Below are 144,179 nucleotides of genomic sequence, written 5' to 3'. Positions count from 1 at the left end.
CACAGCTCGGCATCGAATCTCCGCGAGGTTAACGTGCTGACGAAGGAGAGGACGGACAATCACACTAACTAAAGCGTGGGATGACCTGCGCAGATTTACACGTGCTTTCGTACAGAAACCATGGGCGTCATTTCTGTGAAAGGGAGTGTGACACCTCTGCGTACTTTTCACCCATTTTTACATCAGTCATGTCCCATTTGCCGGTAATGCCATTCTGTGCAATTCTGGATAGTTTATAACTCGATTTGAAGTGGCCGCTGCGATAGGTGTGCCATTTGAGTCCCTGCTCTCCACTACGGAAACATTACTTTCCATTCGTTTTCCTCTCTCCCATCATGTGCATTAACACACTTGCAAATCATTCTAAATGATCAAAAGGCATATGCAATAAACTCTACGAAAACTTGAACACTGCTTAGGAAAAATATATCAAAATATATGGTCATCATCATGCGGATTCAATGAAGTGTCATATTATGGCTTTGATTACTCTCCTATGGCTTTACGCTCGGCGAGTCTTTTCGAAATGCACTTAGGGAACCTTGTTTATTTGGGTGCTCAGGTCGTCGAGAGACTGTGTTTGACTTTTGTGGTAGGACGCTGGTATACGCCAGTGTCACATCACGTGGTCTAGTGACGTAGGTTCAAACTTCCACCATAGCACTTCTGGCTAAAGGCCTTGCGCTGCTCGCTGGGCCAATCACAACGTTCATTTCTACTGACGTCAGTCACACTTACAAGTGGCGGAGCACATTCCGATCAACACAGTTCTAGTGAAAAAAACAATTGCCTGTTAAGTCGCTCTCAGCGGTAGCTTTTTCTCTTTATGTCAATTCCCAAGCCAATTTTGAACGACACCGACGTGAATTCCCGCACACAATCGCGGAGGCTACGACGTTATCAACACCCTCTTTACAGAGATGAGCCGTTCTATCACAAAGGTCACGCATCGCCAAAAGCTACTTTCCAAAGTTTTGGGGTTCCTCGTCTCTGAAAGACTTCACCCCGCGACCTGAACAGACGAGAGAAAAGAGAAGAAAGCAGATCCTGTGCGCAGTGGCGACCAATGCCGAAAACTACAGCAAACTATGGTATTGGCAGTTGGTAGCTTGGTTGGGCTATGACTGCACTCCCGATGTGCTGAAAAAGCCTGCGGGACCAGGCTAAAAATCAGACCGTAAATGGCTAACGTAACTGGGAACCACAACAACAGACCATACACCAGACCAAAAATGGCTATCGTAGCTGGTAAGCACAAAAAGCAGACCATAAACCAGGCCATAAATGGCTAACGTAACTAGTAGCCACAAAAAACAGACCATACACCAGACCATAACTGCCAGTTCGCTGCGAAATCAGCCTCGAGTGGACGAACACGGAGCGGTATATTATCATAGTAACCGTGTTCTTGTTTTGACCAGCTATCAGCTGCCTTTAGCGAAACGTGCCATTTTGGGACACGTTAGTTTTGACTGGAAATGAATGTTCGATGTTGGCTTACCCATTTTTCCTTCAAGCGTTATGTCTTCTCATCTTGAACGGTGAAATACGTCCTATAAAAGATGTGTTGAGAAACTCGATCCATAGACACTTCTTCCCATTGAGATGTATATAAACACCTGCGTCTCTGAAAAAATGGACCGTTAATTGTGCGGTAAAACTTATTTGTGAGTTAGCCCGCGACATCGCATCAGCAGACCTACACCTCTTAAATTCCCATGAATGGTGCATGACAACGTTTCAATCAAGCCCATGTGTATCGGTCGCCGCAGGTGTCTGACTCCTTCGGCTTAGCTTTGACACTATCGACGTTACAACAGCTGACAACCCCCGCATCTTTCATCGCCTCGCTCGCGCTGCGTCGAGCAAGGCAACAGTCTGGTGACTGGCTCGTCACATTTATCGCAGTGCGTTACTATGGCAACCTCCACAGGTGGCGCTCTTCTTGTAACCAAGCGTTCAAACCGCCAGATTCTGCCCAGGACAGACTGCTCGGCAGCGACTACCATAACCAGGATGGAGGTGCCGCTGACTTGGCCACGTCTGCTGCTGGTGCTGCTGCTCAGCTGCCACCAGGTGGCGGCTGCGCCCGCCAATCCCGCTGCGCTGCAAGGTCTGGACGAGTTCCTGGCCGCCTTTGAAGGGTTCGCCATCCCCGAAGAGCAGCAGCCCGCGGACGCCCAGCCGGTGCCGGAGGAGAGCGATATCGGCAAGGGGGTAGGTAGGGGCTGAAGGCCCACCGGACCGGCACCGGTGGAAGCTCCAACTAACCAGCAGGTCACGGAGCGGGCATGGCAGAGGGTACGGGGGGTGGGGGCGGAGCAAGTACGGGCCTGTTCAGGAGAAGTGAAGCGTGTGACTCGCCCCGTCTTGAACCCTTCGTGGATAGCGTTATGAATAAGTGTCATTGTCAGTTTGAATATGGCATGTAATGTCACAGCATTCAGACTTTTGACCATCGGATAATGCTTCTGATCGCATCGCAACATGGTAACGGCCCGGACGACCTCTTCAGACCTCTAACCAGGTGTGACACTCACACAGTTTGTTCGTAAGGTAGACAGGCCTGGCCGGCGAATCCGGACGGTGTTGTTATTTCTATGAACCGATGGGTATATGCGAGCGTGGTTGAAAGAACAATGATTCATGGTGTTCTTTTATGTGTTGGTACATGTACAGTTCACAATGTGGCAGCGCAATGCTTTCATTCTTCTGGGGAAAAACATTCTTCACGGCCTGCATTGTCCGGCCAATGCGCGCCTGATTGCATCGGCGTCATCCGAGTGACATCATCAGATGGCCTGACGAATGACGTCATCTGACGCCCTGACGAGTGACGTCTGGTGCCCGCTGCTCAGGAGGCCCACTGCCTGGGCTGTGTTCGCGAGATTACCGAGGACAGCCTTCGTCTGAGATCTGTGGCACAGACCGCAGCGGCGCTTCTGGAGGATCAACTGACAGCCAACCATACCAACGCGGTTACCCAGGTGTACCGGGCCGCAGAACAGGTGGGTTCTGACCGTGCCAACGGGATCACCCAGGTGTACCGGGCCGCGGAACAGGTGGGTACTGGACATACATACCATACATACCACCGGGGTAACCCAGGCTAACCGGATCACGGAACATGTGGGGACTGACCATACCACCGGGGTCACCCAGGTGTACCGGGCCGCAGAACAGGTGGATACTGACCAACGCGGTTACTCAGATGTACCGGGCCGCAGAACAGGTGGGTACTGCCCGTACCACCGGGATCACCCAGGTTAACCGGATCACGGAACATGTGTGGACTGACCATACCACCTGGCTCACCCAGGTGCATCGGGTAAGAACAATAATACCATTGCCATGTACTCGTAGCCCAAGCCCGCCTGGCGTGCGGCTAAGAGGAAGTTTGGCCACGATTATTTTGTTTTGGCACACTTTGGCCGCATTTGGCCAAAATTTCAATCGTGCTTTGCAGCAGTTTCACAGCGCTTCTTTGTCTTCCTCCGGCGTTACGGCCATCAATGCTGGCTGAACGTGGCATTGCGTGTCGGATTTTGGCACTGTTAGCCGTGCATTTTGAAGTGAGATTCACACTACCATGGCTCATATCAAACCGTGTGCTCCCCGTTTCATCAAGAAAGCTCGATGTTTCGCAGTGCGAGAATCGCCCTGTAGTGCCTTTTGTGCGTTCCTGGTCCCGACCAGAGGCGAAAAGCATCGGTCGTTCTTAGGGCACCTTCTGCGTTAGTGATCTGTCGACGGAGCTTGTTCCCGCTACCGGTCCGAACTGCTGTAATAAGCTGGGAAACCATTACTGATCGGATGTCGCGACGGTTGCGCGAAGGTGCGGAAAAGGCAAGCTGTAAGTGATGTGTGTATGCTTGCAACAAGTAAGATAACGCCTACAAATGCAATCTCCTGTCGTTTTACCCCCTTGTCGCTACCAACCGAGTGGACGCCCATAAGCAAACGGCCGGCACTGCAAACAGTGTATATTGACGTGATATGCTGCAACTGGATCCTTTTGTTCACAGGTAGTAAACGGCATCCTGTACTTCCTCACGCTGGAGCTGGCTCCCACCAACTGCACGCGGCCGGTGCAAGAGGAGGCCGTCTGCTCTGTTGACACGGAAACTGCTAGCGAGCTGTATGCAGTGGAGTTACTCGATCAACCGCATCTGAACAACACTGCACTGTTGTTGGCCCAGGAGGTGAGAACTCCGCCAGGGACTCTCACCGCAGCAGTACCCTGCCTACTGCAGTTGGCCTCGTAGCGGCTACAAGCCGCTGCACGGCGTACCGCTCCGCGGTGTACCGCTCTGTGGCGTACCGCTCCGCGGTGTACCGCTCCGTGGCGTACCGCTCCGTGGCTTATCGCTCCGCGGCGCGCCACTCCGTGCTGTACCGCTCCGTGGCGTATCCCTCCGCGGTGTGCCGCTCCGTGGTGTACCGCTCCGCGGTGTACCGCTCCGCGGTGTACCGTTCCGTGGCGTATCGCTCCGCGGCGCGCCGCTCCGCGGTGTACCGCTCCGTGGCGTATCGCTCTGCGGCGCGCCACTCCGTGGTGTACCGCTCCGCGGTGTACCGCTCCGTGGCGTATCGCTCCGTGGTGTACCGCTCCGCGGTGTACCGCTCTTTGGCGTACCATGACGCGATCGCGTCTGTACGCGTCTGCTGGAGCGCTGTCTGGAGCGCCCGTGTCGAGTCCAGTGTCCACTGCCAGCCGCTGACAGGTGCGGTCGCCTCCTCAGGTGAACAGGACAGAGGTGGAGGGCCTACCCGGCCTGTTCGCCGGTCCCGAGCCGCCGACGCTACCAACGGAGCCGACCGTCGTGATCGGCGTCAGCGCCGACGGCGACGTCGGTGCCGATAGTGACCTGGCGGCGCTGCTCGACCAGCTGGAAGATGTTACCATCCTGCCGGCGGCCAACGAGGCGACTGGGCCGACGGCGGCCACTGGCTCCTGAGCCCCCCCCCCCCCCCCGCCGGCGATGGCGGATGGCTGGGGACGGAGCGAGGGAGAGCCCGTCGGCCACCGGTCATAGCGAGCCACAGCCGGAGAAGACGCGGCTTATTAGCAGCAGGTGCTTTTTTATCGGCAATTCAGCATCCTGATAATAAACAACTGGAAAGTTGTCGGTGTAACTATTTCAGATTCGAGAGCAGGGTCCTCTGTCTTACATGAAGAACGAAATCTCTTCAAAAGAAATACAAATTATGGTTTTTTGCTGAGCATACCGATAGTACTGTATCTCCGGCTTGTAATGCCATTGTTGATTTGGGCTTAAGATAAGCCGGTATGATTCGGCACATATAAAAATATCAATTAGTGAACACATAAATCGCAAAATTCTATGCCTTTGTCAAAGATGCGTAGTTAGGCATGGTTGGTAGGTATGGCATGGTTTGTAGGCATGGGTGACATTAGGCATCATCGTGTTCCACTCAGTTAAAAGTGCAAAACTAGATTAGCGCTGTTCTATATTACGCACGGATGAAGGTTTTTGTCTGCGTGCCTGGGCTCTAGGACAGAAGCGCATAATGGAAAATTACGTACGCAATTATTCATGAGCCAATGAACGTAAGGCATAAGTTCGTGTTTCAGAATTACACCAAACCTCATACGCAAAAGTACGTAGTACTTTGCACGGTACAGAGTGTGCATACGGCTGCACGCCTAAAAATGTTGGTAACGGGTCAAATTCGTTCGGAAAAAGTAAATGCGCAAAAGTTGATAATCATTGATCGCAATGTAACAAATGCGCATGAATAATGCCCCGGCTAGGACAGATCGGCACCGGGCACCACATAACGCACCGCCATTTCTGAGATTTCCTTCAAATTTCGCCGCCGCTGGAAAATCCAACTTCATCGCTTTTTCCACCGCGTGAAATTTCTTGCTCTTTTAGGCGGAGAGTTTAAAAGTGATAGCCTTGGTCAGTGATAGATTAGGTGCAAACAAAGCTCTCATCAAAGCGGGTGCATCAAAGCGGGTAGAGTGGGTGATCTCTCTCTGAAATTTGGTGTACGGTATAGGAGTGATCGTATAATAGGTGTAGCCTGTGCGCATGCCCAACGTATTTCACAAGCGAGCAAACTCCTGCCGCGGCCGTTAGTTGCGTCAGCGGCGCTCAAGTGACGCCATGCAGGGAGCGGCGACAGAGGTCTCGTCAGGGCGGGAGAAAAGGAGGAACAGAAGAACGCGGTGGCGATCTGCCGCGGATTTTTTTTTGTCTCAGGTCTTTTCCATCCCGGCATCATTTTGCACCACTTGTATCAATTATGTTTATTCGCTGGTCGTTGCGAGCATTCCATTTCATGTCATGAATAAGTCGGCTCGTCATAATATGTGGCGTGACCCATGCAATTTTTGCCACCCACCGACATCTCCTTCTCCCTTCCGCTCACCTGTGCACGGACTTTGGTGAGCCGCGGTGACTATTGTCCAAGGCCCGGCACCAAGGACAGGATCTGCATTCAAACTTACATTGTATTCTTTCATACGATTTTTGCGTGCGTACTTGGCCAGCTAAGCAAACTTAGCCTACTCAGCTAGCCAGCGAACCTTTTTCTGGGTAGCATTTATAAGCGAGCATTTGCGCACGAAACACACAATATGCGAGTTTTTCCCAACTTTTGCGCTCACGAACATTTTTGGTAAGGAACTGTAAGTCCGTAAAGCAAAATATTCGCTGGGAAAATGCGATATATGAAATAACTTTTTCAACTACAAACTTCTTACAACGCAAACTTTTAAGTTCCGAGCTATGTACCATACGTACTACATCCTGACAATTTTTAGGCATACAAACTTTCTCCTACCACCGGCTGTCATGCGAAACTTCATATGCATACTTTTGTCCGCCGTCCGTGCGCCCATCTCTAGCGCCACCTTCATCTGAACGTCTCATTGGGGCAATCCAGGTGCGCTATTTATAGATGACGCTGCGAAGGCGCCAAAATCTGTCCGTCTGTGGGTCGGAAATAAGGCATTTGACTGTGAATTACTCATACGGAGCCAGTGCTGAAAATATAAGTACGTATGCAGGCTCGAAATTAAGGATGCAAGTGGCAGCAAGATGAAAAGTTAGGCATAATAATGCTCAATATGTGCTTCAAGATCATGACGGGTGTGCGGACCAAAGTGCGCATAGCAAAAGTTCGGATGTCCATCGTTCGGGGCATAAATTTGGCATGTCTTACCTTCGTCAGGCTAAATAACACAGCGTAAAGAGTTTGTAACGTCAAAATTTTGAAACACAAAAGGTTTGTACAATAGGGACGGTGAAGTTTCGACGAAGGCCTGTCTCAATCTCATGCATGGACGTTATTTCCACGGGGAGCGTTATCCTATTAGCCACGCTATTTGAGCCAAAAGCAAAAAATCGTTAGTTAAGATATGCGTGAAGAGAACACGGCTGCCCTTAACTAAAGGCTGCGCCAATAACCTCTCGGCATAGGGATATTTTCATATAGGGTTTTAGACGTGCAAGAAGAATGCGGTAATGTTTCCCGCAGGGGCGTTGGTGACACACTTCTTTTGATATACACTAAGTTGAACTGGGCGTTGTGCAGATGGGTCGGAGCGAAACAGAGGTGTTGCGATAGGCTTAGGAAGCACCATGAAAACCAAGAGAGGTTAACGAGTGGGGCGCCCAAGTTGACACAATGAGTATAAATGGGCTATCCGGTTGGAAGGTCTGACTAAGGTGACCCGTAAAACTCCGATGGTTTACTGCGCTTGGGGGGGGGGGGCGTGGAAGTAGCCCCCATGAATCTTGTTTTTCTTGTGAATCTTGTTTGAATATGAGGTTCATCATATTATTTGTGTTTCCAGTTACCTCATGTGCAATATTCTTATTTATTTTTTGGTAAGTATTGACAATACTGCACCCCGGGGACATATCTTCCTTGTCCATGGGAACCCGTGTGTTGCATTTGTCACAAGGCTTCGCATTAGTGATGGTGTCAACCCCGATGGCTCAGTTGGTTAGAACGCCTGCCTTTCGATCCACCCACCCGTGGCGGGGTGAGTTCAAGTCGCGTTAATCGTTCGCTATTTGCACTTGACAGGGATGGCCTGCGGTCGTTGGCGGCGGCCGCGCTATAGGTCAGCTAACGTCAGAAGGCAGGACAGACCGTGCCGGGCACTGCGGCACGTGGAGCTTCCCCCCCCCCCAAATTCTGCTGTTGACCTGAAACAGCACAATCTCATGGTAGCGATCAATGCGCACACGACACGCACTGCTTAGCATGAGCGCTGATTCCAGAAACCCATTCATTTAAAAGTTTCGAAATAAATATTCGAAAAAAATTACCTCGTCCTTCGTCATGTTCAATAAATCCAGTTTCTCGAAAGCATGAGTGTTGGGTGCGTTTTCTTCCGTATAACCTCGGCACATGCCATGACCAAATTTCATGTTTTGCAACCGTCCGCCTCACGCACCTGACAGACATACCTGATGATTGAGAAGAGCCTGAGTCCGGCAAGGACGGCCGCCATAGTCAGACATCTGCGCCGTCGTGCTATTCTGCTACGTCAGATTGCGTACACCCAAGGACAGATTGAGCAATGGCGAAGAGCATGCAGCACTCACCACTGATTTAGCTGCTACAGTCTAGCGTGCAACTTGTTTGGTGGTCTGTGACCTTCCTCATGAATGGACGCTCCGGCCGTTTTGCCCGTGCCTGCCTGCTTCGTGGTTGTTCCGTCCGTTATTGCCCGCGTAGCCGCGTCGACACAACCAGTGGGACAGGTTGCCATGACATGGGACGGGATGGGATGGGGTGGGAACTATCTAGGATGGTGCCATGACATGGTGCCGCTCATGGTGGACATGGTGCCATGACATGGTGCTGTGGTGCCGCTCAAGCACATTTTGTCACATGAAATACTTGTCGTAACTTAGCGGTCGGTAAAACCATGCGCTTTGCTTAAGAAGACTGTCTCAATATAGCACGTTATTGTGTTACGGTCCATTGTCTGGAAACGGCCGGCACAAAGCTGCTTTCGCAGCTGGTCGCGTGTCGATCCACGATTTCATCAAAGACGGAGGAGTGGAGGTGACATATTGCGCCAACTGGGGCTGCACGGCCCTTTATTAAGTTGTAGATTCTTACTTTGTAATTCGGAGAGCAATCTTTCCCTGCAGACCGTGAAAGTAAAGATATGGATCGCAAGTACCCGTGTTCGTTTTCGTCGGAGACGAGTGCATCCTGTCATCTGGAGGACAATGATTTAAAAAATATATGTCACAACCCAGAATGAGATATCACTAACTAACGTGCGACGAGTCTGGCGAAAGTCATGTTTTTGACTGACTGTGCAGTGATTGCTTAAACACGAAAGCAGTCAACTTTACACGGATTTTGCACCGTGAACTGCTGTCTGCGGGGAACCGTGAAGACAATTTCGTCACCTCGTATATCTTGGACGTTTTCGTTTCGTAATACGTAATATGTCGTGGCACAAGCCCGCTTTTTTGTATCGTCGGCGTAGTTATATTGTTAATGTCATCATCTATCAACTATCATCCATCATGCACTTTGTTTTGTGCATCCGACAAAGTGGCATAAATAACCCGTCACCAGCTAGCCTACGGTATCCAGCGGCTTTTGGCACCAATACACGGAGACGGTTTTGAGGCCCTTTACGGTGCACCTGGACATTGCTGCTTTTTAAAAAATGATGATCATGAGATCCCTAAACTGAGCGATTTTGGCCTATCTGCCCAGAGCGCCGGTCCAGATTTTCGTCAAGGGAAGGCATGGGCGCTGTGCTGCCAAATGAAAATTGGTGTCTCGTGAAATTGAAGCTTGCAGCCCATCTGTGATGCCACCTGGAATTTGGTGCCTCTCCAAACTAAGGTAACGGGGTCCGGGGTAAAATTTTTGATGCTTCTCCGAGACCCCAAAGCGTCATGGGCGGCGCTTACTAGGAAGGGAGCATGTCTGCATACCTCTCCCCCCCCCCTGTATCCGCCCCTGGCTGGTTCACTCTCACCTGGATTGTACACATTACCGGGTCCGCTGTTTTTACTGCTGCTTCAGCACAGCACACCCACTGCTTAATTGGAACGTGTGTGGTCTTGCTGTTCGGTCAGAGGCAGCTCATCATTTCATGTTTGACCCTGCCTGCCTGGGTCTCACACTAGGGCCTCACACTCCCGTGACTGCCCTGACTGGGGCCTCTGATCCCGTGACTGCCCTGCCTGGAGCCTCACACTCTCGTGACCTGTCCCGTCTGGGCCTCCCCTCTCATGACCGCACTGCCTGGGGCCTTACACTCTCGTGACCTGGCCCGCCTGGGACCTCCCCTCTCATGACCGCCCTGCCTAGGCCTCACACTCTCGTGACCCGCCCCGCCTGGGGCCTCTTCTCCCGTGGCTGTCCTGCCTGGGCCCCCTTTCGTGGCCGCCCTTCCTGGGGCCTCATGCTTTCGTGATTACCCCGGCTGAGGCCTCTCCTTCCGTGACCGCCCTGCCTGGGGCCTGACACTCTTGTGACCTGTCCCGCCTAGGGCCCCCCTCCCGTGACCGCCCTGCGTAGAGCCTTCCTCTCCTTGGCTGCCCTGCCTGGGTCTGCCACTCTCGTAACCACCGTGCCCTGTGGTTGCTTTGCTTTGTGGCCACAGTGTTGGGACGGTTCTGACATCCGTGTCGCTGTGGGCGGCACCCCAGGTGTCATCAACAATACCAACATTGCCGACATAAAATCATGAACTCTTATCTCTCGCAAGCTTACTTCCCCATGTAGATGTGGGGGTAGCTGGACTTGCAGAACAGTCGAAGCCCTCTCGACAAATATCGTAACGAAAAAGTGATTCGAGGACGCTTAAATCGCATCTACTGTTGTGGATTCCACCCGGCGATGAATATTGGTCTGACTGAGATTGCACATTGACACTGAGGCGCAGGATGATCGCATTCAGGACAGCACGTGATGGCGATAGCTTGAGGTAAGCCCGCAGAAGCCGCGCCTGCTCCTCGAGACAGCGAACAGTGCGTCCCAGATTGTTGGCTGGAGGCGGTCGGCCGCCAGGCGGATTGACTAGCTTTGCCTAGTTGCATGTAATTGCGTCACGAAACAGGAATGTAGTCGGCATGCTGTCCAAGAGAGGGATGTAAGCGGGGCGGATGTCACTTGTGCCAAAATGGTCCCGAAATTGTCGCTACAGTGGACCTGTTTTTGGATTCAAAGGATCTTTTCACTAAAGGAGCAGTATATTTTGATGTATGCTCCATTTCACCCCTCCCCATTGTCTACACCGCAGTCATGAAATGCAACCACTTCGCAGCTTTACCGGTCTTCAACAAACGCTACGAACCAATCTCCCGAAAGTATGAGTTTGCTAGCCGAGAATTACTTTTCTAATGGGCCAGAACGCATTCAATTCCATAAGCCCGCGTCTGGCGCCGCACCGCCGGTCCCGTCACGTGACGTCACGGCTCTGAACTCCTACACCTCGTCGGACCACCGTCCTCCTGAACCTTTGCTTTGTTTCGGTGCAAGATGCGGGCAGGTTCTGTGGGAGATGCATGCACCGGGGGGCCATGGGGCAAGACAATGGAAGGAGGGCGTGGTGAGCCGATGTCTACATGCCAAGCTTTTTCTATGATATATTATGTTGAGTTATTCAGGAGGGACGGCCTAAAGGCTCAGCCGACATGGCGATCAAAGTCACGCCCCGGAAAAGACGGATTTATGGGTGCGTTTCACGCATCAATCCGCAACAAAACTCATCAAAATGCGCCGTTCTACGTCCTGGCTCCACCGGTGAAAATGAAGAACATTTCAACAGGATCGGACAATGAGGAATGCTTCAACGGGCTCGGGCTATGGATAAGACCGACCTCGTCGGCCTCGGTAAGATCGCGGCGTGGTATCGTCGGCGCGCGTGCTCCAGCTCGTTCTGAGCACAATTCCACCTGAAAACTCCCACAACATGGGCGTCGGTAAAATGGCTATTCCGAGTGTCGAGTCGATAAGGTTAAGAGGTGGGACGTGGTAAAAAGGAAACGCATAGCAGCAATCAAACAGGGATCCATCAAAAGCACTCATACCAAATGATCTTCAGGCACACAAACACACGCACATACCAATACTTTGTTCAATTGATGCCTGGTACGTAAGCGCGTCATGTCCGATATTAGCGTTAATAATAATATCTACATCAGCAGCGGGAGCTTCGACGCGTACAGCGGCGGGCCGTGACCGAGGTCACGACGCGGGGATCTCATGCTGGCTGGTGTGCATTCAGTTGCTGTATTCTATGACATGACTTTATTCCGCAAAAGATGGCTATTGTTTACGAACTGAAAAAGCATGAATTATTAGGCGGGACGGAACCAGATAGGACCATGCGGGATTGAGCGGAACTGGAAAGCACTGAACGAAACTGGACAGGACCAGACCGAGACGGCTAGGTTGAACCATATTTTCAAAGCTCCGCTTAAAAGAGGCTCAGCTGGGTGGGATGGTCTGAGCTGGTTCAGGCTTTTTTGCCCAGCAAAGTCCGACCCAGCCAAGTCCAGCCCAGCCCCGCTCAGCCCAGCCGAGCAAAGCCCGGCCCAGCCCAGTCAAGCCCAGGTCGGCCCAGCCCAGCCCGGCCCAGCTCCACCCAGCCCAGACCAGCCTGGCCCTGCCCGGCCCAACCCAGCATCGAAGATGTTGACCCTGCTCGAAATCATCTACGACACGTTGATGGATAAATGCATGCAATCATGATACTTTCATGAATAATGGAGAGTGGTATCAATATATTTTCAAATGTGTATCTATTTTCCAGGACGTGTAATCTTGGGGCTTGAAGTGCATCGATTAATTATGTGCCTTCCGGCATATTATTATAGAAACTGCTTGCATTCTATTGCGAACTGCCACCGACCTTGACATTTTCACATTTATTATGTGAGCGTACCATATTTGAAGCAATGCCACACAGAGGAACAGACGGTGTTTAAGGTAACCTCTGGGGTGTTCAAACTGTTGTCCTCAAAGCGCAGATGCATTTTTGAATTGAGTTTGATATTATATCCTGCATTCGCAAGTATTCTTCACTGTTTTCAAAAGGTGTTCGGCTGAGTGATTTCCCTATTTATTCATAAATTCATTTGAATGAGATTTGTAGCGCAAATGTATGGTCGCCGATGCTTCCATGGCATATGCTTACCAAGCGTGAGCACGATTTAGCGAAAAATGTAGGCGTACTTTTAATGAAGAGTGTAAGCCCGGATAACGTTTTGCATCATAGGGATCTCCGACGGAAAGATACGAGCGGCGTGATGCGTACGCACCGAGCTCCCCCCCCCCCCCCCCCCCACCGTCAGAAAATCTTGTCTGAGCCCCTGTATCCCATCACGCACCATTGCTCTACCAGTATATTTCGAATTGCAGTGCTGCGAGCTATGGACCTTGCTATATATGTGCCGCTTTGTTTCATGGCTCGCGTTTTCAAGTGCGTCTGTTGCTTTGCCGCACTAAGGCGCCCAAACGGTGGAGCGTGCTATCCGAAGAGCTGCATTTAAAATAAAGACTCTTGGTACTCATGAGGAGAGTTTCTTTATTTCCAAAGCACATCACGTGCTCCGTGCGAATGAAAAGATGCTGATTCTATTACATACTTGCGAAGCAGTGCGCATCTTTCAGCGAGCTCACAATATCATCCGTGCGAAAAATGGTTTTCCTAATGACAGGCAATGTCTGCCCTTGACTTCCTCTCGCGTCGCCAGTCAAGTCCCCCAGCCAGAGGACAGATCCGCAAAAATAATGCCCCGAATTTACGAAAGTTGCGGGATGACACCAACAGGCAGCCACGCACACCGCTGACGCTGTTAACGTCGTCAGCAGCGAACCGTGGGCAGTCTTATCTCCCAGAAGCAGGAACTCACCGAGGGGCTTAATACGGCGATATAACAGTGTCACGAAAGAGCATCCTGGCCTGTGACTGATGTTGCGTGGGAGATGTGACCGGTCATGCGAAACTTGTGTTTGCATAGCTTGGGTCCTGAGCTTTTCTAACAGCAGCATGCTTCAGACGGCGCCTCAGTCCTGGTTCCGGAAGAACAGGCTGTCGAGGCCCGTTCGATCGTCTGAGAACGGTCTCCTGGGACGGATAAGTGCCGTCGCTTGTCGAGAATCCGACGCCCGTCTGGCTGCGCTTGACAGGGGGGGGGGGGGGGGGTCCACCGCCGAGAGCGAAGCTGTGGGCCACATCGTATTTGCGCAGGATGTTCAACGGGATGGTCGTCGTCCGCCCACATCGCATTTTACGCAGAACTCCGCATGCATTCATAGCCAAGTGCCGGAAGTGAACACTGGCTGTCTGGGACCAGAGGTGTGTCTGTGGGGGAGGCGGCAAGGCGCTCTACCCGGACATTAGAGCGAGTGGGCGATTGGAACTGAGATCCGAGGACTGCCGAGAGAGTGGACGTGACTTTTTGCTGCGTAGTTGGACAAGCCCTTGTGTCTAATTCCCATCTCCTCAACCAGCACTGTGTTATACCACGAGCTCTCAGAACCGATTGACCTGTTCACGACGTGCCGGCAGTCTGCGTGTGCGGCCTGTCTCCTCTAACGGTTGGCGGAACTAGCGCTACACACCGTACCCATGCAGCGATCGCTGCCGTCCCCAGTCCAGAGGGCCGGTAATGACTGCTCCGGCAGACCCAGCGAGCGCAGCAAGGCCTCACCCGTCCTGGGACTTGCCACTCGACCGGGGACCACCGGACATCGGTTTGCTTCGTGCTGGCGCGCGAGGCCGTGCTCAATTGGAGTCAACCAGAGGTCTCCTTTGATAAGCTTATTTTGTTGTAAAAATGCTGCGCCATCCATCCATCCCTCGTAAATTTTGACCGGAGTTTGACGCACCGCATGTTCCTGCGGTATGGTAAGGCCGCGTCGCCTGAGCAACTTGACCAATGGTGAAGTGACGGTCCGAGACGAATCACGTGTAGACATTGTTCGGGACACCATCGCCCAATCCTTACACAAGATGGGCTAACGAACCCAGCGTTATAACAAATGGACTACGGAGATGACAAGTGGAGATGTTTGCGCCTCATACACAATGACACGTTTTTTCGAGGATGGTTAAGCTTCATAATCCGATCCAATACTGATGTGATAAAGGCCAGAGGTACGTTCAGCTCATTTAACACGGGGCGGCGAGGGCGACAACCTGAACTCAGATCAGCCGAGAAGAGTGCACGGCCGCTGTGACGTCATTGTGGATTTGGCATGCACCGACGCATAAAGGGTGGTGCAAATGCACCAACTGCTTATAACGTGTGCTGCACGGCGAACGGCCAGCCTAGAAGGGCAACCATCACTACCCGCCGCACATTGGCGATTGGCAATCTACAGGCCCATCGCCTGTATTGGCAACTGGTGTATTGGTGTATTATCGTGTATATATCGTGTATTGGCAACTGGCAGTCTACAGGCAGTCACCACTACCCGTCGTGTATTGGCGATCGACAGCGCATGCACCGCTATGGATCCGATGTACAGAGAGAAGAGCACGCCTTAGCCTGAGACTCCAGTAAACCACATCGCAGACATAGTTTGTGATGTTGAACACCATCTGCTTGTGTGCCGCTCAACGATCCGCCGGCCGTCAAATCCTCCATAACGCGCGGCGACCGCGCGATCGCTGCAGTTAAATTGTCCTGTCGCACCCTCTCGGACCGGAGCACACCCTCTGCTAAACGTCATAGATACCAAGGCGTCGCAAGGATCCATTCAATAAAAATATATCACGTGGCCACAGCCGTTGAGACGGCCCGATCTCACCACAGAGTGTGTGTCGGTTGGTGCCAGTGCCCCGGCCCGACGCTCCGCCGGCTCGGGTGGCTGCGTCCGCTGCCCCTGGCCTGGCCACCTGATCTGACCGGGGGGAGGGTGCAGACTAGACACGCAACTTTCCAAAGATATCAACTCGCAGCCCTGCCCACTCCGCCTAGCTAGTGGTCCAGCCAGCAAAAGCCCGCCTATCTAGTGATCCAGTCCGCAAAAGCCCGCCTAGCTAGTGATACATTCCGCAAAACCCCGCTTAGCTAGTGAGCCAGCCCGCGGAAGTCCGCAATGTTACGATACTGATCCACCATTAACCTGCAAAAATGTATTTATTGCAACAAACATTTTATCATCTCGCCTTTATTTCAAGCCTTTACATTACATTGTGCATAATGACATGTCATTGTTATCTAACGCGCAACATTATGTTCCTAGCACCAGCGATGCTACTCAGAAAGCATCAATCTAAATACTCGCACAATGGAATTTATCATGCGCCAAAGTAGATCTGAAACACTGTGGTAACATTTTTGAACCGCAAATGAAAAGGAAGAGTTTGGAAATAAAATTTGCTTTTCAACGGAAGGCTCTTAGATTTTGCTCTCCTGTCTCATCTTAATAAGCAACAGGCCATCCGTTCTCAGCAGGGATCAAAGGGATTCTAGGGATCAAACTAAGTGCATCAACTGATAGTTTTGTAATGGCTGACAGGGCAAGAATGCTGGACGTTCTAAGTCATGGGAAGTGTTAGTTCATTATAAAGGACATACGCCCAATCATCATAACACTGCGTCACAATTGCAACAATGGCAAACTTCTCATGGAAAAACCGGAGCCAGCTTCCCGTATGGTGATTGCTGTCCTCAAGTGGATACATTACGCAACCACACCACACAGCAACCACATGGTAACTTTGACATGCTCTGCGTTCCTTCGCTACCACTACCCACGCTCTATCCCACAACCACCGCCGCGCGGTTGGCGTTATGCCGCGTGAAAGCTACGTACAAGCAAGGATGGCAATAACATTCCGTGAAAATTTGCCCTTCCAGTGACATCATTAACATTTGGTACTAACATAAAAAACTGTACCTGTTGCATGCTGCAGCAAAAACGTCTATGAAAACGAACAAAAGCTGTTCAAAGGATTTTCAGGAACTGTTTCTGCAATTTTCAAAGTCTGCAGAATGCACATTTCCATCTCCAAGGAATACCTCATTGACGTCAAATGTTAAGATAATTTTTCCACAAAGAGATGCATGCAGACACAATACTGGGAAAGATGAAAAAATTAGACAAAAGAAAAGCATTGATGCAAAAAAGTTGAAAAAACACTAGGAATCGCAATGGGGGGAACCGTATCGCATAAGTGCCTCGTTCACGTGGTCACAAGTTGTATTTTCTGCAGCCATAAACAAACTCTATGCCATCACTTTTCAGTTTCCACAAGTGTCACGCATTTGATACGCCAGTAACTGCCGGCTGTATTCACAAGAAGGTGGGGCTAGAGCAAGTTGGCCCACAGATTCCCATACGTTTCACAAATCATAGCAAATGGTTGTGATTTGTGAGCTCTGTTTTTTGCGTAGAGCAAGAAAGGTTGAGTACACCACGGCCTCACAACAGCCAAGCGCAGTGCGTAGCTGCGTTTCTATTAAGGATCCAACTAACTGCTACTCAGTGAAATCAGCCTAAGGCTTTGAAAATTTGGGCTGTTATTCTCTAATGTCTTAGTTGTTTGCCTTAAACTGTCCATTTTGTGCAGCTTGATAATTGGTGTCATGTCTGCCATAGGTATTCTGTCGCTGGCGCTCTTGCCGTGAAAATAAATGATAGGCTTGGTTCATGATTGTTTTGTGTTTAACAACACACTCTGGAGTAGGATAATTTTGTATCTTAAGTAATAACAGAAAATACATTGTTTTGTCTGCTAAGGTTTTTGACCTGCAAAACCCCGCTGAGTCCGACTAATAACCCGGCCAAAAGCCCGCGGGTGCTTGCCGGTCAAAAATTTACGGGCTGGCGAGCTGAAAACTTACGTCTCTAGCGCAGACCCATTATGGGTCTGCACTAGAGACGTAAGTGCTCAGCCTTAGTAGTGGCAGTAAGTGCCTTCCTCCTTGTGCTCTGCTACCTCTATTATAGGGGTGGCAGAGCACAGGGAGGAAGGTTGCGAGCCGTCTGACGGCGGGGTTATTGCACTTGCAAGGAGACGAATATATGTTGCTCAAATGCATGATGGTTGATTGTTCACAAAAGCCGCGCTACGTTCACTTTTTTAAACGATTTAATCCGAACCCTATGAATGGATGGATTTCTGGGGTCAGAGCTCACGTTAAGCAGTGCTTGTTGTGTGGGCCCTGACCCCTCTCATCCGATCACACAATTCCAGGTCAACGACAGAACTTGACGGCAAAGGCTTAACGTGCCGCAACGCTCGGCACGGTCCACCCTGCCTTCTGACGTCATCCGACCTTTATCGCGGCCGCTGCCACCGGCCGCAGACCATAGCTGTCAAGGGCAAATAGCGGGCGCCTATAGCGACCCAAGATCACCCCGCCACGCGTAGGTAAATCGGGAGGCAGCCGCGCTAACCAACTGAGCCATCGGGACAGGCTGAATGAGTAACACTGTATTTGAATATGATCAGTTCTCCCTCCCCAAGACCCTGAAACGCAGACCTCCCTGAATTTTGCGGTCAGTGCGTTTTTCTCTGGATCATGGGCGTGCCAGGTCCTGGATGAAACATCCGCTAGAACGCATATACATCTAGGAGCTTCTCGCTTGTTCGCTCGACTGGTGCGTCAAAGCTTAATCCCGGGTCCGTTTAACGCCAATGAAAAAGACTTAATAGACGCGTTACAGGGCTACATCAGACATCGGATACAGACCATAAACGGGAGGGCTATCCGATGACATATAAAGATTTCAGAGCTGTCTGGCAGCCAATTTCCTGTGGAGAAGGACAGATCCGCGGGGCTCTATATCCAATCTCCTCTGATGCCGTTGGATTCCGACCCTCGATAGCGTGTCACCAAAACTCAAAGAATCTCGTGTTCAGCGCCTCGTTAGTCACGTGCTGCGCTCACTAAAACCGGCTTAACAGTTTGAATGTGACATTACCGGCGATTCACTAACAACCCCAGCATGCTTGCGCAGTGTCAACGCTACGTCCGATCAATGCGGCACACCTTTGTTCGTTCAGGACCGCAGTGAGAATGCATGGCACTAACTGCGCTGCTCAAAGTGTGGGCTATGATAAAAGCTCATTGTATTTGGCTTGCAGGGCAACTGCATTGAGTCGCCGTGAAATCGGGCTGATAAATTTTGGGAGCAAACACGTGTGGGATTCAAATGTCGCCGGACGACGGCTGGCGCGTACAAGCGGCTCTTTTGAGACCGGGAAAAACACCGCATGCCATGGCCGTCAAAGTTGACATGAGTAACCATGTCAAACTGGTTTATGCGTCAGTGGTTATTCAATTGGATTATGCCCACTGTCCGGTGAGGACCTCATCAGGATCTCAAAGCTGTTTATATCCGCATGGTCCTCCATATACTCGTCATCCCTTTTGCTGCACAGGGCGTATTTTCCCTCCCAAAGGCCACCTGGCTACTACAGAGCGCCTCAGTTCCTTTCAAAAGTGGTTCAATCTCCTACGAGACCCTGTTAAGGAGTCTACGTCTGCGTGAAGGCGTGCCGAAGGACAGGTCCTGGATCGGCCAGTTAAATCCGCGTACAGTCAGAGAGCTCTTGCTATGGGCCCCAAGAAAAGATTCATTGTAAACATTGCTGATCAAGTCCTCTTGGAATAGCTTGAATTTACTTGCCGTGCTCAGAATGGGGCTGTTGTTAATCACGCATCAAGCAAAATCACAACACATTATGCGCGGAGAACGTGTTGAAGTGCGGGTCAAAAGAGCATTGCATTCGAATGTTCAGTTACGATTTTTTTTGCTGCTGTATTTGTGGCAAATCGAGCAAAAATCTTTAAGCTATGGTTCAGATAGGGAAAGGCGCATGAGTTTAACAAAACTTACAGTTTTTCTCCCTAGCTGCGTCCAAATCAACCAACAAATTGCTGAGCTTCCGTTTGCAAAGGGTAATAGAGACGGCTGAGATCGGCGATAGTTGGTTTGTGTCGCATTAGTCGAAACACATTTCATTTCACTGTTCAAACTAGATCATTAAGCCTGAGCCCGGGATTTCTGGCACCTTCAGTTTGCCAAAGCATGTGGCGGTCTTCTGAAGTCGAGCCGCAGCCGTAAATGATTGTAAATATGAATTTTTGCAAACGGATTTGGTTTTTTTTTTTGCTGCGCGTGGCAATGATATGAAGCAACCGGGATTTGTTTTCGTCGAATAGTCCTCCGATCCCATTTTTCCGTGACCCCGTGCATCCTTTTTCCAGCACACCCCTACTGCCTCTTGCCGAGCATTTACGCAGTTGCCTTCACCTCAATTTGAGCCCAGCCCGGGCCCAATATATTGCTCCTTCCTTTCTAGACAGCCTAGAAACCCAGTTAGAGCCTGTGTATATAAAATGCCGTAACGCATCAAAAGACGCCCACCATGCAACACGTATCGCGATAGGTTAGGAGCATGCAAAAAGCATGTTGGAAGGTATGATAATGGTTGGGGTGGGATTCAAAGCACTTACATGGTTTCCATAAGGATGTGGTTTTCATCGAGGAGGCCCGCAAGTTTGGCGCCATCCCCTAGTGCTACCTGTCACCGGTTGGAACTTTGTCATGTGCTCAGCTGCCCTAGCTATCGGAGTTTGCACCATTTTTTTTCGCGGTCGAGGTTAACAGATCTAGCCGTAGATCAAGCTTAAACGTGAGGCCACGGTAAGTTGCGAGGTTGGAGGAAGACAGCTTTCGTGGTTGAACTATCCCATTGCGTAGGGCCGGTGTGCCTGCATTCTTCGCAGGGACAATTATCCTCTCATTAGTTGCGTAACGTTGTATAAATAAACATTTTGGTTGTCTGCATGAAGGTGCAAGTTGCGGTGATAAGAGGCTTTCGGTGATAGGGTGATTTCTGATCACGCTGCTGGGCATGGACGCCATTGCCACTTCTTGTCATGTGATATTGCGTGACGCTGCTGGCGACAATTTTGTACGCAGAAATTCGGTCGGCGACAAAAATACACTTTTACCACCCCTGAAAACAACGCGCTTTACGTTAACTTCCAGCTATCAATCTAAACGTTCATGGAAGCACCTAAAGACGTGCGAACAAACGAGAGCCGTTTGGAGCTGCCCATTCGATCCAGTGAAACTGTCGACCGAGGTCTGATAACGAATTTAAGAGCGATTCGTCAACGCGCTTCTTAAATCAGCGCGCCGGACGTAAGATGCTTACGCAGCAGGTTAACTACCCAGGTCCCCAGAGACGGCCGCAGCAAGGAGAGACGAAGAGCGTAGGCCCAGTGTGCTAAACCAGCAGGGCGCCGCTGGGGCATCCAACACCACATAAACATAGACATGGACGCACATTTGGACTATCCACGATGAACTCGTTGGTATTCAAATCCAACGTCACAGCACTAAAACGAGATGTTACTGACTAAAAATGCAGACACGCACCCACAGCTAACACACACATCAATGCATTGGTTTGCGTGTGCATGCACGGCTCGGGCTATTCCGTGGTCACGGTGCACGTCGAAGTAGAAGGCGGTGCTTTAACGCACGGCCGAACCTCACCTTCGGGAGTCGTATCAGGGCACGGGGAAGGGGGTTATACTGGGTGGCAGCCCAGCTACACAAGTGCATCCTTTACATCTCAGTGTGTGACATTGGGACAAGCAAATATCCATCCTGACATGTGTGACGATCTCGGGAATGATATACCTCCCAGAACACACGGGCCAGCGCTTCTGAGTGACGAAAACCAGCAGCACCACGCGAAAAAGCGTCGACGTGTGCTATTTGACGAGGCGGTCCGCAAAAGAGAGCCAAACGAATTTCTCGAGAAGATCCGAAACAGGGTCGAACTTTTGACGCTCAATTTTTTTCATTTTTGTTGCGAGTTTGGTGGCTTTTTGAATGCTAGCGGTATCTTTTTTAGTGCTTTTCCGATTAACCGAAAAACGGCATTGGGTCTGCGAGAGGACCAAAGCGTTCACCAGCGCGGAGACGATACTAGGGAACAAGTAGTTCTTCAGATGTGATAGACCAGTGACAGTACCAAAGCAACGGCCAGCGGCTAGTGCTGAAAGCAACGCGGGAATTCTCTCTCCCTTCCTCTCCCCCCCCCCTCTCTTTCTCTATCTATCTATCTCTCTTTCTCTCTTCCATACGCTCAGATCTGTCAGTGGGCGAAACGAACTCACAATACGAACAAGTAACGTCGGAAGCTCAGGTTTAAAGCTCATTAAACCAGTTCATGCATAAGCACGAGCTGCCTACCAACTTTTGGGGCATTAAATTGGGCTTGTTTCATCGATGGACGGGAGAGTTGCCGCTATGAGCCGAGCTGTCGGCCAGCCTTATTGGTCGTGTTCGTGCAGGTCCATGATATCAACGTAACCCCTGCAAGATTCCGTAATGGTCTTCCAAATGGTGTGCTGAGGTCAGCGTGAGGTCGCATACGCGTCTGCGGCGAAATTGCCGGTGTAGCCAAGGATGCCGGGGGAGCACAAGACAGGCTCGTCTCGCTCACTCATTTTTAAAGTTTCACCTGGTGAAACCAGTCTATAGCATGGGTTTGAGAATGGTGCACCAGTATGAATTGTACTGAATGTGTGTGTTCGGGCTCCTGCGTTAGCAAACTACTTTCAGTGGCGATGGGCAAGAGACAGTTTGACATCAAATAAAATAAAGCATCTTCACCAGCTAGACCAATGTGTTAACGAACCACACGTCTAACATTATCGTTCCGGAAACTGAAATGTGTGTCGCAAAACTTTTCCTTTTCGCTCCTCCTGGTTTTGAACTCTCCATATTGGCACACACTGATCCGGTCCAACTTTGTCGGGAGCGGTCTTATCAGTCGGTCGGTCCCCTTTCCGGGAACGCCCCTGGCTCGCCGCCACGGCAGGTGTCTGGAAACGGCAGTCCCATCAATGACGGATCCAGCACGGCATCAGTTGTACACCAGCGCATGGAGTTTCAGTGGATCGACAAGCAATCCCATGAAAATCACGCCGAAGTACGAAACCTGTACGTTTTATCACCGCTTGTCGGGCACGCCCAGTCCCTTACAGTTGCGGATCCCGGGTTTCGTCAAGGGGGCACTCAACATTGTGGGCCACAATAGAGTCAAGCTCCCTCCCCCTTATTCATTACCTCCAGATCATGATGCATTTCGTCTTTTTGAGGCTAGGTTTAAAAAAACGTGGTAGAATAGACTGAAGTTGGCTGCTAACCCAAGAAAATCCTCGGATTACGGCTACCAAATCTAGGCCTGTTACCTATGCCCCCACATAGAGCTTATTCATTACCTCCAGATCATGATGCATTTCGTCTTTTTGAGGCTAGGTTTAAAAAAACGTGGTAGAATAGACTGAAGTTGGCTGCTAAACACCATTAGAATCAACCACGAACTTGATTCCTAGCTTATCTACAGCTAGCCGGCCGATTGATGTGATCAGCTGATGGCCGATGACTAATGCAGAGTGCTTGCTTTGTTTGTCGTGCAGGAGTACAAAATATGCCAGCATTATAATGTATTTGTTAAACACAGGCACAACAAGTGTCACAAATTCGATAACCAATGGAAGCATCACGTGCTATGTCAGCGTAAAGTTATGTTCGCCCATTATGCGTAGAAAATGGTCGCGCGCATATCCGACTGATGTTCTAAGGCCACGTCCACCTAGGCCAATAAGGACGGAGCCTGGGCGATCGTGGGAGCCGCAGCAGGCCAACAAGGAGGCTTCCGTGAAAAAGTAGAGGGCTCTCAGAGCAAGCGAGAAGGACCCAAGGCCAACGTGATAAGGCCCTGAACAATTCGAGGTGTGAGAGGTGATAAAGGGTAATAAAACCTACCGACTTGGTGGATAAGGTCGGCGACAAAAAAACATTCACGCAAAGCTTGGTGTCAAAAATGTTTTTGGGCAGCAAATTTTGGTGACAGTCAGGACGAAAAAATACAGCGCACTATGCAAAACCTAACGTTAAGTCTCCAAACAATGGTATTATACCTCCATGGTAATAAATTTCGTCACGCAACCCATGCAAACGTTTCTGTAAAGACTCTTTATCGGACTCTACGGCATCCTGGTATCTTTTCTAGGTTGCATTCACCCAGCGTCAAAAATATTCCATGATTTTTAGTTGGTCCGCCGACTCAGTGACAGGCCGGCGACAAATAAGTATTTCCAATGGCCCGGCCGGTCGGCCGATTCGCTGTTTTCAACAGCCGACTCTCAGTGTTCCCAACTAGACAGTATAAAGTACCAAACAATATCTAGATATGGGAATTCATCTGGCCGCCAGGGCGTATTTCAGTTGCTGTGATGCGACTGATATGAGGTTGGCGGTGGCTTTCAATGCACTGCAAATTTGCAAATGGCATTCGCGTATTGTAGTGTCATGAATATCTGCCCGGGGTTTAATTGCTGGCCTTGTTTACTTCGTTGGCTGTGCCGTGATTCAGCAGCCTGTTCTCAGCGACGAGAGGCAGCTCAGGCCAAGTCAGCGGGATGATCCGATCAAGGTAGAAATTGACCTGTGATTATCCAAATCGCCTTTTCAAGTCACCGAAAAGATTGTTGACTCACTGAAGCAGTCACAAGCGACCAGCCTTCTTCCTTTCCATAGAGCCGTGGATTTGATGTCGAAGCCTGATGGCACTCATGAAGGAGAAGGACAGGAAGTGATAATAGTTCTGACAATAGCTCTCATATTTTTTTAACAATCATTTACAGGTCAACCTTTTGTTAACATGAATCTTGGTTGCTGGAAATTTATGTGATACCCAATGATGCAGGCCATGAGAAGGCAATGCAAGTGAGGGGTAGAATGGTATAGGAAATGTAGGCAATGAGGAGGGAGTACAGGTTTCATTGCCATCTCCCGCCTTTACCAGGAGTTTTACTCCAAATAGCAAGTGGTTTTATGTTATTGTGGTCCAACTGTTCACCATTCTATACAATTGAGTACAGGCTGTGAAGGCAGACAGCTTGCCTTATATGCATCCTACATTGGCAGTAGAAACAGTAGACAGTAGAAATAAACATAGTTTGTGTGGTGATGGCCTAACGACAGGAGTGCCAATTTTTAATGCACGATTAAGGGAGATAGCAACCCATGGATCGTGGTCAATAAGTAAAGTCAAAAGAAGATGGTTTTGTGTTATTGTTAGCATGCTTTTTTGTAATTTTCCAGCTAGATATGTTGGTGGGCGGAGGCAGGAATCAGCATTGAGTGGGCCCAACCCAACGTAGGTAGTGCCCAGAAATTAATTTGAACTGGCGCTCCTGCATTATTCATGACAGACATCATGGATAATCTTAGATTTGCATGCTTCTTGCAGGCAAACGGCAGACCTCGCAAAAAAACACACAGTGTAAGGCCTCGCAAAAAATCGGTGAAGTGTCTTTAACGAGATCTCGTGACTGGTAGGACGTTTCTTGTTGTCAATTGATCCCACTAGACCAAGTCGAAGGTCAAATTCTACTGAAAGCTAAATTTCAGCTTTGCATGTTCAGATATACGAAATCATGCAGTGTAGCGACGTGGAACGTAAAGAGGCGTGTCCCTTGTTTAATTATGAGTACAGTGGCATGCAATTTTATCTGTTGGAGCCTATATTTACAATGTAAGACTTCATTCCTGTAACGGTGCCAACACCCCACCGCGCGGTCCACAGAACTGTTGCTTGTCGCTCGCCGCGCCGGCCTTAAGTCGTATTGCAATTATCATCAAAAACATGGCTACTCTGAACCCGAATTACTAGTGACACTTTTTTGGTGTTAGCACACGGGCAATGGATGCCCCAGAGGCGACCAAAGATTTAAGTGAAACTGACCAATATGCCGCATTAAAATCCGCAGAAAACCGTAGGGGTTGGGGTGTCGCATCGCCCCCCTCCCTCCCCCTCCTCTCCTGTCAGTGCGAGTAACTTGTTCAGTAGGAGCCGCCTGATGTTAAGTTATTAACGGATTCCGATAAAATTTGCTTGGGGCACGGCGAAAGGCGCTCACCAGTCAAAAAATGTCGCGCCAGGCTTGGAGCATGCCTACGGCATACTGGATGGTTTGATGGCGGTTGAGATGGGGCTCAGAGCGCAGACGTAATTTTCACAAGGGGGCATGGTCTCGTATGGGGCCCAATATCTGACGTCATTCCCAGTGCCGCTTGCTATTGGCTCGGAATCTGCCATGTATTCTGCTGCCCTGGCTATCGAGGTCCTTCGTAATCCTTTTTTGCTGTCAGGGAAAGCAAATCCAGTCGTAGATCGAGTTTAAACGTGAGGTCCCGGCCAGTCCCGAGGGGGGAAGAAAACTCCTGTTGTGATTGGGCTATCTGATTAGTCTGGAGCAGGTGCGCCTGCTTTCCTAGCCGCAGCACTTATCCTGACATTTGTTCAAGGACAATGTATTTAAGTGTCGGTTACGTGCATGGTATTAAAAATTGCAGCGGTGAAAGAGGCCTTTGGTGTCAGGCTGATTACTGGAGGCGCTATTGGGCATGGACTTAATGACCGTTTTGCCATACGGTATCGCATTACGCTACTGGCGACAATTTTTCCTCCAAAAATTTGGTCAGCGACAAAAGTACACTTCACCACCCCTGGCTTGCTCCGTTTTGATGGAACAAAAAATCCTCATAAGCGACGGGTACAGGGTCTGTAACTCATCCTCGAAGGTTATAAAAACCTCAATATAATTTTCACGGGCTGCTATGGAGTGCTCCATGGTCCCATACTTCTCAAAGTGGTCCACCCAGTTCTAAATTCTGCTTTTGGAGGGGCCTTCTCACATTCGAACTGATGCGTGAAAGTACCCTGGATTTTCTTGAACGATCATCCCTTGAAGTAATGTTTGACGCAGTATGTTCTTTGCTAGAATACCCATTGAGGTCTAGTTGTGCTCACAGGCGTTGTTTCTGCCATGTGCTACTAAGTAAGGGCGATTGGTGAATGAGCAGAGTAAATATCACAAAGTATGCGCGGGCCCGTTTTTTTGTCACTCCGTAGGACCCCGGCCAGAGCACAGGGCCCACTGAGCAAAGAGGAATTACCCAAGACCAGTGTGCGTGAACTGACGCCCCTGCGAAATCAAGAGTACCGGGGCAGTTTAACGGAACGGGTCTCGGTAGGAGCGAAATGTTCTCCGCGAACGAGATCAAAGGGAAATAGCCCTAAATCAATGCAGACGGCCCCTGGGCATAGAGTGGCTTGGTGCCTTGCCTTATATTGTCCCCAGCAACAGCACGACGCCTTCGAGCAAGTAGAAAGAACCCGAGACCGATCTGAAGCGGCCCTGGGCAGCTGAGTGTACCCCAGCATATGGGGCCCGGAAAAAGCGTATTGAGCCTTTCGGGCAAATAGGAAGAATTCGTGGAGGGCCCCTGATCAAGTGCCCAGACGTGTTAGCGGATAGTGCCTCAACAGCAGCGTAGGGCCCTATGAGACAAGGCAGAGGTCAAGGGCAACGTGGAAGGCTGCTTTGCAATCGGATCGACACGGCAAGTGGACGTGTAACAGTGTTCCAATACTCGACCACTTGGGTGGCGGAGCTGTCTATATTTTGTCATGCTATAACACCCCGGCCTTGGGCTCACTGCCTGTGGCCCCTCTGCCTACTCAAAATCGGCCAATCAGCATCGAACCGGGAGGCTGTCAGATCAGGATCTATGCGCCTCAGGCTTGAAAAATGGACAGAGTAGGTCAGATGTCTGGGTCGGGGTCAAAGGGCAACGGATTAGCGCCGACGAATTGCGCGCCGGGACCGCCGAAGAGCCGGAATTCTGGTAGCATGAATTTATATTTACATTCTGCACACCCTCTGTATGAACGTTGGAACGCTGACGTCCAGGGCTTCGGCAACAGCGTAACACCTCTGGACAGCGTAATGAGTTTTCTGCCCACGGGCTGTTTACCTTCACTTGTGGCTGTTGACTTGGTCGGTTGGAGGGTCAAAGGCGTCCAATCTTGTTGTGTTCTGAGAATCCCGGGGCAGGTTAACATTGGGCCTCAAGCTGCGAATGGAGCGTTCCGGGCGGCTGGAAAAAATCGTGGAAGGCCCCTGATTGTCAAGAGTGCATCAGCACGCTAGCAGGAAGAGCCCAAGCAACAGAGCAGAGCCCTCCATGCAAATGCAAAGAAATCAAGGGCAGCGTAGAGGCTCCTCAACGATCGGATTGACCCCCGCAGGTCGATATATAAGGCCCTCGGAAACAGTGTAGGGTCTCCGCACAGCGTAATGAACCTGAAGACCTCTCAATCACCACCTACTCAATAAGTGGAGAATAATTTTAAGTAAATAATCTTAATTTAATTAAATTTAATAATAATCTAATTGAATAACTCCAATTTGCAGGCCCTTCACATTCACTTGCAAATGTTCCTCGTCGCCTGGAAGCCAAAGGCGTCAAATTTTGCTGAGTTCTGTGTAAAAAACCGTTTTTGTTCGGCCGGCTATGGGCCCCTCCGAGCCCATGGGCCCTTCGGGACCCAAGGGGGAATGGCCCCGTGACCCCCTCTGGATCCAGTCTTGACCCCTTATGTAATCCCCTCGGGCCCGTCCCTGAGACTGACTCACTGTTTCCTTCAGAACGTCAGAGGGGGGAGGGGGGGAGGGATTTGTGGAACACCGGCCGACGGGTTTATGACATTTGTCCGAAAAAAACATTATCACTCACGTGGAGACACGGCCATGCACATGTCAAGACATGGGTTATCTGCCACTCGCGTTCAGTTGGAAAATGCTAGCTATGCTACCGACAAGAAATATATATATATATATATATATATATATATATATATATATACATATATATATATATGTATGTATATATGTGTGTGTACATATATGTAGTATGTACATATATTTATGCATGCACATAAACAGCAATGGGTCGTGTCTTGTCTTTGCATCTGATGTGTTGTAAGTTACGCTGGGTTTTATGACGAACTTGTGTCTTGCCTTTGCGTTCTTTCTTGGTACGTCTTCATAGCACCCGTCTTAACACACGCCCGGGCTGCCGGTTGGTCACCCTTCGCCTGGGTGGGGGTCAATTTGACCCTCCTCCGCTGAGATCCCAGGAATAAGAGAGCTAGATACACCAAGTTCACAGGATGAGTTGGCCTGTACCTGAACTCACTTAAGTCAAAGTTTGAGGTTCCTAGGTCAAGACCTTCAGGTCAAACAAGGTCAAACAAGGTCTATCTCCGGTCGGTCTCCAAAGTGCCCCCAGAACCTAGATACCTGTTCTAGAAAAAGGTCACACGCTCATTTCGGATCGGTGATCTTGTTTGATTTTCGAAGGTGTGGTGACCAGAATCACACAGATTGTTTTGAGCTTTGCATTTGAATAAGCGATAAAGACTACGCTAGGGTAGTATGCTCCTAAAAACAAAATGCTTGACTGGGTCATTTTGGGTCAGTGACCTATTGTGACATTACATAAGTCCATGGAAGACGCATAATGCGGTTCCTGCTATTAATGAATGCTAAATGAACACCAGAAACTATCCTTTATAGCAGGCCCTAGAGTAATAAAACAGATTGGCTTTGACCTTGGTCTAAACTTTAAGACTGACCTTAGGCTAATGGAATTTGTTCATTCACTTATTATGTTACCTAAGAAAGCATCTTAGAGATCTACAACTTTTCTAACACTCCGTTGTTGGATCAGATTGAATGATACCATAAAAGCTGACTTCGCAGAATCCATGGCCTGACTTTGACCTGCCGCTCTGCCTCCTTCAACCCCACATACCGCACACTGCAGGAGATGGGGTGGCACACTCCTCCGCCTCCTTCGATCCCACATACCGCACACTGCAGGAGATGGGGTGGCACACTCCTCCGGCCCCGGCCCGCCGCCGCTGCGGGAGTTCGCCGCCGGCCCGGTCAGGCGGACCCCATACCGCGTGTTACGCCCTCAGGGTTTTGGCAGATGGTCGAAAAGCTGAAGTGCAAAGAAGTGAAGTCCATGGTCAGGTCGGCGAAGCTCATGCACAATTCATCGGAAGGCCTTTACGGCGCTTCAGCGGCTTAGCTTAGGTAAATACCTATATGCTGGCGGACGAATGTCAGGCAGTGTCCACGGCCCTGCCACGAAGGATACGAAAGGGATGTGGGGTCGCCGTTGGCATAGATAGCTGTATTTCTTCCTCTCACATAACGGTACTGTAAATTGGGCGTGACAATGTCAATGTCAATCAACGTGTCAATGTTACGCACCAGACACATGTGTATGACTTTCTCAGTGTAGAGCTTTTGGCGTTCCTAGCAGTATTAAACACACATTTGCCAAGCGAAATTGGATATAATAAAAAAAAAACAGACGGATGTCTGAAAACAATGCATTGACACTAGCCGCTGATCATGAATTGGGCGATGCTCATCTGTCTCATCACCACCACTTCTTTTCCGGGAGATTCGGCTTGCCTTCTCATCGACGTCTTTTTTAAATGTTTGTCACGTTTGACGCAAACAGTTCCCGCCAGTGTTGTGGAAATGTAGCCACTTTGACGGAGTGAAAGAGGCCAATCGGAGCGCATAGTCGAGCGGCATCAGATGGGAGCATGTCTGCGCTGACGCCGCCAGCTGAATGGTCCCTGCCACACGGAGCCAGGCAGCGGCATATAAAGATGAAAGAGAGAGAGAGAGAGAGAGAGAGAGAGAGAGAGAGAGAGAGAGAGAGAGAGAGAGAGAGAGAGAGAGAGAGAGAGAGAGAGAGAGGGGGGGGGGGGCTGAGGGGGGTGAGAAGAAAGTAACAGAAAGAGAGATAAAGAAAGGAAATGTGTAGATGGAAAAAAGAAAAGAAGCACCCAGAAAATGTGCAAATGGTAGAAGAATGAATGCATCATTACTGCTGCCTCGACTGACGTCAAAAAAGAAAGTTTTCCAAGCAGCCTCGAGCCTTGTTTTTTATACTTTCATTGCTCATGCTTTTATGCCAGCAGGTTTTACAAAGCCGATGCACGTGTTGGCGTGCACAGCAAACGTGTGACAAATGCGATGTTGCAAAAGTACTGCAAATGTAGCCAAGGGATAACATCTGATTAAGTAAGAGACAGCCGTGACTTAAGTACTATTTCAGATTCCGTAAAAGCACTACATATGCAACAGATTGATGGCATCTGATGTTGTATGCCGGGCCAATTCTTTTACAAATTTGCTTCTATAGCACGTTGAAAAATCCGCTGACAAAAACATCAGCATGCAGGCATCCAAAAGACAGTCCAACATCCAACAGATTTACCGCTGAGAGAAAGCTTCGACTTTGCTCCCATGAATTTACCCATAGGCCATGCGAATATGCCTGTCTGTTCTGTGCCGAATTGATGTGTATCCAGAAAGCTTGCTGATGGCTCAAACACCGTGTCTCGGTGCCGTGCTGGCCACACACCTGCAGCACCGGTCTCGATTCCCCGCCGTCCCGGCCCCGCCCGTCGGCAGGTCACAGCCGGCAGCTCGCCCTCGTCAGGTCAAAGCCTGCAGCTCGCCCTCGTCAGGTCACAGCCGGCAGCTCGCCCTCGTCAGGTCACAGCTGGCGGCTCGCCCTCTTCAGGTCCAGCTGGCGGCTCGCCCTCGTCAGGTCACAGCTGGCGGCTCACCCTGGTCAGGTCACAGCCGGCGGCTCACCCTCGTCAGGTCACAGCCGGGGGCTCACCCTCGTCAGGTCACAGCCGGGGGCTCGCCCTCGTCAGGTCACAGCCGGGCTCACCCTCGTCAGGTCACAGCCGGCAGCTCGCCCTCGTCAGGTCACAGCCGGGGGCTCGTCCTCGTCAGGTCACAGCCGGCGGCTCACCCTCGTCAGGTCACAGCCGGCGGCTCGCCCTCGTCAGGTCACAGCCGGCGGCTCACCCTCGTCAGGTCACAGCCGGGGGATAACCGCGTGTCAAGTGAGCGCCGATCGTCGGCTGGCGTCGCCCTGTGGCCGGTGTAATCTGGCCGTCGCCACCCCCGGCCCCTGCGAACAGGCCCCCAGCGGCCACTACCGGCCGCCGAACGGGCCGGCTAATAGGTGCCGCCGGTGACGAATGACCGGGTGAGGCGCCGCTCCGGCCAGGATGGATGGCTGGCAGCCTCACCGGCGCTGCACCGGCGCACACTTCAGCGGCGCGATGGCGCTGCAGATCGGGTGCACTTTGCGGGTGCATGGCTCTACCGCAAACGAGCGTTCAGGCCGGCCAGGTCGCCGGTAGGCGCGCCAGGGGTGAATAACTTCTGATTTACCGGATACAATCGGTGAAAAACGGTCACTTTTGCGAACCGGTTGGTGACACAGTTGCGAAAGTGCAAACAACTTTCAGTAGACCAGACCATATCGCAGCTTACTTTCCCAGCTAAACGAAGCTCAAAGTTTAGTATTGGTCTGTGCTCGTTAACACTTGCAGTGTAAGCATGTGTAGAACGCATGTCGAAACGCTGACGCTTTGCTGTATGGGCAACTTGAGCCATAACATGCCACCAAACATAGAAGCTTTAATCAGGATAGCTTTTAGCAGGGACATGAAATATACTGCAAACTATACCACACCAGTGATGATCTCACAAATCAGCGGTGACACAGTACTTTTCCAATGCCCCTCAGATCAGTGCTATTTACAGATTTTTTTCAGCCAAGGCTCACTTCACATACTAAACAGTGTGTACCAAACAACTAGGCTTATTACTAGTCGTAAGGATCGTGGCTGGCCGCAGCATCTTACGACGGACTTGATAAGTTGCACAGCGTTTTGACGCGTCGTTCCATTTGATACAGATGGGCTCGAAGGCACGCCACGCGGTGATGCGTTAGGTCCATTGCAAGGCTGTGGGCTGCTGTTGGTTGTGATCATGCCGTGATAAGCTGACTAGCTACGTTGAGGTAGCTAATCGTTCTTCGTAGCTAAATTTTTGCTGTACTTTTTCATAGTTAGTCGGTGACACTGTATTGTTTTAATGGTAAGTAGCTATTACTTGTCTAATTCCATGAATGTTGGTGACTTGTAAAAATTTTGGCTCCTTACGGAAAAAATGAAACATGCGAGTGTGATCGGCCAGCAATTTGCGAATTCTGAGCGTACTACTCATATGCATTTTGATAAAGGAATATTCCTAAAATATCACTGCGTCCATTTCTCCTTTCTCCCGGTCATTTGACGAGGGAATAAGCCCAGCAATGTCATCTCAGTCTATGTGTATCAAGTTCCTCGCAAGTGCCCTAAACAACTTACGTAATTTGAAACCAAATGGTAGAATAGCTCTATACCACATTTTGTTTCAATTGATTAAAACATTTTAGTCTTGTACACTCTTGTACATTTTAACATCACGACTGAGATGATTGTAGAGGCCACTACTCATGCCATTCTTGATATTGGCGGTGGATAGAGAATCTTGAAAAACTGGAAGAAGAACATCATTATTAGCCATGGCGGAAAAATGAAAGCAATACACTGAAAAGTGACAAGCCCGTCTGAAGTTTTCAGAGGGTATAGGGGGGGTGGGGTGGGGGGTGGGGGTCAATCTTTCTCTCTGCAGAGAGCCACACTTGAAGATAACTTTGGAGGAGGCCTTTTTTATTCGGGCCGTTCTTTTTTGTAAGGCTGTTAGCGTCGATGCAAATTATCTCGCGTGAGAATCTCATCTCCATGATCGACCTCCCGAGCATTCTCGGTCGAGATAGAAGAATGTACCGAGACCAAAAGACCGCCCTAAGGTCCTCGTAAAATGTCATTCTCTGGGCACTTTCAAGGGTCTCACCCCTTTTCAGTCGCTTATGTTGGTTAACTTGCAATATAAGATCATGCGATACATTTCTGCATCTCCATCGACGCCCATCAGAGACAAAAACAAAAACATCAAGATCAGCGTAACAACACAAACGCGTGTAGTCATAACGTGACCCAAAAAACTGGCGCATCCGCATGGGAACAGCAGGACGACACATCCCGGCGAATGTACGCGTCCCGCAGCAAGACGACCCGTCTCCATCGACGAACGTCGGAGACCCGTTACAAGCGCAATATCAGTGTCGTCGGAACACAGCACGGCGGAACGACGCGCTCCACAGCTGCATGACGCACCAATAGCAGAATAACGCATCCCAGAGCAGAGCAACGCATTTTACGGCAAAACGATGCATTTCCATTGACACACGCTGAAGACAGAAAAAAAACTTCCAGATCAGCGTTACAAGCAACTCGAGTAGTCATAACACAGCACAGAAGAACGAGGCGTCTCAATCAGACCGATAGAGCATGTTCCCCAGCGGAACGACACATCACACAGCAGAACGATAGAGCATGCTCCACAGCAGAAGGACACATCCCACAGCAGCACGACTCATCTCCATCGACGTATGTGTGAGACCAGGTTTTCAAATCAGCCATAACACAAGTTCGCGTCAACGTTTAACGGCTTTTCAGTGCCACACGAATTCACTGAGCCTGCGTGTCGTCACCACCGACCGGCAAGCTCCTTTGCGTCATCCTCCTCTCTGTCCCGCCTTTTGGCCAGAGCCAAGCACGACCTGGGCACGGCATCGCAATCACGCACCTGCAGCACAACGTGTTGCAGGAAGACGTTGGCCGGGTAGCGCTCGCCCCGGCCCAGTGGCTGAGCAAAGAATGTGTACGACACCACCTACCGCAGAACGGTAGCCACCATCCACTGCACCTCCGCCACTGTCATCTCCTCCGCCCTCCACGGTGAAGCGGTCTGCCGGCCAGGCCATTAGCCTCGGCTGCCGATTGCTGTCCACAATTTGAGACAGGCCAGTGCACAGCACCGAGGTGTCCACACGGCAACCGCATCTGAGGAAAACTCAACAGCCAGCTGTTAGAAGCAGGATGTGAGCAATCTTCGAACTCAGCTCCAGCTTGAGACATGAGCGGTAACAAAAAACATAGCCGGGATTGAATATTTGTGGCGAGGGGGGGGGGGGGGGGGCGTGGGACGGCAGCGCCAGAACGGCAGGAAACCAGTGGGCAAGATATATGTTGTGATATATAGTACGAACGTCACCACCACCACCAGGGGCGGGAGAGAGGGGCGACATACAATAGGTGTCAGGAGGACCCCTGCCTCTCTGGCGGGTACACCAGCTCTATGCATTAACCCATATTGACAATGTAAGGCACGATTCACAGGCTAGTGAGTCAGTGATAGCCAGTTGGAAGAGCAAGTAATGAATACACAATAAATATGTTCGCTGGGATGAAAGCATATCTTCCTCATGTTAGAGATTGGCAAATCACCGTGCAACATTTTCACATCGCATATGGCTGCAGAGCTTAGCACACACGATGCTGTCGTTAAGTACTTATTGTGGTGTTCACAGGTATAATGCATCAAAGTGTTATGGCATTAGCATATTCAAATGGCAGATTATCAAGGACGGATTCAGGACTTCGTTAAGGGAAGGACAACACATCACTGCGGTGCCCCCAGGAGCTTAGACAAATGTAACACAGTCGCGTCTTTTTCCTAATAAGGGGGAGCCCGTGCTGTCATTTTTCTCATTGCTGCGATGTTATTTGATGCTATTTGCCGCCGGTGGAGTGAAGAAACTCGGCGCCGAAGCAACGACCTATGTTGGCCTATTTTGCCTATGGTGAACAGGCTATGGAAGATGATTTTTTTGTGTGGTTTTTGGTTGCATCGGATGCACCATGATTCGCTACGCGTAATGGTCGTTTCCGTCCCGTTGATTGGTGCAATTCCCCCCCTAAAAGAGTTGTGTTCGTACCCGCGCAGCGCATAGTCATCAAAATCATGGATGAGAAAATAATTTTATTGAGTTATCATTGTTAGAAGTCTCAAATGGACTTTCCACCGCTGCAAACATCAGCAGCCGGTCAAAATACCTGCAGGGGTGTATTTTTTTTTTTAACCGAAAGGACAAGACACTCCCTTTAAAGTGTGGTCCAGTGGTATCCGTCATTTCCGCAGGGAAGTATTCGTCATCTATTGATTAGCTGCAAAGTATCCCGATAAATAATATCCTCTTACCAGCCGCAGAGCCGCGGATATTGGGCAGGCACAACATACCATGGCGGGGCGTGCTCAAGGTCCGATCAGGTCTTCCTGTTGGTACAAAATCCAGCGGCGAGACTCGGTAACATCAGTCCTGCATATCCTGTGCAAGAACATGATCGCTTGAAAATAGCACACTGGTTCCAGCACCAAAATCAATGCTACTTAGCAATATGTTTCCCTTCATGTGCATCTCGCACATCCTGTCACGACAATCAAAATATGCACCATCCATTGCCATCGGTCACCCGCGATATATCTCCATGAAGAACTTGCTCCGAGACGAGATGTTGTATTGGCCGCACGCTCGGTGAATGAGACGGCGCACGCCAGACACTGATGACGCACGCGATCAAGGTACGCGTGCGGACCGCTCTCGTGGCGTGTCGGCGCATAGCGGCCGCGACCCGGCCCCCGGCTAGCTCGGTTCCCACCGCGTGGAGGGCTTGCGGCCTCCGCGGCCGGTGATACTGCGCCGGCGGACGCGCCCCCGGCGGGCTGTGACCAGCCGCGCACCCGGCTAGACGGCCACGCGACGCCATGCGCCCGCCAGCCAGCGGAGCCGTACACGACTGAATATTACAATATCCACTGGTGCGATAGTTCATTTCAATCAACCATCGGCCACCCGAAGTGTCTATAATGGCCCGTTCATCACTGTCATAACGACGCATCCGTCACTGGCATCAGGTGTTCTGGCCAGTGCCACCGCCACGTGACCGTTATGACGAATACCGTGGTGGCCGGGGGGCTGATGACGGTGATGGGCTCGCGTCACCATTGTCCGATGTGACAGACGATCCTCAACATTGACGTAAATGCCGACGTGGAGGCCGTCCGCCTCATTGTCTACGTCAGCTGTGACAGCCACGGAACGTCACCACCGTCACTGTAGGGACAGGTGCTCCATCATCACATTCTTTAACGACTGGTGCGTAGCCACCACCAAGTGTGACAACTGGTGCTTCATCATCACCAACTGCGACGACTGGTGTGTAACCACCGCTAACTATGACAACCAGTGTCTTATCACCAACTGTGACGACTGGTGCATAACCACCGCCACCTGTGACGGCCAGTGCATCATTACCACCAATTGTGATAGCCAGTGCGTCATCATCACCAATCGTGACGGCCGGTGCGTCATCATCACCAACGGTGATAGCCTATGCGTCATCATCACCAGCTGTAATAGCCTGTGCATCATAATCACCAACTTTGATGGCCAGTGCGTCATCACCACCAATTGTGACGGCCGTGCATCATCATCACCAATCGTGACGGCCGGTGCGTCATCATCACCAACTGTGATGGCCTGTGCGTCATCATCACCAACAGAGATGACCAGTTCGTCATCACCACCAACTGTGACGGCCAGTGCGTCATCATCACCAACTGTGACGGCCAGTGCGTCATCATTACCAACTGTGATGGCCGGCGTGCTGCACCGTCAGCAGCACTCGCCTCTTCTGTCCTACACAACAATCGTGCCGTTGTAATCCCAGGTAGACACCGCGCAGGAGTGCTGATGGAACGATGTAGTCAGAATCGTTAATTTTGTACATGCATCATGCAGCCAACATATCGTAAGCTGTTCAGCGCATTAGCGAGGAACATTATTCACATAGATAAGGCAGTAGGCACCTGAAAAGACAAGACAGTAGGCACATGCTTCCCTGAAATCGAGGAAAGTATGGACCCTATTCCCCTCAGAGCTTAAAGTCATCTACAGAGCAAGGACCACCCAGAAGGAAAATAAGTGAATCTGTTCTTATAAAAAGTTGGCGACCAAATCTTAAGATGCAGGGCTCATCATGGCCGCTTATGCGAACGTGATTATGTGTCGTGATTATGTGTTTTAACGTGAACGTGATTATGTGTCTTTATGTGTGATATGTGCTAACTTAAAATCGTGTACACGTGTAAGTGGCACCTGACGCGTTATATGCGATGCCTGCCCAATTGAAATCGTTTGCATGTATAATTGTGGCGCGTAGTGTGATGCCTGTTTACTTCAACTGGCTTGCATGTTTGAATGAAGTGTGATGCGTGATGACTACTTGCTTGAATTCGTTTGCAAATACACGTATGTTCGCGCATTCTGTTCGATATTTTTCTATTCTTATTATATTCTATATTTGCATTCTATTCTATTCCATTCATTTAAATATTTATGCTTCTTAGATAGGCACTGCATCGTGGTAATGACTGATAATAGCTCTTTGTTTAATCCCCTGAATGTTGGTGTCCTGTAAAGATTGTGGCTTGCTTTAAAAAACTGAAAAATCGAGTAGGATCGTCAGCAGGCAATTTTGAACTCACTTCAGCTATTGTTTCGATAAAGGCATGTTGCCGAAATATCAACCCAACTGCATCCTCATTCTCCTGGTTTTTCTCCGAGGAATAAGGCTAAAACTACTGTCTTACCTACGCAGCCAACACATCCGCGAACGATGGCTTCTTCGCGAGAATTACTCAGAACAATCACCAGTGTGTGTGTGGGGGGGGGGGGGGGGAAGTGCTGGGGCGGGGTGCGCTACGCTGCCGCCGGGCCGGCGCTGGATGTTAACGCGTCGCCGGCTGCCGCTGTCACGCCTCCCCACAAGAGCGAATTCATACCTAGGAGCCCATTGGTCAGCATACGAGCATGATGTATGCGCATGACTCGGCACGTTGTGACTCAGGTACACTATTTCAAAAGGCAAACAAACGGATGCAATTTACCCCGATTACTCTTCACCATTCACCGTCGTGAATAACCGTCTTCCGCTACATAAGCTTCGCTATTCTTTTTGCATCACTGGCTGCGCGTGCAGCTGGCTGGAGTCGTACTTGAGCAATCGTTCACAACGCGTAGTGCTGAACGGCGAGCAGTCTGCCTGGATTCCAATACGATCTGGTGTCCCGGAAGGCAACATCCTGGGACCGTTGCTGTTCGCCTGCTTTCTGGCTGATGTTCTTGTCCAAACTGAGAGTGGGTGCGTTATGTACGCTGATCATGTGAACATTTATCACAGAGTCGACAATGTGTGCAGATTGTCTCACACTTCAGGTGGATTTGGATCGCCTCTGGGAATGGTCCAAAAAGTAGGGACTGAAACTGAACCCAGCTAAATGCAATACCATCTCATCCACCCTCTGCACGTCACCCGTTCAGTACTCATACGCACTAGGCGGTCACCGCTTGGACTAGCTGCCAGCAGATTCGTGATCTTGGCGTCTTGCTGGGACACCAAGCTCACCTTTGCCAATCTCATAGATCCAGCTGTCCCAAAAGCAAACAGGATGTCGGGCCTTCTCATGCGTAGCGTGCAAATGCCGTTGTGCCCTCTTCAGGTGCGGTTCAATCGCAAGGTTTTGCTTTGTGCGTTCAACACCCAATTGAGATCATTGATAGAGAACGGTAGTGTTATTTGGAGCAGTGCTGCCGTTTCCCATCTCACCAGGTTTGAAAGACTACATCACCGCTTTCTCATGTGGATGGGTTCGAGTAGCCAGTCTCGGTGTCCTCCACTGGATTATGAGTATCTTCTCGCTTTCTTAAAAACAGCATCTATCAAGGCAAGCTCTTGCTCAGTATGACATCTTATTTCTTTACAACGCATATCATCACAGGTTTGACTGTGCTCACCTGACATCACTGTTCAGTCTGGCTACACCCGTCCGGTGCTCTCGGCATACCAGCTTTTTCCACAAGCCATTTGCAAAGGTCAACACTGTTAAAAAGGGATTTGTTTCACGACTATCCGCTGTCTGCAATCACATTTTGCAGCATTCTTCCTTGACTGAGTTGTATCATCCAACAAAATCATTCCGATCTGATTTATTTAGGTTCGCCGTCAGACGTGGCACATTTTCTTGATGACTTGATGTGTGACTGTGTGTAATGTGTAGTTGTGTGTGTGCGTGTGTGTGTGTGTGTGTGTGTGTGTGGTGTGTGTGTGTGTGTGTGTGTGTGTGTGTGTGTGTGTGTGTGTGTGTGTGTGTGTGTGTGTGTGTGTGTGTGTGTGTGTGTGTGGTATGTGTGTGTGTGTGCGTGTGTGTGTGTGTGTGTGTGTGTGGTGTGTGTGTGTGTGTGTGTGTGTGTGTGTGTGTGGTGTGTGTGTGTGTGTGGTGTGTGTGTGTGTGTGTGTGTGTGTGCGTGTGTGTTTGGTTGGGTTTTCTGTTTGTGTTTGTATCGTATATCTGTTGCTGTTGAAACTGCATTGCTTCCGTAATTGGGCTTTTGCTTGTGGAATGCTTATGTTCTAAATAAACAAATAAACAAACACCCGACCTCAACACACACTCATGTGAGCCACAGACCTGGGATGAGGCGGATGACCGGGGCATTGGCGGGGTGGTAGGTCCTGTCAGGCACCACGAACAGCTGTCTCCACCGTACATGGCTGTGCACCCTTAGCCACGGTGACGAGGACTTCACCCTTAACGAGGACACCCTTCGACCCTTTAGCTGATGATGATGTTTAAAGGGGGCAGAAACGGAAACAGATGCATTGATGATACGTCCAAATTAGCAGGGGTCCCACGCAACCGGCGAATTACATTGGCAAGGGCCCGCTGGATAACACCCTGGGAGCCCCCTTCGACCTTACTAATCCACACAGTCTTCATGTATTCGGCGCCCTGCTACACTCACTCCGAACATACGCATCTGTTGGCGCCCACGTCACCCGACTCATTCTTGGCTCGCATTAGGACAGGACCCTCCCCCCCTGTGTTATCCAACGCCTTGGCGATATCATTGGTACGTTAGCGCAAGTCCTCGTTAAGTTAAATTAAAGCAGTTTAGTACATTTCAACTCCTAGTGAACCCACGTGCATGCCCTTTTCAAAACATATCGGGTTAATTTATCAACTTGGCACCAACGCGGCTACTGGACCGGCATCAAGTGTCCGGAGATGGACGATGACCCGTTCCCTCGCCTGACCTCCAGGGTGATGGCTCTCTATTTGGAGGACGCTCCCCGTGTGGGAGCGTCCACAGTGGGCGGCCCCGTCCACAGTGGGCGGCCCCGTCCACAGTGGGCGGCCCACCATTCTTTTTGCAACGCCCACCGCTCGCAGCTTTCTGCTGCCGCACACGCGCCTCAGGCAGCGCCCCGTCCAGCACCGAGGTGTCGCTTCTGGCACTTCTGCGCCCCCGCTTCCCACCCGCTGGGGTGAGCCTTGCAAAGCACCGCCCCACGGCGCGTCCCTCAGAGGCCCGGAGAAAAACAGCGCGCCCGATGGGACGTGGGAGCCCCTCGGCAGACATCGAGCGCCTGGCGTAGCCTGCGTTCACGCCTTGCGGTCTCCACGGCCGGCGCGCTCAGCAGACTCGTCCTGACCGACCCGTTCGGCGGCCCGGCTCCCTGTCACCATTCTGATGAACGTCGATAGCGGGACCTCTATCCGTCCCGAACATCCCGCCAGCAGGAGCTCATAGAGCCTGGCGCACACCACGTCGGAAGAGAACAGACTGTGTCCTGTTCTCTCCCACGGCACTGCACACCAACGGATAGACGGGAGCGTCGCACGGCCAGTTCCCTCCTTTCTTTCCCAACTGCACGTGGGGGGGGGGGACAGGAATCCATGGCCCGCATACTCCCGGTGGCGAGGGGTCGAGGGACGCGCTTAGAGCGCTACCGTCGATGGTCCGGTAAGACTGGGAGACAGCAGCCTGTGGACCCACGCGTGCATGTTGTCGCCGGTGTCCCGGTGTCCGCGGGACCAGCTGTCGTCGCCAGGTGATGGGCGGTGGGGCCGTCTCGTCCCCGAGGCACGGCTGTAGGCGTCTGATACACTCCCGAGCACTGACCTCCTCGGAGGCCTCTCCCTCCTAGTTCCCCACTCGGGATGGGGTGGGGGAGGTACCGGTAGTGTAGTGGTTAACGCTTATGCGTTCAACCACTGCGCGTCTGGGAAACCAGAGGTACGGGGTTCGATTTCCCGCGTTACCCACCCTTCCTGCCAAGGTGAGAGGCAGGCGACGCCATATAGCCTTAGCAGCTGAGTGCGTCGTAAAGCCCCAATGACACACACCACTCGGGATTACCCTGTTGACTCCCCATCCTCCAGCGCCTCCTCGAAACTCCTGACCGACTCCTCTGGAAGATTCTTCCAACTGGGTCGGCCCGCCCCGGTTTTCCCACGGTCCAATAGTTTTGCCGCAAAGCCCCCTCCGTCCAATGTGTTATCTGGCCGACCAGCGCTGCTTCCAGGGCCCGGCCCCCAACGTGCCCCGGCCAGATCCTGGGCGTTACGTCGCCGGCGTAGGCGCAATGTCCGCCAGCTCTCTTCCTGTCTCGCCTGGGGCAGGCCCTGCGCGTCCCCCCCCTAGCCCAGTTCCCACAGCAGCGAGACGCTCCTGGTGCTAGCTGGGGTGATAGGGACACTGGCGTCGCGGGGTTCTCGAGCGGAGCAGCAGACACGTTCAAAACATGGCATGTTGCTTCGCCGGTGATCGGGCGTCTCGCGTCCATCAATCGTGCTCGGCCGGCGCAGGGCAGGCGTTCCCCTTTGACGTGATGGTCCGTGTGGGAAGAAGACGCCACCGCCACGGCCGTTCCGGCGGAAAACGGCGACTTACCCCGCCTGGCCGGGCGACACATACCGTTTCCCCCGCAGATAAGGTCAACAACGCGGGCCGGTCGGCGGAGCGTCGGGTGGGCCCCCACTCACATCTGAGCTCAATGGTTGTGCTTGGTTCGGCGGGAGGAGTTCCTGACGTTGGCCGGCTTGCTCGCTGTCCCGCCGCGCCGAAAAGCCCTCGATCCTGGACAGGTGGTGTGGGGAATGAAACATATGAAGATGTGTGCCTATACTAGCACCCCCAGCTATGACCCAGCGTGGCAGGCTCCGGCCTCCACCTCAGTTTTATCGTCAGAGGTAGGTCCGCGGAAGATCAGCGTTCCGCCCCAGCTGACAGCGCAGTCCAGCAGCCTCTTGTAGAGTCACGCGTGTGCTCCCCTCCCGCCCCGCGGTGAAAACGCTGTGCGAGCCTCCCTGAGCAGTACTCTGGCCTCAGCACCGAAAAGACCTGATCACGACATGTCTGAAGAAGCCACAGTTTGTAAAGCGCAGGCATGGTGCTGTTGTCCGTCAGTTGATGGCTGTTTTTAATTATTTCTGGCTTAGCGCCATGTATGTTGTTGAAGCAGCTGTAGGCTCTGCTGTTGTCTTCTCGACCGGAGACTGATCCCCCCCCCCCCCCTCACGGTCGTACCGGCAGGTAGTGGGTTTGAGGGAATTTCGTGAGGAGGATTTACGCACACTGATGTAGATAATACGAGGGTAACAACGCATTGTTGTACGGGTGATTCATGCAAAGTTTAAATGGAGCAAGCCGGTGAACAACCAGGAGGAGTTTCGCGAAGTCGCGCGACTGATCTACTTTTACATTGCTGGACTAGCCACCTGGAAGCTAGCGATTTGCTCGTTTAAATTACAATGTTCTGCATGCAGGCATGTGCACGATTATCAATGATTGATCCTGGTCCTTTTTTCATGAAAAGTAGACTTCGCACCTGATTGCCACGGGTTCGGCGTTCATATTCGATTACCCCTGGTGCCTGGCTCTGAGAGTAAACACCACACATTTAGTAACCCGAGGCTCCATTCTGAATTCAATAATCTGCAAAAGGCTTGTCCACCAAATGTGAACGATGTGATTTAAAAGCTGAACACAATTGCTAGGAAGTCCTGGTTTCGTTATAGCATGGATACCTATTTCCTTAACTCCCAATCATAGATCTGTAAGAGTATCAATGTGTGCAAGCAACACCAGTCCCTGACACGATTCCACGCAAGGTCCCGATTTTTTTAGCTTCCCTGATGTAACTTCAGTCAGGCTATGAGTTGTTCCTGGTTCTGGAACTCGCAAAGCGTTTTCAAGAATAAACCTGAGAACCGGACACCTTTCTGCGTGCCTTTAAAAAACACACCACCATTGAATTCCCGTAATCCTAGACAATCGATGGAATGTCGATGACGGAAGGCGATTGTGTTTCACTCCCCGCATTTGTCCGTCGCGTATCCTGGCCGCAACCTGTCTGCGTCCGCTGACCTGCTGACCTACATCTGGTCCGTGTCCACTGACCTCCGCCATGGATGCACCAGCCGAAGCGTCACGGCCCGTGCCGGCCCGGCCGACCTACTCCCAGCCTTTCGCATGACTGCCGGCGATGTAGAAGTGCGTGGGCGGCGCATACAGGGACACAACCAGCATGGGCCGCAGAACAGCCAAGCTGCTTGCAATGTCCTTCCGAAAAGTCGCATTTATGCTTGCTTGCGACATCAAGCTGATAGGATTCCTTCAAGCACGTTAATCTTTGAAGGCAGCAATTACTGTTTGGCTTAACTAGAAACGCAGTAACATGGAACTCCGCCTGATGGGCATGCATTGCAGCAAAGTCCGGGAGCGATCGGCGATTTGGCACCTCCGCGGCCCTAACGTGGCCATTGCATAAGCGATCCTGGGCACGATGGCCGATCGATCCCGGCATGTCGCGATCGATGCGTGTGAGGATCGCTAGTTAATTTCCTTTCCACGTACTTTACGAGCGTGGTGTTAATTACACACGAGGTCTCTGAACACCGCACATGCAAGAATCCGTACATGCAACGGCACGCCAGTTTGGCTGAGCAGCGTTGCTTACAGCAACTTGTTGAGCAGCGCCATCGCCTCGTCTCGGATAGCTCTCGTCTGGCAGCATTGTTTTCGCTCTGCATCGCTCCAATCTTCTGGCCGCTATAATAGCGAAAAGACCGAGACAAATCGAAGCAAGAGTCGTCCATCACAACGCCGCTTCGGTGCTCAGCGGCATAATTACGGTTAAGTGATTGCTCTGGTACCTCCTGTTCGCCCGGCCAGCCGCCACGATCGCGCTTTCCAGTCTCTCGTCAGTACCGCCGTCTGCCACTAGGTGTCACCGGTGCGGCGCTGCTGCGGCGCCGGCCGCCAGTGCCGAGGTGGGGGCTGCTGCCGTCGCCGCCGGCACGCGGGAGCCGACGGCTGGCCTGCATGGCAGCAGGGCGCACGGGGCCCGATGACGCTGAGGGCGGCGCTGCTGGCGGCGCTGGCGGCACTGCGGCTGACGTCAGTGGGCTGCGGTCCGAGCCCGCCGCGCCAGCACGACACGGGCGCCAACGTCTCCCGCACCCTCAATGACCTGATGAGCGAGACCAAGTACGACAGACGCATCCGGCCCGGCTTCGGCGGTAAGTGCGTCTTCGCTGTGTGGACTCTGGCAGGTCCGCACCTGGCGTCAACTGAAGCATGGGGCGCGCGAGCCAATGCCATTCGTCTAATCATGCTCCGTGTCGTTCAGCGCATTCATACCGTCCGCATGGCGCTTTATAACGTAGCTATCGCATCTTTGTTTTCTTTTAACAGCGGCCTCTAATGAATGCATGCGCTTGCATTGATTTCTTCGGAAAAGCGTCGTTGCCGCAGCCAGGTAATAAGCAACCGCTCATGAGTGTGAATCCTGGAATTACTACTCTTCCGCCAGGGAGACTCCAAACGCCAAACCGGCTTGACGCTTGACAAACGAACTTATCTACATAAGATTGTCTTTGTCTGTAGTATCTGCCATGTCTTCCCTTTTTGCAGAATCAGAATTACTGATTCTGTGGCTTGAGTGGCGTCGCTTTATCACGCTCGTGCTTTGCTGTGATCGAGTTACATTGGATGTGACCGTGGCGGAAACTCTTCTCGAATAATTGCCGTATTTATTTCAACTGTCAGACGTACATAGGCTTGCATGTCCGTATGACGGGTCAATCTTACACCTGTGGTATCGCAGAAAACCCACGAGCGCCTAACTACAGCGGTCCTGGTCGTCGGCGATGAGGCCAACTAAAAAGCATTTTGCTAAAGATCAACGACAAAACCAGTTTCTCACGGTGTATTTTTTCCGAAGGAGCTGCGACGAGTTTAGAGAAGCGCTAGGAATCATGAGACGTACAATATTTCGATTTAGCATGTTTTTCCATTTTTGCGTGCGAGGCGAGGTTTTGAAACAGCAAGCTGCTTTGCCATCTCAGCGTTAGTAGCATTATTGTCATAAGATAGGGAGCTTGCACCACATAATATGCTGCTCTGGTATCGCGCAGAAGTTGGCAATTTGAATTTGCCTCATATGCTACCATTAGTCAAATTTGATACAAAATCCCGAAGAATGTGCAGTGCTCGCTCGCTTGAAGGGAATGTTCTGCATTTGAAGATATTGAATCAAACAACAGATATGACGAAATAAGCTCACTCATAAGCACTGGTATACATTTAAGCGCAAAACACTGCCCCAGACATCATGGTTTCCGTGTTAAGTTAATATGCTCTTCAATACGCCAATGTTTGATTACGCCATCGTACCTTGACAGCGTTGATTGGGAACCGATTGACGGCCGTTGTATTTGGAAGTCGTGCTCGCGAACGCCAGATACAAACGACTCGACAATTATGTTTGTAGCAGCCTCGATCAAGGGTGTAATATCGATCGCAGGGTGTAAATGCCGTTACTTTGGCGTTACGAACGCCTGAGTGGCGGTGAAATAGTCTTCCCTAAATAGTATGTACATCTTCGCTGGTGTGTAGCTCAGGAACAACAAGGGTTTAGGTCACGTAGTATCTGCGCGTCTTCTTCAAGGGCATCTTCCCAAGTCAGGGCTGTGAACTACACCGAACGATCATCAAGATGGCTATTTCAGTTCCAAACCCCATATCAATCTGGAACACTCCCTTTAAGTCCCGGTAGGTCTTGCACAGTGCGCTTCACTCTTTGGCGCGTGGTAGATACTCTGATTTTAAATGTCAATGCATCAGACACGTGTACCTGCTGTTCGCTTGTGCTTCGCGATATACGGCGAATTCACCTGTCTTCATCCTACCTCTGCGGTGCATAGCATAAGTGTTATTCCAGCCGTCGCATCTTTTCGCAAGGTGCGATGTGTGTGGCGCTGGTACCTAAAAGTCCGCGCAAACCCTGACGAGGATTCTTACCACAATTTCGTTCGGTGAGCTTTGCATAAATTTGATCTGTTTCTCCAGTCCGCTCCGGCGGACGGCCGACTGGGGCGCGCCACGCGTGTGCTCGCACCTCCTCCTCCAGGGCGTGACACAAAAGCGCGGGAGCCGCTACGGCGATGCACGCCTAAGAGCGGCGGCTCTGGTACGCGGGACTGTCTGGGAGGCGGCCGGGGCTACGCCAACAACAAATCGGCCGTGCCGTTATTAACGTGTGGTTGGTTTGGGCCTCAAAATAAGTGTTGTGAAACCCGTCTTCAATAATTTATAATTTCTCATTTGAAATGAAATTTTTGCGGGATGTTCGTTATCCGAAAAACGCATTTTTGCCACGAGATTTTTGCGAATTTCATCCACTTGCGGCCTTCCTTTTTTCTGTAAGTAATGCGCCTTAATTGCTTCGTTATAAATGATACGGAATATTTTGCTACGCTTTTGCGTAATGGAGGGTTATGAAGCATTCCAATCAAGGCTGAAATATAGCTCGTTAGCCTTTGGTCCGCAGCCCCGCTGATATGCCGCGGTGAGGTCGTGTGGTCGCTGAAGATTTAGTCGTCAGCAGACATTATTTTTGTCTTTTAAGTTGCAAAAAATGCACCAACAAATTATGTGTCGCTTCAAGCTGAAAAACAAAAATTTGCGCAACCGAATAGTTTGCATAGACCTGACAAAAATGAATAGCCTGTTCATTTGGGAACAAGAGAGTATCTTGTCAAGACCGGAAAAGGTAACTTTGATCAGAGAACTGGGGTCATATGCGGTTGCATTCAGAAGATTAAGGCAAAAGAATAATATTTGCTGAAGTTACCACCCAAAAGTGCAACCATAGTAGAACGCATTCCTAGAGAATATCACATTCTACAACGTTTTTTATCTACTCTATTTAGTTAGAACTAACCAGGTCAAGGGCATGAGATTTTTTGGGCCAAACGATTTGCGCGCAGTTTGAAAATGATGGGGATAAGCTAAGGAAAAATGTCAGAAGGATACTTAGCGCAGTTCTGTAGCTATTTTAAACGATGTAGCGGAGCTCGTTGCGTGCCTCACCACCCACCCACCCCAATCCTTAACCCCTAAACCCACTTCAAGGTGGGACTGAAAAACCAGCGGTCGGTAATTTTGTGACATTTGCATTTATTGCAGGGCCTTGAAGCATTACAACAAACACGTTGCAACTATGTTTATGCCAGCTCCGTAATGGTACCGACTATCCTAGGTTTCACTTTACTGAGTAAGAATGATATTCATCCCAACATGACTTATGGACAACGGAACTGAATGCGCCTGTTTGCAATCAAACAACTCGTGCATCACGGTCTTGCTGACCTGGTATATACCTGCAGGCATTCGCTTTCAAGACAGGCGCCCGTGCCGCCTAAGATATTCGCTCGAAGTTTACATGCACCGCTGGTGGCCTTTGCCACGTCTTAGAATATGGTCGCCAGCGCAGCTTCTTCCGAGGATGTGGGGCCGGACGCCCGACTAAATCGCGCGAACTCAGCCCCGATATATCCGTCGGCGGAGGACGGGGATCAAACCCGCCGTCTCCAGCCGTGATCTGTGGTCGAAGTGGCCGGTTAGCGACGCCCGGCCGGGGTGGCACCGGCCGAAGTCGGGGGCCGCTGAGCTCGTGACTGGCAGACAGGCCCCGCGGAACTGTGGCGGGTCCCGCGGCGCTCTGGCGAGTCCTGCGGCGCTCTGGCGAGGCTCACACCGATCTGGCGGGTCCCGCGGCGCTCTGCGGGTCACGCGGCGCTCTGATGGGTCCCGCGGCGTTGTGACGGGGCTCACACCGCTCTGGCGGGTCCCGCGGCGCTCTGGCGGGTCCCGCGGTGCTCTGGCGAGTCCTGCGGCGCTGTGGCGGGGCTCACACCGTTCTGGAGGGTCCCGCGGCGCTCTGGCGGACCCCGCACCGATAGGTCATCACACGGCACGAGCCGTGCTGCTGGCCGCCTCAGCTCTACTGGCTGCCTTACCGGCCGCCACCCGTCTGCGCTGGTCGGTAGTCGGGATAAACAAAGCAGGGAAAAACGTCTCAACTATCTCTAGTAACCAAAGAAAAGAATATCGCATGATAATATATCTTAAGTACGCCCCTTGGTGTTGCTCACTACAGCTGCAGAAGTATTCCTTATTTCTGCTGCCTTAAGCCTTCACCATGTTTTGCCACAGCATCTTTTACCATATCATGGCATCTATCGCGATGGCCTTCAACTTACAAGATCTTAAGCACACGCTACTAACAGATGTGCGATGATTTGCTGTGAAGTATTTCCTCCACAGCTACGTTTATCATAACGATTGCTCTCAAATTCTGTGTTTCTTCGTGCATCTTTGCGCATCGAGTTTTTCTCGGTATCTTCTACAGTACGAGCTGCATGTGTGATCATTTTGTCATGACAACTTTATCCCGCAAGGTCTCTCGCGCACAATCCCTCGCACCGTATATTTGTCATGACATCCTTCCCCCATAGCTTTTTTTTCTCACAATCTTCGCTGACTTCTTTTTGTTACATGATCGTGTGTCGTACGATGTTGTGCCCTCTAATCGCGCGTGACTTATTCGTCATGTGGCGCCGCCGCCGCCCGCGCCATTTCCGCTGCCGGTGCCGCCGTCCCCGCTCACACCGACGCCGAGGCTCAACCCCCCCCCCCCCTCCCTTGGCCGGGTGCTGACAGGCTAGTGCACGCCGTGGCACTCTCCGTCCCCCTCTTCTCTCTGACCACATGACACTCTTGGCAGCTGCTTTTGTGATGCATCGCGTTCCGTGGTTGGTGACAAGTTGCGGCGGTTTCAGACGAAATTCCCGAACCTCACGTCAGTCGCTGAGTGTCGTGACATGACTTGTGCATTCGCAAGCTCGCAAAAGCAAAAACATTGTCACGAGCACCATCTTCGCGTTAAGATTTCGATTTTCGTTTTGATGTAAGTGATCTGGTGGTCGAGCGTCACGGTCGACGAGACTTAAAAAAAACTTCAAAAAATCACGAATGGGATTTGATGATATCAAAGTTCCGAGGTGATGCGGACGTTGCAACTCTTCAAACTGGTCAGTTGGTGTATATCCATCAACGCTTAGCGTGAAGTAATATGAAACGGTCATGGGTGTCACCTTCTACACGTTCAGACGTTTAACTACGTGCACATACGTAAGGCCAGTGGTGATGTACTTACGGGATTATCTGAAAAAGCACAAAACGATGCTAGAGCTCCCAATCATTTTTGGAAAGCGTCGCGCCTGGGTGCATACGTTTGAAACCAATATTTATCACGCATTTCTTTCAGTTAAAGGGAGTGTCCCACCTCAGGACTAGTCCAAAAATAGGCTTTAGTGAAACGTTGCGTTTAATAAAAGCACTGGGCTGTGACACCGCAGCACCGTGAAGGCATAATGAGAATGTCAGTTTTAATTATTTTTGAGCTCAAACTATTCTGGCAACACGTAACAGCATTACGCTTATTCCGTGCAGGCGAGTCCATCGTCGCTATGACAACGACCGTGCGCACCTCTCCTGGTGCGAATAAAGAAACGCTTGTGATTGGCCCAGTGGGCAAGGGTCTGTTACCGAGAACTTGGTTGAAGTTTGAAACAGTGAGTCACATGGATGATGTGATACTACCATTCCCAAAGCCATGGTGCGCCCCTAGAAGAGGCACTGCGGCGGGCGCCATAGGGGAGAAATAAATGCATTAGCGTAAAGTTTCGCTGAATTGGCGCAAAAGCAGCTTCATGCTCACATATCTTTATGCTTAAACAGTGCTTCAAACTTTCACAGGATTCATCACGCAAGCGTTTTGACACCTTAGCGTGCTGCGAACATCACAGACCACACGCGCTGCACAAAACAATGCAAATGAAATGTATTACTTTCATAGTGGTGAACAGAGAATCAATTGAGATTTTTCCCTTAGGGTCGGCTACTTCAAAGCCAAATCGTGAGTAATCAAGAAGAATTTCAAGACCACTGGTATTGCTGATTAAATCGTGCGCGTCTGATTTAGCGATAAATGAAAAGTACGAAAAGGTGAGAGAGAGAGAGAGAGAGAGAGAGAGAGAGAGAGAGAGAGAGAGAGAGAGAAGAGAGAGGAGAGAGAGAGAGAGGAGAGAGAGAGATAGAGAGGAGGAAAGAGAGAGAGAGAGAGAGAGATGAGAGAGATAGAGAGAGAGAAGAGGAGAGATTGTTATCTTCTCTCTCTCTGCTCTTCGGCTCTATCTCTCCTCTTCTCCTACTCTTCGTCTCCTCTCTCTATCTCGCTCTCTTTCTCTCTCTCCGCTCTCTCTCTTCTCTCTGCTCTCTCTATCTGTATCTCTCTCTCTCTACTCTCTCTGGCTCTCTCTCCTCTCTCTCTCTCTCTCTCTCTCTCTTTCCTTGTCTCTTATTCAGTGTAAAGGTAAGTATGAAATGCAGAAACGTTGAAGGGTTTTTATTCCGCAGTGTTAAGCTGATGTTTTTGGTGCAGCAATTGCATCAGAAGCTTGTTGATTGGCTGAGGCGCGGCCTTTGCAGGGGACGGCTTAGCGCAGTTGCTAGGGCAGTAGAACACCAGTTACAGTGTGCCGGGGTGTTGGTTCAAGCATGGCTACGGGCTCTGTTCCAGTCATCTTGGTTTCGTCTTCATCGAGCCCGCCGCATCTCCAGGAAATATTGTAGTTTCACGCGAAGAAAAAACGAGCGCGTCGTTGCGAGCCTGAAACCGCACCATGGAACTGGAAGACTTCCAGGAACCCACACACACACATAGGAACAGCCATGGCAGTAGTGGTTCGATATGTAAACAGGGCCGGGTCGATATTCGTTCGTGAAATGGGCCATCGCTGGGCATGTCGCGGTGATTTCGAGGCCGCTCGGGGCTGTGTCGTATGGCTGTCTTTATGTCATACCGGAATCGCGCTTGGGTCGTAGCGGGACATGTTTCCGAACCAGCGTGGCCGCTTCGGGTCAACGTGAGGTCGTGATCCTTTTGACAAAGTCGGGGCCGCTTTCGCGCTATACTGGGGCCTCTTCGGGCCAAAGTGGACGCAATGAAAGTGAGCGGTACGACGGCGCGCGTGGATCGCCGGCGTGCCCCGCGTCGCTCGTGGAAGTGACGGCCGATCGCGGCAGAGTTCGTATCTGCGGCCTTGTCGCTGGCTGTCTGGTAATACCCGGCAAACTTCGAGTAAACCTAGCTGCTGGCAGAGCGTGCTCTCCGACTGCACGCTGACGCCACGGAGCGGCACGGACTTTCCCCGCCAGGTCAAGAGCTCGTCTCCGCCGTTTGCCTCCTGATACTCAGATGGTGGTGACACAGCAGCGGCGTGGCGCCGTGGCTACGCCCATGGCATGCCACGCGACGGCATATCACTGGAACAGCACTGCGCTGTTATACACTCCGACAGCTGTCCCGTACCGTTATTTGATGAGCAGCGCGGTTGGCGGCCCTCCGCCCAATTTTGCGCGTCACGAGCATGACGCCATGCAATGCATCGGCGAGTCACGCTGTCAAGCTGCCTCCATACCTCCAGTTGCCGCGTGACGGCCGGAGGGGGACTCAAAATGCGTGTCCAGCAGCTCATGACCCCACCAACCAATGGCGTCGTTAGCCTACCCGAGAAATCCTGCAGCTGTGGTAATATAATGATCCTGATTGCTCGGTTATTGTCAAGGCCCTTCTGCATGACATGATTTATTTCTTATTCCCTGAACTGGCCATACATGACAATCCAGACATTTAGACCTTGACGGCGGAAGAAGCTTCCACTTCGCCGGTGCATACAAGTACGGCGCTGCCGCTCGCCGCAGGAGAAGGTGTGTTTGTCTGTGATGAGTCCTGGTGCCGCTGGTCGGTGATTCTTGATGTGACCTGGTGCCGCTGATGGATAACTCTCGATGCAACCTGATGCCCATAGTTCATGACTACCGATGTGACCTGGTACCGCTGGTTGATGACTCTCGATGTGACCTGGTGCCGCTGATGGATAACTCTCGATGCAACCTGATGCCCATAGTTCATGACTACCGATGTGACCTGGTACCGCTGGTTTATGACTCTCGATGTGACCTGGTGCCGCTGATGGATAACTCTCGATGCGACCTGATGCCCATAGTTCATGACTACCGATGTGACCTGGTACCGCTGGTTGATGACTCTCGGTGTGACCTGGTGCCGCTTGATGGAGTACTTCTCGATGCGACCTGATGCCCATAGTTCATGATTCTCGATGTGACCTGGTACCGCTGGTTTATGACTCGCGGTGTGACCTGGTGGCCGCTGATAGGATAACTTTCGGATGCGACCTGATGGCCCATAGTTCAGGATTCTCAGATGTGAACCTGGTACCAGCTGGGGTTGGTGACTCTCGATTTAGGTGTCCCCATCAACACGGGACCGGTGGATCTAGGGGTGGGAACCCTCTTCACATCTGCTCGCCTCCTGAGAAACACTGCATGTGTCTGACGCGTGGACATGAAAGAGCTTGTACATTGTGTAGGGACAATATACATGACGTCATAGACGACACGCTTGGGTGATACATCCATCAAAATTGCCTTCTGATTTATGTTTTGTGCTCTGTATGCATTCGTGAATATGCTTCTGAACTTGCAGACCGGGTGTATTTACCTTGCACAACATGCAAAACAGTCATTGCGCTTGCATAAATGTGCTTTCCTCTTTATTTCCTCCCATCTTCCGATTTTTCCATCGGTCCCACAATTATTTATTAGACTTCAGCGAAACACAGGAATGTGTAAATATATATATATATATATATATATATATATATATATATATATATATATATCACGGGACACCCTTGATCACTGGACACTAATTGGTTCCCGCAATCTGCTGATTAGAAAGAGGCATATTTTCAAGTTTCAGCGGCATGGGCGCGGTCTGCGTAAATCCAGTGAGCTAGTCGAGATGTGTTTATTTAGTGAATAACATTAAAAGCCAGCTTTGAGGGATACTGTTTGCTCCAAGGTTTCAACTGCGTAATACACTCCATCTTCATGTTTCACGAGAGCTAACAGCGATTGGTTTATTGCATCAGTTGTGAACGCGGCTTGTAATTTCGCGTCGCTGTCGCCGCTGATATTTTGTTATTTGGGTCACGTATCAAATCTGTAGGAAGCGTTGCCTTCCATTTGTCTTATATTTAGGAGCGCTGCCCGAGCTTTCAGTGAAAAAGAGGGGCTTAACAGAAATTTCAACAAGATAAATAGCTGCCTCATTTCATCGAACTATCTCATCTCGTCCAGAGGTCACGGACGCGGCGTGCTTAAAGGATGTAAAGGTAGTAAGATGCCTTGTGCAGCGTGGCACAAGCAAGGCGATAGCTTACATGGGAGTCATTAATTACCACCATGTGCTTGGGGCTGGGATAAAAGATAACGGAGGTAGTTAGCTGAAGAAATCCATACAAATCAGTATACTCAATATGTTGGGAAGTCTGTGTTTCGTGGAGTCAGCAGGCAGAGGCACTATGATGTCATGCTCGCGCGTTGATTGATATCCCTCGTTACATGGAAATTGGCTGGATTTGGATCTGTTTTGTCTGGCAGTGGACGAGCAGCTTTATGGCTTGTGTTGCAGCGTGTGCATGCGACTTCACGCGATAATCCATACCTCCCAGCAATGTTGCCCTTTCTCTCCTTCGTCAGGAGATGTTAGTCTTGTGCCGCCGTGACAACAAGACCTAGCTGGGGTATCTGTACTCACCAAGGCCCACTGCGGAAGCAGAGGGTCGGGATCTGGGCTCGTGTTTGGCGTGTTGCACGGCGTCTTCCCTGATGCAAGTTTTCGTATTTCATGTTACGCGAATAGTAAAGCCATCTTTGGTTCTTCTCGCAATGTTGTGAGAAGTTCACGGTGCATTATGCAGTTCATACGTAAATGAATTAAGCATGACGATTGACGACGACAAAATTGCACTGGCTTTGGTAAACCGGTGCTGAGTCGAAGCTCGAGTCAGTTGCTTCCACAATATTAGGTCACTGAAGGCGGTACGGTTAGGCCCGGCTGGGTCGAGTCACGGGAGGGTTAAAATGCTTACAGTGTTTGAAATCCACAAGCGCGTGTTTGACATCAGGATCAGCACCGTGTGAATCCTACCAAAGTCGTGGAAACCTCTTCGATGGAGGCATATTTTTAGTCGGATTTTCAGTATCACACACATTGATTTATGCTGTTAAGATTGGCAGCTTTTAAAGCTTTGGACCTTTTTTCTCTGGCCTTCTTGCCGTTCAAGCAGTTTTACCTGTGGTGTCAGCTATGTGCTTATCTCCCGACCTAGAGCTAAAAAGACATGTAAGAGCTTCGAACAAGGGGGGGGGGGCGAACTTACTTCGGTTGCATCCGTGTTTGCAGTCAATAATTTGGTTCACTCCTTAAAGCGTCCAAAACTGCTGGCTTTGGCTTGAATTCTGAATTAATGTGTCGTGAATAGCAAAATGCGTGCAATGATGTACATATATATATATATATATATATATATATATATATATATATATATATAATGGTCATAGCATATTGATTAAGACTTAAATGGAAGCGAAGTAACCACTAACAACTCAAGAAGAATTGGTTAAGAGATGTTGACAGATATTCGTGTGCTCAGGGAAAGAGGCGTGAGAGGGGCGGAGAGGTGTGCCGCTCTGGTGTTTGCTGCTTTCTCAGAGACAGTTTGGAGTATTGCGCTGATTTTTTAAGCTACGTCTGAACATCGTTGCTGCCTGTTGTACCAAAATCCGGGGTGCATGGCAAGCGCAGATTCAGTTCTTTGGTCTTGCAATGGAGAGGGAACCTTCAGAAATCTTGTCTGGCTTAGATGCTTTACATGGACTATTTATTTTGGCCTCCTTGAGATGGACTCCAACGCTTAGATGCAGGCAGCAGACTGAACTGATTTTGTAGATGACGTGCGGGGGCACCACCACGAATTTTGGAACGTTATGCAGCGAAAATAGAGCTAGTTCATGAAACAATTTCAGCACCATTGGACTTATCCCACCTTACCCCATATCATTTGATGATACTTACTCAGGCTTTTTGATAAAAAAACACACTATCCCTGGAAGCCGTGCGGAAGACGAAATTAGTCCGCATCTGCTGTAAACTCTGCCAACAAGGGGATACCGGGGTAAGGCATCATTCAATCCCTCATATCCCAACCTCCTATACGGAGTGCGTATGCGAATGGCTGCAGGAGGCACAGTAGGCTAAGCGGAAACATCGGGCCTCCTTAGCCTACTGTGCCTCCTGCAGCCAGTAGAGAGCTGTTAAGGCACAGCAAGGCTGCAGGAGGCACAGTAGGCTAAGCGGAAACATCGGGATGACCACAGCCGAGTAGAAGGTTGAGCCCCTTTCCCCCAGCCCATCGTCAATTCGGATCTAACGGTTCTACCCCTCCCCTCCCCCGACACGCGACTCATGTAATGAAAACTCCGGAATGCATACGGCTAGGCCGGAGGCTACGGTGACCCATGTCGAGTACAAACTAGTAAAATAATTGCTACGTTAAAGTAGTGTTCAAACAAAAAACTAAATAATTTTGCGTACCTTTCCATGATAAAACGCATCATTGCACCTGTGTTTCAGTGTTTACCTTTGCGAACGGGGCATTGCCCGTAATTCGTATCGATTTACCGTAGTTCGTGCAGTTTGCTTGCGAGTCTATGCAATTTTGCTTATAACGCCCCTCTTCTGATTCCATGTGTCTGGTAGCGGTTTAACATCGATGTCAATTGGGGTGGGCAATTTTGTGGTGCAATACATTTATAGTATGTGCGTGAGTGCACCATTGGGGCTTTACGACGCACTCAGCTGCTGCGGCTATATGGCGTCGTCTGCCTTTCACCTTGGCAGGAAAGACGGACACCGCGTGGAATCGAACCCGGACCTGTGCTCGCTCAGGCTTGCAGCTTAACCATTTCACTATATCGGTAACCCCAGGTGTGAATTTTTTTGTACGTAACTACAAATTAGCTTGATAGGTCGCCCTCAATATCACGCCTAATCGATAAGTCGTCTCATGTCGTCGTCGTCAATTTTCAAGACATCGTCAGCAAACCTGGCCGCGTGTAAGCCTCGTGATCTGTGTGATTCATTCGTGCCTCTGCGGGCCGTCCGTCGCCTTTATCCGACTCGCGCGCCGGCATTCTATCGACAGCTTCAGCGAAGCGGTTGGTGCTCAGTTAGCAAGTACTGGGTGACAATGCGGGGAGATGGTGAGTTAACGACGACATGGCCCAGGAGTCCCCAGACCCGAGTAGGCTATGAGTGGTCCCCGCCACGAATGGGGAGGGGAAGGGGAAAAGACCAGCTCTCCACAGGCTTACAAAGTTTGCTGGATCGACACCACGCTTACCACAGAGCATGACAAGATGCGCGTTAGGAACCTTGCTGCATCCCTGCGCCACGACAACACTTGACTCATGGCGAGGCCCCAGCCCTGATAGACAGCGCACCGCACTGTCCGCCGTTGGGAATGGTGAAACTGAGGCCTCTGGGAGGCACCAGGCAACGACCGGCCTCTTTCTGGGCCCTCATTCCGTTCGGACGCATTGCCATGCTGGTGGAACACCTCTGAGATATTGCACCCTCGCAAAGCGCGAGCTGCAGCAGGATAATAGATGGCCTCCTTTCCCAACCTAAACGCCCAGCGGTCACACCGAAAGGTCAAAGGTGGCTACCGTGAGCTCCGGGCCGCATTAAGGTGAAACTTACTGGCCGGCTAAGCTCCTTGCGAACTAGTGATCTCAATGCTGAATCTGGAATCAACAACTGAGTTACTATCCTGTATCAGCGTCTCCCAAGCCTGAGTACTTTTTACGGACCGACTTTCTCTAGGACTGCGCGTCTTTTGATCAAGAGATTTCGGTAGGCTGAGCCTTCTCCATCCTCGTATACTAAACGGGAAATTTTATCCGTAGCGTCATCTTCTCTCTCTCTCTCTCTCTCTCTCCTCTCTCTCTCTCTCATCCTCTCTCTCTCTCTCCTCTCCTCTCTCTCTCTCTCTCTCTCTCCATCTCTCCTCTCTCTCCTCTCTCTCTCTCTCTCTCTCCTCCTCTCTCTCTCTCTCCTCTCTCTCTCTCTCTCTCTTCTCTCCTCTTCTCTCTCTCTCCTCTCCCTCTCTCCTCTCGCTCTCTCTCTCTCCTCTCTCTCTCTCTTCTCGCTCTCCTCTACTCTCATCTCTCTCTCTCCCGTGTCTCTCACCTTCATCTCTCATCTCTCTCTCTCCTCTCTCTCCTCCTCCTCTCTCCTCGTCTCTCTCTCTCTCTCTCTCTCTCTCTCTCTCTCTCTTCTCTCTCTCTTTCGCTCTGTTGCTCATTCTATCGCCTCTTCTCTTTCTGCCTGTCTTCATGCTCTGTTGCTTGGCAGCATTTTGTAATTTACCACTTTTGCCCCGTTAAGTTTATATATTTAGTTAGCATATTACATGCATGCATATATATATGCATGTATGAATGTATAGGTTAAGATGTAGACAACTGTTTCCATTCAATCGATGAAACGGAATCTTCCAGGTAACATAGATACGACATAGGAAACATTCGCCCGTTCTTTTTTCTTTGAGGCAGCGCTGCCGGATGAGGCTTTTGCATTGTTTTTCTTCCAGCGGCCTTGATTCTGCCTGGGAACGCTGGAACGGAAAGAGCCTATTAGCAGTGGTCAACTACGACAAGAGAAGTCGTCGAAGACTGGGCTACACTGCCCAGGGGAAGAGAGGAGACTGAGGAAGAAGGGAAGAGTACGCAAAGGGAGAGGAACTGACATACAAGGGAGAAGAGGTGGAAGCCTTTCGTCTGGAAAGGGATCATCCTCGCCACAACCAGAAATCTCCAACAGAAGCAACAAACGTCATTTACTAAAGCGGATCAAATCAAATGACTTAAAAACCAGATGGAACTTTAGCAAACAACACCTGGTAGGCTGTTTCGTCATTTCCTCACCTCCAACTATTGTTGGCCACTAGCCCACCCCGGTCAAAGCGCCCTGTTCCACCCAGAATGTTTGGGTCGAACCAATTCGCAACGCACGTCTGATGATTGAGATTGCACGGCGCGCCTATTTCCAGGGTCATTTTGCGCCTATAACAGCTGATTGCCTTTTGAGGTGTAAGCATGTTTGTAAATCTTAGTTTTATAATTTAAAAAAATGAGAACCGTTGTCCCGCACCAAGCATGCGAGGATCGTCGCCAATGTGGTCCGAAAAGGTAACACCTGCGGCACATCGTCTGAAATAAAATGGCCGCTTCTCACTGGACTGTGGGCAAGAGTGAATGGCGTGGCAAAGTGGCGCATTACAGCGAGGTCATCTGGGCCCTTCTCCACCGCACAAAAGGTAGCTGTCGCGTGCGTGTGGCCAATTCGTAACCCGCTGAGAACTACTTTTTCGCGTCTCACCTTGTGTGAGCTTGACAGCAATGAACTCAGTTGTGGTTTGATCGTTTTTAACTTGTTACGTACTGTGATGTCCCAGCAGCGTTGCCATTTTCCATTCATATAGGTCTCGACGATAGCGTAAAAGTTCATTGAGCTTAAGACTTATCGAGCCCCTACCCTCTTTGGGAGCACGGGTGTTTTTAGAATGAGGAGATGAGTGCAGTGTTTCTTTTGATTTCGGCACTGGGGCTCCCCGAGTCACTACCCTGGTGCTTAGTGGGACGACGACGCCTCCCACGTGGCCATGTGTAACTGGGAAGACGAGGCCCTCCCCGTCCTGGCCGTGTTCATCGCCGCCGCCCCTTGACTCCGCCCTGTCGTCACGCGCGCCACCTGGCGCCCGAAGCGGAAACCCGCTTTGGAGACCCGGCACGCAAGGCAGGTGACAAACTGCAAGACCCATATGGAGCCCTACGGGCCCCCGTGCCCTCGATATTCTGGCCAAAGTGGAGTGCTGGGACGTGTTCGGGTTGGGAGTTTCTCGATTCCAAAATGGAGTGTTGGGACGCGCCGTGACTGACCTCCAAGACGCGCCCTCGATATTCTGGCCAAAGTGGAGTGTTGGGACGTGTTGGGTTGGAAGTTTCTCGATTCCAAAGTGAAGTGTCGGGACGCGCCGTGACTGACCTCCACGACGCGCCCCTCAGCCACCAGGATCCGACCAGCCCTGGGACGCGTCTAAAGGGTCACGGCTGCCCAGATAAACGGGGATGAGGAGTGGTGAGGGGGCCGGATGCCGGAATGAGGGTGGTGGAGAGGGAGCGGGCCGGACAAGGATCGGGAGCTCACGCATCGGCAGGTTCGCTAGGCCCTGAAAAGAACAGCTTGTGCTGTCCACCCGTCACAGGAGCTGGGACCGGAGGGGGCGCCACTACCCCACACCGGCCGAAGCCGATGCCCCTGCGGATACAACGCTCGTTAATGTTGGTGGGCAGTCCCCTGGGCGGTTGCTTCCTAAGCTTTACGCTACTCGGGCATCTTATTCGAGGTACGGCCGAGATGTGATCAGGTAATGCGCTCGGAATGTACCGCGCTCGTCTTGACGTGGAGCCTGCGAACGTCCGTATGGCCAGAGTCACGCAGCGGTCGGAGTCGCGGTCCACCGAGTCACCGAGCGAACTGGAGTCACGCGGCAATCAGAGCCACGGTCCACCGAGTCACCGAGCGAGTTGGAGTCACGCGGCGGTCAGAGTCGCGGCCTATCGAGTCACCGAGCGAGCTAAGGTCACGCGACGATCAGAGTCACGGTTCATCTAGTCACCGAGCGACTGGAGTCACGCGGCGGTCAGAACCACGGTCCACCGAGTCACCGAGCGAGCTGGAGTCATGCGGCAGTCGGAGTCATGGCCAATCGAGTCACCGAGCGAGCTGGAGTCACGCGGCTGTCGTAGCCACGGTCCACCGAGTCACCGAGCGAGCTGGAGTCATGCCGAGACCACTGAAGCGAGCGAGTGGGATTGACACTTCCTGTAGTAAGATGGAAGTGGCCCACCGAGCCGCGCGTCCGACGCTCTTGTCACGCGACGGGCATTCGATGCCGCGTGATGAGTACTGCTGGTACTCATGAGCATTAGGTAACCGACAGTTAGTTCATTTCAATTTCGTCTGCCAAGCGCTGTTGACATGCCCAGTCATCTGCTAAGTGCCATTTCAATTGGGCGTACATAGACAGACCACGGTGGCAGCTCCTTAGCCTGCCGCCCGGCTGATGTTATTCACCGGGCGTAGACTCCGGTGGGGGGGGGGGGGGGGGGGGGGGGGCAGGGCCTGTCAACCACCTAAGCCCTGTTCCTTCCGGCCCCAGTCCGGGAACTTCCGAGGTGCCTTATCATCCGGCACTCAGGCGCTACAACTTCCGACCTGTCGGGCCCTTGAACATTCGTTTAACGATGGGTGAGCTCTGACAAACAAGGCTCGGGCACGAAGCCAACTGTTGTTGATGAGCTTCATCTACCCAATGACAACAGCCTAATGATCCGGAAGAGTCGGGCGCAACACGGGAATAGATACCCTAAATATGCAGCACCCGCTGCATTGTATTGCTGTTGCATAGCATAGAAACACAAGCGTGGTTGTTCGTTCGCTTTCAAGACACCTCTAAGCTGCTTGAATTTCTAGGACAACCCAGGTGGCTTGCTTTTTAGTAAAGGAGGAGATTTTCGTTGCGCGCGCTTTGGCTGCCCAAACTTGCCTTATCTCACAGCTAAATAAGGTATCATAATTGAAGTAGTGTGCGGGAACAATAATAATAATACTTTTTAATAGAACAATAAGTGCTCAACAATAAGAAAAATGATAGGATAATAAGTGCTTTGTTATTGTTGCTGTTGTTGCTTTAGTGGCTCCAAAGCATCTTCAAGTTACCCGTTTTGTTTTTGGCTATTGCATTGAGTGCGCAGTCGCCTTGCCACAGCACAGTGTAAGTGTTCAGCTTTTCCTGGAATTTGAGTGTGACAATCCGTGATGAAAGCGCAGGTTGATGGCTTTATTCCAAAATGTGTAGAATATTCAGATGTTTCCCATCATATTGTTTTCTTTTTCTCTAAAAATTATACGCAGTTTGCGTACATTTGCAAACGCATAAAAATGGAAACATTTCTTCTGAAACACCCAGAGGGTGACCATAAAACTAGCTGCTGAATGCCTTCCGAAGCGTCTTAAGTCCACGAAATGATATGCAATATGATGTATTTGGTCTGGGCTGCGGCCCTGCCGGCGCCGACAGACTGTCATCCGCCGGGGCCGGCGGCTGCCTGGCCGTTTGTAGCAGTGAGACACGGGCGGCCACGCGACCGACAGCTCGCTTGGCATGACCCTCAGTGTCCGGGGAGTCAGGGTCGGGTCGTGGCCATGTGCCGGCCTGCGCCTGGCACACTGTGGAGTACCGTAATGTAACCGTTAAGCACAGCCGCCCAATATATTGACGTGGCCCAACAGAGGTTTGGCAGCCAGTGACAAGAACAGCTGTCACAGATGCGTGGCCCATTTGGACACTATCATTGCCATATTCTACTTCTACATTTTGGTCGGATTGAGTTACGTTCCCAATTCAGCCCTCCTCGTCATATTTTAGGATCGGAACAGGAGCCGAAAGTAGCATGAATAAGTAGTGAATTCAGCAACTTCTTTAAGAAAATGATTGGATGAACCCAAATGTGAATAACACACAGATTCGGTCAGCATCGCGGCTTTCCACGCGTGAGGAGAGAGAGTGGAGACCAGTGACAATCATATGAAAGCGGGAAGCAAAAAACTGTCATTTTACTGCAACCCATTTTAAGTGAAGGATGATACGCACCAAACCAGAACGGCAACCTTGAGCAACGACGCATCCTAGTTCCTGCAGGTCTCCTTTGTTCTGCATGACCTTGTGACGAGGTCGGGTACCGCGCCGCTGTGTGATTAATAGTGAGACAGCCGACGAGTGCCTGAAATGAATGCCCCGCTTCATATCTAGAGGTAATTGGAAGCAGCAATGTTTCCGCGTGGCACGAGCCAGTGCAGCAGCATACTGAGCCGCCGCCTCCCTTGATCAATTCTAGACGCCCCACTGAGCATCTGCCGGCCGCCCACAGACCTCGGTCTGCCCGACGACTTCAGGGCGGCTCGAGTAGCACTGCCGCGCACTCGAAGGCAGACGGACTCACGCTGCCTTGCACTGTTCTGGTGTCTGGGTCGATGGGTGAGGTGCAAGAACTGGCAGGTCTGCTCGGCGTTAAGATGTCTAATGTTGTGTAGGTCGGCAGAATGCAGAGGCGGCGCATCGAGGCGGGGGGGGGGGGGGGGGACAGAGCGGGCAGAATACGCTTTTGCTACACCAACAATTTGGACGTATTTTCCCAAGTAAATGCCTTTTAGCTTACGTGGATTGCCAAAATGTATGTCACAGGGGCTTCCATAACTAAGATTGAGAGTACCAAACTGGCTTAAGATGCCTTCCCGCGTTGGGAGGCCCATTTTCTAGATCATGAGGTCACCTTCAAAAATTAGTTTGCCCATTTTTAAATGAGAAGTGGAGCAGGCCAAATTTTGCTTTAACGAGGTCCTTTGCTGACTGAGGAGATAACTGTTGTGATCTAGGAGGCCTAGGACCAGTTTGAAATAAGATACAAAATTGCACGCCTAGAGAAGAAACCGTTGCGATTAGTTATTGGACGTGACAGACTCAAAAATGACAGGTTCAGTGTAAACATCAGATGTTCTTTCGTGATTTAATTTGTTCCTTGTTCCTTGAAACCTTATTCAACTACACACTCGTGGCCACCTGAGGAGGGGGGATAATTCCTCAATTTCTGATTCTGAGGGCCACATTTGTCGTTCCAAATTTCTTTCGAACCGTTCCCGGTGGCCACAAAAATTTGAAGCAAGAGCGAGGCGACCCGCTTCGTATATTGTGACAACGCGGACGGCTGATAAGCTTAAGCAAACGCAGAGAGGAGAATGTTTAATGAGTATGGTCCCATTCAGCCAGACCTTTTCCTGGCAAGAATAAAGCTATCAGAGGAGGTCAAAAATGAATTAACTGGTTAGGAGGAGCTGTGGCTGGTCCCAGATGCCGCAATGCACCGTTAAAATATTACATTTCTCGACTAGTTACAGGAGATAATTAAAAAACACTTTAATTTCGCGCTAGTAGTAGAGCGATATTGATTATGTATGACAGAAAACCCTAAATAAACACGTGGAAGATTTCGGCGATTTGGAGAGTTTATGCAAGTTTTGGCGCATTTGTTCAAGTGACAGATCCGGATGCCAACTTTGCGCGTTAATCGCTAGATTAACAGGATCACTGATTATCATCCAATATTATGCTGATCCGACATTGAGATCCTGAGAAAAGATAAGGGATTTCCAATTCTGGGACTGTTACCATCGGCGCGTTATGCCAGGCGGTAGCGGGGTAATCCGGCCTCCTCGCCACGCCCAGCTACGCTCCGCTCCCCCCCCCCCCCCCCCCCGCTTCCCTACTCGCCTCTATGAGTCATTGGGTGTCGACACGAGTTTCCCTGGACTCATATGAATGCATGGGTTGGTTATCGGCCTATCAGGCGGTCGGAGCTCCTCCGGTCCAGTGAGACATCGCGACGCCCCGCGCCGCTCCCACCGAAACGGGTGTTGTGACGCCCCGTCGCCGGCATCAACCGAGACGGGTGTTGTGATGCCCGTCGCCGGCATCAACCGAGACGGGTGTTGTGATGCCCCGTCGCCGGCATCAATCGAGACGGGTATTGTCGCGCCTCATCGCCGGCATCAACCGAGACGGGTGTTGTGGTGCCCCGTCGCCGGCATCAACAGAGACGGGTATTGTGATGCCCCGTCGCCGGCATCAACCGGCACGGGTGTTGTGACGCCCCGTCGCCGGCATCAACCGAGACGGGTATTGTGATGCCCCGTCGCCGGCATCAACAGAGACGGGTGTTGTGACGCCACGTCGCCGGCATCAACAGAGACGGGTGTTGTGATGCCACGTCGCCGGCATTAACAGAGACGGGTGTTGTGACGCCACGTCGCCGGCATCAACAGAGACGGGTGTTGTGATGCCACGTCGCCGGCATTAACAGAGACGGGTGTTGTGATGCCCCGTCGCCGGCATCAACTGAGACGGGTGTTGTGATGCCACGTCGCCGGCATCAGTCGAGCCGGGTATTGTCGCGCCTCATCGCCGGCATCAACCGAGACGGGTGTTGTGGTGCCCCGTCGCCGGCATCAACAGTGACGGGTGTTGTGATGCCACGTCGCCAGCATCAATCGAGACGGGTGTTGTGATGCCACGTCGCCGGCATCAACCGAGACGGGTGTTGTGATGCCATGTCGCCAGCATCAACAGAGACGGGTGTTGTGATGCCACGTCGCCGGCATCAACCGAGACGGGTGTTGTGATGCCACGTCGCCGGCATCAACCGAGACGGGTGTTGTGATGCCACGTCGCCGGCATCAGTCGAGCCGGGTATTGTCGCGCCTCATCGCCGGCATCAACAGAGACGGGTGTTGTGATGCCCCGTCGCCGGCATCAACCGAGACGGGTATTGTGATGCCACGTCGCCGGCATCAGTCGAGCCGGGTATTGTCGCGCCTCATCGCCGGCATCAACCGAGACGGGTGTTGTGATGCCCCGTCGCCGGCATCAACCGAGACGGGTATTGTGATGCCACGTCGCCGGCATCAGTCGAGCCGGGTATTGTCGCGCCTCATCCGCCGGCATCAACCGAGACGGGTGTTGTGATGACCACGTCGCCGGCATCAGTCGAGCCGGGCATTGTCGCGCCTCATCGCCGGCATCAACCGAGACGGGTGTTGTGATGCCACGTCGCCGGCATCAACCGAGACGGGTATTGTGATGCCACGTCGCCGGCATCAGTCGAGCCGGGTATTGTCGCGCCTCATCGCCGGCATCAACCGAGACGGGTGTTGTGATGCCACGTCGCCAGCATCAACAGAGACGGGTATTGTGATGCCACGTCGCCAGCATCAATCGAGACGGGTGCTGTGATGCCACGTCGCCGGCATCAACCGAGACGGGTGTTGTGATGCCATGTCGCCAGCATCAACAGAGACGGGTGCTGTGATGCCACGTCGCCGGCATCAACCGAGACGGGTGTTGTGATGCCATGTCGCCAGCATCAACAGAGACGGGTATTGTGATGCCACGTCGCCAGCATCAACAGAGACGGGTATTGTGATGCCACGTCGCCAGCATCAATCGATACGGGTGCTGTGATGCCACGTCGCCGGCATCAACAGAGACGGGTATTGTGATGCCCCGTCGCCGGTATCAGTGGCGCTCATATTCACAAATAATATATTTGTGTATATCTATGTCTTTATATATATATATATATATATATATATATATGTATGCATAGAAAGTGCCCTGAGTTCGTATTATATATACGGATATATATATATATATATATATATATATATATATATATATTATATATACATAATCACTACGGATTTAGGCCACTTTCTTTGGCGAATGAAAATTTTCATTTTTAATCACATCGCAATCGGGCTAGATGCAATAGGCTGAGGCTGAGGCTGAAATTGAGGCTGAAATTGACATGAGCCCAGGACATTAACAAAAACACACGAAACGACAGTTTTCGTGGTAGTTATTCGGCAAAAATAAATAAAACGTGCTTCCAGTCGGCTTGCCGTTTATGCATCTCCAGCTACGTCAGAGTTCCGCTTATACGTGATAGTCTGCTGGCCACTGTTCCCAGTACATACTGTTCATGACGGCGAGAGGTCTTCCGATTGAGCACGGTATGTTGCCTTGGTGTGGATCACTTTAAGATCCCCGGCATAGGCATCATGTCTTTCGCAAAAGACGGAGACCAACGCCCTCGACGACGAACGTTTCTGTGGAAATTTCTATAGATGCCTGGCAAACATGCCTTTAAACATGAGGCCCGTCTGATACCATTCCTCTGACCAGGCATGGCCTCGCCCCCTCCCGCATCCCTCTTCCAGGCCCCTGGCCCCATTCCCGGCTCTAACCTTATTCCAATACACTCGGCCCAGCAGAGGCGCTGATCAGCTCGCGCCCCCGGCTCACTCTCTGGCCCCCTGCGGTCAGCCTGCAGCCGCAACGTCGACCCCAAATTGGGTGCGGGGTCGCGCGTCCCGGGGGTCCTACGCCGGATTGAAAGCCGGCCGCCCGATCGGGCCGTCGCGCGGCACCGCAGGGGCGCCGGCGCCCGCCTGGCGACGGCGCGGCCGCCGCCCGACGACGGCGCGGTGTCTGCCCCGGTCAGAGACGCACCACAATGGGGGCCGTGGGGGGCCCGCCCGCGCGACATCGGACCGGGCGTCTTCTGCGTTCGATGCAGGAGGCGTGACGCTGGGGGGCGCAGCTTATTTGGTTCGCGGCATCTTTGTCAAGTTAGCTGATGCCTGATTGAAAACGTCGCTAAACCAGTGCCTGTTGGTATATTGGAGGCCAATTGTTGTCAGAGAATAGAAAAAAGTCATAACGCACAATGACGGGAAGCAGGAGCACAAGCTTTCCTTGCCTTCATCAAATGTGACAGCTAGTATTTAACCGCGGTCAACTGTGCTGATACCTAATGCGCATATTTTCCAGGCTTTCCTCAGATTTTGCTCTATCCAGGTGTTCTCCGATTGTTTTTATTACCGAATACACACCTGTATGGGAATAATGCGCTACGAATTTTTCACATCCATGGTGAGGACGATGCCAAATGGAGAAAGATTATACAGGATCATGTCCTTCGTTCCCCAGACACAACTCCGTGTTGGACAGGCGTGCAAGGATTTGAGACAATATCTGGCTTAAAATCTTGCTAACGAACCTCGGCAGTTTGCGTAAGAGATCATGGTATGCGAACACGATGATACGAAGTGAAATATTCCGCTGGTGATTATGTGGAATATTCGCCATATCATTTTCGTTTAACCAGCGCCTCCAGGTATATTACAGGCCGTTTTTGTACTACAAACACCCATCTCATAATGTTTGTCTTGCTCTTTGGACTGAACTTGGTTTTTGGCCTGATCTTGGTTCCGATCCGATCTGAATGTCTAATCCGGTCCCTGTGGCCTGGTCCCTGTGGTCTGGTCCTTGTGGTCTGGTCCCTGATCGTGCCTTGGTGTTTGGTTATGTGCGGGTTTCGGTCCAGTTTCGGTATCCGGTTTGTTCTACCCTTGACATCTGCTTCGTTCCTGGCGTTTGGTTTGGTCTTGGCCGCCGTTCTCGTCTCGATCTTTGGCTTAATCTAGACTCCTGTCTAGTACTCGGTCCTGTCTGTGTGATCTGTTGGTCCAAATCCGGCGCGCTCGCTCTGTGCTGTGCCGGTGAGAGCTGTCGTGCATGTGCCGTGGTGTACGTGTTTGAAGCGCTCAGGTCCGACTGTCATCCGTGCGGGAGCGGCCATTAGCCGGATTAGCTTCCTGACGCTTGACCTGGCGGAATACAGCGGTAAACAAGGAACTGTTATTTCAGCTTTTTGCACCGTCGGTTCCAACTCAATCTTGACCTGACATGCGAGACTGGTTATCCGAGGTTACAGGTCGCGCCAGGTTGGTCATAGAGCTATTTTTTCAAATTGTGTGGGTTTCCAGCGTGCTTCATGCATTGGTGGTCATGACATTCTAGCGCATAGGAACGCTTAAAAATGAGCCAAAGCTCTTTTAAAGCTTGCTCTTTCCAAGCTTTATCCTAGGGTTAAAAGGAATGTTCCCCAATTGAAGATATTGAGGTAGGCATCAGATATAATGGGAAAAGCTTACTTGTAACTATTGATAAGCTTTCAAGGCTCAAAAACGACGCTAAGTAGCAAAATTTCAAAGCTTGTAAAAATCCGTCCCATTACGTCATTGTTTGGTGGCGTCCTGGAATGGTTTTGTGACGACAGCAAGCCGGGCAGTATCTGGCAGCCAGACCTAAGGGAATACCTCAAAACACACGAAAGCTGACGCCAACCGGCTATTCTCGTCGCAGGGGCTGTGTCGGGCGGCGGTTTGGTGGGCGGTTTGTGGAATATTGTCTTGGTGTTGGCCGTAAGACAAACTTGGGCGGACTGTTTGACGTACGCAGCGAAGCGATCATCAGCTTTTATGGCAGATTATTAATATCAAAGCACGATATGCTGTGATGTTACTGTTGCTGCTATGCTGTTGATGATGGCTTTGTCAATAGTCTATTGTCGACCCATCCTTGCATGCAATGCTGTGGTCCTGACATTGGTATCAGGTGATGTCCACAGTAGTTACTTTCTTTATTGTTTGTAACTGGAAATGCGGTGTCATGCGAAAATCAATAAGTTGTAACTTTGCTATGCATTTATTGCTAAAGCATTGCTATTGCTATGGTAAAGATGGTAGGGTTGGGCTACCAATAATTTTTTTTCTTAGGATTATTTATGCAATTGAAAGTTAAACATGATATAACTATTGTGGTGAGATGAAATTATTGCTGTTGATTGTCCTTTAGCATTCTTAAGTCAGTTGTTGCAGGTCATTTATGAATTATAAACTGCTGTCTCGTAGGCTTGACATATAGTAGTCAACCAATGTGGTACATTGTGTGATAGCACAGGTCAATAGCTTCAATGTGGCACTACCTCAGAGCTGTACTATGGCATGACATAATGAACAACGATATCGTTTTTATGCTGCAGTCCGTGCTCCTAATAAATTCCATCATGAAAATATGGATCAAGCGCGCACTCTTGTACTGACCCCTGATCTGACATATGACTGACCATAGACACATGATGCAATATGCAAATCACTTGTAGTAAAGCAGACAACCAATAAGCTGCATCACTTACTCAGCCTGTTTTGGAAATCCACAAAATATAGGTGAGAAAGATACAAACACATATTCCACTTCTGCAGTCATTCAACATGTCGCATTATTAGGCTGCTTTACTAAAAATCAACAGGAAAATTTCACGTGTGGTGAAATGACACTGCAAACATGCTTACCTTGCACAAGGCTGGAGACATGACAAGTGCATGGAGTTATGGTTGGATGGGCAAAGTGCAAGGAAGTGATGAAGCTGCCTGTGCATACAAGGCTCATGATACAAATATTATTAAGTGCTATCCAAGACGCCAACAACAATACTTTTCCACCTTTCTCAGCACACAGCATCTCACGCAAGTTGCGGTGACCATGACATTGATGACTCACAAGCAATGCTCGCCTGCATACAGGATTTGTTAAGACGACAGAATGTGCATCAGTAATAATGAAGCTCTATATTTTCAGAATTCTTTAGGAAAAGACAATTTTGCGAACCCATATCACGTGAGCCTACACTGAGCATGTCCATAAACGAGCTGCACGCACCAGCCCCTACTACCAAAATGAAGTGTTGACATAATGACATATAACAGATAAATTACATGCTGCAATACCCCAATAGGTTCAAATGCTGGCAAGATCGTAATGAAGTACCAAATCGCCTTTGTACACCCCTGCAGCATAGGTAATAGTGTTTCTGTTAGTTTGCCGACACTCCTTTGTCATGTTCAAACACAAACATAAAGGCAGAGTCACGTATCGAATATCACATTTTATTGAGTCAGTAGACTTAAAGAGTACTAAAACAATGTTCTCTCTCAAAAGTACAATCCTCGCACGTACACTCCCCATCACATCAAGATGGCAAGTCACTGGCACACACTACCAGTGGTCACACATTTTTCAAGCCCCCGATTCAAACTCTTTTGTCGAATAATTGTGATCTCACAGTTGCACAGCTCGCAGTACTATCGAAGTGCAAGTCTTCTCGCAGTTTCCGCACAGATTTTCGGTTATAACGCCGCATTCCACCGTGATCTCCCTTAGTCCCAACGGGGGTTCATGGCAATGCGGCTCAAGAGTTTGTACATGTAGAACACAATTTTTAGTTCAAGATTGAAATCTGTCGTACAATATGTGTGCAATATTTACAGAAATATATTTTTAAAATTACTGTAATGTTTTCCTAATTTTGTAATGCCTTGCTAACCCATGAATCCGTGCAAGGTTCTGTGCCCCGGTATACAAGGCGCCAACCGAGCTGGCTGTAAGAAATGCATCAGTAGAAGATGAAAAAACGCCAGCAGGGGAAAAGACAGATCTGCCGCCGCGTCTTATTTTTTCATTACTTTCGGGAGATACCCCGTTTTTTGAGAGCCGTACTGTTTTGCAGACAGTGGCATTCCTTTTTTATAACATTGACCTATGGCCTAGAACTAAAGAAAAATTTTCCCGTTCACGACGAGTGCCGCACAACCCGAAAGTGCTTACGCTTGCGTTCATGACGCGTATTTAGCAGCGAAATCTTGCTAACGGCCAATCATCTTCCGCACATTGTATCATACGTGCCGCACCATCGCTTTTGCGAATATATCATCGGCCATGCTGTTTTGACCATAAGCAGAAAACGGCCTGTAGTATGACCGCGATCGCATGACGTTTCTATGACCTCACGAATGCCAAGGTGACTTTTAAATAGGCTTCCAGTAAACCTTTTCACACTTTTGTGGTTGTGTAACCCGGGAACCATAGAGTTTTGGGTGTTTAAAGGGACATGACCGTAAACTGCATGAAAAGGTCCTCAAGATGGCTATTTCAGTTCAAAACGCCAGACAAATGTGGAGCATTCCCTTTAACACATGCTCTGGTGGGATTGATTTAACCGTTCCATGCCAAGTTTTGTTCAAAAAGCTTTAGGACAGTGCAGCGTTGCAGCGCCAAGTGTTGCATAGCCGTAGACAGTTTGAAAGCCGACCTTGAAGTGCAACAAAAAAGATTTATCTTTCCAGGTCGCTGAGCTGTGGCGGATTAAGGTCAGGCCACGGTTTCAAGCAAAACCAACTCTCAGGGGATATCTTAAAGTTGATTCGGCAGCAAAATCATAGACTAAGTCATATATTTGTAGAGAGTTTCTGAGGCATTTAGAAAACTTAAATTAATATTTAAACTAATTCCACCGACCTTGGGCGACTTAGGTTAATAAAGCCTTATGAAGGTAAGGCAAAGGCAGAAAGGAGTCAGTGTTTTTAGTGCAAAACTTGTTTTGTGATGTAGCTTTTGACGCTAATATAGAATTTCGCGACCGCAAGGACGTTATATAACTTTTACTGAATCTTTAAAGGCCAGGAGATGTCAGTAACCTAAAACCGCTGGTCCACCTTTTGCGTTAGAGATTTTGCTATCTCGGGTAGTTCTTGATACTGCTTTTTATTTAGATACAAATCGACTTTTACCCACTTTGCATAGCCCTCTTAAGGTTAGGTCACAGAACACGGAACTGAAATGGCCACAGAATTAGAATTGAAGTGCCTCGGAGTTACCGTTCACTTGAAAAATATATTCTCAAACGTAAAACTATATAAAACGTATCTAAAGAGTATACATCCAAAGATGTATTCTATTTCTGACCTTCTAAAGGTCTAAAGGACCTAAGTGACAGGTGATGTTGGCTGCATGGTTACATTTAGCAGTCGAACAATCGGTTTCCGACATATGTGAGGAAAATTGCGAGGTAGTGTGATATCAGCCAACAGTCGTAGACTGCAAACATTCAGTACCTGCAGGGGTCGCTTCTGCCGGACTGTTGAGACTGTTTTAAGGAGGGTTCTCATTAGACCCTTTGCCTCCTGCATGAGGGACCATGACTTTAAATGAATTGAGATTCTCTTCCGGCTCTGCCCGATCACCAAGAGAGTTCCAGGGCCCTGAGGACGCTGAAGGACCTTTGTGTCTGTTTGGGCGCGTGATTGTCGTTGTACCTAGGTGAAGGTCATTGGCATCTCCTACCTTTAAAGTCAGAAAAAAATGCATAAGGTCTTTGTGATCGTGAAATTGAAAATAAATGTCAAAAGCTGTTTCATAAAACGAGTTTTACAGTCAGAACACAGACTGTTTTTGGTCTCAATCTTCCGTACATTAGCTTTTATTGATCTAACTTACCCAAGAACACTGAAATTAGTTGAAATGGCCTCTGGTCCCAACAACAACTCTTTTATGCACACAGTTACGACAGGCAATATTGCTATGATGGTTTCGGAGAATACTTCTAACGAGTAAGCGCTAAAAATGTTAAAAAGTTCGTATGTGTGCTGCTATGGATAAAAAACGCATGCCACCTTTTTGCCAGTCATTGGAAGAGCTATAAAAACTACGCTGACAGTTATAACGTTTCTTACATTTTTTCATCCGCTAGTCATGGTGGATTCAAGGGCACAAACGTGTAAACGTATACTGTACTTTAACGAACCCTTAAAGTAGATGGAGAGGGCAAATGCCGCTCTCTAATTTTCTGGGATGGGAGGATGCTGCAACACCGTTTATTGCACAGAAAAGGACATGAAATCTTGATATAGCTCAAAAGAAAAGCTGGCAGCCACCGAACTGCTATGAAGATGCCCCTTGGTAAGCGACTGGCGCTCGTGTGGTGCATGGTGAGCAAGGCTGAGCCATTGACGGAAGGCGGACGGAAAACTTGAAGCTGGTTCGAAACATAGCGTTAAGATCCTCAAATAGCGTGCAACGTTGTTCTGGAATCTGCACATGCTTCCCAAGAATTCCCCAAAGCAAGACAGGTGAGCCAAATCCTGCGTAGATTACCTAAACCAGGCTTTATAAAAGCTGTAAGAGAATGTTAGAAGCATAATTGGTAACGAAAGGTATTTTACATTCGACCATTCCACAATACCCAGAAATGGTTGTTATTGTACTTTAGGAAATGCGAAAGTGCTCACCAACTTAAATTTTTTTCTCAGAATCCATCTTTCCCCGAAAAATATTAATGTAGTTAGCATTGAGCCAGAATGACCCTTTAAAGCTTTTCAGACACAACGTTCATCTCCACCGCAAGGCAGCGGTAGACAAGGATACTGATCAGGAGGGGGCAGCAGGGTCTTTTGCCATTCATCACGAAATATCCCAACTATGACAATTTTGTTGGTTTTGGCCAGATTTGGCACCTGTCCATTATGTCCGAAGTACCCGCAGGCGATGGGCGATCTGCGCATTCCTCATGTGTCGCGAGATGATAACTCTCCCAACACAGCTCAGATGCCACTCATTGAACACCTGTGGGCTGAAACGGAGCAAAAGGTCTGTGGAAGAGGAATCAAGATCAAGAGGAAGAGGAAGGGAAATGTCTAGGACGCCAAGTCGACGCAAATGTATGAAAGTCATGAAAAAGGCAAGGCATGAAATGAAAAATGACGGGTGCTAACCGTACGGCCAACTATGTGTGAGCTCCATCACCCCCCCCCCCCTTCCCTCTCGCCCAGAATATAAGGCCTTTATGCTGCAGTTTAGTGATTTTGTTATTTGTTGCAATTTCTACTAAAGTGGCCAGTAACTGTAATCATGTTATCGAAATAGGTTCCAAACAAACTGAGAGCATTGAGCTTTGAGTACACTTATACCAAGCTTTTGTCGAATTTATTGGTAATCAACAGTTATGCCTAGGTTTTGCATACCATTTCAAGAAGTTCCTACGCCCCCAGGATGTCTTATTCACGCATGGTGTCGAAATAAGTTTTAGGGCCGTGGCGTCACAGGTGTGTAATGACGCCGGCACTAGCCGAAGGCAGCGTTTTTAATTGTCTTTTACAAGTGTCTGCAGATTACGGTGTCGATCATACCCGTTTTGTCCGTCATCTGAAACATGAAGTGTAACGTTCAATGTAACACAAGGTGATGAAATGCGTAACGCGACATTTAAGGTACTCATAGTCTTCGTCTACCTCTCATCATTATGCACGGGGTGTCAGTTAGGTGCAACCTTTCCTGCCAGTTCTATTGTTTGCATCTTTTATTTAAGAATACGACATACTGACCATAACGGTGGAGATCAAAGAACTCGGCGACACCTATACATTGCATTATTGCGTGCTCACGAGACAGCAGTCGAGCGGAGGCGTATCTCCACGTGTGTGCTGAAGGTGACCGCGCCCTCACGACCCGATATACCCGTTACATAACCTCGCTCACCATTAACAGAGATACACATTGCAATACGGTTATAAATATGCCTTACTAGCCGGTGAAATGACTTACAACACCCTGGTTACGTTGGCGTGGTCAGTGGACAGACGCGCCATACAGCGGGCTACGCGATGCCGAGCGACGCCCCCCCCCCCCCCGCCCCTTGCGGGGCGTCCAGGCAGGTTGGCCGGCCGAGCCGAAACGCCCCAGCTATAATGAGCCGGCCTAATGCCGTAATGAAGAACGCATGTAATCTACGAATGATGACAGACATCTTCAAGTGATAGCAACCAGTTACGGTCACTAAGAACATGAATTGCAACACGTGCAATTCGCATACGCTTGGTAGTGAGATACACGGAAAGCACGTGAAGCGAGGAACCGTTCGCCAGGACGCGCCGTCCTGTTCCTGCTTTTACGCTGATGACCATAGTCATCTCGAGGCCTCGGGCATGCTCGTCTTACGGCGACAAGATTGTTACCTTAGTTTAGCGTGTGCCTTGATCTCAGGACGTGCGAGCAATAACGGAGAAATACCGCCCATGACACCTTAGATGGAAGACGACACGCGCCGGTGTCACTGGACGCTGGACGGACTGGACGGACGGACGGACGGACCAGGCACTGGATGCCATGGACGCCCATATTAGCTCACCATTGTACGCGGCTGGTAGGATTTAGAGTCAAACATTCTGAGGTGTGCCATTTTTGGAACACAGTCTTCAGCCTACTCCTATGAGAGAATGGCAGCCCGATGGCGCTCAGTAATCCTGCACACTGTTCCAGTGCCGTCCAATGCATTCGAATGGCGGCTATCGAGTCCAAACGGGTCGAGTAGCGTCCTGTCTTGTGACGACTGTGGGTCGGGTGACGTCTTGTCTTGTCATGGCTGCAGACAAAATGTTCGTGGTAGCTGACATCAAACAGCCGCACTTGCAGGGCAGAAGTGAAAAGGCGGCTGCACTGGGTAGTATCGAACGACATTTGTCAGAAGCGTTCCTCGAGTTTCATCGTTCATTTTTCGAAAGTATTGTACCTCCAGTGCTCACAGCAGAAAGTACGCACCACTTCTTAAATACAACTCAGTATGCTTTACCGCCGATGGTGGCCTTCTGGCTGGTGCCAGCGGGCTCCACAGCTGCTTGCAGCAGGCGTTCATTTCAGCGAAGGAAATTTAAATTATCATCTAATCTCATCTTTTCCATAACATCCTGGGCACCCCTCGCGTGGATTTCCAGCAGTTTCCGAAATCACACAGTAATTACATCGTAAATTTAGGGCCCTGGTTCTCGCCGGTGGTCACGCGATGAACAGCCCCGGTCGCAGGTCACGTGATTTAGTACGGTCCAATACAGCTGTTGCCTCAGTGGTGACGTCACAGGCCGGCCACCCGAAGACATTTGACGACGATCGGCTTTGCCCCGTGCTAGACGATTGGACTGTGGAAAATTTCTGGGGACGACAGGCGAACACTGACGTTGCGGTAGAACAGAAGTCAAAACATTGGCTGTACTGTTGCAGATGTGCTTTCCCAACAGTTCAGAATAAAGGATTCATGAGTCGGACGTGCATTACCGGAACTTTATCAAGGAAGTCTTTTGATTATCTTTATGATATGTATAACTTCATGCGAGGGAACAGAGGGGGAGGGGGGAATCAGCGCGTGAGAATAGCTTCTTCCAAGAGCATGACATGATTGTATTTTTACTCGAATTAGTAGAACATCTGGATCAACCCACGCCCGGGTGGATTGTGGAATTACACATGCTCAATCATCGGCAAGGTCAAACCAGAGATTGGTGTCAAAATTGGCCTCAGACCCTACCTCACACAACCAGCTTTGGCCCAGATCTATTTTCTGAAGAAACGCAACTCGTATGAAAAATATAAGTAACAGGTCAGTGACCTTATCTGGCATCTAGAATGAGGACGAAAATATCAAGTCCGGGTAACTGGTTTCTGAAGATAAAGGTATCAGGCCACTGACCATATTTTTCGCTTAGAAGATCAAAGCGACCATATTCATGCGAGGTTACTTTGATAATTGAATTCGAAAGCAGTGTCAATAACTATCCTAGGACAAACGCTCGTCAAACCAAAGGGTTCATTGAGGTCATTTTTGATTAGTGGCATTTTCCCTTGGCCTCGTTAAACATTGCTAAAAAAACAGCGGAAATAACGTTTAGATTTGACCCTGAACCGACCTTCATATTTCGCCCAAGGGGTGTACTGCTAGTTGCAATAATAATTTTAACTGTCTACCTGTCTAAGAAACCATGTCAAATCTGTATTTCTAAAATTGGCTGCTTTCTCTAACACCCATTGCAGCATCAGCTTAAAAGGATCCCTAAAACTTGTGTGCTCTGACAGCCATACGCTGACTCTGACCTCCTATAGGTCAGCGACCTGATTATATAACTTTAGAGGTGTCAATCGACTTGCACTCGAGCACGTGCTTAAAAATGTCACACCCATGAAATATCATTTGACATCGCCTATATATATATATATATATATATATATATATATATATATATATATATATATATTAGGTATACAAAACACGTGAAATGCTGATACTTTTGCGCTTTGTCTTCAGCAGTAACTGTATGGACAAAAACGTTATCATGATGAAATGACTCCTATAGGAGCAGCTCTCTATCACTAACCCCGCTTTGGGGACAACTTTCGAATAATTATTGTGGCGTAAATCAGAAATTCCACGAAAAGCGGAACCAGATTGAACACAATATTGTAGATACTGATATTTGGTGCATATTTAATATGACAACATTTTGTGCTGGATGTCATTCAGTTAAAGCCATATCACCAATCTTCCTGCTAGTAATCTGTATGGTACCCAGACATGACTCTTTTACACTTTTTGAAATGTCAGAAGCAGGTGTGTCCTTAGCTTTAAACTCGACTTCCCAAACTTATCCAGACTGTTTCACGAACTGGAGCGCGGACCACTTCCATCAAGAGGAAGTTGTCGGGCGTCGGCTGTCTGTTCCAGCTCGGACCGCCGGGGCTCCGTCGGCAGTTGGTGACCGACAGCCGTCACTGCGCGCCTCCGCTCCGACTAGCTTCGTCGTCAGAGACACCGCTGCTTGGCGGCCAGCAGAGTCGGGAGGGAGAGCGCACTCGCCACGGCTTCCGCTCTGACCGCGGCCCTTGCTCCAGCCCCGACCCCTGCTTTGACCCCAGCCTCTGCTCTGGTCCTGACTACCGCTCTGACCCCTGCTCCCACACTGACCTCGGCTCTCGTTCCGACCCCGGCCTCCGCATTGACCCCGGCTCCCGCTCCGACCCCGGCTTCTGCTCTGACCCCAGCCTCTGCTCTGATCCTGGCTCCCGTTCCGACCCCGGCTCCCGCTATGACCCCGGCCCCCGTTCTGACCCCGCTCTGACCCCGACCCTCGCTCTGACTCCGCTCTGACCCGGGCCCTACTTTAACCTCGACTCCCGCTCTGTACCCGGCTCTGACCCCGGTCCCGCGTCGAGGTCGTACGGGCGCGGCTCTGACGCCTGTCAGCCCATCCGACGGCAGCTGTCAGGAAGGCACCACCGTCCGTCACATGAGGCGACTGTTCGGCTGCTGGGACTGTCAGATAGCGAGCCGATTTAGTCTCGGCAGCCCGACAGAGGAGACTGCAGAACGCATCATAAATGGGGGCTTAATTGTCAAGCAGAGGAGCGGAATGTGCACATTAAGTGAGAATGAGTGCTAAACATTCAGCTACGTAGGCAGGCTGTTGGATATCACGTGACTCGGGAGCGTCGCCAGTGGGGAGGGTGATATTTTGCCCAACGCTGTTCCCCCCCCTGCTCACATCTACGCCAGCGGTGACAGAAGCTTTTTTGTTGTTTGACCTCCAAATTCAATTATCTTGCCATCGTCTGAGCAACAGCGCCCCCCCCCCCCCCCCGTCCACTCCCACTGTAGGCGTTAGCTAGCTACCCAAGCGCCAAATCCAAGCAACACGAGCAAGAGGAAGGGGTTTACTGGAGATGTTTGCATCGCGAGTTCACCAAACCCAGCAGACGGAAGACTAAGTAGATATACCAGACTGAGGAGCAGACGAGTTGCCAGCCGAGTGATCCGGACCTGAGCCGCGGTTGACAGGCGACAGGAAGCCCGTTGGCCTGCACTAGAGGAACGGGCTGACAGATGCAGGACGGAGGAGTTGGGAATGCAACGTTTTCGTCAGCCGAGTATTATGTGTGCGGAAAACTCAATTTAGCAGTTGCGAGACGTCGAAGGCGGAGTCTGGCAATTTGACCGACAGTCTTGGATTGAAGTAAAGAAATTATGAATTACTTGAAACGCATTTACATCCCCTTCTTATATGTGACATGTCTGACATTAGTCCTCCAGTTTCTACGTTCTAATGCAGTGTAACATGTTTCATTGATATGCCTAAAAAGACTGATCACTCTGTTCACACGCTTGACATTTAGCAAACGTAGACGAGGATGATGTAATGTCACTCAACAATCTCACGCCACCGGCAAGCTCTGCGAATAATGCAACTGTGCACTGCTTAGAAGCTGCACTCGTTGTTCTCGTCGAAAACAGCCTCCAATTCACTATGAATCGACGGGAGTCGTCCAGCTCCTGGATTGAGGACTATCATGAAAATAGCACTGCAGTTGTGTGGGGTGCAGCTCTCTGATCTCATTACGTCCGGGTGCTGTCCCCATGGGGCGCGCCGAACGTCAGACACTGCGAGACTTGCCGTGAAATGGGGAGCTGTCTGCGCGACACACCTGAGGAAAAGTCAATGAAGGCCGGCCAAACGTCCGGGCAATGTGCACACTCCACGGTTGGGCGTCAGCCAACAGTTCTCATTAGTCTGATTGCAAGAGTGATCAAAATCTTCAGTACGTTTGAACGCGCTTAAAGATAAAATACGGTTCTAATGAAACGCATTAGGCACTAATAAACTGAGACGCTAAGCTAAGAGAGTATTATTAGAAAAGTGCACCACGCATCACCACGTGTTTCATCAATAAGGATTTTCCGTCTTCTTTGTAACTGCTACAATAATCCACATTTATGTGGATTATTGTACATAATTCAGCATACGTGTCGTCAAATCGGATCTAGCAAGGGCATGCAATTCATGCTTACATGTTTCGTAGACCCGAGCTGCAGAAACAGAGATTGGGACAGTGGCCAAGTATCCCCTTACTGTGAAAGCTCCACTCTCTGTTGGATATCAACCCTTTGGGGTTTATGCCACAATCTGGATCTTAAGCGGTTTATCCCATTCTCATTTCGGGGCATACCCGCAACCTTGATATGAATGCCGTAGACAACGTTTGATTTCAGTAATGCTGCAAAACAACAGCGATGCAAAGTCAAAATGGGTGACGACACTGACGCAGTGGTGTCAGAAAGTTGACAGTCTAATTAAAGCTCGAAATTGAATTTTAAGTAACTTCATCTTCACGACTGCGGAACGATGAATTTCGGGCATGACTTCACTGCGGGCTGGTTTGCCCGTGGACACACCTGCTTGGCTTCGATACCCAACCTTGCAGCGACACTCCATATGGGGAGGAGGTGGTGATGGAAAGGGAACTTGTTTTTTACCATCAACGATGCCTTCTAACGCCATCAATCGAAACCCATTCAGTAGGGTCGCTTGGAGTCCGAAGAGAAAGCTAGAATGTAGCGGCACCTGCGCTATCCCGACCTGGTGAGGCTTAATGATATGGCGGCGAACAACTGCGCCCACTATATAGATTTCGATTTCCCGTGCTTATTCGGCAAACTACAAGTCATACTTTCCCAAATATGTCTTCCCATCGTGTTGTTTGAATCATTCTGTCTGGGAGAAGACTCAAAATATGGATGTTCTGGCGATGGTACCTAGTTGGTTAAGAAAATACAATTTAACCGAATTCTGCGCAAATATTCACTCAAGCTTGGTCGCGGGTTGGCATCGGTGCGTCAGTTCACGTCTGTTGAGCGGCGTCATGCTAGTGTCCCTGCGTCGCCATGGTGACGCCTGTCGGGCGGCGGGCCCTGAATACAGCACTGGTTCCCTCCGGACACAGTCAGACGGACCCGAGAGAGCGTGGGAACTCCTCTCGCATGAAGAATCGTTTTTCGTAGCCGCCTGGCAACAGCACTCTCGGAAGATGGGACTTCGCCGGGATATAAAACTGCTGAAGGTGCTCGGAATATCGGTGATAGAAGCATTCCACACTGTTAACGCAAAACATATACAATCAGACTACACTGCAGGGTGTAATGACGATATTTATACTTCCCTCAAACAATTTCTGCACTATTTTGCATGGGTATAAATGCATCACGTAATGAGCGTCGCTGCGCAGTTAGAAGCTGTGGTTAGGTGCTGTGGCTGGTACCGGCCAGACAACTAACGGCGCTAATGAGAACGGCAGCCAAATCTTTGTTTCGAAATTAACGTCTGTCAAACCATTCAGTACGACCACTGCATACGTCTGACAAGTGGGGCTTTCTTTCGTACTAAGGTCCTTATAATGCGATGACCTCTTATACTGAATTTATCTTCAGGGATTAGAAAAAGCAGAATTGATCCCTGAACCAAGAACCGTGACCCGTGACCCGTGACCCGTTCCCAGCGGTAATAAATTGAGAAATTCCTCGAAGCAGTGAGAAAATCTTAGAAACACGTGAAACACCTCACTTTAGCAGAAGCGTCTAAGCAATTATTGTCCCAGTGCATTTTGCGTGTGTGCACTTTCGGCGCAGGATTCGGGAACCACGTCAGCTTTGTAATGAATGCCGTGGTTTATGAAAAATCGAAATGTGAGTTTAACGCAATGAAATTCATATCAAGAAAACTGTGTGGTATAAATAGCCATTGCATGATGTGGGATGCGCAAACGTTAGTGGATGCATTTTTTCAGTACAATTTGTTCCACTGCAGGTAGTTTGCTGCAAATGCGGCGTGGATATTCGCTGTCCTCATCACTGCCGCGCCAGTCCCGTCTCCAGAAGCCACCATTTGAGGGACCCGGCCGTGACAGAGCGCGCCAGAGGGCCCCAAACCCAATCATTGAAGCGAGCTGACACCACGAGGGATCACATCGTAGATGTATCAAGCTGCAAGGAGTGTTCAACCACAATAGTGTACTTGACTGGAAACGCATGTACGTCGGTGTTTAACACCTTACATGCAGCACAACTGGTGTGTGAACGTCAGCTCATAATGACCAGAGCCCGCGGCTGGGGTCCGTAAGCTTACAATTAACCTGAGTCATTTTCAAGATGGAGAAGCTGAATACTGCTTCCCCAGCACCTGCCCAGCATAAGGTCAATTACCACCACACATTCTGTCAGTCGCCAGGCAACATTCTCATTCCTGCTCTTCAATCCGCCTGCATTAACCGCAACGCCCCCACCCCCTTCCTGTCCATTAGCGGACGGGTGGCGTCGGACCGCGCCGTGCGCCGGCGCCGCCGCCGCCGCCGCCGCCGCCTCGCCGTCGTCGCCGCCCCGCCGTCTCATCGCCGGTATGTACGCGCACCGCCGCCGCCTCGCCGTCGTCGCCGCGCTGCCGCCTCATGGCCGGTGTGTACGTGCGGCGTGCAGATCCGGGACGCCCGCCGCCACGGGCCGCCGCCGGGCGTTATTGGCCTCGTCGGTAGAGCCCGGCTCGGTGCGGCGCGGCCGGCGATTATCGATCGGCCACGCCGACTCACGACCGGCGTGCACCGCCGCCAGAAGTCGGCAGCGGGGCCGGCGTGGGTCCCCGGGGTCCCCCGGCCGGCGGCGGGACCAGCGGGACCTCTGTCGGCAACCGGGTCGGCGTGGGTCCCCGGGGTCCCCCGGCCAGCAGCGGGACCGGCAAGACCTCGGTCAGCAGCGGGCCGGCGGGACCACGGTCGGTAGCGGGACCGGCGGGACCTCGGTCGGCAGCGGGACCGGCACGCCGTGGGTCCCGGGTCAACCTGCCGGTGCAGCGTCATGACATTCTCCGCGGGGTCCACTGCGTCGCCCGTCGCCGCAGTTGATATGAGCTGATGGGTCGGTTGTCGGCCGAGTTCACTAGTGATTGCATTGGTAGTGTGTGAGCTTTCCGGTTACCGAGGCAACCGTATAAATTATCAAGCTTCGATGAAAATGAAATCGTGCCGAGCAGGTACTTATAGTTCGCCACCACTCTCTTCGACGGGAATGTCTGGCGGGCGTCTGAAATGCCCAGAGAACTGCTTAGTTTTGCAAGTCAAGTTGAAGTTTGCACGGAATCAGGTCTGATGTTAATGTGGACAGACAGTGCTCGGCCGCCGATTGGTTCACCGTTCACTTTGCTTTACAGTCGACTCTTTGCAAACGACAAGGAGAGCGCGAAGGGCGCAGCCAGGTCGCTGGGATGCAATCCTCACACGTTCCTGTGGTATGCCTCTTACCCTCAAATTTTCCACAGAAGTGGCGTCTCCCATAACCTCTGCTGGCCATCCCCGCGCACCCCCACCTGATCTGCGGAATGCGATTTTGCCATTCTAAGACGTCCTCATCCATACTGTAGCACCTCGGTACATTGTACTTGCTCATCAGATGCATGCCTTGTTATCGTTACGTCTCGGGCGCCCGCTGGCGTCCGGCAGGGCCGTAACAACACCTGATCAGACACAGATGTCCAGAAGCCGTGAGCGCGGTGGTGGCTGAGAGCAAGACTTCGGTCACGATTAGTGATCTTAAGGCCATGAATTATTTCCAGATCTAGTGGCGTCGGCTTTTTTGGTTGGGTCGCGGTGTCTGTCGGAAACCGAGTCAGCTGACTCTTACATGTTGCGCAGGATTAGCGAGAGGCACAAGTATTTGGGTGGGATAGACACAAATCTCGCGTGACAGACGAGGACCGGGAAGAGGGGGGGGGGGGGGGGGGGGGGGAGGGGGTGGCGTTCAAGACCCCACCAGTTGCCCTGACACATCAGTGTTCCCCACTCCATATAGCAATGTGAGGCCTTTATAACGTCGCTTATCTGAGTACATCTAGAAGGTCGATAGCTGTCACAATAAGCACTCTGAAATTTGGAGGTTCTGGAAAAATTCTGAAGATCCCTGTTCCGCATCTTTGTATCAAGATCCCTTCCCGTATCACTCTCCCACAGCGACCTGCTCTTCTGCAAGATCGTGCGGTCCTGATATACAGCTCGCACGGCCTGGACACTCAACTCTTCTGCTGCAGTAAGAGTGTGATGATGCAAACACGGCGGTCCGCCATGATACGAGATGGGGGGTGGGGGGGGGGGGGGGGTGGTCGGCTAGGGCAGAAGGGTCTCTGAACTGGCGGCGCATCGCCACCTGTGTGGGAGGTAGCGGATCGCAGGGCGCGGGAAGTGGGGAATCGGTGGAATGGGGATCGGAGATTGCGGGAGGATGGGAATCTGGGAAAAGTAGAGAACCTGAGGTTGCGCAGGGCGGGAGATCGGAGGGTGCGGGAGATGGGAGATCGGAAGGTGGGGGAGATGGGGGATTGAAAGGCGGGGAGATGGAAGATCGGAGGGTGCGAGAGATATTGGATTGGAGGGTGCGAGAGGTGGGAGATCGGGAGGATGCATGAGATGGGGGGTCGGAGGGTGCAGGAGGTGAGAGATCGGAATGTGCGAGAGGAAAGGGAACGGAAGGTGCGCGATACAGGGAATCGGAGGATGCAGAAGGGCTGAAGGGCGTGGGAGGAAGACGGAGCATCGGCGGACCTGCACTGCTCGTTCTGAGCTCTGGGCATGAGCGGAGGTGAAGGCCACAAACGGACGTCAGCCCAGCGTGTCCGTCAGCGACCAGCTGGCTGGGCGCGCTGTGCAGAGCATCGCTGATGAGCCCTCTAGGGCCTCCAGGGCCAGGGTGCGCTGTGAGTCGCCAGAATATTTCGGCGGGACATTTTCAGAGGAAGTCTGGCCGTTTTGAGACAGGTTATGAAATTCCACCACTAACACATGAAGTATCTTAAGATGGATGTGCTGGGAACGATGTACTGGGGTGGCATCATTTTTCATGGTTAGTCCGGCATATCCATATAACCACAGTTATATCTTTTGCTCCACGCCCTTACACCCTGCACCCCCGTCCCTGCCATATCCTTGTTTGTGTGTTGGTTTTTTTGCATCATATTCACTGATCGCGACTGGCACATTTATGGCCTCTGTTACGTGTGGGTGTGCCGCCCGGTATAATATAATATAACACATGTCATATGCTGCCCCGTACTTCGTAACGAGCACCGTTCCGCCCAGAACAACAGCCTCATAAACGGGGGCATAAGCACCGCATGCTCGCTGAGAAACTCGCCGTGGGTGAAATAATAATACCAGCCACAAAATAATCGAGCAATCAGACACATCGCCACGCAACTCTGCGATGTATCCAGAATGTGGAAAGACATTCCACTCTCAGAATGTCTACCAGCATTCTATCTGAGGAGTACTGAGAACTTTTTTGGCCCCCTGGCATATCCTGCTTCGTCTCAAGAATAACCTTTGTATTTTTCCAGGTGCGCCAACAACCATCAGAGTCAACATGGTCATCAAGTCTCTGGGCCCGATATCGGAAAAGGACGAGGTATGTTTGCATGCTGTCAACATGGCTCATAAGTGCGCTAAATCGGTGGCATGCCATTGTTCCAAAAGTGACTGTTGCAAAGAAACATGGTCACAACGTATCTGTTGAATAGATGTATTTTGTGGTAATGTTGCTGCATTCATAACTGACAAATATACGTACAACAACGATTGTTGGGAGCATGCAGCGTTTGAAGAATATTAAAAACATCAACGGTTTACGGTATGAAAGCCCAGGGAATGAAATATCTTGCTCACTTATAGACCGGTTCATGTTTCGCAGGAATTTATCCTCGATTGCTATTTTCGCCAAATCTGGTTTGACAAGAGGCTACAGTTCAACAGCACAGACGTGGATATCCTATCCATGAACTGGTTGTTCCTGGAAAAGGTAAGCATGAACTCGTTGACCTCGCCTTGTCTTGATCAGCTAATTCCCTTGCCTAACCTTACCTAACTTTGCCTTGATCAGCTGCTGTAGTTCACGTGATGAGATCAAATGCACAAGCTCTGTGCTAGAGGCGTTCTCCATCACCTCACATTAAAGGGGGTGGGAATCAAAAACTTTTATTTTTGTTTTTGCTTTCTGGCGGATGAAAAAATGTAGAATCTGCATAGCTCCTTCCGACGCTGGTTGATAACGTGGAGGTTAACACAAATTTGGGTATGGCAAAATGGCAAACCGCTACCGCCTGTACGTCAGTCGGCTTGTTATAATAATTTACTAAGATGCCTATGCATGCTATATAACCTATGCTATATAATATATGTTACAATATATGCTATAACCGCGCTATATAACCACATATCAAACGGTCATCTGAAAACTCATCTAGTAGTCATACTGTATTGCAATACCACAGCGAACTAAAATCCGACCCCAACTCAGGGGGCACATGGACTTGATTATTACGACTTTAGTCCCGAACGACCCAGAATAGTTTTAAGTTGGTTGTGATTCTGAGTTGGAGAGACGTGACCCAGGAGTCCAGAAGCCTTCTGCACGGCTCTGATGGCACCGTCATCTACTCGCGTTGAATGTAGTAAGTTTTTAGCGGTGTGCCAGATGCCAATACGATATTGTCTAAAACGATTGGGTGCACATTGAGCCTAAGCTCGGACCACTAGGCCACTGAGCGCACGCCAGTGGACCGTGTATGCCCAGTCAGCTCCATCAGCTCGGTCTAGAAATTACCAGGTGATATTAACAGCTATCACCATGGCAACAGTCAACTCAACAGCCGTCCCCACTCGCTGGCGCGGGCGCTCCAGAAGCCAGATATGGGCTGAGGCGCGGTAATGAGGTGGCGCGCACCGCATCGCTTGGGTTATTAATGAGAGCAAATAGGCAGATGACATACCAAACAGGCCAATATTGGTTATTTGCTCGATGTCAATTGCACGTTTATCGAGGAAAGAGAGTCGTCATTGACGAGTCTGCTACGCGGAGGTGTGCGCTGTTCTAATTGTGTTTTTTTTCTCAAAGACAGTCCGTTCTGTTATTAAACATATTCTTACATTGCTAATCTGCTTTTGAGCCTTGTAGTGCAACGATTGATGTCCATCCCAAATTCACATATCCGAAGCATTTTTAGATGAATTTTGGCGGAGACCTTTAAAGTGTTACACGACTTCCATTTTTGGGACTTTTCGTTAAAACAAGGTAATTATATTTTGTTGTGTGACTTCTTTAAATGTAACGTGATTCTTTACACACGTTCCACCGGATGGGCTTGCTGCAGTGACTTTTTCATGTGTCTGTCAAATAACAACATTATTTGTGACAGGTGTGGAAACCGGACACATTTTTCCTCAACGGGAAGAAATCATATCTCCATAAAATCACGGTGCCCAACAAGTTTCTGCGCATTAGGAAGAGTGGAGAGCTCACGTACTCCATGAGGTAAGCCACAACATTTTGGCGCGGGGTTATGTGATTTCGTTGTTAGCACATGGCGTGGCAAGACAGCACACAGCTCGATATTAACTCTCGTGCTGATAGGGGGACGGGAGGGTCGATACCGCCCCACCCTTCGCTTTTCGTAACACCTCCCTTTCGAATTCTCACTATCATCTGGTGCAATCATTGCCGTGCTGGGACACGAAAAATGTGTATCTAAACTTTCTGGTTTCTTAGAAATTGTTTTAGCTTCTTTAGGAACACTGCACGGTAATCTACAGCCGGTGCGGTCGGCGGACGGCAGCCAACGAATCCTCCGATCGCACGCGGCGGAGACGTCACTGTTGCATAAATGGGGCATCATGCAGACATACATCATAGAGATGTGTTCAAAACACACAAAAGGACTGTCACAAGTAGCACTTCTATGTAAATTTCCATGGTGCTATGTGGCATGGTTTTGCAAATCGCGTCATGTGCAACTGAAATATTACAATTTTGGGAAAATTTCGCCTTTGACATGATCTCGTGTGATTAACTATTGACCTAGCAGTGCAAGCATGAAACATAAAATGTACATGTAGCATATTGCAAGCCTAGCGGCATAATATTAATTTCCATTCATGAAATATTGTTTGGGGCAAGATCGCTGTCTTTTTCCGTGAGGATTTGTCATGCTTAATTTGGGCATGGCAGGGGCCCTCACCCGCTGTTCGTTTGCGTTATGTAAATCAGAGCGAGTTTTAAATGGAATAGTTAGCCAACCACAAAATACGGCGTCATTTTTTTGCTCTTTTTCTGGCCTTAAGAACCCATGGATCCATGTGGCCGCAAAAGGCTTCATTAATATTGCTAGCTCTTCCGACCCAGAAAAGGCATTGAGTTACTACCTCGATATGGTCGATGACGTCACAGTTCAAGCGAGGTAGACGGAATTGTAGGCTTGGTATGTATGCCCAGAGATGAAAGTTGGGTACGCCACACCAGGTAAACGCGTTTGGAAAACTGGTCTGAGCTCAGAAAAGTCACGTCCTAGGAGAAAGGTCACAACAATCCATTGGAGGAAGGTCAAAGTAATCCATTGGGGGAAGGTCACACCAATCCATTGGAGAAAGGTCAAAACGATCCATTGAAAAATGTGCCGGGTTACGCATGCCTGATTGCTAAACTTTGCCTGAATGTGGAACATAAATAGCTTTGTTAAACTTTGCCTGAATGTGGAACATATATAGCTTAAAACTCCATGGCCACGTTTTTGGTATCATCTAAGGTCAAGGCAATCCTAGATATCAATCAAAGAAAACCTGCACACCCAAAAATACGTACACACTGGTGTAAGAGACTCAGAGCAGAGGTCAAAGAAGCGTCTACTTGCCCACGAGCGCAGGAGAGCCATGTCGGCGTCTATCCATCACGAAAAGTGATTGAAACGCTATCATTTTTTAAAGATCTATTTAGCATTTTTCACACCATGTTAAAAGCATCGACTCTGCGAGCGCTGCAGTCTGAAAGAGAAAAATATGTGTTGGTGGTCTAGACCTTTTTCAGCACCACCATGTTAGGAAACAGTTCAGACAGCGTTTTTCCCCACTAGCTCCCGACGACTTTAGGCTATTTGATATGACAACAGCCATTCATAGAGCTTGCTGTTTATGTTAAAACCATAACCTCGTGTTCCCAATTTGATCTGCTCATATAATTTTTTTTCAGGGAAACGACTTCCCACTTTCAATTAATAATAGTTTTTTAAAGAGCATCTTAGGTGTAAGATATGTAAACGCCTCAATTGTTCATGAAGTCCGAAGGCGAAATAGATATTTGGTAACTGTTTTTAGAAAACAGTCACTTCAAATAAAAAGGAGCTTGCAAACTTGCTACAAAGTTTTTACGCTTTTATGCTTCCTAGAATAATATCGGTAAAGCTGTTTACTGTTGGATTTTTCTTTCATTCATAAGACAAGCTTCCCAAATTGTCGGTCTCTACAGTCATTTGTAAATACTATTGTGCTTCGTGTGCAGCATCTTACGTGGGTTTAACCCTTCGTAGCTTGCACTGCAGAGTGCAGTAACATTTGAGAAGGTCTGGCCGCATAGGTAACACTCTTTCTAGTCAAGACCCTTCGCCAATCCGAGACCATTCATCTATGTGGCACTCACTTTTGCATCGAAAACTTGTCCGCGTAAGGGCGTTGCAATAATTCTCTCGATCTTACAACTTGTCCGCGTAAGGGCGTTGCAATAATTCTCTCGATCTTACAACTTGTCCGCGTAAGGGCGTTGCAATAATTCTCTCGATCTTACAACTTGTCCGCGTAAGGGCGTGGCAATAATTTCCGTAGGGCAATTCGATCTTACAACTTGTCCGCGTAAGGGCGTTGGCAATAATTCTCTCGATCTTACAACTTGTCCCGCGTAAGGGCGTTGGTAATAATTATCTCGATCTTACAACTTGTCCGCGTAAGGGCGTGCAATAATTCTCTCGATCATACAACTTGTCCGCGTAAGGGCGTGGCAATAATTCTCTCGATCTTACAACTTTAGAATACCTTCATATTTACCAAAAAAGCCGCCCCTGAATATCATTGGGCTGCAGATTCTTTGCAAACTATCAGGTAGCCTTTTCTTACGGATCCAAAAAACTGCAGTATGATTTCCGTATGTTTCGAGCTGTCCCGTTTACGTGCAGAACGGTCATGATGAATGGTGTCAGCTGCGACCGTTGCCATGCCTAACGATGGTGGTTAAATGCATGCAAATTTCATTGTAACTTCGTGCCATTGTACTCTTGTCCTGATGATGATACGCACTGTATCTAGACGTTGACGAATGACATTGAAACACACACACACACACACACACACACACATATATATATATATATATATATATATATATATCTCTTCTCCTCTCCTCTCTCTCTCTCTTTCTCTCTACTCTATCTCTCTCTCTCTCTCTCTCTCTCTCTCTCTCTCTCTCTTCTCCTCTCTCTCTCTCTCTCTCTCTCTCTCTCTCTCTCTCTTCTCTCTCTTCTCGCTCTCTCTCTCTCTCTCTCCTTCTCTCTCTCTCTCTCTCTCTCTCTCTCTATCTATCTGTCTATCTATCTATCTATCTATCTATCTATCTATCTACAATCGCATCGTTTTCATTGAGATTCCAACGGAAGTGCTTGCATAAGTCTCCACCATGCTGTATTAAATACCTTAGAACAAGCAAAACAATATTTCGTTGGCCTGCTGCTATTTTTAAGGCGTTTACTCTTATCGAATGATAGAAGCGGGTCCTCTTATTGAGATAAATTGTTAGAATTCCATGAATTCCCTGCATCTTGGAAAATTTCAGGGCGTTCCGAATCTAGGGTTATTTGGATACGATGTTTGATAAGCGAGGGCGACAACAGGTTTTTCATAGCTACGTATGGGTGTGTACAAACATGCGAAGCGACATCACCAAATGCGTGCAGACTCGTCGGTACCATTCACGAAAATAACAAGACTTAAGCACGAAGCTGCATGACTATCAATTGCAGCCCAACTCTCTCCACGGGCTGTGTTCAGTCAAGCTGCTCCAAACATACATGAAAGTGTCTGTGATCGTTAATTTACGAATGCAACAATATCACGGTGCATTTAGCATTGGCAAACCATGTCGACACGAGTTCCGACGGCTGATTGGACACGTACGGCTCAAAACAGCCTGTCTAATGGAGGTCCTGTGTTTCAGGCTAACTATCAAGGGATCGTGCCCAATGCACCTAAAGAAGTTCCCTTTGGATAGCCAACTATGTCCTCTTGAGATTGGATCGTGTGAGTAAATGATTATCCTTCCCTGGCTCTCATTGCTTTTACGGTCACTGTTGAGTAGACTGCGCCGCTGGCAGCTGTGCTAAGCGGCACAGCATATTACCGATGCAGCATTCGACTAATGATTTCGGAGCCGTCTTCTCGCTTTTGCATGCTGCGTGATTGGCGCTGACTCTCCCATTGCAAACATGTTGTCATGGCACACAAATTGCGAAGGAATTGGCTCCGATCGGTCCCTAAAGAGGTGTCGCACTGAGACAGGCTGTGATTGGTTTAATATCACAAAAGCGCCCGTGGTCTGCCAGCGCCGAGTCAGTTCGACATTTAACTCGACAGAAGCGGTGTTCTGGGGTCTCTGGCCTGCGGCTTTGCAGCCGCTTCATATCGGGTCCTGACACTTGGCGCTGTTCGTGGCTGAACATTCTCACAGATGCCTCTACAAATGCAAGACCGCCAGTGCAAAATTTACACCTCTGGAGCGTGATGCACACGGATGCACGGGCACGAGAAGCATGCCTTCACACGGACATTACGTGTTGTGCCCAACGGAGGTGAAAGGCCTTGTAGCGATGGGGGCAGAGTTGCAGAACAACATCTTTCTATCTCATATATAGATCGGAATCGGATGTATCCATTACTGGGCCGGAGGTACTGTGTCCCCGCGCTTACCACGCACCGCCACGCTGTCTGCACACCGTTGAGCTTGATTTGGTTGGGATTAAAGCCCTTTGGTCCAGCGATGATCATTTTAGGACCATGAGATGAAGCAGGACTGAAAGGTGGGGCAAGGCTGCGACCATCTGGTGATCTGCAGGAACCATGAACCAGAGTCCTCCAGGGTCCTCATGGAACCTCCAGGCTTACCTGGCACGGAGACCCTTCGTTGGGGCATATGCGGAGCTTGAGAGGAACTCCAGCCAGGGCGGCGCCGCAGCTGGCTCACGGCTGGCAGCTACAGCCTGTCACGAGACACGGGACGCTGTGAGGGCTCAGAACAAAGCGGCGATGATGCAGGACGGTAGCGTAGACCCTGCGCGCAGTCAGCCGACCGCGGGCAATATGCCACTGAGTTAAAACGACTGCACTCCAGATAGGCAAGCCTGCAATATGGAGGCCGCTGTGGTGCTTATAACTCCCGAAGCATTACAACTCTCTCGGATTTCTGTTGAACCGGACCCCGGGAACCGTGACAGCGGGCGGGCGGCGGCCAGTCACCGAAATATGGCGCGGAACGGTCGGCCGTCAACAAAGATCCCCGGCGCTACGGACGTTCCGTACCAGCTTCTTGTCGCCAAAAAGGTTGGCCGGCGCTCCAGTCGTCGATTTAAAATGAACTCTACAGCAGAGTGGAGGCGGCGGTGGTGTGCCGGCCGGCAAGCTACCTTTCAGCTTTTGTGGCCGCCAGTTATTGTGCTAGTGTCTTGTATTTTAGCAAGGAATGGTAAGGGAATTGCATAGCTGTGTCTGGTCTGCGCCACAGGTGTGAGCCATACGAATGATGAAAACTACGATGTTCTTGAAATTTGTTTATGCGTAGCAATGTCCTGATTTTCACGAGCTTCCTTGCAAAGCAGATTTTACGTGCGTCACCCACAGGAGTGATGCATTTTATCAGCATCTCTGTGACCAGAAAAAAGCGTCGTCCTTCTCGCGAGGCAGAACTTAATTTCAGCTGACATCATTCTTCCGCAGCAAGCGATATTGAACGCCCGGCTGTATCTATGACGTAAGCGAGATAAGCAATGCTGAAACCATGCGGAAAGAGGAACAATCCACCTCAGGGGATTATGGCCATGCACTACATCCAAAGCGAGGTGTAGGTGTATGTTTGAGGCCACTCTTGACACAGGTCAGGTTCAACTAGTATGGGCGCAGTCTCAAGCACCGCTGCTAGTGCATAGTAATTTGGCTCACGACGATAGAACTATACATAAATATTGTGCGGCAATAGTACTCGACACACACATTGTGATAAAAAAAAATGGTCAGAGCGAATGCAGTATGGACAGAAACATCATCACAGCCTGGTTTGTGTGACACGAAGCCAAACTAATAAGTTTTAGTTCCTAAATATTACGTGGCAAAAGAAACATTGCTTTCAGCACAGCTCTCACAACTCTTAGCTTGAGGGCTGGCGATGCGGAAGGAGGCAATCCATGTCACCGTTTAGCCTTTGCCTGGTTATGCGCGACCTTAAAGTCTTTTTCTAGCTGACCTAGCGGAAGTGGAAGACGGCGAGACGTGACCTGGATGAAGCAAAGGCGTCAAGAGGGAGGATCAGGAGTACGTCCCGTTGGAGAGAAGGGTGAATGGTGAGTCAGAGATCCGTACGTAAGGAGGGGTGGATAGTTGAAGGCTGTGAAAAGGGGAGACGGAGGCTCGCCAAGAGAGTGGCGGAGTGACAGTGCAATGAAGTGGCACTGTAGCGAAGTGACAGTGAAACAGTGACAGTGTGACGGAGTGACGGTGTGGCGGAGTGGCATATTGGTGGAGTCGCATAGTGATAGAGTGACACAGAAACGGAGTGACTGCTTAAAACAATAGTTGAGGAGTGGTTTGTAGAACATTCTCAAGTGTATAGACGGAGGTACAAAGGCCCCAACATCTGGAGCAGCAAATAAACCAAGAAATGAGGGCATGATGGCGATTTCGGAATCCTAGGGACGGTTTTGGGGCGAAACAACGTAAATAGAATGAAACCCGTAAACAGGGATCTGACAAACGAAGAGAAGGCATCATGTCGTGACGGGATATGCAAGCCAATATGGCGACGGTGAAACGGGCGGACAAACAGACAACGAGCGAGGGAGATTTGCGGACAGAGAACTGTTTCAGAAAAAGCGCTGACCGAGCGGCAGTGCCTGCCATTTCGAGAAATGTTTAAATGCATACCGCGCAAGGCGGCTAAGACTACACAAGCTGCCAAGACCGGGAAACTGAGGGGAAGAACGTGAGAATATGTGGAAGGATAGACGCACCCTGGCCTGCCCTGAGTGTTAAATGTCACGCGTTAGGGCTGAGCAAGCAAAATAAATGGGTGCCAGCACCACAAATTGGGCATGGAGAACCATATGCTGCACCTCGTGATAAATGACGGATCGATTCAATATCCATGCCACGTGGGTCACACCAGACGGACCGTGAAGCCCGCGGGCTAACTACCCGAGAAAAGTCAGCCGATAGGCCGGCGCTCCACGCTCGTTTCATTTTCATTTCTATATATTATCTCTGTTACGGCCCTACCGGGAATACGGCCGGCACTGGTGAAGGTGAAGCCACTTGCTATTCAATTTCACCCTAGCTTTTCACGAGCTCAAATGCAGCGGTTCAGAATTCCCTGGTCCTCACTAAAACGAAGTCAGCAGACGAGAAGTGACACAAGCGGAAACAATGGGGGAAAGACGCGTTGAATTAAATCTACGTTCGTCAGATCGAGTGTTAAGTTTTAAAATATGCTGAAGTCGGCCTAAAGAGGCCACCAGGGCTGACTACAAGTGGCTCCATGACGAGGCCGTGTGTTAAGGCCAGGAGGGCCGTGACGTGAACAGCAGGAGGGCGGGCAGCTCTATCCCCCGACTGCGTGACATGCTCACACGGGTATTCGTCACAGGCGCATCAGGCATCAACCTAGTCCGGCTTGGACTAAGCCAGAGTCCGTTCCTTCATAGAACTGGTGGGGCCAGTTCAGCTTGACTCGTCACCTGAAATAAAACTTAAAGTGACTTTAAAAATAACCATGCACTATATTTCGTGGGGGGTCCGCTGCACATTGATAATATTTGTAATGTTAATGCAATGAGACATGAATCATTCCGTTTTGCTTGCCGGCTTCATCGTATTACGAAGCATGGTCGTTGTTGTGTAAAACACAATCGAAAAGCTTAAGGAAAAATAAGGTCTTGCTTCGTAATGCATACATAATGCGTACTCATTATAGGTGTTAAATGCACACGAATACACCAAACATGGCTGTTGGAAAAATGAAATTAGTTGCATTTTCCAAGAGGGCGAACGGACCAACGGTGCCCCTTACCTCTCCCCTCCAGAGGCCAAGCAGACCCCTCTGTTGACCAAGCTGGCTCTCTGGGACTGAAGGCTGCAGTGGGTCCCCAAAGCACGGTATCAGAAGGCTCCTCTGTTTAGGAGAGAGTAAGGCACCTGAAGGCATCTTGCTCGCCCCGAAGAAGTATTTAGAGCGAAATCAGAATATGTAAAGAATTGGCGTACTCTCAATATTGAATGTGGCTGAATACGCGCTTTCAGGGGAGACCTGCGCAGTGGTTTGCATGAGCGTTCATACCCTCTGCTGGCCTGTAGGTTGCCCGCTGCTTGTCTCGCAATGAAAGGAAACGAACGACTACTCACTCAAACATTCCAACTCACCATCCGCGCTACCCTAAACTCGTCCATCTTACCTGGGTCGTCCACTGGGATGAACGAGCCCAGCAGCGTTGTCAGTACGGCATACTGGGGCACGCCGTTTCAGATGGATACACGACGAGGGACGTCATCTACCGCTGGGACCACGGCGTGTCGGTGTCCATCAAAGGTGACGTCAGCCTGGCTCAATATCACATCAGAAACATCACGCCGTTCGAGAGCATCGCGCCTACGATGCGAGGCGGTGAGTGCGAGGCGGTGAGCCTGGTGAGCCTGGCGTACTGAGGTGCACTTGCGCGATCGTTGAAGGCATTGGCGTTCTGCCGCGACGGTAATGTGCTGAGGTAAACATGGTTCGAATCCTCAGCATTTATGCAGGGTAAATCATTAATGCTTTATCGGTAGCGAACTTGTTGTGTCATACAACAGCAGGTGTAAGTCTCGCAATAACCCGGGGGGAAAGGAGGGAGAGGAGAGGTGGACACCCCCACTTTTCGTGACATTTTTTGGTTGAACATCGCCAGAGCGCTTTAATTCTGATTAACAAAGGTGCCGCCCAACCACTACACTTCGTGACAGACAACACACCTTTTTATTTCCTTGCTAACGTCAGAAGTCTCTCCTCTATCATACCGATAGCATGTTGCAAATGACCGAGGTCCCAGCAAATATGAAAAAAATCGGGCCTTAAGGCACTCAGGAGACAATTTCCAGCCAGTAGGAGACCTAGATGGCCGACCTCAGGCCCTAATGGTCGGCAGGAGACCACAGATGGTCGAAAGGAGTCTCCATCAGATGGATAAGAGGAAGCATGAAAAGAACAAGAAACCCTGCCTGTTTAAGAGGAGGCCTTGATTACCCTAATTACCGATCACTGGGGCAGTCGGATGTCTTATTTAATGGCATACGTATGCCTAAGTGAGAGGCTCTTTTGAGAGCAAGGTGGATAAAATAAAAACAAATTTTTACATAGGGGATGGGACGCAAGCCCTCTAAATTTGTCAGTTCCTTTGGAAAAAAATTGATGGAACCGCCCCAGCTGCTGGGTGTTTGATTGCATCACGCCGTATTCATTTCAGAGGTCTTGTAATTTGTCCAGGTCGTGCCAGCCAAAGAACTACAAACTATACATCAACGGCACGGGCGCGCCGTCCTGTCTATTGTAAACAAATTTTTGTGGCAAAAGTAATTGTTTTTTTGTAATACGTTTATCCCAGATCCAAACAACAAAATTGTCGCAAATACATCGACGTCTTCTTTTAAATTAGGCGCGAACATGACCAAATATTCGCCAGCCATTTGGCAAGCGCACGATCAATGGACTGGCTCTCGAATTATTCATCAGCGAATTTTGTCTGTTTGATTATCATGAAGTGTAGACCTTCCAACGCCTTGATAAATACTGTTGAAGTGTAACGACTGACGGCTGTCACATCTGTTATCGTTCACTCGCACCGCGCCGCACAAGGCGTCTTACTGGAACAAGAGTATCCTCCAATCTAAAGCAGCCTCACGTCGTCCAATCACACCCCGACGCGTGCGCCAGGCGTGTGCGTATGAACCATGTGGAGCCGTCTGGAAGGATGCCTCACCGCTACAGCCAACACCATCTGCCCCCAGAGGAGAAGTCCACGCTGGTGGTGCACTTCCACCTGAAGCGGCTCACCGGCTACTTCTTGCTGCAAGTGTACATCCCCTGTGTGCTGATCGTCAGCTGTTCCTGGGTCAGCTTCTGGATCACCAAGCGCGACGTCCCCGGAAGGGTCAGCCTTGGTGAGGACACGGCAGATAGGTGCCGTGAGGACACGGCAGTGTCAGTCTCGGTGAGGACACGGCAGGGTTATCCTCAGTGAAGACGCGGCAAGGCCAGCTTCGGTGGGGACACGACAGGGCCAGTCTTTATGAGGGCACGGCAGGGTCAGCTTCTATGGGGACACGGTAGTTCTCTCAGTAGGGCTCTTAGAAGGGCTCTCACTTGCGCGGGCCAGACTGCCTGATCAGGCGTGGGAAGAAGGCGCGGACAGCTCCGACAAAGCCTGGGTGGTCCAAGCGACTGCTGGGCTGGTCTGATGCATTCACCCTCCACCCTCAGCACTGCCATACGCGGTCATGCCATCTCTGACATTTCTCCTCCACCCACACCCACAGACGGTCAAACTCTGGCACCCTCTTCACCCGTCTCCCACGCCCGACCTTTGATTGTTCATGCTGCGTTCACTGATGGCACTGGCGAGTCTGCCGGATACTCGTACCGATCCTGCGAGGCTCGCCTCCAGGCGCATCCATCATGTCGGCCCGGGAGCTAGCGTCCCGCGCTCTTAATGGCACAGGCGCTAGCTACTCCCGTCCGGGCCGCGCAGAAGAGAGCGTGTCACCGCCTGTATGCCGTGCCTGCTCTTTCCCCTTCCCTCGACCCATCTAGCGGCGTGGTTGTTTTGCCGGCTGGCTGGGAGCCGACTATATATGGACAGAGGGTAACTGTGTGGGTGGTGGCCCTTTGCGCCTTCGTTTGGTTACTATCTTAAACCGATTGGTACTGTCGAAGGCTGAACGAAAAGGCCACGACAAATTAGATAGTTATTGTTTTTGTTGTCGATTGAAGATTGATATAAGATTGATGGATTGGTTGAAATTGAAGTAATGATTTATTGGTATTAGTTTATGAAAAAAATGAAATTTGCTAAGTAATAATACGAAAGCTGTCAGGTGATGTATGCAAGAATATGAGACTTGATCAATAATGCGAGTAGTATGGTCTGGCTGCTTCCGAAGCGAATTTTGCGGCGGATTTTTGCTTGCTGTGAAGGGAGGCCAGCTTGTTTAAGAAGTACAAACATGCCGTAAGATGACTGGAAAATTTAAGTGCGATAGCATCAAGTGTTATCAAACTACCTCGTTATTCTCTGTGCAAAAAAAAGTAAATTGCACGCTTTGACGTTTTTGCCGTTTCCAATATAATCATTTATTGGTTTAGAAGGATGGCGTGTAAAGACCCGCGGCTTGCAATTTGCAAACTGTACTGCTTGCCTTTGGACTTGTAGTGTCCGTGTGTCGAAAACAGTATCCATCCCAGTGTAGTCGCTAGTTTACTTGAAGTTAAGCACTTGAAGTAAGCCCTTACACATTGGGTGGAATTTGTGCGTTTGTGGTCGTTTCCGGCAGTTAAGCTCCCAAGAGCCAACAGTGGGCCTCCCTTGGGCACCCAAGAGCTCAAGGGAGGCCCAGAGTTAGAAAACATTTTGCTCGGTTGGAGGCGTGAATCAGAGACTTCGTGTTAAAATTCCAGGCATTCTAATAAACTTCATTTGCCGGAATGTCAATTCGTTGCTGAACGTTAAGAAAGCCAGTGCGCTGTTATTCAAACATGCCGTTTCAGAAATAGTACCGAGGCATGCCCACAAATGCCGTGTCCCACTGACAAACAGGGAACTATTTTCTCTTGCGTATATTGCTGAAGTCTTTGTGCAAGATATGATACACAAGACCTAACAAGACTTTGAAGACTTAACACGCAACACGGCATTGACATAAATAGGCCCCAGCACCTGCGATGTACATATGGCTGGCTGGATGTAATTAGATTCGTGTCAACTTCGCAGTGCATCGATCTTTGCTCGGAAGCGGGACACCATGTTGTGCATAACACAGTGCAATGCCGCGGCCAGCCGCTTGGTCAGCCGATGCGGCTGCCTAGCCCCGGAGGCCACAGGCGGTCGCGCGCGCTCGGCGGCAAGCCTGCTTCACCCGGCCGCTTATAATCGTATCGTGCGAAATGAAGGGCCAGACCACGTGGGACGCCCTCCTCATTACTGCAAATCGGCGCGGCTTTATTCGATTACGGAATCTATCAGTGGCGGTGAAATGGCCATCGTCCTGGACGTCCGGCGTTCCTAACGACGAACGTGTCACGGCTTTGGTTCCAAGCGTCGACCAGCGTGAGACATCCTCACCTCCATTGTGATCCGGTGTACATATGCCCGCAGGCGAATTGGGCGATTTTCCTTTCAGAACTTCACCGAGGCTGAAGTCAGCTGAATTTCCTGGTTGCTATGGGCACGAAAACTAAACCCAAACGTGGAAGCGTTTGACAAATGCGACCAAAATCGCTTCCGCGCAGGCTGGTTACAGGTTGGATCACAGGCTGGTTACAGGCTGGACACAGGCTGGTTACAGGCCGGATCACGGGCTGGTTACAGGCTGGATCACAGGCTGGTTACAGGCTGGATCACAGGCTGGTTACGTGGGCAATGCCCCAAAGGCACAGCGTCAGCCGTGATTTAAATCGAGGCCGCCAGCCACCGACTCTCCATCTCCGCCGCTCGCTGACGTCCATAATTGGCTCCGACTTCCCGCGGGGCGGGGCCACCGCATCTGGTGTTTTAAATCTGATGCGTGTTCGCATGATCCCCCTTGGGCTGCTTGTAGCTTGTAGGCGACATCTGACGACCCACCATCTGAACATGGGCTCATTATTTAAAACGGCAGCATGAATGCATTTGGATGCATCTCACTGTCCAAGATATGCACAGCGAAGGATTAGACCATGCACTGCACTGTGCTGTACTGAATTGAAGCTGTTGCACGTTACATTGTATGCGTTTGCGATATGATAATGCTCACTTTATCTGCCGTAAATCAGATGGCCCGTTATTATTCAATTTTCAACTTTAACGGTGATTTAGTCACTTCAGTCTCCAAAACTATGTTAGTCGTGGCCTTTCATTTTGTAAAGACGGCCAGCACGGCTGGGAACAGAAAATCTTTTAGGGATTTCTGGTGAGCTTGGCTGGTGGGTTGCCGTAAATCTGATGGTATCTTTTAACGTCGTTAAAATTCCCGACCTTTGGTGCCGATAAAACGAAAAGGCTGTAGCTGGGAGATTTCCATGCTATGCATAATTCCGGAGCCGTGACATTCCTGCTAACCGCCGTTGTTTGTTCATGGCTCTGCTTCCTAGCACTGTGGATGACAAGGTAATGGATACTGCTTGCCGTGTTCGTAATCTCATTTTCCTTATCGTCGATCTTACTCGAACCCAGACGTCATCACGAGATTCACCAATATGATCGAGAAGGCTCAGCCAGGCGATTCATGTATCAGCAGGGACATGAACTTTCCAGCCAGTTGATGACATAATCGCACATGCTGGGCGCTATCATTTACTGGACATGCTGGGCGCTATCATGAACTGGACATGCTGGGTGCTATCATTAATCGTTGCGGCCGCAGTTAGTATTTTCGTAAGTAAGGGGCCCAGAGCTCGGCAATTACACATCACTCTTATCTGTCGTGAGCCCTTAATGGTGAAAACGACAAATCTGTGCCTCAAGGAGGGTGCCGGACCTCTGTTGGCTGACCTCTGGACTTCTGTTGGCTGACATCCGGGCCTCTGGTAGTTACTAATATGCCGGCGATGTTATGCTCATCGCGCTTAACTTGAAGCAATATCCATTTTTGCGTTTTACTTGCCGTGCAAAGGCATTGGCATCGACCGAAATTGGAGTAAACACTGGACAGCTATTTTCTGCATTGGTACGTCGAGTATGAACATGGTAAGTTAAAGTTTATTTAGCGCCCCTTTTTAGCTGGTTTTGATCTTTCACTTGCCCTTTTTCTTGATATCGTAGTAAGTCCATTTTATATCATGCATCTGGCAGCCGCCTGCTACGGTCATAGCACTATCCGTAAAAAAAATCAAGGGACTTTAGGTAAAAGCATTGAAACCGGTTCAATGTCAGCACGAAAGCGCTCAGATTTGTCCTTTGTGCCGCAGCGCAGGGCACAAAATAGATCGCTTGTATATTCTGCTAGTTCAGTGTTTGTATTGAGCCAGCACAGAGTGCGCATCTTTGTCATGCATAAATATCGCCGAACAATCGTCGATGCGCTACAAAATCTGTCTGTTCTAATGCTGTTTTCTCCCAGTGGGCGGGGGATACGTTCCAGGCCAATTTCAAACATTTGATTGACAGGCATGCCCCAGAGTGGGAAGTCCACATCCCCGGCCCGACCGCTCCCCCTGTGTCAGATCGACCTGGTGGCACAGCGCTGTACAATTTGACCTTATTGCACGGCGCTGTGGCCTTCGACCTGATGGCACAGCGCTGTACCCTTCGACCTGATGGCACAGCGCTGTACCCCTCATCATACTGACGCGGTGCCATGGCAGCTCGATGGTCCGAAGCTGGCAGCCATGCCATGTGGCAGCCGCGAAGATATCTGATGATGCCTCGAGGCCCGGAACTTGCATGGCGTTGTCTGTGGCATCGTCGTTGGCAAGCAGCATCGGCAACAGAGCTTCCAGATGAGCTAGTTCACCAAGCCACCAATTCTTATATTGGATCGTGAAGAAAACCTCTGATCAGGACTTGCAGCCATGCCGATCGGCACACGAGACCACCGCGTAGCACTAACACGCGCTCTGGTGGAGGTTAAATGGGCCTCACAATGAATAGTTTTCAGCATCCATTTCAAACGCCGCGGCATACCCATGGCAAACTATACATAGCTGCTAGCAGCCGAAAAGCCGATTTTTAACATACAGTTTGCGTACATCTTGCAAAGCCACTGACTCATTTCACGGCAAATTCAGGCCATGGCTGTATGCGAAGGCTTTTCCTAGGGAATCGCTCAATCTAATGAAACGACGGAGTGTTGGACAACGCCATCCGCGTTTGAGATATTTTCTTAGACAAGACGTCAATTAGATTTGGTAGTACAACTAACTGCATTGGCTTTGGGTCAGGCATGAGGCTAGACCAAAGCTAAAACCAATCAGCGTTTTTTACTGGAAAACTTGCTTTATGAGGTAAATTTTGACGCTCAATTGCGGCCTCTTGATCCGAGGGACGTCAACATACATCATATTTGTATTGCATCAAGGTCAGTTGAAGCTGCCGGCCTAAGATAACCCATTGATCCTTGTGATGTTAGGAACATATGGCCCAGGGTAATCCGTGACCGTGAAGGTGAAATTAACAAGGAAACAAGAATAAAACATCACCATGACCTCCTGAAAGTGCAATAAGGCCACGGACCTGAAATAAGCGCCCGTGACCTTTTGCTTAGAACAGGGATCTACGCTAAAGGAGAGTGCATGAGAGGATCAGAGTTGGCTTCGGATGCGGGCGAAGAGTCCGACTTTGTTTAAGCCTATTTGACCCAAAGTTCATGACGTAGTAATCCCAAGCCTTGGCATATTTGAGTCCATACAGCGACTCTGTGAATACTACTTACTCTGTGAACTTGCTGTCTCTAGCTCTCTTTGTTTTTGAGATATTGGGAGGTCAAGGTGCCCCCTCCTACATCCGAGCGACTAGCATTCGTCCGGCTGCCCGAGCGCGTGATCATATGTGTCTGCTTCACCAATCAGGAACTCGTGTATGCCTAAAACATGCGCTTAACACAGGCTGAGTATGTAATCACGTAATGGTATCCTATACACAAATTTAACGCTTCAGTGTACAAGAGAAAGTTACATCCTCTCTGCCTCACGTAACCCATGCGGTTACACCGAGCTGATGTCATGTCCCACACTTCCATTTGTGCATTTTGCGAGCACCCACGTTCACTTGAGGCACATGTAATACATGTCTGGGCGAACTTCTTTTTCTTTTATAGCCCGTTTTTCGGCGATTTTCACGACTCGGGTTCCCATGTATTTTGAGAAATTGACACACATGATCTGGGTCAGGATCGAGGGCCATTCATCAGGGTCATTAGGACCATTCCGTGACATGGCTGTGAACTGGACAATGTTTGTGACATTTCAGCCGAGGACCGGCTCTCCCGGCGTCTCGTCTCGCAGCGTCTGCCATTGAGACGAACATTTTTACAAACAACTCAAAAATTAGATGTTCACATGTGTTATTTCCGCATATCCCTTTTTACCCATGACATATGATGTAGATCCATAATCGTATGAACGTCTGCAGGCACAAACTGTTAACATCACCTGAGCGTGCCCGAACGTCGAATCATTAAAACGCTATACATCTTAGAAACTTCATGAAAACGGTTAGCAGCCTCTCTGCGATGACGGCCGGTTCTACAGCATGCTCCACTTTGCAGGCATTACAACGGTGCTGACCATGACGACGCTTGGGTTCGGCAGCAGGAGCAGTTGGCCGCGGGTCAGCTACGCCACGGCGCTCGACTGGTGGGTACCCGTGTCGCCCTGCTGATCGGTGCTGCCTACGACACGCTGCTGTTGGTACTTGGAGGCCGCGGAATGAAAACCAAACTACCGCGTGCTGAAGATGACCTGTTTAGCTACGAGAGAAATTGGAGAGGGCAATGCTTAAAAATGCTTTGACATAGTTGAGTTATCTCCCCCGTAAGTGTCAAGTTCGGGATGTCGAGACAGGCAAGCAATTATGGCTTTTCTCTATTTTAGGAAACCACCCTGTTTGCCGAACTTTTTGGGTGTTCACCACCCACGCTTGCCGAGCGCAATCACCTTTTAAGGACGGTGTACGTGTTGTGTGGACTGCTCTTGGAGTGGTTGAGTGTAAATGAGAGTAATTGAGTCACAAGCGTTTGTCCTAGTTGTCAGATTGACTTGCACTATCGGTTTTATTTTGACTTGCGATCATAGTTGTGGAAGATTGTGATCATTTAGCCACAGAGCAGAAGCCAATTACATTCATTGTTTTATGATATGCGTAATCGCTTCTTGGCAACATTGGGAGCACAGTTTACGAAAATGTGTTGTCTAATTTGGCATGTTGTGCATGGTCTCAATCAGCATCAGCTAACAGTATGCTTATTTTCTTTAAAAAAACTGTCGTTTTCAGGTGGGTCATCATGTGTTTCGCGTTCGTTTTTGCATCTATGGTGGAATTCGCCACCATCAACTTCATTGAGAAACGGCTCAAAGACAAGAAGACCAATTTGGAAGAGCTTAAAAGGCTGTACACAGAGAGGCATAAGGTACGTTAATTTGTTCTCATAGATGCGCATGACGTGGGCGGTGCCGAGGCCCTTAAATGTTCTGTTGTAGATATGTCTGTCCCTGATTGGGCCGACCGCAAGCTTTTTGGTCCATAAATTTACAGGTGGCAGCTGACCTTTGTGGGGAACGGAAAGAACAGATCCATCACAGGCTGGCAGGTTCTGTGCTGGCAGGTCGTGGCTCCCGACATGTATCGCAGCCAGTTGAAAACATGCTCGATAAAATGCATGTTAGAGCCGAAGGGCGAGACGGGCGGAAACCCTGAGACGGGGAAACAAGCTTGCTTTAAGATAAATACACTTCCAAAGTCGTGGCATCACCTTAAGAATGATTCGAGATCCGATACGGCTGGTCATCGGCCTCATATGCGGCTCACAGTCAATAGAGAATTTCCACCGACCTAATGTGCAGACCATTGGTGCCGGAAAGCAATCAGCTAAACGTAACCAAACACCGATATGTGTACCGACCATGACCACCGTCTCATAGTGGGCTGGCCGTATCCATGGGCTTTGCCAAGAAAGAGCTGATGTAAGCGAGCCGCAGTGAGCTCGACCTTGCGACTCTTCAGAGATCAATCAGTCACAGCCTCCACCTTCAGGCTGGAAGAGTAGCGCCCGTCATGGCGTGTGTGCTCCGTTCCCCCGAACGACCTTAGGCCCGCCATGTCCCGTGCCGCCATGTCAGTGGCGCGATGTGAGGTGAGACACCCGCATGGCGGGCTGGCAGAACACCGTGAGGCATATTACGGGCGACCGCGGACTCGGCGGCCGCCGAGGTGCTCTGGAGGCTCGGCCTGTCCTCTTCATCACGCCGCTATCACAGATATGGGTAAAAGATGAGGAAGGTGGCGTGATATTCCTCATCCACGGACGTGGGCGACGTGATATGGCTGGAAACACGCCGCATGAGACATCTGACATCATGAGTCATCGCCCGGGATTTCCGCAATCCACCTCTTCCGTCAGGTGAAAATTGCAAAACCTGCGAAATCCATTCCGTGAAAAGGTGTGGGAATTCCCGCCTCTTCTTCCGCCTCTCTTTCCCGCGCTCTCCCTCACTCTTGTTCTTGCTATTGGTCTCTCGCCTCCACTGCCGCTGTCGTTCATTTGTTTTGGTTCGCAAATACTCTTTCAGGGTTTTGTGTGGAACATAATGCAGGTAAATGTTCCGAACCTTTCTTTGAAATTCAGACTAGATTTGCTCCAAATCTCCTCGATGGTTGAAGTAAAGGAATTCCACTTTCAGGAGATTCAGAAGTAAATGAAGACAGTATTGGTGTGCTCTAGAATTGTCGACGGAGAATTTTGCGCATTTTTGTGTTAAGGTGCTTGCTCGCTCATTGTTGTTTGCGTTGTTAGAGCTGTGTAGAATTTGAACCTTGCTTTTTTATTACCTTTTTAGAACCTCGCTAAGTTTATTATACGACACGAAACTCTTAATAAGCATGTCTTCTTTTCTGCCCATGCCTCTAGTTCACTCCAATTCCAGGATAATACCAGGCCTGGCAATGGTGTGGATTGGTCGAGGGCGTTAGGTGCTGGTTGCGCTATTACTTCGGTGTCGTGCGGCGCAAGATGGGCTTTAATGATCTTTTAATTAAAGGATCATTCATCTTGTATCTTGTGGATGGCTAGCTCTGTAGGTAATGGATACCTATGAACAGGAACGCGGCCAGTATGCAAGAGTCTGTTTTACCGCATCTGCGTCGAACATGTCGGGGAATCGTTTAAAAAAGTTTCGAGAACATTCGGTAGAAAGAGATTTGGCATTACAGCGACCCAGAATAGACAGATCTTGTTTATACCACGCCAATCGCAGTGGGGTAATGTTTATTAATGCTCTACCTCCTGCTGTGTTTGATATGACGCATTGCTAGTGGAAACAACATTATGATGCCTCTTGTGCACTGCAATATGGGGCTCGTGCCTACCATGCGTGATCGCTATTCAACAAAAATTGAATGCTATTTTTCATGGGGATATCAAGGCAATACTTCCGATAATACTATTCTTTCCTTCCAATATAACAAGTGTACGCAGGGCTACATAGCACTTCTCAATGGGGAGCAAAGTAAAAGTTGTCGTTATCAGCTGACTTTACCGTGCTGCAAGCACGCGTCATTTCTTTCATGTGGTAAAGCAGTACCGCATGTTCTCGGTCCCCTTTTACGCGTCTTCCTGCATGTCTGAGCTGTCAATATATTGTCAGGCGCATACAATGTGGATGCCATGTATTAATTAAGGTGTGAGCACACCAGGGGAACCCTGGGTTTTTAGGCGTGCGCGCCCTTAAAGAATACGGTAATGATTTGGTCGCAAGGTCGAATTGCCTATCGTATCCTCTCCGCGAACGTTTTTGTATCTGAGCACATGTCTGCCTCTTTACTATGCTTTTCTTTGGCGCTATATTAAAAACGATTGTTCATGTCTTTGCCTATGTCCGGCAGTTGGTGCTCCGCGAAGTCTGGTGCAAACTTTAGCTTATCAGCGTTTATGTTCACGAAAAAATTCGGTCAGCAAAAGATGTGGCACTGGGATTAAACTCCATCAAATACAAAAGTCCTGTTAGGAAGCATATTGTCACCCTGCGTATACTGTTATGTGTGGAATGACTGACCTTTCAATGAAGTGCAACAGATGTTGTTCAGAACGTCTGTAGGTTCACAGTTTTTGTCTGAGGCGTACAGTAAAATTACAATTTTTCACGATAGACATAGTTCCAGCTATTCCTTCGCGTCGAGCAAAATGGGAGCTTGACACTCAGTGCACCACAGACAACTGCCGGTTGTGTTCGGCAGTGTTCTACTTTTATAGGCATATGTTGCTGATGGACACTGCGTAGTGAGTTAGCTAATGCGCCGTAATAAAACATAAAGCGGTATGAAACGGGTGTTGCTCCATTGAACAGTTTGCGAAAGCAATGGCTTAACATAAACAGAATGACTGGCAGACGAATTTTTGTGAAGACTTAGCTCTTTTCGTTTTCTTACCACAGCTTGTTTACTCAACGTAGATAATTAAATAACACTTCGCAACCGTGCTTTGTTCAATGGTCGTTTTGTGCATGGGAGGAAATGACTTTGACCGTTTGTATGGAAATGAAATGGCTTCTTCTGAAGACAAACATGGTCTCCAGCGCATTCAATCGGCTCTCAAAGGAGAGCAGGCTTTTAACGACTCTGTTTCAATGGGATGGAGCAACGCACAATCACATTTCCTACATTGCAGATTCGAGGACCTATAACGGAGGTGTTTTACGTTCCCTGCTTTGTCGCTGAATGGTCGGGTTCAAAGCACGTGCGTCATAAACGTTTGTGAATCCCCTACTCCTCTCTCCCCTCTCTCTCTCTCTCTCTCTCTCTCTCTCTCTCTCTCTCTCTCTCTCTCTCTCTCTCTCTCTCTCTCTCTCTCTCTCTCTCTCTCTCTCTCTCTCTCTCTCTCTCTCTCTCTCTTCCCTTCTCCTCTCCTTCCATTCTCTCCTTTACTGTTTCATCTTTTCCATGACTTCCTCTTTTCCTTTCTCGCTCTCTTTTCCTCTATTGCTCTCTTTTCCTCTCATGTCATGCACTAGACGTTCCCTTCACATCTGAACAGCAACACTCCCGTCGGCCAACTCCCATGGTGTCTACGTGAGGCGGCAGCCCCCGCTCCTGCGCCTGCCACCCATCCTCCACTCGTCTCGCGCCAGAGCCGTGGACTGCCGCCCTGATGATGCCGACACGCGGCCGCGGGCGGTGGCGGGTTCCCAGGGCGTGACACGATGGTGGGCGTGTCGATGTTGAGCCGCCCTGGGCGGCGGGGGAAGGGGAAGGGGTCGGTCGGGCAGCCATTGGCGATCTGCCGCGTGCGGCGGCCAATCGTGCACCCGAAGCGTGCCACTTCGCTTCCGGAGACGTACTCTGGATGCTTCGATTCGGCCTGTGAAAGCGCTGTCATGACAGCAGAGGCGACAGCGACTTCGCCGTCCAATCCAATTGTCCAACTGAAGCGCATTATTGGTTTCATTGACTGGTTTTGCGAAAGCAGAAACTCTTCTCAAGACTACGTACGCTTCGCAATCTCTGCCTTGACCAGCGGCCGGGAGACAGGATCAATGTCCATGGCCGACATTTCCAGCGCCCTTCACTGGAAACCCACCCTCAGAGGGATCTTTTCTCGAAGGTCATTGCAAAATTTGTGATGGCGCTGATAAAGTGGTCCAACTGAGGGTTGATATGAAGGCCGCATTTTCTCATACCGCTCTTTTTTTATGTCCTTAGCACAGGCGAAAGAAAACGCTCTATGTGGGAAATCAACCGTTTCTACTTTCGACTTCCCTGTTGGACAGCTTTAAATATATGTCTCCGTCAGTTTGCAATCCCTAACACGCATTGCTCACCTCAGTACAATGGAATGGATTTTATAGGCAGTGCTTTGATGCCCCTTAATTTGTTACCTGTCTCACCCAGCGGTTGCGGCGAGCTGTCGGGCATTGGTGCACTTCCGGGGTTTAACAAGGTAACCGTAATGCTCGACCCCATCTACGGCAAGTCGATGAAGTCATTACGAGTGGTTGACCCACAGATAGCTCCATAGTTATGGCGAGCACCTGTCGCCGTCGCCATTTACATTAAGTCCTGCATATACCCACCTGCTTGTGGTGGGCTTTCTGGTATCATTGAGTCCTACCCCCCCCCCCCCCCCCCACAACCATGCCCTGCGAGCACAAATCGTCGTTGGGTCGCGGAGTCATTGCTCATTGGTTTGGTGGTCTCGAGAGTCAGGTTGTCAACGTTGGGCATGCGTCTCGTGGAAAACGGACTTTGGGGGAATTCACGGGGCTCGAAGGGATGAAACGTCGAAAGATAAAGGTATTATTGTTGAGGTTTTTAACGATGTGTTTTCATATTGTGGCTTCCTGTGTTCTTGCGATGTAGGGTTTAATTGCCTTTCAGGTGTACATTGCATATCAACAGTGTTTATTTTTTTATAAGCCATTTGGACCAGTGTTTGCTACAAACCAGCCAATGTCTATCATTAATGCCTCGCTCATGTCCTTATATCTGCACTCTCCCGCGACTTTGGCCGGGGGTATGGTAGGTGAAAACATAAAACTCAACACGTCCAAATGTGTCAACGACGCCGGCAACTTTCCACGGCTTAACTCAGCTGGCGGTCAGCAGTTTTGGCCAGCTGACGTCGACGTTGCTGAGGGCAGAAACATCGTCGCACAGCTGGCCGCAACAGCTCGAACTGCGATCAACGGGCCCACGCCGCGCCAGCGGCGATAAATCAAAACGATGGGCAATATTGAGAGACAATGGAAGTGCCGAGAGGCAGCGGCCGAGTCAAAACCTATGGGGCTAGAGCGTGGGCGCGTTGGAGAGAGCGGCGAATGCGGACTGCTGTCTCCCGGCGGATTGTTTTCCGTCGAGCCGAGTCACCTCGATGGTCTGTGCGGCGCAACCCGTCGGCTGGGGCTGACTGAGTGCAGCAGTCCTCACCTCAGCTGTAGCGGTCCTCACATCAGCTGTTCACGCTCCCCGCCTCGGCAAGTCATGCTCCTCAGACTACGCGGGGTCTGAATGGGGAGCCCCGGTCCGAGTCGGGGTCGGGCTGCATTTGAGGATGGACGTGAGCCAGGAATCGACCGTTCAGACGCTGCATACGTTGGAGCTGTATCCAAAGCCGAGCTGCGTTGATAATGGGCATGAGCCCGAGTCAAGAATTCGCCCCTAGAACATCGTTAATGCTGGAGTCGTGTCCGGGCAGAGTCTAAGCATTTCCACGGCTCCATGCGTCTGACTCAGAGCCGGAGTGCTCGGGATTTTGGCCAGCATCACCATCACTAATGTCATCATGTGCTCGTATGATGTTTGCAGCGGCCTTTCATGACAATGAGTCGATACACACACACGCAAGTAATTGCACCATAAAACGGCTACATGCATGCAACAAAACACTAGCGGGCTGTGTGCGCTGAAAGTTCTGCGAGTTTTCTTTTAAACCTCCCTACCTCCCCACGAACCGGATGGTGGGGTACCGGTCGCTTAAACCTATGTGAGTACCTCGCTCCACTCAGCTGCGGCACGGGACCTGTGGACTCTTCGCGCACGCGTTGCGGATTTGAGACGTGTGCAGCAGACCGGCTAATGAGCTCCGGGCTTCCCCGGCTAACACATCCCCGCAGATCGGGAGCAGACACTGGCCTGCTGAGTGTCTGTTCGTTGCAGGAAGTTAAGTGCTGCGTACGCTGGGGCAAAGCCTCAGTTGATCTAAGTGTTCACGATGTTTGAGTTCCCGTAAGGCACGGAGTGGTCGACAGCTGTCTATTTCAGTTCGCTTAAGATAGGTGTTTCGTGTTATGGTGATGGTAGCATTTACTAATCCTGAAACTGAGGTTGACTATTTATTTACATAGTCCAAATCCGAGTTGGGACTAAGTCCGGGTTATAGCCTGAGTCATTTGAGACAGAGTCCGAGGTCAAAACCGAGTCTAAACGTGTGTCCGAAGCTTTCAACACTTGGGTTCGAATGCCATCAGCTTTGAACGGAATCACAAAGATGAGTTAGTTTTATATCAGAATAGAAAATCTCAAGGGTCAAAGATCGTTTGGATTAAAAAAGGCAGGTAAATTATATTACATAGTATATATATATATATATATATATATATATATATATATATATATATATATATATATATGAATTCGGCTAAACAGATGAACACTGAATGGTGGTGCACAATTTTGTTGTTTTGTTTTTGCACGTCTGTAATCCGTGTCAAAGGGATTTTAACTATTTCTAGTTGCTGGATTCCGGCCTTTGAACGCTGTCAAATGTGCGTAATCATGTCACTCAGCGGATGTGACAAGGTTACCATGACCCAAAGTTGCAACAAACCATGGGTAGATTTTACACCTAGGCTATCCATGCTTGCATGCTTTCATGCTTACATTTATAACGTACTCTGTGTTCAAGAGTATAATGATTTGTACAGGCTAATTAAAGGCAACTATTTTTTGCATATGCATGACATTTCATTGCACTGTCTCAGCCAACGCTACGCGCTAAACTTCAGGACAAATCTGAAAGCACAGTTGATCCACAGACCAGAGGCGCAGCCAAGGGTAAGGCCCAGGGCCACGACCGCTCCCCCCCCCCCCCCCCGCCAGCGGTGAGGGTCGGGGAGACGACTCCCCCCCCCCCTCCTTAGGTTTGGATGTGTATTGTGTTTCATCATAGATGGATGCCAACAGAACGTTAATAAATCGAGTGAATCGTATACACGAAACTTCCCCTTTTTCCTAAGAAAAAAATCCCCTTTTTCCTTTTTCCTGGTTTTGCCCCGAGCACGGGCAATCACCGTCCCTGTGAATAACCATGCCATTAACTTTTATATTGTACCAACCTTTACCTTGTGCGACATAAACTCACAAATTTTGGGCATAGTGGCCGAAGGGCAAAACTATAAACATAGAACTAAAAGTTTTGGGCAATGGTGTATTCTGCGAGATGACATGATTAAGTTACATCACAATGAGCTCGGCAGGCTGCACACTGTGCCACACTTTATCGCTGCGGATGTGCTTCTCAAGCAGCAGTGTACGAAAATGCCTCATCCGCCAAGCAGAGAACAAAGTCGGCGTCTCGACATGAAAACTAGCTCAAAAGTTTGGGATTTCCCAAGCGTACGCGAGAAAAATACCCCTGAAGGAAGGTGTGACCCGCCGGAAAAGACAACTTGCTCCAGAACTACCAGCAATTCAAGTGAAAGCACAAAGGAAACGACTAAATGAACGGGCTCGCCCCCTGTCATTAGCCGCCGACCGCCGAGAGGTGGTGTTGAACGATGATTGCTACTTTTCCTAAAAAGGAATACAGAGCAGGCTTCTACTGAAAACCTTGTAAATGTTCCTCAAATAGCTTGTTTTTTGTTCTACGAGCAAAATTCCGAGAAAGGCCAAGATTTACCGTGCGACAGGCTTACACGCATTGTTAGCACTATTCTCATGCAAAGGCGGAGGTGCCCGGGAGGCAGAAACTATTACTGCAAGGAGTGTGCGACAAAGAGGCTCATTTTCTTGGTAACTCGAGACACCGGAGGAGCGCGTCCTTTTCTAGCTACACCTGGCTACCTCTCCCTTCACACGAAAAACACAGGAGCTGATGGCAGAGAGGGGGCATACCATTTGTTCCTAATGAGCAAAACCCCCACGCTGCCCCCCCCCCCCCCCCCCCGCTTCATCCTGTTGAGGTTGTATAGACAATGGTAAAGGCCAAGGCGTAGGCAGAAGACTGGAAAGCTACGTCAGACGAAGAGAGAAGAGAAGAGAAGAGAGTGAACTGAAGTGCAGACTGCGCCAGAGCATCAAGTCCCTGATCGTGGAGTTATGGACAAAGTGTAGAAGTGCACGGCAGAAGGCCACGGCACGGGCGATACGCTGCACGCGCGGGAGCGTTTAGCTGCGTGCACTGGATGGATATGTTGGGTGCGAGTGTTCATCTGCATGATCTGCAGCTTGCACATGTGAGACGGTAATGCCTGACTGCCTATGCGCATTTGAGCTTTTTGTCAATGTGTACTGCTCACTCATCACTCACAAGCTATCACATGGTTGGAGAACTGCATGCTGAGTGTGCTTGTCAGAAGGGGTGCGTGGTGCTGACTGTTTCTGTTGGTATAATTCAGAACATCCAAGCCGTAGGGCAGTGCAAGTAGCAAAGATAAGTTCATTAAGCAGGTTAAGTCATTCGTGTGCCATCTACACGCATTTGTGTTGTGGCGAACAGGCGGGCAAACGGGCGGGTAGGGCCTTCACATTACGGCTAGAAGGTCGGCATAGTCATGCTTATACGGGTACGTGGTGGAGATGGGTAGGAAGCTTTTGCCCGCGAAAGTCTGTTTCCCACACGGCCTCGACCAACGGCAGGGAGTCGCAGCGTGGCGGCGGCGACCCCCGGCCGCGCGTGGTTATCAGGCGGGCCGGCCGGCGTAGCCGACGATCAAATCGGCCGATTGGTCCCCACGGACCCTGCCGCCGCAGCCGAAGCCGTAGCTGCCGGAGCGGCGCTCCGATTGGTCGCCACAAATGTCACCGCAATTAACATCGGGACACGTGCGGGCCGCGGTTGGCGGTGGAGGGAGGGGGAATAGACAAGAGCGAGTGCTGTGCAGGCAAAGGGGTGCAGCTCTCATACCTATGATAGCCCTCAGACTTGCTCACAAACAAAGGATGCTGCTCACTTTTTACTGCCGAGCTATGCCATTGGTGTAACTACGGCACTAACGTGCTGATTACTAACGGTGATGTTGCAGTGTCAGCGTTAGGGATTAACGCAGCAATCAAAGAATGTCTTACCCTGAAGGAAATATTTCAAATGAATAGGGCAGGCTGTTGTGTAACTTAAAAGTGGATCGGATATCAAACCTGGCGGGAGACAGCTTCCGAACATCCCGCTCCTTACCAAAAATATGAACCCAAAGGTGCAAAAGATCATGTTTGTCGGCTCTCCTGTGATTCGTCGTTGTATAAGCTCCATAGCTCATCATGTTGATGGTCTTCACGTTCGTTACTTGCCCTGACATTGTTTAACCTCTTTCGGCAGCCTAGCGTCGGGCAAATGTTTACCGAGTGTGCAATCGTACTCGCCTGACCCTGTTGACTCAAATTCTGTCAGTGCATAACTCTGGAGACCATAATCATGGACCGATCTCATAATATATCGATCATAAGTCAGCCAACCCCTTAACCGTCAGCATTGCTGCCAAGCGGCGTCCGGCAGGAGGTGGCAGCAGCATGGCCGCGTTCTCCTCTCCACAGCGGAGGTGAGGTATCAGCTCGCCCTCTCTCTCTCTACACGTGGGATGATGGGCAGGACGAGCCGCTGTGACATGTGTCTCTCTCTCTCTCTCTCCGCAGCGGATGGTGGGTATGCTGGGCCGTGGCGGCGCGCTGGAGACGGAATCGACGCCTCCGCCACCTGCTGCGCAGGACGACGAGGACATCGCGGCGGCGCAGATGGAGTTCTCCGAGTTCGCCGGCACCGCGCCACAGTCGGAGCCGGAGCCCACCACCGACTCGCTCATGCCCACCCTCTTTGGCAAGAAGAAGTCCAAGTCCAGCTTCGAGTACGTGATGACCAAGCTGGAGCGGCTGACGGAAAAGGACCTGCAGGACCGCTTCTCGGTGGTCGACATCTATGCGCGCCTCGTGTTCCCGCTGCTCTTCGGCGCGCTGAACGCCGTCTACTGGGTGCTCTACCTTTATTACATCACCGACGAGCTGGAGACGGACATGTTCCGGCTGACCAAGCCGCTCGACTCGACGGCGTTCGAGCCCAAGTCGTGAGGCGTGGTCGCTGCCGACGGCTGGGCGTCAGCGGCTCGGCGCCGGCCGGTGGCACTCGCCGAGCGCGGCCGAGGCTCTCTTTCAGGGACGAGTCATGTGTGAGGCAGGGTGGGTGTGCGATCCGGGGATTGGATCATCACGCTGTTGTCGGGTGGGTGGTCTACGGTTTTGTGGGTTCTCGGCATGCTGTAGAGCAGTGTTCTACAAGAGTGACATTGGTGTGTAGATGCGACCATGCGCTCTGGAATAGCAGCAGCTAGCAAAGATTGTCCCATGTAATGTGCAGCAGGTGCCGCGTAGCGTTCTGTAGTGACCCAAGAGTGCCCTTACCATCTCGGTTTGAACATCCGCATCGCGGACACACTTTATGTACGCCCCCACGTTTTCGAGACGTTCACCAGTGTCTGCATCTGTCTCGTGACTCTCAGAGGAATGATGTCCTGCTGAGCCCGTGCGTCAGGTCAGGTCAGGGGTCGTCTGTCTCTGTCGTGAGAGCCACGCTCAGACCACCATTGGTCAGTGCCGCCAGAGCTGGCCTTCAGCTTCGTGGGTCGGGAGGCACGCTGGTCCGAGGGTGAGAAGCGCCCAGCTCGCGGAGTGGGCGGGCAGATCAGTCTACTACCGATACGACCTCCTCCATAGTGCCCTGCAGTGGCAGACGTGTGTGATGTCCTCCTCTGCTAGTCTGTTCTAAATCGTAAGAGCGTCCGAGGCCCACCGTAGATGTCTGAGCCCTTCTTAGCCCGATACGATCCTTGAATGTTAAATACTTGTACCATCAACACTTCGAACGCCATTGTACGGATTCCCATGACCTTATCTGGGGCATCGGCCCTTGCCCATCAATAATAGGTCGTCACTTGCTGCAACGGAGGCGGCTCGTATCAGCCGTTTAATAGCTTGTGCACGCAAGTCCTTTACACTTGTGCACCGCTACTCACATTGCCACAACCGTGAGATTTTCCAGTTCTACCACGCCGTGATATGTTGACACTTTTTGTTTAAGAGCAAGGTGACGCATCCCCTCAAATGTCGATTCTCGATGGAGGCCGTCGACTCTCATGCTTATCTGGGATTTCTACAGCTGCAGCGTCCAAGCGCTACGCAGCCAAGCTAGGGGCCCGCATATGCGAGCTCCATGGTTTTGCTGCACAATCCGTGCGCCGTTTCCCTAGCCAGAGGGATTTGACGTAATCCAAACGGACTTAAAGAGCTCTAACCAAATGCGGAGCTGAATCCGAGGTCTTTTGCGCTGAGTTCGTAATACTGTGACACCCACGTTGCACGTTTGTTGTATCTTTACGAACGAAGCCATTGGCCGAGTGAGCTTCGCTTGAAATGGGGAAAACACGAGATAAAAGGTCTCGCTCTGACTGCCGTCACACGTTCCAGAAGCTAGCGTCTTTGTAGTCACTGATCATGCAGTTTTCAGCAGCAAGGTGCGTAATTTTGAGAACAAAGTGTTGCTGGCTGAATGCTATAAATTTCGGGGCAAGTTGCCTCACCCTGCATTACTTACCTGCAGTGTAGCAATATGGACAAAATGACATGCCCTTTCTGCAAGCATAGGAAAGGTGAGATTTGCTAATTGAAAGCAGGTAAGAGCGGCTGGAAGCCACGCTCAGTCAGGCATTGACGGCCTGGCGCATTAGCAGGAGACCAGAGCACACGGGTTGGAGCGAACAATATCTGGCAAACGTTTGGGTCGATGTGTGCGGAGCCGATCCCACAAACCGCCGGCGAATGTGGCCCCTACAAGTTCTCAAGCGGCTGTAAAACTGTCCGACCCATAAGGCCGCAGCAATCGACCGGAAGCATGTCGATGGCAGCATTTTTGAAGCAGGTGTCCCAGTGTTGGTCTTGAGTTTTGATTTCTCACATACACACAATGCATCCTTCACTATCTCTCAGGTTCGTCGTATGTTTTATGTTCGTCGCATATATATTGATTGACTATTCCATACACAGCATCTGTTAAGTCTGTGCCGTATCCGCTGTGTTCTGAGTGACGTCCGGTGCACGTCTGATTTTAAGACCTGCATCCCGCTCTTGGTCGGCACCATGTCCGCGTCTGATAACGTCACAATGTGTCTGAGCATGCGGCAGTGCCTGTGTCATTACGAGTCAAGGAGTCGTCTGTCTGCATAAGTCTACGACATATCGCAATGCGCACCGTAGAGGATGTTACTAATTGTTTGGGTGTGGTTACATTTCACATCGCATTTATGACTGTGATACGCCTTTCGCGTAACCCATGTGCGTAACCATGACGTGTGAGGTCGATGCTCACGTGCGCTCGTGCACCGTTGCCGCAGCGAAATTGTTGATGCGCATTTAGCGTACGAGGATCGTGACGTGTGGGTGGCATATAAGTCGTGACTAAAATGAAGGAAGTGAAAATGTGTTAAATGATATCGCTGAACAGATGTAAGTATTTCATGGTAGCAGTCCTCACGAAGACTTGCTTGCTTGAAATGTTTTGGAACAAAAAAAGGAACATCACGTTTGAATGAACATGGTGTAAGCATAGCAGGAGCCATAATTACTTTAAAGTTGCCTTGGCATAACATTTCATGTCCTGGACAGCTTCATTAAGTTCTAGATAAAATACGTTTAACTTTACAAAGAACTGTTCAGAAGGGCACAGCAGCACAAATACGCCGACGCAAACCATCAGCACATTTCAGCATTTTCACTAAATTCCCTTCAGCGCCCCTCCGACATACATTTGTTCGACATATGCTGGTGGTTGGACTCAATGCGGTTTCCTGGCCGTGAGCTTGATTCCCGTGATTTTTACCCCCGCGCCCGCCGCCTGCTGATGATGGTGCTGATGTGTTTGTCATACATCCACCTGATTGCTTTTCCGATGTCAGCATTCACTTCAGATGGGAGCGAGGATTCTTTCAGCGGCGCAATTCACTAATGCATTACGATATTTCTCTAGTGCGGACCTCAATAAGTGGCGCCGTAAGGCTCGCCGTCCGTGTCCGGCTTCTCCGCTAGTGTGGGTGCTGCGGTGTAAAATTTTCTGTGCCGATGCGGCTTCTGGTCAGAATTCGATAAAAGTAAAAGGTGAAAAGTGAAGTTTGATAAAAGTGTCATTTGACACTCAGTGTAGCTAATTTGACAGATCATGATATCTGATTTCAATTTATGCCGTTATTGCTGACTTACGCTAGATGATGCAAATACATAAAAGGCACGCAGCCATGTTCGTGAAGTGTTTTAAGCACGTCAGATGTTTTCTTCATCCTGTTCAATGAGGCTGAAACTGACAAGCGTTCCCGGATTTTAAAGAACGTGACGCAGTTGTCTCCAACCTTTCCAGGGAATGCCAGCAACTACGGTGGTCATTTTAACGCGCTGATGTGGAAACGGGCCTCGACCCGAGCTCGAGGCCTCTTGTGGAGAGCCCTGACCCGGGCTCTCCGTAAGAGACCTCGAGCTGCTAATAAGTTATTTTTACGGGTCCTTATCCTGAAAATAGTCGCACTGCATTATGTCAAAGTTTATTAGTTTTATCATCACGATCTATGTATCATTATGCTGACGAATGTTGTTAAATAAAATTATGAAATTATGTCAGACGAATATACCAAGCCAAATTTTACAAAATCGTGACGACGTTCGACGTTTGAAGGTAGCGCTCGCTGTCACGAGTCGTGACCAGAACACTGTCGTGGGACGTCGAGCATCCTCGGTGAACCTCAATGGGTGCTTCGGATTCTCGTTAACGAGGACCTGGTAGAGTGGAGGTCGGGTATTCTGCACAAAAAACTGGTTGTGCTGAAAACATGGGAATATTTCTTGCTTGCATCCCGTTTAACAACTATACTATCCCTTTCCTTATTAAAGGTTCACCGACAGGAAATCACCACTAGTTTTGTTTGAGTGAATCGAAAATTCCCTGTGGCCATTATGATAAGATCATGACATCACAGCTAACTGTGCCTAACATGTCAAATTATGTACAGAAATTTATCGTCATAAGCTGTTTGGTAGAATACATTTGCTAGAATTGTTAAGTGCGATACGCTACATGAAATATCCCTGCTAGATCTCCAAGAAAAGTAGTGATTTTATATAAACCGTAAGCGTGTCATAAAAAGAAGGTCAAAAATGGCATTGCGCTTTAAAATAACGGTCTACGACTGATAATGGCCATTTGCTGCGCATCCGTTATAGCAAATTTGTATTCGTATTGACAGAAGCTGTGCGGCTTTTTCAATACGAACACGAATATGAGGCTCGCTGTCCTTATTTGCTGGGATGCGCTGCACTGTGGCGACTACCGAAGCCAGCAGCATCAAGTAACCAACATGTTCTTATCATCCTGTTTAAAGGCCGGCACCGCGTGGGTTCGTCGACATTATTTACATTAGTACTGTTTGTCCGAACCGTTCAACGCACATCGATCAGAGGTTTAGATAATACGCCTCGGAAAAGCACCGACTGTTCTCAGTCTTTTCGCCTCTGGTAAACGCACCAGTCGAGTATCGTCCTCTGTTGTGTGCCGTGTGTCTGGATTTCCATCACCTGCGTTCCCGCTCCACGTTGAGGCAACCCCAGCCTCGACATGGAGAGCTCAGCATCAGGACTCAGCTCGCTTTTGGGTCAAGTGTTTGTCTGCAGGTTAGACCAGCGCTAAACGTCTGGCGCTGGACGGACCGTTAGTTTTGGCAGCGTTCGACGCTTGTGACGCCAGGTGACATGACGTGTGTTCATGGGAGCGGAGCGGACACGTTCACCAGTGCGAATACACAAGTTCTCGAGTCGGGTATTCTAGCATGTAAATACAGGATGTGGGTGTTTTGTACAATGTTGGACATGTACCATAATACATTCGCTTGACTACTTGGCGTTTGGTATGATATTGTAACGGTCAGCAAAAAAAGCCAGCCTTGATTGATGAGAAGGCTGTCCAGCAACTACGGAGCGGTACGCCTCAGTCGTAACACCACCGTATGGTCCGATCATCCACCAGTGATTTTAAGCGCGACCCAAGGAAATCTTCTGGCACTGCCGTTTACTGTCGACACCACGCAATATCAAAACGGATGCATCACTCGCTCTCGCTCAGATGTTTGTGGAAGTCAGGCCGCCGGGCGATGGTCGGCGGCTCAGGACACATCAGCCCTGCTCGGCGGGCGATGCTCGGTTCCGTGTCAGAGACCCGTGCGGACGCGCCAGGCCGCGTTCAGTCGTGCAGCCCTCGAACTCTTTTGAAAAATGCATCGGCCCAATGGCGTTGGAGTGAGAAAAACGAATTTAGCTCGCGTGTTGACCTTTCATGCTCTTGATGAGCTCCCACGCTCCAAGTTCGATATTGGACCGCTCATTGCGGTAGCCCCCGCTGGCTAACTTTCGCCAGGAAAAAAACCAGATCCTATCATCGATAAAGATGTGAGACAGGAGTACGAGCACCGATGCTAAAATTCGGACCAGAAGCTTGTTCGAAGAAGAACGAGACGCATAGACGCCACATGTCCTCCAGATTGATTTTGTTGTTATCACGTTTTCGTGATCAAACCCTCCGCGCCCGTTTCTGTACCTGGAAGTTCTTGCTCCTTTTCAACCAACACGGGCAGATCGCAGGGCGAATTTGTAACTGATTGAGCTATCGTGCGGGTCTTAGCAGCACGACAGGCATCTGGTCCCGCAACAATCATGCCTGGATAAAACTGCCTGAAACACAACTTGAAAATGTGTTTTAAGGTGCTAAAGGCCCCTCTCCATGATTTTATATCAGTCGTATGCTGGTCAGCTAACACTGAGATAGTGCGTTCCTTAATGCACTTCGTACGCAGGACGCCAAAAAAGCCAAAAAATAAACTGTTTGTGGGAGTAAACATGCCTTAGAGGCATGGCTTATCGTTCACAGCTACTCTACCGCCTTTTTCCATGCGTGCATATTGTTAGCATATCGTTGGTACCGAAATGCAGGCGAGCTTTTAGGGGCCGTTCGCCGGTTCAGATGTCGTCGAGGTCCAATGCGGCGTCAAGGTATTTCATCGGAGTCGGAATTCCGAGTCGACCTAGCAATTCTCCCCACCCCTCCGCATGCAGTGGCGCCTCGGGCAGCTTGCACGTCAAAGCGCCGTTACAGCGCCGAGCAGCTCAGTCGAATCACACAGGCCGAGCGGACCCTCCACTGAAGCGCGCCGCCCGCCGGACCTGCGTGTCTGGCCGTCTTTCCGTGGCGTGCCGGCCAACGGTCCCGCTGAATTTCCAGCCGGGAAGGTGTGTCCCGGCGCGCGCGATTACTAAACGCAAGGTCATGGGAGTGGCCGGCTGCGCCCCAGGTCGAACTATTGACGCCGTGAATAAAGTTACGCGCCACCCCTGCACGTGAAGAAGTAATGGCGCTGTTAGGTGAGGTTGCCAGTGTTGTGTAGTGGTGAATAATACAGACGCCGCCACCTTCGCCATTCTCCGGAGCCGGCGGATCGAACTCTGGCAGCCAGCGGCCCTCGAAATCGCATGATGGCAGCGGTGTGCTAATGACGGGTTGCCTCTACCGCCGGAGCGCCAGACGTGTGCTCATGCGAGCGTCAAGCGCTACCGCCGGAGCGCCAGAGACGTGTGCTCATGCGAGCATCAAGCGCTACCGCCGGAGCGCCAGAGAGGCGTGGCTCATGCGAGCGTCAAGCGCTACCGCCGGAGCGCCAGAGAGGCGTGGCTCATGCGAGCGTCAAGCGCTACCGCCGGAGCGCCAGAGAGGCGTGGCTCATGCGAGCGTCAAGCGCTACCGCCGGAGCGCCAGAGAGGCGTGGCTCATGCGAGCGTCAAGCGCTACCGCCGGAGCGCCAGAGACGTGTGCTCATGCGAGCGTCAAGCGCTACCGCCGGAGCGCCAGAGAGACGTGGCTCATGCGAGCGTCAAGCGCTACCGCCGGAGCGCCAGAGACGTGTGCTCATGCGAGCGTCAAGCGCTACCGCCGGAGCGCCAGAGAGGCGTGGCTCATGCGAGCGTCAAACGCTACCGCCGGAGCGCCAGAGACGTGTGCTCATGCGAGTGTCAAACGCTACGCATGCGAGCGTCAAAATGTAGCCGAGTGGCGCATAAATTGTGCAGCAATTTGCATGATACCATGTTGGAAACATGTTAGCTATCGATACCCGTATCAACACGTCTAAAGCAATACCATGTGAAAGAAAATTCACGGGGTCTTGGACGCAGGGACCGCCTCGACCCTCCTGCTTTTTGCGAGGGTTTCGCATTTAAGTAAGATAGTGCATGTGAAAGCTTAAAAAGTGTTTCCTGCTATGTTTTCGGGAGGTTGCTACCCCCGAGTTTGGCCCGCATATTGCATGTACGGTGTACGTACGTCATGCTTCACGGTCCGCTTAGTTACAGCAGCATCGCGATGGATTCAAGGAGCGTTTACGGCTTTTGTTTTTGCTGACAGGCGTGATAAATGCAAAACTTCGCTGAACAAAGGCGCCCCTGGGGTGTCATCATGAACGCCATTTTCAGCTGAATGGGCTTTTAGTTTTGACAGTGCCGAGCTGCGAAGAGCGACATGCGAGACATAACACTGATGGAAGACTCGGTGACCAGTTTTATTCATGCCTACCCGTGTAATTAGCGTACCATGCTTAAAACCAGCATAAGAGCAGTGTTTAGGCAGAAGCGGAGTCATGTGTCCCTTTAACAAAACAAGGATGTGAGGCGTTGGTTATTGTACGTTGACGTAATCATTGCCCAGTCATTCAATTCTGGAGCATATTTGCTGATGTATTATCACTTGCTAACAGCTTGAAGTGTTCCTCCCTCGGTCCGTTGTATATTCGCCAGCCCTGTTTTAAAAACTGGAGAAGCTAAAGAATGTAAGCTAGAGAAAAAGGCTAGAGAAAGCTGGGGCCAAAAGCTAGAGACGGTACGAGGTAGTCGAGGGGTGGCTGATCAGTGCCTTAATGACGGCCGGCTGTCCCGAGGCGGTCTCGATCCGAAGACGGCGGGAATGCTCCGAGACGGCTAAGAGGCCACTGATTGGTGGGCTGTCCAGAGACCGTCAGGGGGACTCAAACCAAGACGGTCTACCTGAATGGTGGACGCTGATGGACCGTTCGCCGACGGACACTGAGGGAGGGGGGGGGGGGGGCGGGGGGCGGTAGTGCACGGAGTGGTGTCTGGAACAGCTGAAGAAATGCCAAATGGCTATCCCGCTCTCTACCATCTCCCTACTCCCATCCCCCTCCCCTCCCCCCCCCGCCGGAAGATGATGAGAAAACTATAAGGATTAAGGATCAGTGGTGGTTATGATAAGGTGGTAGACGTATAATTTGGGGACTTGCTCCGTAAATTTAGGCTGCATTCAAAGCCATCAACGTAATGATACCTAGTGGAAGCATGAACTAGTGAAATTGCCCGAGCTGCAAATTAAACCCTAGACTTCTCGTTCTGAAAATCGCATTGGGCCACGTTTGCCGATGACCCAGCCAGCAGTAAAGGAGCAGCTCATATATCTGATGTGAGCAATGGCATGTATGCATGCGACGCTGCAGACATAAAACCAAATAGACCTGATCCAACGACGCCGTTCCATGCATGGCAATTTCGCCGCCTTGTGACTTGAAAGAAACATCGACCGAAACTGAGTGACGGAAAAGCTTCCCTTCATCACTTTTGACAATAAAAACGCCATAATCAGCACACAGACAGGTGAAACCGCTTTTACAACCGACTTTCTGGCAGATGTTTGCGCACAGGGCTCCTGGTGGAAGTGCACGTCCTGTGGCAGTTGTGACGGCATTTCTCGCCGACGAGCCGCCACGCCCGACTCAGTTCCGCGCCACTCTCGGTGATGACGTGGGCCGACGGCCGTTCGGCCGATTGGTCGACATATGGCCGCCATAATGGCTGGCTTAGTGCAGGCCACTGAGCTGGGCGCCGGCCGTGCACCTGCCGACCGGCTGTGCGTCGGAGGGCGCCGTAATTCAGCCCCACGCCGCCGCCGCTGCCTCCTGAATGCGCCGTTTGGGCCTCGCGGTAATCGATCCGATTCAGGGACCGCGGCACGGACTGGAAACCCTTCGAGGACATTTGGTCGCAAGGAAGGCTATAGAAACGTGGGTTTATAAACTGCATGGATGGTTTGAAGACGATTTCACAGCCGGTCTGGGAGGCTTTGCTTTTTTAGGAGATTTTTTATTCTGATGAATGCGGTGCTTTTTTATTCGCCATCTCAAAATTAGCTTATTTCGGCTGTGTAACTTAATTCGGCTGTGTGTTCGGCTGTGCAAAATTAATAATAAGCCTTTCGCAACGCTCATCATGACTAACACATTGCAATCCTGTTGACCATTTTCGCCGCGCTACGACCGGTCTTAGGTTTAGTTGAAGGGAGTTCATGGAAAGTTACGTGGACAGGTGAGACTGCTCCACCAATCCCGACAAGCCGCGTACAATTAAGCTCTGCGCATAGTTGTTTACATGGGCTCATAGAGCACATGGGCCATACTTCAAAAAAAAGCATTTTTTGCGTACAATTTACCTGAAAATCCGACATGCGTACATTACATACATTGGCCATCGGGCGACAGATGTAATTCATGCAATGATGTCGAGGCAGCATCTGGACGAGGAGCAACAGGGACACATCGTCAACCAACTAGTGCAAGACCGTATGAGCTAGAAAGTACAGACGTCATATACACATGTTCAGTATAGTCATGCAATCCCTTCGCTAATGCGTCTAGTCTAAGCGAGATTTCCAATGTTTTCCTGAGGGTGTTTTGCGCAAATTTAGGTTCACGCAATTGATGAATAAAAAAGGAAACATTTAAAAGAAATGTCTCACATTTATGTGGGGTTTGTCACTGAACTAGCCATCTTGAAGACCATTCGGCGCTGTTTACATATTTTATATATTATATTGCCTATTATATATTTTAAGACATAATACTATATAATAGTCGGTATATATCATAAGTATATACAAATATATATATATATATATATATATATATATATATATCAGTTAACAATCCTGCCTATATAGTAAGACCCAAGCTCCCTTAGCTTCTGAACCACACTGCCCGCGAAAATGGGAAAGGTATGTCGGAGAGAGTGTTTCAGTCACCTTGGCATTCATGACGTCAAAATGACGTCACTTCCAATCCTGTCATTCCATAAGCCAAGCGGCGATCAAGGCCAAGAAAATATAATTGTCGAGGCGTTCATATCTGATGTTCGTGAGCGCGATTTCTAGACATAATGACAGTCAATTGGCTAACAGTGTTGTGCAAAGTACGATAACGTAACCAAGCCATGCCGTATTAAAGGGTATATTTACTAAACAGAGAATTGTGCTGTCTAGAGCAGTCTTTTCCACTTAAAAACCATTCCAATAGTTATACGTGAGCTGGTTTCATCATATCTCATGCTTGCTTAGATATATTCAAACGTGAAATATTCCCTTTAACACATCTACCAAAAAGCGTGACGTACCTAAGCTTTTGAGGCCATGGGGTTGCCATGCACCAGTAAAAAATCAAGCTTCAACCACAACGCGCCTATTCTTATCATCGCGCAATATACGTGACACATGTTCAGACGAAGTAAATATTCGTACTACCCTCGTCAGTGGTTCACACCAGGTGTCGGCAGGCCAGCTGACTGGTCTCCGTCAGGTGTCGGTCGGTCCTGAAGATGTTTCGCGTCTATCCACGCGATACATGAGGCGCAGTCTTGTTTGGTTTGGAACAGAGCTAGTTGTCACCCAGGCCGCCTGCCACGACGTACCAGGTGGCGGCTGCGCAGCGGGCCTGGGAGAGGGAGCGGGCTGTGTGCGGATCTCCAGCTGTGCTGCTGCTGCTAAATGGAAATACTAAGGTGACAACCCGACCCGGAACAAGACTGAGCAATGATTTGTTGGTGCCTGCAGTCGTTTTTATGATTCGCTCCCAATGTTCTCCCAATTTGCTCGTCGATTTACTCCCAATTAAATCAGTGCATGTACTGCCGATGTACGAACAAAATGTGCACAATCGCGGCACGATTTGCTATACAGTAGGAACGCAACCATTCGGGCTGACATTCACCAGCCATCCATCCACCTGCCTGGGTGGGGTTGCTCGAAACAGACTGAGTCCAATTACGTGAACTCCTGCCGGAGCGTCTGCCGCTGGCTGACGGACCGCCGTCTCGCTCCCGTCATTTGCAGAGGTCACGTGTCTCTCCGATGACGCCGCCGCGCCCCCGGTCCGACCAGGCGCCGTTGTGGCGCTTTATCTGTGCGTGCGCTTTGAAAACGGCAGATGAAAAACCAAATCAAAAACAAAATCATGTAACTGCAAGCTTCTAAGTACCGCGGTGTGCAAGGCAGTTAGGTGTAAGGTGTAAGGTGGCTAGGTAAGGCGGTGAGCGGTGTCCACTAGCATTTCGGTGACCGGAGGGCGTTAAAGTCGCCGCGCGCTTAGCCATCTATGATAGAAGATAGTTTACGTCAGACGTAAAACTTGATAGCTGATAGCAGCATTACCACCGCCCACAAAAAAAAAATACTGACTTGGGATATATTCACCAATCGCGGCAAAAGTGCATGTTGTGTCGTAGACCAAGTTCCTACACTCAAAACTTCGCCAACAACGAAACTCAATGCCGTGTGACCAGGGGTGCCACGTTCTGCAGTCTGTTGGGACGGGGTTCAGCCGACAGGGTTGACCTAAGCTATCCCAAAGCTTGATTTCTCCTCGGATTTCAGTCACTTTTAAAGAGTGTTCCGTTTTCCGCACCTTCGCCGATTGTTAATCATATACGTGCAATGTGATCGGTGCTGCCAGCTCTCTCGAAATATCTCTGAATAGTTCTTATTTCGATTAGAAGTAGCCATTCCAAGAAGGGAAATCCCATTGGACTCGCTGGCCACCACTATGGAGGTAATACTTTTGATTTGCTTTGCTTTTTCTAACGCGTGTATGCTATATTTGCAATCCACTTATTGCTCAAAATATTCGTGCAACAAATGCTACACTGTTGTACAGATACACATGCTAAGTTGAAAAGCTATTTTCGGAAAAGATGTTCAGATATGAGGCCATCCCGCGCGATTTAGCTGAGTCATGCCATGACTTTGATTCCTCCCTACGACGTTTATCAGCCTTTATTGAAGCGCGTTTTGGCTTCGGGAAACAGATGTATCACAGCCTATAGTGACACACTAGCTCAAACTTCAACCAGTGCGCTTTCCGGTAGATGACCGACGCCGCCCACTCTGCCAATAGCAAACGTGCATTTGTACATCTGTCCCCGCGCGCAGCCCGTCCCGTCCCCGGTCCGCCGCAGTGGCGCCACCTGTCGAAACGCCGGCCCAGTGTGCGGTGGAGGAGGTCTCGGGGGCCGACCGCCCACGCCCGGCCGGCACCCGGCTCACCGCTGCGTCGTCTGGCGGAAAACCACGCAACGCATGCATGCATAGCACGCACGGACGTCATGATCTGTTTTGTCTGGTGCATAGATAGCTGTCCGACAGCAGCCGGTCTCGATTTTCTGGTCCGTCATGCACGGCGGTTTTGCTTGAATCCAGCTGTCCGAAAGAAAATGGCGCATCACGGCAGCGTGTATTATCCACAGCAGAGCGCGATACAGGGCGCGATACAGGGCGGCGATACACAGCGCAGAGGGAGTGTGTAAATGACCAGGAAGACTGCCGTATTGCGGTCAGAGCGAGACAGAAGACCAGCAGGGGCAGGTGCACCTGCACAAGACATGTGAAGGTTGATTTCCACGAACCGCGTAGGCCACCAGCGGAACTCCCTTTCCATTCAACCCCGTTTTGAGACTCCCATATAAGCGTTCTTGAGGAAGCAAGGGTTCTGGCGGTCTTTTTAACCACACTGAAACCTGCACATTGCAAAAACGCATGTAACTTGGTTGACTAAGACGGCAGCACACCTGAGAGTGACACTCCGAGTGGATTAAAGCTATCATACCCATCATTCGCCACGAGCGTTCTGCTGCCTTTCATTATGACCAACCAAACTTGCATGATCATGATTAGTAAGATCAGATCATCCAGTATTCAGATCAAGACACGAAGGTCAATTTAGAAATTTACTTGTGCTATTTTAACAAATTCAATCAAAAATAATTAACACGTGCAAATGCACGCTGCGACATTATGATTCATCGGGAACAAGCATAACCAATACGTTTGATGAACACCCCGCGCGAACGCTGAAGTCTAGACATGCCAGCACCAGCATAAAGCAGGCTACGTTAAGTCCAAACCAGTCAAGGTACCAGACTGTGATGCAGCCAACACAGGCCAAATTTTGCTGGTGCCTCCAACGTTCCGGCATTACAAGCTCATGCCCTCCTGCCGGTAGTGATAAGATACCGGCTGACGGTGTTGTGGCCCAGAAACGTCGACTCCAATTGATACATTCGATGGTCCAGGACAGCCTCGCAACAGAGCGCACGATTTCGACTGAACAAGTAAACTTTCATCCCCAACAAAGCGAGGACTGAGAAATTGCCTCTTCTGCGCCTTGTCTTTGACCGTGACTCTTTCGAATAAAATAATGAAATGGAAATACCCGGCGGTGCGCTCCTGCCCCAAAGGGGTCATACTAAGGTAAACGGTACGCAGATTTATTACAGCGTATGGAGGACTTCCTGGCAAAAAGACCCCAGGGCTCCGCGGAGTACATCCGAACTTCACACGTATTTAACTTGCAGCGGGCAAGAGCGGCTACAGCGTGCTTACCTCTAGAGGCATCAACTCGGCGAACTACCGCCAACGAGGTTCGGCTGTCCACTACCCAGTAACAATGTTAACTCGAGACACGACACCACGACTAGGCCCAGTAGACGAATGCATGCTCCAGTCATTAGTTCACATTCCCTCAACATTCCCATCACTGACGATTAACAACAAACCACCTGCTCTAGCAGTACCCAAAACGTCAAACGGGTCTGTTCTACGATCTACGCCGCCTACTGGTGTGGAAATCAATTAGGAAGACACACTGCTGACCACCGCAAGCAACAACATCGAGATTCTACATCAAAACTATTACAAAGTCCCCGGAAGGAACAACTAACACTCCCGTCTTCCTCATTAGGCCAGCGTCATCATCCACAGAAGTCAAAAACCACGTTGGCAGCGCCCAAGGCCGAGGCACGAGGCCAAGTCCGAAACGGCACCTCTGCACATGACTAGCTATCTTTGGAGAAAACGCCGTAAAACGAACAGGACAAGCGACAATACGACACGAAACAACAGCAAAAAAAACAACATACAAATCAAAGCGACCCTGGCAAGCGACTAGAACACCGGCACAGGACGGGTCTAGTCTGACCGGTAGTGCTCAGTTTGGACCACGTGGGGCTGCGCGCCTTGCCACCAAACAGTAGCGCTCAATTTGGGCCATGCGGGGCTGCGCGCCCGGCGACCGACAGGCGCTGCAGGCCCCAGTCGTGACTAGCAGCAACGACCGGCTTCACGTTCAGGTGGCTACTGGCTGGCTGTGCGTGCACAGCGGGCAGACAACGTCCGGCTGTGAGGGGGTCAAAGGCAGGCGCGCCTATTAGCTGTCGCATACTGGCCAGCTGGTCCGTCCGCAAACAACTATGGGGTCCAGAAAGGGGAGCTACCGGCGGACAAGTGGCCATGTCCAGCTGTTTGGTGGTGATATTGGTCGCCGCTGCTGATAACACGCGCAGCTTGTCACAGAGTCTGTCAGCCCGCAAGTCTTCCAAATGTCTCATCGTCCTGACACTCTTACATAAAGCCCTCCAGGCTGACAGCCTTGTAGAACTCCCGCCGGGTTCACAGAACCAGAGCGGCCGCGGTCTTTTCCACAATATCAAAGGTCATACCTAGAATCTCGGCACCCCAGGAATCTCACGCCGCACGGATACATGCAGCACCCGTCCACCAGCCTGGTACAAAGAAACCTCCAACCAATCGAGCACTCCTGTCAATCTCCAATCGGACTCGTGCTATCGTCCGCATCATGCTCCCCGAAATCGCGCTAGCCCCAGCCAATCCCGAGCCACCTCATCCGAGCGCGTCGCGCTGTCAGCGATCCGTCAGCCGACCAGACATTGGCGGTAATGATATATCCAGCAACCTGCACGCCTCCAGGTATTCACGTCGTACAAGAACCTCATGGATCTCCGCGTGAGAACAGCTTCAGAAAGACCCGCCAGCCTGCCCGCTATGCTCGCGCTGCAGCAGGGCCCCGAACCGGCTCCAGAGCAGACAGGAGCCGTCCGGCTCGCTCCGCGGGCGGGCCAGCAGCACACACACGCTGGGGGAGGGACCCAGCCGGCTCCAGAGCAGACAGGAGCCGTCCGGCATCCTCCGCGGGCGGGCCAGCAGCACACACACGCTGGAGGAGGGACCCAGCCGGCTCCAGAGCAGACAGGAGCCGTCCGGCTCGCTCCGCGAGCGGGCCCACACCACACCCCGCGCCGCGGCGGCAGGGGGTGTGCTGCCCAACCAGCTTCAGTGCGCGGGGGACGGACGTCAGCACGAGGCGTCAGATGAGCCAGACGCCCGGCGCGGCAGCCGCGTCCCCCGAGGCCGAATCTCAGGAGCGACGGCTGCAACAGACGAGCGCCAGGTGTCGGCCACCGGGACAGCACGAGGCGGCTCCGCTGGTGACCGGTGGGAGCACACCCCAGGCTGGAGTCACCAATAACCGCTGACAGGCGGCAGTTTAGGTCACGCAACCCCACGAAAACTGATGCTGTCGTGTTTCTGGGCGTTTGTGCTGCCCAAAGACGGACGGCATAGCTAGTTTGCGTGCCAGCCGGCTCAGCGCACTGCCACGTGCGGTACGCTACACCAGTGTGAGCGAGTGCGGCAGGCTCGCTGCCCAGGAGTGACTGCCCTGCCAGCCCAGACCGTGCTAGCATGATACTGACTCATGTCACCCATGACAGGACGGGGCGGCCCGTCCCCTCCTCGGCCACCCGGCCCACCTGAGGCTGGGGTAGGGCGGCGGCTGCAGCGGGCCGAAGCCGCCGCTGTCGGGCGTGGTCGCGCCGCTCTCGCTCAGCGTCAGCCCGTCCCGGTAGGGCGTCAGCCGGGGCGACACGTCGCGCAGCAGGGAGCGCTCGCGGCGCGCGCTGTCGCCCTCGCTCTGCTCGGCCAGCCGCGGAGAGACGTCCCGCAGCGGCGCGCGGCGCAGGGTGCCGGCCTGAGAGCGCGGCAGCGAGCCAGCCGCGTACTGCACCATCTGGATCTCGGTGGGGCGGCGCCTGCGGCACGGCACGGGCGCCCGTCAGCCGGGCACCACGGGCGCCGGTCAGCCGGGCACGCGCGTCGGCGCAGCCGCGGCGGAGGCCAGACACACTCGGGCTCGGGGCGCGCCACCGCTCAGCACACAAGCCCGTCCTGGAGCAGCAGCACAGCCGGGCACGCGTCTGTAATGGACTGGATTCTGGGGATTGCAGGACACGCAATCAAACGTGGAACGTCGGCAACCGACATGATAGCATTATCCAGCGTGAATTTCCAAACGCGTATACGTCTCCATTCGGTCGTTTGCGCAGAGATGGCGATGGTGAAACCGGATATGAATGACAAGAATGCAGCTTGAGGAAACGGACGAGCGACTCAGCATGAAGAAGACGCCAGGACAGACTAACCTAATGGCAGACATTAGTCATGCAATCTCGAACGCGTTTGCTAAGCTCAGTGTCGTGAGGCTAACGCCCGAAGCAAGGAGGTTAGGAACTACCAGTATGATAAAACCGCTGACAGCCTAGGTTCAGAGGCAGGCTTTGTGTACATACGTCACAGCGTGCACCCTATGGACGCAACAAACACGGCAAGCAGAGGCACACACGCAGCCATCCGGATCAAAGTGAGGGGTAAGTAAGCGTAGATGTCCTGTGGCCGTAGTTTCTGTTGGTGAGTGGTGTTAGCGAACCATACACTTTCACGTGCAGTTAGTTGGCATCGCTCCCCTGTGGGGGCAATCTCAGTTAGTGGGGAATACCTCACCTCACAAACACCGAGAACACGTTATCAAAAAATTCTCCGTCGCTCTCCGTCTCCCTGCGGGCACACGGCGCAGGTCAGCGACTGATCCTGCCACGACCGCCAGCGTCCCTGGCAAACGGCGCTGGTCAGCGACTGATCTTGTCACACGACCGCCGGCGTCCCTGGCAAACGGCGCTGGTCAGCGACTGATCCTGCCACGACCGCCAGCGGCTGATCTTGTCACACGACAGCCAGCGTCCCTGGCAAACGACGCTGGCCAGCGGCTGATCCTGCCATACGACCGCCGTCGTCCCTGGCGAACGGCACTGGTCAGCGACTGATCTTGCCATACGACCGCCAGCGTCCCTGGCAAACGCGTCATAAGCCACCATCACGAGAAACACGCCCTCGCACATCAGCACCGCTAGAAATGCGAACCGAGTCATCCACAGCGCACTGCTGTCCCAGACATAATTAAAACAGCTCCGAGAAAACGGCATGGACCTGGACCGCCGGATCTCGATAGACTTGGTCTTCTGCGAATACAGTGTCAAACAGTATCAACCCGACCAAAGGTGACGCAGGTCAGTGCTATCTGTAAACAGCCGCGGCACCCACGTTATGACGCATGCCGCCACCTTCCGCGACTGCTCAAAAGTGCGTACGTTCGAACTGGCAAAACATGCATAGACAGCGCCCTCTGTGAACACTTCTGTTATTTAACAGTTACAAATGCTCGCTTCAAGTGCGCACTATCGCAGTTCAGTGCCATCTGTGAACGCCATCGGTACTCAAAGTGTACAGATGTTCGCCGTGGGAGCACACTGACGCAGCCCGGTGCCAGCTGTGAACGCCATCGGTGCTCAAAGTGTACAGATGTTCGCCGTGGGAGCACACTGACGCAGCCCGGTGCCAGCTGTGAACGCCCACGGTACTCACAGGTGCTCGCCCTGGCAGCACATGATGCAGGTGAGCGTGGCGCAGAGCACCAGCGCCACCAGCAGCGGAATGCCGATGGTGGTGAGGAAGTCGGAGGTGTAGCCGCGCGCCGGCACGGCCGCCCGGAGCGGCAGCAGCAGCGGCGGCTCCGGCGGCGGCGGCGAGGCGGTCAGCGGCGGCGGCGGCGGACTGGCCGCGGGCCGCTCGGTCGGCAGCGCCAGCTCGCCGCTCTCAAACTGTCCGCACAGGCGCGCGGTGGGGCGATGGCGCCGACACGGCGGCCGACGCGCTCCGCTCAGCGGACTCCGCCCGACACACCAGGGCTCGGCGACAGGCCGCCACCGACGCCTGCTGATGTGCTCAGGACATAAGACACTGGACGGGACTGGCTCCGACTCGTGCACACTACAGAGCAAGAAAATAACGGGATATGTCGATGAACGCGAAAACGATCCGCAGCTTTACAATGAACATAACAGGACAATGGCAGCCGCCCCAAGACTCAGGCGTGACATTGACGATACTCTCGAAAAATGATCGCATGCCTCGCGTCGCACCCCTGCGACCAGACGCCTCCAGCATCGCCAGCAAACCCCGGCACCGTCGTCACCGGCCGCGGCCAGACGCCCCACTCACCAGCTTGAACTGGCACCAGTCGACGAGGAAGCCACGCTGGCGGAAGTGGCGCTCGGCGCTGCTGCGCGTGAAGTCGCGCGGGCAGGGCACACGCGCCCACAGCGGCCGCACCTGGCGCTGCAGGTGGCGCAGCGGCGCCGAGAAGGCGGCGCGGCTGGCCAGACGCAAGCAGCACGCCGGCGCTGCTGCCGGGCAGCGGGGCCGGCGCGCCAAGGCCGGCCCGCTCCAGCCAGGTCAGCCGCAGGTCGGCCCCGCCCTGCGGCCACAGCACCTGCCGCGCGGCGCCGACCGGTCACCGCCGGCCCGGCGTTCGCCCAACTTGGCAAGGCTCCAAGCGGCATCCAACGCCATGACACGGCCGGTCCACGCCAGCCCGACCCTCCCGGCGATAAGCACGAGTACTCCGGCGCTGTCTAGACGCAACGCTCCTGTCTGACGCGAGGTGGACTCGCGGTGGACTCAAGAGTCCGGCGCTCTCACACCCAGCCACTGAGGCGGCATCCTGACAGGGGCATATGGCATCGATGCATTGCACACCTTCGTTATGAAAAACATGGTCATTGAACCATTCGGGAGAGAATAACAATGGTGCGAAATGTACTGCAGCCTTCAGCGCTTACCTCCCGAAATATTTCGTGGAGCCTATCCATGTTTGAGCCAAAAAACAGGTCCACAGGATTCATGTTGTTTATCTTCAGTTGCACCTCATGTGTTGGAGGATCTAGAAAAGTATACATGTGGTCACAATGCTAATGTGGAGATGCAAACATGAAGATAAACCATGAGCATTCACAAATGCCAAGTCACATCAACCAGACACGTTCTTTCCATGCCAAATAACCTTCTCTTTAACAATACGTTAATTAACCAAATGTCCGATGTAACCCGTGTGAGCTGATGGCTTGCTCACCTTCGTTTTCCAGGACCACGACGAACACCTCGCGGCGACTCGTTTCGTACGTACTCAGGTTCGTCACAATAACCTCCAACTAAAAACGTCACAATGGGCTGTCAGTGAGACGCCAGTGTACACGGGCATAATGACAATGCCTGTCACGCAGCCAGTCCAAGCACCATTCATTGCCAACATTGACGAGTTCGCACAAATAACGTTTCAACAACATCGCAGGTGTGAAAAAGGCGTTTTCCAAGATCAAACCGCCAAAGCGCAAGTATCTACACCGGCCATCTGCGTTCAGCCTGTTGTCCAGCGGATACAAACCAGCAGTCCATTACCGCACCTCAGCCTTCAGGTTCTGCGACACACCCATCAGGTGAGCCGCCGGGTCGGTGGCGGAGCGCTGCCAGCCCGCGCGGCAGGCCGCCACTGACCTGGAACTGCTCCACGTGCGGCGGTGGCACGCCGTAGACCACGCCGTTGCTGCGCTCCTGGCTAAAGTCATAAGAGAGCCAGGCCGGCAGGTCCGGCGCGTCCCGCACGCTCGGCGAGAACCGTAGCCCGGCCAACGGACCGGACTCCAGGCGATCCACCGGGAGGCGACGCTGGACCGCCTGCACCGAGGCCAGGCCGGGACGGGCTGTGGCCAAAGTAGGAAGTGGTTTGAAGGGCTGAGACCTCTTGCAACCTGAGCTGATTTTACAAAAAGCCTGCTCACATTCAGTCGCCTGTGGCATTTCAGAATTAAATTCCAAATGAGATACATCCTTTACAGCATACACAAACACTTATCACAACACAACACACACAAACCTCTGAATGCAACCCATACTTGACTCCTCATACACAACACATACACTAATCAGAAGAGAGCAGGGTTGTAACACTCTTTCAATGATGAATAATTAGGAGATCATACTGCCAGCTCTTTTACATCCTCAACAGGATGAAAATAGGTTGTTGGAGACAGGATGGAGAATCACCAAAAACACATCAATGGGACATTGGTGGGTTATAAAAGATTGGGTGGGGGTGATAAAAAGGCACCATTCACCATCAAGCAAGGAAAGGATTATTCCATGTAACAGTCAGAATAGGCCATGGTGGCCTGTGAAATTATGAACAGCAGAACATTGGAGAACAAAGGCATCAGGAGGATATGCTATCCAAGAGCAAAGTGTGGGTTACATTCAGAAGCTTCACATTGGTGCATTTAAAGTTAGGCTCTAAAAAGATCATGATCCAAATGCTCTTTGGCTTTAAACAGGAGACTTAAACAGAAGCTGCTACACATTTATGCTGGACTCTGTTGCATCCAAAGGCTTAGTTCATCTTGGTAATGCTTGATGTTTCCAACCATCCACAAATGTGGAATGCCATCAAAAATCACCCCTCATGCCTCTTTTCTTTGTTGGCATAGGATGAGACATATTAATAATCCAAGTAATAAATCAATATAATCTCTACAGGGCTTTACTCTGAGCAACCAAACAGGATGAGATAATGTGGTAATCAGTAGTGATATATTTCCTCTAGCATGCCTGTCTCAAAAATTTAACAAATTCTGATTAGTGAAAATGCCACATAACTAGCAATATTTGACCACAACAATTAGAAATGCTCTAATTGTCCCTTCAAACTATATCCACTATGGACTGGTGCCACCCTCAAGTAGAGGGTGGCCAATGAGTATTTTTATTGGCTTACAGACATCAGATGTGCTGGACAGGAGGCTGGCATCCAGCCTTAGTTTGAACACTTCACCATGTCGGGTTTCCATAGTTGTCGCATCTACTACAGACTGTTCAAGTTCACTGCCTTCTGCTGATGTCAGCAGAAGCAGAAGAAGCAGCATGACTGACTGTGGCAGTGGAAGCTCCATTTTCAGGACATTGCACAGCTGCAAAGGAAGGTTTTTTGTCATGCAAAACACCCCAATTTGCATTGTAGATGTGAAGCAAAATGTAGAAAATAGCAAGCACCACAATTGACCAAAACACACACTGAGTGGCTATTGGCTAATGAGAAAAATGGCCCCTTGCAAAGAGGCATTAAGATGTTGTTTGTCCATTTATGCAACCAACAAATATTGCAAGTTACACATCATTCAGACCTTCATTAGATATACAGGATGGCCTACTCTAGAGAACAGAAGATTTAGATAACTTATTCCCATGTAGGCCTATAAGACCTCCAACATGTAGTGCATCAAAGAGACAACTGGCATCGCAGATGGCGAACAAATATACTTGGATACTATTGCATCTAATGACAACATTGCCATGTTAAACAGACACAACTACCACAATCATGCAAAAGCCTTAGGCATCGTTTAAACATATAAAGTCACACGCATTAAACAAAAGAAATGAGGAACGCAATAAAACATACAAGTTCTAACAAGTAGCAACTATACCCACAAGCCCAGGCTATGACCTTCCTCTGAGGTTTCGAAAAAGAGCCGAAGAATTCTGTCTAAACTGTATCCAGTTATGTTTGCGAAGAGTTGGCGCAGCAGAACAATTAAATTATTTCTGACGCATTTGATGCGATGGTAGAGTACAAGCTATCAAATTTCATCAGTCGAGCATTCGCAGGCATTGGATGTAGTAGAATATATGTGCAAAACACGCCAGACATCATCTTGGGATAAGGTTGCATTTTCTATAAGGTAGGTTTGAGTGCAACAGCTTAGGTTCCCAGGGAGGGTAGGTAATACGAGATAACAAAGTGAGGTATGAAATGATTTTGGTGCACATTGCGGCATTGGCGGATCCAAGAGGGAGGGGCACGGGGCCGTGTCCCTCTTGGGCCTCGAATGCGTGGGTGTCGGGACAGGGGGGCAGGGGGCCAATCCCCCCACACACACTTTTCAAGGTGGGGGACCAGCAATGTTAACTATTCTCCCCCCCCCCGCACCTTTCAGATTTAAATTGCGTTCGGCTTACTTTTGTGCTACCATAAACATGCGTGCCAATTTACTTAGTTTTCCAGTCATATTCCTGAAGATGCGTCATCTTTTTCGTCTGCCTATTGGCCATCGCCTAGTGTCAGCCGCTGAGCCGACGCCACGCCGTCTATGGAGACTGCGACGCCGGGCGTCAAGGCTGTTTCTAAGATTTGCGAGCGCGCATGTTCAAACCTATGTCACGTAACTATTTGAGTAGTTAATCCTGGCTGAACGCAAAACAAACATTATACAAAACTAATTAATAAGGGTTCCTATGTTGATGCGGGGCCAACCGCGCGGGTCAGAATGCCTCCCGCGTCAAGAGCAACGTCATATGCATGATACGTATCCCTCTAAGCGACTCCGGATCGACCAGGGGATCACGCCTCGTGTCACCAGAATGGCAGCTGGAAGACACCCCGCGATAGGACGGAATGGCCCTTCAGCTCTTGACCGGGAGCAGTAATGTGCCCGTAATGTTTCACGCAAGGGGCCTCTTGCGCGGAAGGAAATAAAGGGTTCTCCTTGTTGTTGAACAGAGTGGGTCAAAATGAGTTTTAAAAAAACAAACAAGGCCATCCCATGTTTGTCTGAGAACGGTCATTCTTGACAAAATCGATTAGTGAAATAAGTTACATCAAAATGTTTGAACATGTGCGTCGGCAATCTCGGGAGCAAAGACTGCGATGGCCTAGACAGCAGCTTCAGTAAAACCGAGCGGCGTTGGCCACTGTAAGTGACACCAGGAGGCGGGCGCCGTGGTTGGTCCTTCCGATCAGCAGTTACAGCATGACAAAAAATAAACATTCCATCTTTGCTCTTTCAGTTCCATCACCAGATCTCAGCACCACTTCGCGATGCTGTGAGTGCCAGTTCGATCTCATCATCAATCTAAAAATCGCAAAGGTGAAATATCCGCCCAGACTACCTTCTAAATGTAAGATTACGTATCCTTAACCGTCCAAAAGTACTTCTTTCAGAAGCGTCATCATTTTTGTCCACCCCTTGACCACAGCTCAGTGTTATCCACTTGGCCGACGCTGCACGGTCTGTTGAGACTGCAATGCCTGGGTTCGAGGTTTTTGTTGCTAACATTTGCGAGCGTACATGCTCAAAACTACGTTGCATAATTTGTATCGCTAATCAATTTAAGTGCTCAGAGGTACTTCTTTCAGAACCGTCATCATTTTTGTCCACCTGTTGGCTACGGCTCAGTACTAGCCGCTGAGCCGACGCTGCGTGGCATACGGAGACTACAACGCCTGGCGTCGATGTTTTGTTGCTAAGCTTTGCGAGCGCGCTTGTTCAAAACTACGCTGCATACTTTGTATCGCTGATCGATTTTGCATGAATGTGGAACATTTCCAGAAAAGTATGGCTTGGCCATGTAATACACATTTTTACACATTTCGCTGCACAACTACATTTGCGGGGTCCTTAATATGGCTGTAGAACCCATAAAAAGGATATGATAAAGCTCTTGAATTGTATCGGTTTAGGGAGAGTCTCCCCAACCATTGCAAACTGAGAGCATCGGTGATCTATTCCATGCAGTTGTTCAACGCCTGATTTCTGGAGCTTTTTTACTTCAAAATACAAACTAGCGGACCTCGCGGTGGCTTCTGGTTTCTGCTTCCGTTTTAGTTACAAGTTGAAATTAACAATAAAACGAAAATAGCCTTGTTCTTGCTAACAACTAAGTTATATCCAGTGAACTTTTTTGGGGGGAAGTCACCATCAGTGGGGCTTTCGTCAACCTTGTGCCACCCCCCCCCCCCTTCCCCTTGGCAAGGTTCTGGCTACGTTCCTACCTACATACAAAAGTAAATCAAGCCCGTTACGTCGAATAAGGGGCAATTGAATGCCCGTTGGACCAATGCATGCCTAAGGCAGGCAGCTTCCCGAAAGTTTTTTTCCTCCGGTAGTGTGGTGTATGGGAAGATAATTTGGAACAAGATACTGCTGCGTAAGTCAAAAATATGTTTTACCCACCAGTAAGTAGTAATGCTGGTCCATCAATTTGCAGCAAAGTAGCCATAGGACCAGTTCGCAGTCAGTCCTGGGGGGGAGGGGGGGAGGGGGACAGCTGGGCCAGGGCAGAGGTTGCCGATGGCGGACGGGAGCAGGGCTCAGGTAACGCACATATGGCAAAAGAGTCTTCATTCTATGACCCGTTTTTCTTACCGGAAAAAAACTCTAGTTTTATGGTTTTCGTCGCATTGTTTTTGGCAGGTAGTGTCTGAAGCTACCGAATCTCTTTTCGCTTAAAATGCTGCAACAAATATTCTCTCTAGAAAACTAGTCCACGAAATCTAGGCGCATGAAAATTCAAAGGCACTATGGGCCATCGAATCGCATTCAAAATTCTGACTAGCCTATGATGAGGTCGTATTTTGGGCGTTCTCAACGACCCAAAATGTCTGCTGTCTGGTGAAATTTTGCGCCCCCTGGAAAAACAATGTTGAAATGGACGAATAATCGTGAGAGGCTGGATAGCCTTTTTACCAAATGACAGATGACTCGAAAAGACAAGATTGTGCCCAGTGAGAAACAGCTGTAGACGGAAATCTAGTACAGCAACATTAACATTAAACATAATAATAATATAATGTTCTGTGAATTAAGAGCAAACAACAACCTCCATCTTTACCCCTACCTCCCCCCCCCCCGGGTCAACGGGCTTGCTTCCCCGAGTTCCCCCCCCCACACACTTTTTGAAACGTTCCTGCGCCTAGGCTCGAATGTGCCCACAGGTTCTGAAGGGGCGAAAACTGGCCAAACGAATGCAAGTTTCAGCTCAAAATAACAAAACTGAACGCCTTTGGGCCTTCGAGCGATAAGGAACAGTCGCAAGCGAGTGTAAAGAGCCCGTGAGCACTTCAGAATAATTATTCGCTGATTGAGACAGCAATGATGGGGACAATTTGAGGGTGATTACGCTGCCACAGATCCTGCGCTGTTGTCAGGGACCCTATAGGTCTACTTTCCGGGGCGATCCGAGCGCTAAGAGCGGGGGCGGCGTATCCGATTTGGGATGTGGGGGCAGCTATTTTACGAAGGACTCCCCAAGGCGATGGGCCGCGACATTTCAGTGGGGGTATTTATTCTGTCGTAAAATCAGCGGCTGGTCGCCATTGTATCTCCGTGGATTACAGCGCCTGTCTCAACTCAGCTGCACCAGGGTGGTAAGATTACAGGTTCGAGTCGCTTCGGCACTCGCTATTTGTTCCTGACTAGGAACACCTGTGGCTGGGGCCAATGGCCGCCGAAGATTAACAGGGTCGGTCGAGCCGAACATCACGACAGGCTGAACTCTTGCCACAAAGCTCTGCCATTCAGCTGCGATCTTACAATCGGATGGTCGGTCGGCCAGAGTTTACACAGCAAGGTGCTGCTTAGCGTAGGCTCGGACCTTGGGAATCCACCAAATCCAGAATCCATCCAATTCAACGGACGATTTTGCCTGCGGTCATTTATTCACGCGAGACCAATCGGGGGGACGTTTTTCATGTCACGCGAAGCTACGAGACAGCTGCGCGTGCCAGGTCGACTCTCTGGTCGCCATACAGAAGACCACTAGGAAGACAATCGGTTTTTTCCGGGACATTAACCCAGCACCATTAGATCCAAATGAGCCATCTTTGCCTGGGGCACGGAGTCATCCATTGCAGTATGTGGGTATAAACATTTGGTGGGGTGCTCTGATTATTAGCTTCGAGACGCTAATTATTGTAGACCTTGAATGTGTCTGGATCTAACATCCCAACTGCTGCATTAACGGCGCTATTCTCTCAAAATATATCATAAGGGTCGAGAAGACAACAGAAAACAAAACACCAGATATGATACCCTGCTAGCGTTTACGAGCCGTCAGAGGTTGCAAGGTACGATTAAAACATGTTCACTTACGTGGAGAGCGTCTGTTGAATCTTGTCAGTGGTCACATGGCGATATGGCTGCATCAGTTTACGTCATCGTTATTCAGCGTTTACAATGCACGGTTAGAAACATCTCACGGACCTCACCAGGATACTTTTAAAATTAAACTTTGGAGCAGGTACACCTGTTAATGCTAATCAACAACCACGGACAAGTTTCGCTCCCAGTCGGACATAGCAAAACCCCGGAGACACCATGCCACGCTGTGACGTCGGTGACATTGCCACACTTCTGCCGCCCACACGCAGAGGTCCGCTTACCGGGGCGCCTGAGGACGACCTCACGCAAAATCTAATCAGGCTTAACACGCGCTCGGTTGGGGGGCCAAACTGACTCCCCGAAGGTTTTTCCAAAATGATTTTCGAACGACCCGGCATAGCTGCGCTAAATTCTGCCTAGCTGTAGACAGTTGATTAGCGGATTGTCTGGCATCACAAATTTAGATGTACCTTGAAAGGTCGCTGACCTATGGCAGGTCAAAGTCAGGCCATGTTTTCAGCAAAGGCAATTTCTAGAAAATCGTTCAAACTGATGCAACAACGGGTGTTTGACGAAGCCATACATCTTTGAAATGCTTTCTTAGGCAAAACAAGCATTTAATGAGCAAATTACGTCGACCTAAGGTCAGACATGAAAATCAGACCAAGGACGAAACTAACCTGTTTTATTACTTTAGGCTTGCTGTATGGAATAGTTTCTGGTGCTCATTTCGAATTCATTGATAGCAGAAACCGCATTATACATCTTCCATTGACTTGTAAGAGGCCATAATAGGTCACTGACCCAAGATGACGCAGGTTGACATTTTTTTTAGGAACATACTGCCAAACATAACCTTTGTCGCTTATTCGAATGCAAAACTCAAAGCAGTCTCGTGTGATTTCGGTCACCATGACCATGACCAACTGATCAAATAAGGTCACTGACCTTAGACGAGTTTGTGACCTTTTGCCCGGAAACAGTTATCTATGTTCTGGGGGCACTTTGGAGACCAGCCTAGAATTTTGCCTTGTTTGACCTTGCTTGACCTGAAGGTCATGACCTAAGAACCTCAAACGCTTAACTAAGTGAGTTCACGTAAAGGTCAACACACCCTGCAAATTTAGTGTCCGTAGCTCACTTAGTTCCTGAGATCTTAGGGGGTCAAATTGACCCCCACCCCAGCGAAGGGTATCTAGCCGGCCACACGGGCGCGTGTTAAGCGTAAAGGCGCGTGTTTGATGAAGAAAAAGCATCATCGGGTGCGAAAATCGTTTCTGACACATCGCCATACAGAGGCATGTTTCTGCCAGCCTGATGAGAAATGCCTTTTTCGCACATGAGATTCTTACTTTCTCAGCGGGCCGCGGGGGAGGGTACTGGGAGCACATATGCCTCCTCTTTGGTTCAGACGGGCCTTTAGGGTTCTTAGGGACCGACGGTTAAGGGCTCAACTCGGGGCCCGAAGAGTTGGCCAGTGGCTGCATCAAGGGACCCCGGTCCGCAAATGTCCATCAGAGGGCCTCCTGGGCCGATTGGCGCACTTGGGGTCATGAGGGCCCTCCAGTGGGTCAGCGACCACGATTTTGAATAGTCTGCCCCGTGGCGACCTAGCACCCATTTCTCAAGCGGGGACCATCTTGGGGCCCGCGTTTGTTAGTCAGAAGGACCCTTTGCATTGAGCGAGGTCTCTGAGACAATGAACGGCCGCTGTGTTGATCAGGCGGCCACAGTACACTCAACAGGGGAATCAATGCCGGCCAGGGCCCCGTGTCAGCCATGGCTCCGCTTTCTGAATTTGGACAGGAACGTGACCCAGAGTGTCAGGGAACCCTTTAAGTTGACAGGGCCCGCTGATAACGAAAGAAGCTGGGATAAATGACAATAAAAAATCCATAATGAGACAGTGAAAGGGTCATGTGTCAGACAAGGGCCCAGTAACGATCGTGGCCCCGGATCTCCGCCTCATTTCGGTCAGGGGTTCGATAGACCGAACTGGAGTCATGTGCCAATTATTGGACCCCTGCGTCGGTAAACGAAGGGATCAATGCATGGTGCGTCCCTCTGCGGCCTTCCTGATCGACCAGGGAGACACGGCTACTGTGCCTCCAGGAAAGTGGCCGGCAAGCGCCCCGGGTGGCGGGATGGAGTGAAAATCCCCTTCAACCCCTGACCGGGAAAGGCAATGGGCCCCTAGTGTTCTGCTTACGGGGCTCCCTGGTTGCAAAAGGTAAGGGGTCTCCTTAGTATTTCATCCTCTGGGCCCCTCGACGAAAGCATTCGTAGGCATGATGATGACAAATAAAGTACGCTGGGACCCGTCGAAACAAAATGGGCCCAACCTGGTGATTTTCTGGGTGCCTTTTCACTGGCCACACCTTCAAATTGTATGCTGCCCCCACTCTTTCTTACCAATACTTTAATCTCGCCCCTGGTAAAACACGGGGCTTGTGGGATCAGAGATAGGCCCTTCTCGGGCTTAAGTGTTTAGATGGGCCCTTTCCCGGCCTGAGATGCCCACGTTTTCAGTATAAACTAAGTCATTTCATGATTTAAGAAGGCCCTACTTGACCCTACCACGGGTCCTTTCCACACCTAAAAGGACTATTTCTTTGCTCACGATGGGCATCACCCAGACCTGAGACGAACCCCTACTGAGTTTGCAATGAGCCTGTTTTCATTAGGGCCGGGTCCTTTTGAGTCTATAACGGAGCCTTTTCAGATCGGAAAAGGGCTCTTTCCGGGCCTGAAACTGTGATAGGAATTTCCTGCCTTGAAATTGATCCCTTCTGGACCTGGGGTGGCTTTCTACGCTTATTTTGATGACGCACAATAAAGGAATCACTTCCACAACTCTGTCGGAAGTCCCGTTTGGGCCACCTAAAGTCTTGGGATAAAATAGTTTTAGCACCTATCACATACATGGAGACAGTTTGCCGCGCGGATACACCACCACTGGCTTTCTGAGCCTATGATGGATCCATTCCAGACCAGAGATGGGCCCTTCCCAGGCCCAAAAAGTGAGATAGGCTTTTCCTAACCTAAATTTCTTCGTTTCTTAGCCTATACTGGGTTTCCACGTGACATGGGACGAGCCATTTCTGAGTTTATAAATGACCCATTA

General features: G+C 50.4%; 4 protein-coding genes across 5 annotated transcripts in view; 2 read left to right on the top strand and 2 right to left on the bottom strand.

The window, feature by feature from the left end:
* The window catches only part of LOC119093293 (uncharacterized), an 8,334-nt gene extending 2,991 nt beyond the window's left edge, over positions 1 to 5,343 (top strand). For both annotated transcript variants that reach the window (XM_037216228.1, XM_037216229.1), the window contains exons 2-5: positions 1,972 to 2,217; positions 2,859 to 3,008; positions 4,026 to 4,202; positions 4,743 to 5,343. In XM_037216228.1, coding sequence (XP_037072123.1) covers positions 2,017 to 2,217; positions 2,859 to 3,008; positions 4,026 to 4,202; positions 4,743 to 4,958 — 744 coding nt within the window. In that variant the 5' untranslated portion in view covers positions 1,972 to 2,016 and the 3' untranslated portion in view covers positions 4,959 to 5,343. The remainder of the gene's footprint in view (positions 1 to 1,971; positions 2,218 to 2,858; positions 3,009 to 4,025; positions 4,203 to 4,742) is intronic.
* A 30,232-nt stretch (positions 5,344 to 35,575) lies between these two features.
* Positions 35,576 to 114,769, top strand: LOC119094573 (gamma-aminobutyric acid receptor subunit alpha-6). Its single transcript, XM_037217634.1, has 13 exons — positions 35,576 to 35,589; positions 36,841 to 37,077; positions 37,278 to 37,346; positions 45,040 to 45,140; positions 85,337 to 85,404; positions 85,687 to 85,794; positions 87,191 to 87,306; positions 91,024 to 91,106; positions 95,590 to 95,727; positions 97,104 to 97,256; positions 103,554 to 103,641; positions 104,279 to 104,414; positions 114,341 to 114,769. Exons 1-13 carry the CDS (start codon positions 35,576 to 35,578, stop codon positions 114,767 to 114,769), a joined length of 1,740 nt encoding a protein of 579 aa, XP_037073529.1.
* Positions 114,770 to 127,320: 12,551 nt separating this feature from the next.
* LOC119093855 (uncharacterized) lies at positions 127,321 to 132,771 on the bottom strand. The gene is made up of 4 exons (XM_037216864.1): positions 132,654 to 132,771; positions 131,736 to 131,789; positions 130,709 to 130,987; positions 127,321 to 130,327 (listed from the first exon to the last, which is right to left on the bottom strand). Exons 1-4 carry the CDS (start codon positions 132,674 to 132,676, stop codon positions 130,315 to 130,317), a joined length of 369 nt encoding a protein of 122 aa, XP_037072759.1. The 5' UTR covers positions 132,677 to 132,771; the 3' UTR covers positions 127,321 to 130,314.
* Positions 132,772 to 133,259: 488 nt separating this feature from the next.
* Scgalpha (sarcoglycan alpha) lies at positions 133,260 to 136,696 on the bottom strand. The gene is given in 8 exon segments (XM_037217633.1): positions 133,260 to 133,457; positions 133,459 to 133,461; positions 133,531 to 133,560; positions 133,910 to 134,010; positions 134,200 to 134,278; positions 134,622 to 134,827; positions 135,895 to 136,087; positions 136,608 to 136,696. Coding segments are annotated over 7 exon segments (792 nt in total). The 5' UTR covers positions 136,070 to 136,087; positions 136,608 to 136,696.
* Positions 136,697 to 144,179: the final 7,483 nt, after the last annotated feature.

Source organism: Pollicipes pollicipes, unplaced genomic scaffold (genome assembly GCF_011947565.3).
Source record: "Pollicipes pollicipes isolate AB1234 unplaced genomic scaffold, Ppol_2.1 Scaffold_4002;HRSCAF=4701_pilon_pilon_pilon, whole genome shotgun sequence".
In the NCBI taxonomy this organism is placed as follows: Eukaryota; Metazoa; Arthropoda; class Thecostraca; order Pollicipedomorpha; family Pollicipedidae; genus Pollicipes; species Pollicipes pollicipes.
The sequence above is the reverse complement of the archived record's forward strand: the minus strand, read 5'-3'. Positions and strand labels throughout refer to the sequence as shown.

Excerpts from the sequence above, each read along its gene's own strand:
- LOC119094573 (XM_037217634.1), top strand. Across the intron at positions 85,795-87,190 it reads ACTGGTTGTTCCTGGAAAAG|GTGTGGAAACCGGACACATT; the intron begins GTAAGCATGAAC and ends TATTTGTGACAG. Across the intron at positions 104,415-114,340 it reads TGTACACAGAGAGGCATAAG|CGGATGGTGGGTATGCTGGG; the intron begins GTACGTTAATTT and ends CTCTCTCCGCAG.
- LOC119093855 (XM_037216864.1), bottom strand. The coding sequence starts at position 132,676 with ATGTGCTGCCAGGGCGAGCACCT. Across the intron at positions 131,790-132,653 it reads TGCTGCCAGGGCGAGCACCT|GGAGACGGAGAGCGACGGAG; the intron begins GTGAGTACCGTG and ends GTGTGCCCGCAG. Across the intron at positions 130,988-131,735 it reads GTGTTCTCGGTGTTTGTGAG|GCGCCGCCCCACCGAGATCC; the intron begins GTGAGGTATTCC and ends GCCGTGCCGCAG.